At 43.7% G+C, this 144179-nt stretch overlaps 1 protein-coding gene across 2 annotated transcripts; it reads left to right on the top strand.

Moving 5' to 3' along the window:
- The first annotated feature begins 20267 nt into the window (after positions 1 to 20267).
- Lrrc3b (leucine rich repeat containing 3B) lies at positions 20268 to 105527 on the top strand. 2 transcript variants are annotated; one of them, XM_041662735.1, is made up of 2 exons: positions 20268 to 20718; positions 104293 to 105527. In XM_041662735.1, exon 2 carries the CDS (start codon positions 104441 to 104443, stop codon positions 105218 to 105220), a length of 780 nt encoding a protein of 259 aa, XP_041518669.1. In that variant the 5' UTR covers positions 20268 to 20718; positions 104293 to 104440; the 3' UTR covers positions 105221 to 105527. The 2 variants fall into 2 exon arrangements, with proteins under 2 accessions (XP_041518669.1, XP_041518670.1); XM_041662736.1 differs by lacking the exon at positions 20268 to 20718 and adding an exon at positions 22544 to 22581.
- Positions 105528 to 144179: the final 38652 nt, after the last annotated feature.

Consider the following 144179-nt stretch of genomic DNA (forward strand, 5'->3'; position numbering starts at 1 on the left):
CAAAGTACGGGGTTAAAAGCGTAAAGAACTGTTAGTAATGTAGGCAGACACAGAAAATAAGACCCTTAATCTTATTGTTTATAAACTATTGACCGAAAACCTAATCTTGACCCTTGCCTGGTTTTATGAATGAACTGTTATTGTAATATAGCCTTGTCAGTGTCTATGGTGACTCTCGAAATATAATGGTATATTTGTGACAGAGATCCCACTGTGCACAATTCTTAATATATTTCTCATCTGTGTGGGCCTGTAGAGAAACGGTCTTCCAATGCCTCTTCTAGAGAAAAGAGAATGCAGAAGATGGCTGTAAAGATCCCAAGAGAGGACATGTTTACGACTCTTGGTCATGAGATCCTCATTTTAGATTCAAGGTCAAGATCACTTATTCAGAAACTTTCAGGAAGATGAGAGAATCCAGAGTGGCCAGCACCCATATACAAGAGACAGTAGGAGAGTTATTTTTGAACAAATATGGTATTTGCTATTTCAGAAAAACCTTCAAGATATTAATAAATACTGAACTTTCCTGTGGTTTTGTAAATTTACCCCATGTTTTTGATGTACTCATTTGAACTGCACATGGTATGTGTGGGAAGACAGAGGCAACTTCTTCCCCTTGATGAGCAGGGGTCTCTGAGGTCCCAGGTCAGTGTAGGAAGAATGAGTGCGGAAGTGGACGGTAGACAGCAGCCAGGAGCTAATGGCGCAGCCTGTGCCTGTGATGCTTCTCTGCTTCTCTTTCTCTTTCCGAGCTAGAATTGTCTATGTCACACCTCACAAACCCATTCTTGTTTCCTTGATGCCATTTTTGGTGTGGATTTCAAACCCACTGTCTCAACAGGGCTTCTCAACTGTAAGTTGGACACAATGGCATCTGTCCAGTTGGGAATTCATAGGGCGGCCTTAGAACAGTGGCACATATTTAAGCATTCTGGGAGTCCTAGCTGACCTCTGCAGTCCCCTCAGAATCTAAGCAGAGGCAGGAAACCAGGAGTGGCATGTTTTCCACTTAGCATGAATTGGGATTTTCTCTCTCTCAATAGCAGGAACTTGAGGTTAGGCTGTACAACATTGTCTTATATACCCAAAATGTCCTTTCTAATGAACAGCAACAAAGACTAGAAGTAAAATAACCACTGTCCAGTCCTGGGTAGTGCCAGCATCATCTTGGGGTGGGAGGTCCTTCTGTCTACGTGTTGCTTTTATTGGTTAATGAATAAAGAACTGCTTTGAGGCTATGGCTCAAAGCATTAGTGTCTTGACATTCTACAGAACCCCAAGATCGAGGCTTAGAATAACCAGACTTACTTAGTCAAGGTATAACTAGTGAAGGCCCCTAGCATCACTGAGAGACTGTCTTTGCTTTCTTTAGCTTCAATATCAAGGTCAACTTAACTTCCAGTAGATAGTGGACAAGGTAAGAACAGAGTAGGGGTGGGGACAGACCACTGACATCCACTAGGTAGAGGCGGGGATCCTGTTAAATATGCTACAAGGCAGAGCATTGCTAAAAATTTTGACCTCAACAGCAGATATGCTGAGTTTGAGAAGCTCTGTGTAAGATCGTGTTTCTTCAAAGACATAAATAAAAAAAAAATAAATGAAAAATATGGAAATGCAAATAGGATTTCTGAGGGACCTGCTGGAATGGCTTCGTTTAATTATTACCCCATGTTTGTAATAAAACAAACTCTTCTCATCTTTAGATCAGGTGTTTTATCATCTTGCTCGAGCCCCTCCACAGTTCCCCGAGACTTGCTAAAATGGCTCTTTGCAAGGGTTTTGGAGCATTTCAAGGGGAAGGTGCTAATTGGGATTACAAATGCTGTATACGTGTTGTCTTGCATTAGATGAATTTCCTCAGAACAAATCCAGCACGCTTGCCATATGATGTTCAAGGCCACCATGAATAACACTGGGCCAAGTAGCAGCACTTTGAGAGAGTGCTTGGGAGATTAAAAATGGCTATAATGTTGACCCATGAGTTTTGAGATTGGTAAACATGAGAAAAGACCCTTGACGTGACCCCAAGTCCCCTCACAGGGCGAGAGCACATCCTCACTCCTCTTCTTGTGAACATGGTTACTGCAGTCTCTGGTTGGTGGCGAACAGTGTGTGGGGTAAGAGCTACTCACTGGTGCGATCATGATGTACACACGTCTTACTCTGTGGAGCAGGCAAAGGCCAAGGCTGCCTACTTTCCCTTGGTATGAACCAATTCTGTGCCACACCTAATATTCCGGGATGGAGGGCACCACTTAAGATTGCATCTCTACTTAGATTCCTTCCTTTTCCTGATTCTGCTTCCAGGGTTTCCCTTCTGAGAGCAACCCCTAACCACCTACTCCCAGGGTGTCCGCTGTGGACTCTGAGTCTATGGAAACTGACTCAGAGATGCCCAGAGTCCAGATACCATGGCTACACATATACTTGTGTGCCCATACAAAGGTCCTCGTATCTCAACTTTATCTCTACGGTAGATCCAGTGAGCAAGAGGAGGAACAGGAACAATCGGAGCTCAGGGAACTGCAGAAAGAGGTGACATCATGTTCTTGATGAGCCAACGAAGTGTGATGAACCCTGGTCTGCACAGACTTCTCCCAGGAAAGTGAAATTTGTCTCATTGGCCTGAAGCCAGAGCTCCAGGCAAGTACACTGCTGTCAGACTCCAAGCTTGTATTAAAGTTAATGCGAAGGAATTTTCCCTACTTCACCTTTCCCGCTTAGTTTACACATTTAATATCACCAGTACAAAATAGTCGGTGAATTTTGTCTTATTAATTTTATCTTATTAAAAGTTTGCATTATTAAAAGACCATTCATTGTATCTTACATGAATAAAAATAGTTGGAGATGCCTCAATGTGTCCATGACTCATCAAGTACCTGAGAAATACCTTGATCCACATGCTCGATCCACAAAGATAGATGTGAGTCCTTTTTAAGCATCATCTTGTAGTCTTTAGTGAATTTAGCATGGTTTTGGAAGACTAGGATTTTTAAGTGCATAGTCTTCAAGTTCAAGGGTTATTTGGGTTTTCTCTGGGCTCTGAACACATTCCAGACTTACACATTGTAGACATAATTGCTTTGAAAGTGAAGATAGACCATCTTGTCTCCATCCTGGGAGTTCTTCTTAGAACTAAACATAAAGGGGCAACCAAAGTCCCTGTCCCTTCAACACTTCCTTTCCAATGAATATATTAGACTTATATACTGACAGCAAGTATTCATACATTTAATACCCTGACAGCAAGTATTCATACATGAGAGGAGTCGAGAATTGGACTATTCCTCCCCATCAAAGAGGAGGACACATTTAGTTAAGAGAGTGAGCTGATGATGTTTCTTGGATGCTGTGAGACTGAAATGAGTGAAGACTCAAGTGTTCAAAAGAGCTTTCAAGTTGGAATCGACTAGTTCTGTGTCGTAGAGTTTGAAACAGGATTGATTGGCAGGTCTTGGACACTCTGGTCAGTCAATGGAACACGGAGAGCAATCGGGGGTTCAGGAATGTCTTAGGCTAATCACCTTGACAACTTCTCGGTGTAGGGAAAAGTTTCCTTTATCTCCAGATATCCAGTGCCTGCAGCATCCCACTCTAAATCCGCCCCACACTTGATCTTTGTGCGTTGGGAGAGGACGACAGTTCCACTGGATAACTAAGAAAGGAAGTACAGCAATCATAGCTGCTGAGTAGAAAGGAGACAGGATAGGTCTGTGAGATGAAATAGAGAAGCCAAGAAGGAAGCTCAGTTGGTGGTGTGTCCTCCTGCTGTGCATAAAGCCCTGAGTTTGATCACAAGCATCCCTCACACTAGAGATGGTAGCACAAGATACACAGTCCCAAAGCTCAGGCTCAGAAGCAGGAGGATCAGAAGCTCTGGGTCATCCTTTGCTGGAGAGGGAGTCTTGAGCAAGCCTAAAATACAAACGATCCTGAGAGAGGGGATGCAAAGCAGAAATATCAATGTGACCCTTCAAGCTCAGAAAGGGTGGGATGGTAGGAGCTCCGAGAGATGGGAGACAGCCGGCGTGGTGGCACAGTTTGAAAGTGGAGCTGTTAGTGTGTGCTGACCCTGGACATGAATTGTTGGGAGTGGGAATGAAAGGAAAAGGTCACGGAAAACTTTGAGGTCTACTGTTATGACTGTTGGTTTTGTTCATAAGAACATGTTACACTAATGTAAGAGTTATTGTGTCCTTTTCTTGTGTGCCTTGAGAGAGAGCATGTGGGAGGGAGAATGTGTGTTCATCTGGGTAAGCTTTGACACTTAAAAGTGGCACTGCCAAACTGGGTGTTATTTTGTATATGGCAGAATTTTGTATCACAATAGTCTCAACCTGAGAGGTACAAACAGGGCCCATTCTTCCCTGCTATAACATCAAAGATGGCCTCTAGTTATTATCCAGGGTTCCCTGGGGAGGTGAGATTGCTACCAGTTGGAAACCATTACTCCGAATCAAAGTTGTCACAGTGGCTGTGTTGGCTAATTTTATGTTGGCTTCGCATAACGTAGAGTCCTCTGGGAAGAAGACCATCAATGGAGACAGTGCCTCCATCAGGTTGGCCTGTAGGTAAGCCTGTAGTGCATTTTCTTGATTAATGATGAATGTGGGAGGGCACAGCTCACTGCAGACAATGCCACCCCTAGACAAATGGTCCTGGGTGATATAAGAATGGTTAGGCAAGCCATGCAGAGCAAGCCAGGAAGCGGCATTCCTCCGTGACTTCCGCTTCAGCTCCTGCTCCCAGGTTCCTGCCTTGAATTCCTGATTTCACTCAACGTTGGCTAGTTACTTGTGGGTTGTAAGAAAAACATTACACCCTTTTCTCCCCAAATTGTTTGTGTCCATGGTGCTTTCTCACAGCAAAAGAGAAGTCTAACTAAACAGTGGTTGTGGTGCTTGAGCACACAATCAAACCTCTTAGGACTCCATGGCTTCGTGAGTGCTGGTCATGAATGGAAGCTTCTGTTAGCCTAAAGTGGAATCAATAAAGACTGTCTTCATGAATAACTGCTACTACTGAATTTCAACTGGTCATGCTTAAACAATAAAAACAAACAAAAAGCACACTATGAATATTAACATAAAGTTAGTTTCTCTTCTGGGAATGAAACATGATAACCCTAAAGCTATAGGACCGATTTTTCCCAATCTTTGACAAGAATTTGAATAAGTGCAGTGTGCTACCAGGTTCTCTGAGGCTCCAGATGAGCGTTTGAGCTTTTCTGCTTTCTGAAGGTAGAAGATGCACAGCTCCTGCTGTCCTGCGTGGTCCTCTGAGGGCCATTTTTTTTTTTATTGGGCAATTTGGTTCCGTGGAGTTAGGCTTTCAGCCGTCAGCATGAAGCTGTCACTTCCAGGAATGGCGTGGCTGCACCACATCAGTTCCTTCCCACAACTAGCACCGTCCACACATGCAGATCCCGTGGTCACAGTGCCGTCACAGCAGGCGGGTCTGCGAGCCAGCTTCTTTACACGAGCTCACATTATTTCCAAGCAGTCTTTGAAGCCACTTCCTCTAGATCCTTGCATGGTCTTCTTCCCCATCGCTAAGGTGAGGTTGAGGCTCTTCATCACAGTCGCGTGCTCTGAGGCTGACAGAGTGCCCCTTCCCACCTCCAAGCAGAATGGAGGCTGGACTGAAGCCTCATGCTCTTCTCTCAAGTTGAGCTTTACCATCAGACACAGATGATGTAGGCCAAAACACAGTTACAAGCAGATTATTATGGTGTATTTAGAAAATCATGAAAAAATAGCAAGCCAAAGGAAGTTCCGTGTTTTGGTGTACAGGTTATAAGATGATTAATTTCTCTTTCTCTCTCTTTTTCTCTGTCTCCCCTCTCTCCCTCCCTCTCCCATCATCCCTCCCTCCATTTCTCTATATCTTCCTCCCTCTGTGTGTGTACACACACATGAGTGTGTGTATGTGTGCACATTCTATTTCAATGACCTATATTAAATACAGTTTCTACTTTATTAAATCTCTAGATGTTTTTTATTAAATGAAAAAGCTAAATCAATTTTCTATATTTATTCTTGCATTCTAGCTTCTGCCAGAACCTTTTATGGAAGGGAGAATCTGCTAGAATGGGCCTTCCACTCTGGGGCTTTCCTGAGTTCTATGAAGCCAGGGATTTCCTTCTTGGTCTTATTCAGCAAACAGTATTTGATGCTAAATCCTGAATTGATCTGCGACATTGATTGCTTTCAATTAAGTACTTATATATACAGAACAATCCCTAGAGGCCTGGCTCTGGAGCCTTTGAGAGAAGCAACCTTGAAATGACCTTCATTACTCCAGTGTCCAATAAGCAATGGAGCCTTAGGAAGATAACAGAGACCCAAACTTCATGGAGCTTATTTGGCCAGGAAGAGCCCTCCCCGTTAGCATGACTTCACAAGCAAATAGAATACATCTGTAGCCTAAAGCAGGTAAACCACAGCAGACTTTAGCATCCATTGTGTCGAGTTCCTAGAAGCTCTACGTCCTTCATTGGTCAAAGTAAAGGCAAAAAAATTTTCCATTTGCGATTTTAGTAAACAGACATTGAAATTGTTTACAGTTTTGTGAAGCTTGATGACAGGTGTAAAAAGAAACGCAGAGGTTGACAGGTGATTGTGTCCACCCTTCAGACATCCCTGCTGCCGGGAGGGCTACCTGCCGTGACTAGTTCCCACAGTAGGATATGTATGTTGTGCCATAAGTGACAACATCAAGTGTCTTTTGCTTTAGAGAGAGTGGTCAGGTACTGTGGAATAATGAAATAAACAACACTTATTCTACTGACAGACAGAGCAGTACATTGAAATCAGAGCATGCTTCCAGCGGTGCTAAAACCAGGACTCCCTGTTCTAAGTGCCTTCAGCTCGAGCTTGAGATCTAGTTAGAATGCACATCCCATACAGTGCTGTGGGGTGACACTCAAGATTGTGCCGCTTCAAGGAGTTGTCGACATTGACACAGTTGGTCCACTGACAACATTCAGAGTAGCAAAACCTTTCAAATAAGTCTCTGTACTATTTTACTCAAAGCCCAGCTGTGGGTCATTACCACATAGCTGGGATAGCTCAAACAATGGCCCAAAGGATCTGGGTCATTTCTTTCCTTTCAGTCGTCTGTCTGTCCTTGATCTACTGAATTTTGTCTTCTGGATTTCACCTCCTGATCTTCAGATAGTTACACTGATACTAGCTGTAAGAAATACTCATGGCAAGACGGTGACCAGAAGGTATGTTGCTCCTCTAGCATTCTTTTCTGGGAAGAAAGCTTTGACTAGAAACATCCTTGTCCACGCCTGGGTGCACACTTGAGTGTAAGGCTATCTGATGCATGTTCTTCCATGGCAAGTCAAGGAAGAGAGTAGACTTTCAGCATACAGGAGATACAGGCTATTTGGAAAGAATGTTGGGTTAGATAATGGTTTTTGGATCTGCAACAAGCTGTGTCAGCTACATTGGAACTATGCTGACACGGAAATCTTGAACAGTGAGGATGACTAACTTAATGCATGCCCATGTGGCTAAGGTCAGACTCCTTTCCTTATCTCAAAACTATCTCCCTGCATTTTTTCATGCCTCACCAAGCCCCAGTTAGAACTGTTGGAACACCAACTTCTCACCTTGAATACTCTGGGAGTGTTTTAGCCACTTTTCTTGGGGCTCTTTGGTCTTGATAAAATACCACAAAAAGAGACCTTGAAGAAGGAATGGTGTGTGCTGTATTACCGTTTACCTTCATGGGAAAGAGCATAGAGATAAGAGCTAGAGGTAGCTCACCACCTTGTGTTCACATTCAGGAGGGAGAGAGAGATAAATGCTTGTGTTAAACTCACTTCTCTTTTATTCAGTCCAGGACCCCAGTCCATGAGATAGTGCTATCAACATTTAGGGTGCTATTCACATTTAGGGTGCTATCCACATTTAGATTTCCAATTTACCCTACGTTGGAAATCTAGGAGATTCTAGATCCTATCAGGTTGACAGTCAAGATTGACCGCGTGAGATTGACTAGACAGCTCTGGATAAAACCACTTGACACACAAGACCGAGTTTGACTCCTGGAACCTGTGTGCAAATAGAAGAAAAGAACCGACTCCACAAGGCTGTCCTCTGATCCTGATACATGAGCTGTGGCACACACACGTGCCCACACACTAATAACATTAAATTTCTTAAAAATATTTCCCATTGCAGGTGAGTTCTCAAGAGCCTCACCATCTCTATCCCTTCATAGACACCTTCCATCTATCCCAATTTCACAGCCATAAATGTCTAGCCTGCAAACAAGAAGGAGATGCGCCTTGTTCAAAATTCTTCCACAGTCTCCCTGGTGAGATCTTACCTCTACTGTCCTCTCCTAGGCTCCTTACAAATTCCTTTGTGTGGCCTACCCAATCTTACTTTCTTTCCCTCCCGTTTGAAAGTGGCAGTTGCATTCTTCAATATTTAAGAGAACTGGTACATGCTTTTTCTACAATCGGTGGATATGATTTGCATATCTGAGAATTTCTCTCAGTGTCTCCCCAGCTCATGATTCCAGGATTTCCCTGATTCATGTGTACCATTTACACTTCCTGTCCAGCTCACCTGAGAGATGCCTCACCAATATCATCTTCAAATTCGTTTCTACACAGAGGAGAGTACTTCCCGGCTTATTGTCCTCTCAATGTGTGTAACTTTTGTTATTAACATATCTATTCTTTTACATGTAAGTAAAACATACTTTTATTATTCTGGCTGGTCTATCTAGTAGGCTATTTACTTTCTTGTCCTCTCAATCCTAATATGAAAGCTTTGGTGAAAATTACAAGTGCAGAGACCAATGTACCAAAAGTGCTACATAAATGCCCTTTTCATTCTCTTCTTTAGGTATTTTTTTGAACACCCATTACCTAGCTTGGTTCTTGGGAAATCCAACACATGGTTATAGTTTCAGGTAATTATGTTCAAGGTCATCCTGAAAACTCATTATTATGTTCAAGGTCATCAGGAAAGCATGATTGCTGTGTGGTAAGTATATAGACGGAGCATTGGTTATACAGACAATGCCCTCTTTGGAGATTTGAAAACTGACTCTAGGCAAGGTCGGGAAATTAACTCAAGAGAGCGTTGGTAAGAGATGATTGAAGGGTAAGGAGGAGGCACCTGAATGCAGAGCTCAAATAAAAAGCATTTCATGGGAGAGAACACAACTGTGAACATCTGAATTTGGCTGGACCACAGGAGAAGGGAGAATAGCAGGGAACGCAGCTAAGGGAGCAGGTAGGCACAGTCATAGTTCAACTTGTTCAATGAAGTTAAAATTTTAGTGTGAGCCACTGAATAATTCTGAGCAAGGCATGTCGCAGTTGCTTTGCAGGCTTGAAGCTGCTGCAGGCAGAACGAGGATGTGGCAAGCAAGAGAAGAGGCAGAATGGGGTAGGTAGACCTCTTGGGGAAACGAAACAATGCTCAAGTGGGGAATGATAAGATTCTCAATCAGCCTAGCAATGTGAGAGAGGGAGGAGAATGGTGTGATGTGGTCAAAGAAGTCCTTGTGACTGTGGATGAAATCGAAAGGTGAATGCATAGAAAGGAAGCAGACTCTTCAGTGCCCTTGTTTCGAGAAGGTCCTTGTGTGCTATAGTGTTTCCTTGGCCCCTTGTATGGAGAGTGTGGGTCAGATTCACTCAAGAGCCTGCTTCCCAGAAGTCCATCTCTTTACCAAGTTGAGCCACGTGCTTCCTACACGTAACCTGTTTAAAAGCAAGGCCTGTGGCGCATAGAAGCAGCATGTTGGCCCACGCGTGATGCTGTACTTTTTCCTCTTGGAATATGATCTCGGATTTCATCGAACAACTGTCAGTAGGCCATGTGACATTGCTGGCAAAGCACTGGAAATAGAATGAAGGCAATTACCTCAGGAAAGATGAAGGCAGAGAGTACGATGGCACTTATGTAATGGTCACCCTCCAGGTACTTGGACAGTCTTGGAGAGGTCTCTCCATAGCTGTGTGACTATCACATGGTGTGGGCACACCTTTCTGGAGAAAGTGTCTGTGTGGGAGTCTCCTGACACAGCATAACACACATGCCAACACTGGAAGGGATGTCTGTTGGGGTCTTCTGACACAGTATACCACCAGGCCCACACTGGAGAGGTACCCATGTGAGCATCCTAAGCCAGCATGCCACATGATCCATGTACTAGAGGTCTCTCCATAACTGTGTGAGCATCACACAGTGTGGGCACACCTTGCTGGAGAGGGTGTCTGTGTGATTATCCTGACCCATCCCACCATCCAGGCCCATGCTGGAGAGGTTGTCTGTGTAGGAGTCTTCTGACCAAGCATACCACCAGGCCCACACTAAATTGGGTGTCTGTGTGGATATCCTGACAGAATTCACCACCCAAACCCATGCTGAGAGGGAATGTGTGTGGAGAAGGTGTATCCTGACAGAACATACCACCCAGACAGGGCTGAAGGTGGTATTTGTGTGGGAATCCTCACAGAGCACACTACTTAGGCACACACTGGGGAAAGCGTTTGTGTGGGAAGACCCAGACACGGCACACAGCCCAGGTCCTTGGTGGAGTGGTTATATGTGAGAATATTCTGACAGAATACACACGACATGGCTCACACTAGAGTGAATGTCTGTGTAGGCATAAGATGGTAGGATGTATCTCCCAGGCAGAGCTGGAGGAGGTGTATCCATGCAGGTATTCTGATAGCATACCAACTTGGATTCATGTTTTGGGGATCCCTCCTGTAACCCACTGTATGTATGCTTGCTAATACTCTTGGAGGGAGCTGACCTCGGAACACAGATCTACTTTGGGCACTGATGTCCCAGCAAAAAGCTATGCAAATGAGGCTTATTATGAGGTGGGATTCCCCCTCTGTATGCTGTGAATACCATTGGTTAATAAAGAAACTGTCTTGGGCCTGTGCAGGGAATAGAGGTAGACATGGAAACCTAACTGAATGCTGGGAAAAAGGAGGCGGAGTCAGAGAGAAGCCATGGAGCCACCACCCGAGACAGATGTGCTGAAATTTTGCTGGTAGGCCATGACCTCATGGTGATGCACAGATTAAAGAAGTTGGATTAAACTAATATGTAAGAGTTAGCCAATAAGAAGCTAGAGCTAATGGGCCAAGCAGTGATTTAAATAATACAGTTTCTGTGTGATATTTTCAGTTCTGGGCAACCGGGACGAACAAGCAGCCTGCTGCTACATCATTAGCGAACAAATACATCTGCACTCCGTTGTGTTTGTCAGTTTCTTGTTTGCAAACCTGTAGAGATGCTTGTGCCTGGAGATCTTGGGCCCTGTTTGGGGAATACCCACTCTAAAAGGAGCTTTTAGAGACAATGGAATAATCCACTCCCTTTCTATCAGAGTAAACCAGTGTCAGAGAAGTCCCATGGCTTCCCTAGTGTACCTTAAGTTTAAGAAGAAAGACTGAAACCCCAGCCTCTAATGGAGGGAGGGCTGTTCTCTCATGCCCTTGGCTTCTTACAATAAAACATGGACGGCCAGAAAGCTTCCTTGTCAGAGCCTTCAAACACCCCCGGTGGGCGGAGAAAACACTAGTACAAAAGAAGGAAACCAACCCCATAATTAAATACTGAACTGACTGCAGACCAGCCAGCATGAATATTGTGCTGGCTTCCCTAAGCATGACAGAGGGAGGAAGGCGAGCCCGCCTCAGCCAGCCAGGGCTTACACAGAGCAGCGGTGGCAAGCCTGCAAGGCTTCGCTGGAGATGCAAACGTCTTTGACGGGATGCAAAAGTAGCTAGAGTGAGCAGCTACTGATAAGGACCTCTTCAGCATCTTTTATTAAGGTCCCTCGGCTTTCTTTGCTCCATTCCTTTAAAGCCTCTGAGATGTGAACTGAGTTGGTTAATTCTACTAGATGGTAAGAATAAACCTTGCAGGTCCAAATCTCCATATGAAGAAAAATGCACAAGGAGACATGGTAGAGAAAGGAGACCTAAGGAAGAGGTCCTAAGGTCAGGACATTGAGGTGCAGAAGCCTATACTCCTAGGCGGCCATCTAGGTGGAGACAGAAAAGACGGGCAGAGGGAAAAAAAGAAGATAGGAGAGTCTTCATGTATCCTAATCTTAGCTGTTATCACATGTATGAAACATGTATGTAGCTTTTCTCAGCTGGAACTCACATGCATACCTTTCTACGACTTTTAGCATGTGCACAGATCAGTAGGGCTGCTGCATTGTGTGATTAAATCACAGCCATAGTTAAAAAGGAGCCTCACCCCAAGCCCAGCCCCATGCAACTAAAATCTGCTTGTCACTTTGTAGATCCCCCTGTTAGAGTTGTTTCATACAATGAAGCCATACAGTATGTCGTCTTTGTGAAATAGTTTCTTTGGTAGGCAGTAATGCCTTTAAGGTTTATTCAAGGGTCTCATTTTTTATAAACATGTTTCTATTTTTGATAGACATTTGTTACCATATGTATTGGGGGGGTACAGTGTAATAGTCCAACACCTTTACACTTGATGGAATGATGCAATCGGGGTAACCAGGACACCTCTCACCTTAGTCATGTGACATTTCTTGGTGTTGGAAACATGGCCACTGCTCTTGCCTGGCCCCAGAATGGTAAGATCCTATTGCTGACGACTCCACACAGCTTAGTTGCAGAGTGTAAACAAACCATGCTGGAACTGAGCTGAGTGCATCCTCCAGAGGTGTTATGTAGACAGTGGGGAAAGCAACGGTCAGTGACGATCTTTCCCGGCTTTAGACTCTGCACGCTATGATAGTAACTTGCAAGGCAAGACGAGCCTCCTGATGCTACAGTGGAAAAGCTGTTCGAGGGTCATCAACTGATTTCTTTTCTTTCCCATTGATTCTTTGTGAATTTCATATCATGGACCACAATTTCCTTCATCTCTCGACCCCTACTCATCTGCCCTTACAACCTCTCCCCAAAAGAAAACAAAAAATAAAAATATGAATTAAAGAGAACAAGCAAAAATAAACCAACAACATCAAAAGCAATCTTGCAGTGGATTCTACCCTTTACTCAAACAACTTTTCTTATAAATGTTCATTGCAAGACGAGAGTTGTTGGTCTAGTTCAAGGCCCCTGCCTTCTGCCACACTGTCAATACTGGAGCTACACAGGGACTTATCTCAAATAGCCTGTTGTTACCCTGTGTCATGGAGCTCCTCCAGCTTTGGTTCTGTAGCGCCTTCACAGGCTTTAGCAGTTCTTAGATGGGGAAAATGTTGGGGAGGGCCTGGATTATAGGGGAGTTGGTCAGCCTGCCTGCTGTCATCTGCCCATCTGCCTGCACCACTAGGGCTAGCCCTCCAGCTCTGTTGAGGCAAAGGGCAGGCCCACTTCCCCCATTCTTGGCTCATGCCCCCTGTGCCGAATTATCCACTTGCCTGCACCCACAGCCCCAGGGCTCGCTCTAGTGTGTTGCCCTGGCAAGGTGTGGGTTCCACTCTCCCAAGAGTTGCAGTTGGTTATGGGTGGGGCCAATTAACTGATTTCTGATTGGATCTGAGACTAGCTCTATGGCAAGAAGTTCATACCAGATATCATTGATGACTGGAGAGACTGAAAGCACTAGGGGTAACCCTACTATACTTGTATTTCTTACTACTTTTTTTCTTTTTTTGGTTTTTCGAGACAGGGTTTCTCTGTGGCTTTGGAGCCTGTCTTGGAACTAGCTCTGTAGACCAGGCTGGTCTCAAACTCACAGAGACCCGCCTGCCTCTGCCTCCCGAGTGCTGGGATTAAACGTATACTTGTATTTCTGAATGAATGTTATCAAACTGCCTTTTAGCTATCTATGTTTATAACCATAGTTTATTCTTATCCTCACCCCTAGTCTAAATAGCTTATCTTTGTAGTGAATACAGTTATTTACTGTGGAGACTTGTGGCTAGTCAAGGTGCCTGGTACAAGTGACTAGAGAGTGCTCAGACTTAAATAGAATGCCCCTATCAGGTGTTGAAAGTTCACAGGACATCACAACAGAGTGGATAGGAAGACTGTAATACACGGGTAATAGAGATGAGGATGGTGAAACACTGTCTCAGGGAGTGACATGATGCTTATAAACTCATGATTGCTGTGTGAACATTCCATCATTGGTGGGACTCATCAGGCCTTGCCTCACTCAGGATGGCTAATGGCGGTCAAGGATTGTTAGGAGTGTATAGGAAGCCATCTGTAGCCACTGGTGATCTACTTACACTACAGCAGGTAGACTCACACCCATGCCCATGCAAGTATCCTTGGTAAAATCCAGTGGGTCAAAAAGCAAAAGCAAAAAAAAAAAAAAAAAAAAAAACCCAAAAAGATATAGAGTAGATAGAGACTTTTTGGGGAGGAGTCGATAGATATGAGAGGAGAATGGTGGAGTGTGTGTGAGGGAGTATTCCAGAATGTATCACACTTATACATGCATGAGATTGTCAAATAGTAGATTAATTAAAATAAGTAAAATAAATTTTAAAAGTCCCAATCATAAAAAAGCCAGGAACAGAAGAGGAAGATTCAAAGGTTTAGAACCGGGGGGGGGGGGGGAGGCTTTAAATAAGAGAAAAGATGAGATAATGGTGGCAGAGGATGCTGGGAAAACAAAAGAGCCTAGATCACCCGGAGATTTACAAGTCAAAATGGAAAGGCCACTGAACGATCAGACTCTAATTAAATGCCAAGGGAATGCATTTTATAATGAATAAAATAGCACCACCTACTTCAAAAGTCCTTTCAACCAGACAATCTGAAATAGTAAATTAACTCTTCAGTATACTGTATAACCAAATAATCTTCCGTTCTGCATATACTTACTCGCAGCTGGTCAATATTTGGTTGGTTTCTACCTTTTTGCCACTACAAGGCATATGAAACTATTTTTGATAAAGATAAAAATATCTATCCTGGTGCTTTTGATCCTTATTCAAAAATATGATCTGGATCTCTAAGGCAAGCTGTCTTGTCTATTCAGTCACTAAAACAATCCCAGGAGGGAGGTCCAGAATGTCACGGAGGGCACTCCGTGTGTTATGCCCTGTATACTAGCTATTTGCAAAAAGGGGGAATCTCATTCACTAAAAGCACACAGCAATCTGACCTCCTCCTTTAGTGATCAAGAATAAGTAGGCCAGAGGGAGGCAGTTTGGTATGTTTCCGAGAGGGGCAGAATGGAAAGAAGAAAAGCTAGTTAGTTTTGCGGATGATGGGGGCACAGATTTCTGCCCTTTGGTGAGATGCATTAAGGAGATTGTGGTACAATAGAGAAAACATTCTGGAGACATTTAGGTTTAAATCATGATCACAGGAAAAAGAGCATGGGTTCTCTCAGCAAACTAATCTATGAGAACATGTTCTCTTGATCCATAGCTGCCACAGCCCACACCCTCTGGGCTGTAAGAAGCTGAGTGAAGATCGGAGGAAGCTTCAGTACAGTGACTGGTCTACAGAATGAGTTAGCAAAACATTATTTTTCATTATTTCTAATGCAAGTAAAGAGACACAAAACACATTAACTCACTAAACAGAAATGCATTAAACGTGCAGAATTTTCCAGTTGTAAGGGTATAGGGGCAGACAACTCAGTTCTCTGCCCTCGGGAAACCTTCATGTAGTCAAGGGCCTGCCCTGCCCCTGGATTTTACACTAGGGGTAGAATTTGTGTCTCTAGAAGCCAAGGTTCCACTTCTATTGTTTGCCGAGCTTTTGACTTCAGGAGAAAAAAGCTTCCCGTGGAAGCGTATGTGCAGATGCTGTCTCTAACCTTTAGTCTGACTTTCTCTGGGAGGCTATTCTCAAATCCTTCTTCAATGCTGTATTAGAGGGGATTTTTTTTGGTCCTGGCTGACAAAAACCAATCTGAACGACTTTAAGCAGGAAGATTAATTTATTTAAACATCGAGACGAATAAGAAGCCAAGGGAAATGCAGAAAATGGCACCAATGGTGGCAGCCAGGGTTGAAGGCCACCTAGGGAGCCACTGTCTCTTACATTAGCCCAGTGTGACAGCTTAAGATTCATTCTGCAGCTGATGCCCAACATGCATATTCCTTGTAGTGTTCACATATGGTAGATTTGGCTGCTATGCAGTAACCCAATTCTCACAGGTAACTCTGAGGAAATTTCCGGAAAATTCAAGCAGACAAGGAACTCTATTAGACTGTGTGGGTTGGTAGCAAGATGACAGAATATGGCCAGAGAAGTCACCTGTAGGTACCCATACTGTCTTCTAAGACAGAACTGCAGAAGGCTGGAGTCTTGTCACCTTCCTGGTAACCAATGTTAAGTGTAAACAGAAGTTGTCAACACTAAAAAGTGAGCAAACAGTAGACCACACAAGGCGTCCCTAAGAGAAATGAGCCAACAATACATTACTTCCTCAAATGTCCTGAGTATATTCAAAACAAACACATTAAAAGGGAATTATTCACCATTTCTATGTCAGGAAAGTAATAATGGTTTTTATTGCCCATATTAGTGTTCTTGAGGGCTTTTAAAGTACTGTAGAACTTCAAAATATTTTCCAGTTTCAGAGAATTAATTAGCTTCCCTGTGGAGTAGCTCAGAAGTGACATTGCTGTTTTGGAGATGGGAAAGGTAAGGGGTTCCACAGTTATTCATCTTCTCAATGGGTTTGCAGCAAACGTGTGCTCTGCGCATGGATCTGGCCTGCAAGTCATGGGGACAGGAGCTGGCTGATGGAAGGCTGGAGGTACGTATGGGGCCACAGGGAGAGAGTTAAATTATAGAGACCCTAAAGACCAGGGTAAGAAATTTAGTCTTTACGATATGGAATCATTATTAAAATCAAAGAATACATAATATTGCTAACGCAATTAACCAACTAGTTCTACTATTCTTTATAAAATTATCCCCTATTCTTGGAAAAGAGTTGATTCACTTGGAAAATTATTCAGATGATTGGGTGGTTCTTTAGTTCATGTGCTGATACTTTCTGGATTGAAATTTGTGCAATCGTGTCAAGACTGAATGAGCCTATATCTCTGCATTCATGAATCATTGGGTGTTCATTATTAAGGGAAGGTCTGATTATACTGGGGCCTCCCTCTCCATGTAAACCAAGCCACCAGCTATGAGAAAGACCTAGAGCTCCTGGAGAGCAGTGTGTATGGAGATGAGGTCACCACCAGGCCCCCAGCTGCCATGGAGTGCAAGGCTGAACACAGCACAGCCTTCCTTTGCTTCTTGAGGTTGAGCTCAGCAGCAAGCATGCCCTTGAGGGGCCTCCTTGCCCAAATTCCAGCATTAAGCTGCTTTGCAATGGCTTCCTATCACTTGAAATACCTCTCAAAGGTTTTGTGGGAGCATCTTCTTCATGCCTTGATTTTTTTTTTCCATTTCATAAGCAACAGGGCTTCAGGCACCCCAACCGTTTGAATTTGAGAAACTCAGCAGCCCCCTCCCTTGAGAAGTAGGCCTTTGTACTTTTTTAGAAACATTTCAGTTGGGAATGTGGTATAGAATTGGAGGGATTTCTTCTACATGCAAAGATTCCTGGAACACACTGACCAAAACAGAGCCCTCCATTTCCAAAGGAAGTCAGACAGAAAGCAGCAGCACGTCCCATTTTCCCAGGTATCTTTGCAACGTTTCTGGTGCGTGCAGACAACTTTTACAAAAGGCCCAGCTCTGAAGCAGAAGGCCTTGAAGGTGAATTTGAAGGTCAGAGAGCCTCCATGACCTTTCATGCTAAGTTCCTTCTCTGGTGCACTAATTAAGTTATAGGTAGAGCTTCCAAGAAGCTTCCTTTCTCCTGTTTCATTTTTAAATTGGATGTCGGCACAAGCAGAGGAAACAACCAATCAGAGTCTCATATTAAATCCCATATTTTGCTGAGCTAGACTTGATTCCCGGTTGCTACAAAACAAATCTAAGTTTATATCAGAGGTGACAAACTCCACGCCTTGTCATTTTTCCTTTTTATAGCATGGGTGACACCAACAGTCAACAAGTCATGTTGACAACTTGGTGAGCCAACCAAACCAGAAAGCCACCTAAAGATGATCTGAGCCACAGTCAGGATTTTTTTTTTCTTTTTAAGTTTACCTCAATGAATGTATTAGGGACATTAGTAAGTGATGAATGCTTCACACACACACCATTTCCTTTCAAACACAGCATCAAGATAACCACAGAGCAGAGAAAATAACGCTTCAGACATGATTGGTCAACAATACGGAAGGCCTGGCTCTAAGCCAGATCTGCGGGATCCAGGTTCTGAACCCCATTGTGTCCTGTGTCATCTTGGAACCCTTCAACTAAACCTACACCCGGCATCCACGACAATACTCATCTATAACGATTCAAAGTGTAGTATTTTATCACATATTCTCATGAAATATTTCACTATTTGTCTCTCATTCTCTCCCAGCCGTCCACGGCTTTGGACAGCAGTCTAGCAAGCATCACTACAGATGGGTTTAGTTATATGTTCTCAGTTAACTCCTGAGTTGAGAGGAGTAGAATCGTTGGCACGGTACCTCAAACAAATTGTATACGTTCAATAAGAATGCCATGTTTCCCTCTAAATAAATACACCAATTTACATGCCTACTGTCCATATATATTTATTTCTAGGTCCTTAAAGTCTTAGTTTAAAATTGTTAAAAATATGATAATTCAAATCCAGACTAATCAAATCACATTGCAAAATATTAGAAATGTGAGCCACTATATATACTATATAAGGGTATATAGTATATAGCATAAGGGCATGCCTGCTCTGGGGTGTCAATGGTTTACATTTTTGCAATGTGTCTGGACGTAGCATACCTCTTCACAGTACAGCAGAGAAACCCTGCTCAGAATCTTCTGAATGTATCTGCAATGAAGAAGCATCATTGCAAACATGGGGAATGTCAGCAGGCTTTCAACAAGCTTGATACAGGCCACCAAATATTAAAGACGTTTCTGGTGGATCCCCGTCAGGCATGGATTTGCTCTGGGTGCCAGCGGCAGTAAGCCTGACTCTTGCCCTGTGTGTGAGCTCAACAACATGGCTTTCCCGCCTATGGGGATTCAGCAGAGAAGTGAGGTGGTCACTGGGGGCAGAGGGACCAGGAACGAAGACGGAGGAAATGGCTGTGTGCTGTCGGCAAAGGGGCCTGTGAAAATCGCTGTGCGTCTTGCTCCTCCAGAAACTCCTAGAGGTTGTATCTCAATAGTCCTTTATTCCAGGGACACTGGCGTTTACTGCTCTTGAAGGAGGTGATCTTTGACCAGATAAGCATCCCTTGTCTCCAGATGCCAGCAGTGTTGAATGTTGCACCTGGAAGGGGTCTCACAGGTGAGTGAAATGATAAAAATCATCAGCGTGTCAGTCCTACAGTTGATGGGAGATGAAAGCCTGTGACAGCATAGGGAAGAGAATTTAGATTGATTTGGCCAGGGGTGGAGGTTAGGAGGAAGGAGACTTAGAAAAACCCTGCTGTTTATTGAAGCTAGAAAAGCAACTTGTTCGATCTAAAACTGGTTTCTTGTGCTGATCATATGAAGTCATGAAATAAGAATATTACGGAAACTAGTAATTCTTTCTCTGTCTTGTCTCTTCTCCTTCTGTCTCTGCCTTGGTCTCTGTCTCTCTTTAACACACAGACACACCACACAGTCTGTCTTAAGGGACTATTTCTGTTGCGCAATGTAAGCTATTTCTGAGAGGGACGGGGAATCCTGGGGGAGCAGGAGAGACTGGCTGCCAAGAATTAAGGACTACTATTGATTGCCTAAATGTTGGGCACCGGGAATTCAGGGTACACTCGTCTGGAAATCAGAGAATGGAACAACCCTGGGTATGGAGTCCTGTCTCCTTTCTCACTCATCCTCCTGCACAATCGCCTAGCACAATATTTGGTACCCAATAAAAAGTCGTTTGAAGAGTTAATTTTAAATATTTCCTTTTTCCCTATTGACAGCAATGAGCCTTGGCTAAACAGTTGCCCTATTTAGTAATCAGAAAACAGAGGGGGAAAAAAGGGCCCATAGCAACCTTTCCTGGAACTGTGCAAGGGGATGCAAGAGCAGAGGAGGAAGCTAAGGCTCCTACCTAAGCCCTGGCTTCTTCAGCCAAAACTGAAGCCCCTCCTCTCCCCATTCAGGACCCTCCAACTAGAAGGCAGAAAACTGTGTCAGTGAGGTGATAGCCAGCTCTGCTGTCACATTCACTCCTTCTAGCTCTTCTAGTCCCCAGAAGCCTCGCCCCTCCTCCTCCATCCCCAGCCCAGGTTTGGAGGCGAGTCCCCTCTAGTGACTGAGCCGCCTGCATGTTGGCGAGTGGCTTTCTGCCTCCCTCATATCTTTGTCTCCTCCTCCAGCGAGTCTCCTGCTCCCCGCACAGGGTCTGCAGTGGCTGCCGCCGCAGCGAAAAGCCAAGTCGTGCCCCACAAGGCAGCCCGGGGCCGCACCCTCGCTCGCTCGGTGGCGGCGCGCAAAGACGCCAGCCGCGCCACGCACAGCCTGCGTCCTGCGCCCCGGCCACAGCGCATCCACGCCGCCGCGGCGGTCGCTCCGGAGCGGAGCCCGGCCGGCGGGCCGGGTCGGGGTGGGCAGCTCAGTTTGCAGCCTGCTGGAGGTGGCGGCCGCTGCAGCCCTGGCAGCCCGCACACCCCTAGGCATACGCACCAAACGCCTCCTCCCTGCGCCACGAGGATGGAGCAGCCATCCCAACCCAGGACTGGCGCAAGGTAAGGTGCAGCCGCCTGTTGCTTTACGCAGAGCGCGGGATCAGCTCCCAGTCAGGTTGCCTAGGCCATCTCTCTGGGAAGCAGAGAACAGTGACCGCAGTTTTGAGTCCTGTCAGTCCAAATCCCGGGTCCCTATGATACAGATCTTTGGAGAGACTCTGCCTGGAATACAAGGAGTCGACCCTTTTCGCTCTTGTGCAACCAGGTGCCATGCAGTAGTCTGCAAACTTTTGTGACCCTCCCTGTAAGATTCTCACCTGGTGCGGTGCTAGTTCATTTCTCTCGTGCGCCCTTCCCCCAGCTCCCCTTTCCTTAACGCATTTGCCCATTTCTCTCACTGTGTTCTTGCAGTTCGACTTTTCACTCCCTGCAGCTCCGGTTCCAGAGGCGAGGGTTTGGGATCTAGTAGTGCTTCTCCTGCTTGTCGCAGCTGGGTAGGAGCAGAGACGGAGAACCAGGAGAGGTGGGACTTTAAGGGAAGGTTTCTGCCACCCCGGGGGTCTCCATCCAGAGCGGTGGGGGTCAGACAACTCAAGCACGCCACCCCCAACTCGATAATAAAATCCCCGGAGTGGCTTTCGGTTACGGTTTGGTGCCTTGGGGAATGCAAGTGAGGTTCTGGGTGGGTGAAGTAAGTGGTGTTGGGAGGAAAGGGTCTCTTTTGAGGATGCAGGCGGCAGCCCGAGAGTAAGATCTGCCCAAGGGTGAGGGGACGGAAGGCTAGGTTAACATGGGCGAAGGGGCAGCCCAGTGTGGTCACCGAAGAGGATTTGGAAAAGAGACTGAAGTCCGGTAGGGGCGGGAGGGGGGGCGCCAGCCTGGATGTGTAAATACAGGGGGAGGGGCTAGGTATCTGGGAGGTCCCGAGGTGGGGAGCAGCTCCTGGAATTCCTGCCCCGGGTATTTAGGAAGGCTGGCTGCTTCTGCCTAGGGTAGAAAGAGCTCCCTCCCCAGGAACAAACAAACCTCTCGGCTACATTCTGAATGCGTTGGCATCTTGGGCGGTGACTGAATGTTCAGATCATGGACCGAGGACGCTGTTCCTGGCTCCAAGAGGACCACAGCCCCTTTCCTCTCTTGCACCCGCTCGCTTCTACACCCCTACATCTTCGCAATCGGGTCGGTAGATCTACGCCCACTGTCTCTGACAGCACTAGGGTGTCAAGGATGTCTCCACACGTCCCAGAAGGGGAAGGGGACTCCTGGCCTGATCCCTTGGGGTATACGTGTGGAAAGCAAAGGGGAGTCCCCAACGCTCAGCAGATAGCCTGGGGTCCCAACCCTCCAGAGGAGAGTGCCGGGCGGAGGCTGCACTCGCAGCCACCTTCTCTCCGAGCTGCTTCAAGGTTTGCACCTGGGCGGAGCAAAGAAGGGAGTGGGGGAGCCCAGAGCGGGTCTGGGAAAGATCCTTAGCTTAGCTCTGGTGGGTGTGTGCAGAGTCTCGGCGGAAGGGGTGTGCTCAGCTTCTCCTGTGAAGGGAGACCCAGCTTCTCAACCTGGTGTCTGGGATCAGAGGTGGGTCTACCCACTTTGCAACCCCCAGATAAATCGCCCCGGTTTTTTTCTGGTGGCTTGGTGGATGCAGAAATACTTCCCACCCCAGCCTTCTGGCCTTCAAGACCACTTGTAGGAAGGGGCCTAGTGTGCCCCCTGCAAAGAAAGGAAGTCCCCTCTCTGTCCCCAAACTCCTCTCTTTCTGGGTGGGGAACATATCACCAGGTCTGGTAGAGGAGGTGCATAGCCCTCCTCACCCCATCTCCTGGGACACTTTTGGTTGAGAGTCCTGCCTCTCTTCAGATCCTTCCGAGCCTGGTGGGGAAGCATTTGGAGGTCGTGCTGATGTGGGCTGTGGACAGCTTCCAGGTATGCCCTGCCTGAACTTCTCATATTCTGGCTTCTAGGAGAACAACCTTCCCTAGGTTGCCCTGCGACTGCTTCTCTTATCCTGCACTAGCTGGGAGAAAGCAGGATTGGAGTCACTGTTGTTACCTTTTTGGTGAGAGCTTTCCAGAAGAGAGGTGGACTATCAGTCAGGGCTCTAGTCGGAATTTTATGGTAGACACTCCTGTCCCGAGGCCTACCTGGAGCTGCTCATTCCTACTTCCAAACAGACAGCTCTAGAGCCAGAGAAGGGAGAATGGGGGTTCCCTCCACACAAGCTTCTGGGGCACAAAGGCCACACCCTCACCAGCTCTTGACTGGTGACAGCAAGCAGCCTCTTCTGAATTACCTGGATATCTGAGGTAGGACCCTAGACCTCAACCACTATGACAAATTTCTAGATGTTTCTCAGCTATGTCAGTGTTCCCCCCCCCCGCCCCCTTTTCACAGAAATAGGGAGGGTGTCTTATGTCTTGGGAACTTGGGAGATGACTTTAAAACCTCACTGAGGTGGCTTGGGCCAGTGTTTGAACTGTGTAGGGGAGAATAGTGTGATAATGGTGCCTCTTAGTATCCAGCATGCTAGCCTCTTCTCTGAAATCTAGCATAGACTACTGACACTCTATGCCTAGGGGAGCCAGTCTGAGGAGCCCCTTCTTGTTGTTGAGCTTCTCTTTTCAACCTGTTAGCAGATAGCAGATGTTTCTCTTTTAAATTCAGAACTGGATACCTATGTGTGGTCTGCTTTATGCTACAAAGTCGGGGTAGCAAGGGTATTCCACGGGAGAATGTCTGTCTGGGAATTGGATGAGAACACAAATACTGACTGGGAGCTCAGAGGCCATGGTTCCTCCTGCCTTGCAGAAGGCCAGCTGGTGTTGGGTACCACCCATCAGTGAGCCTGCAGTATAAGTAGTATGAGTGAGAGCCATTACCTTTCCACTCCTGGGTCCAGTGAACTTTGCTTATGCACAGATAGATGTTTATTTCTGATTTTTTTTTCTCAGCATCTTTAAGATACTTGGGGGAAAAGACTTCCTTATTTTAAACAAAAAGCTGCAGGAACCCAGCTCTTTGGGGGAGGGGCAGGGCTTGCAGTAGACTCTTTATAATCCTTCCAATTAACAAAAATTAACTAACCATATGAAACTTTAATGGTTCTAAATAAGATTAAATGACTTCACAGCCATTTTTGAAAGGTCTTATCGAGTTTAGGTGGGTATTGTTCTACCCTCCTCACAATCATCTGCATGAGGTGAGGAACTGTTAAGACTTGAAGGAAGTCTCTTTTTGAAGCAACCAGATGCATTGGTGAATTTCCCCCCTGTAGCTTCCCACTGCATTCGGCTTCCTGACTGACATAATTCTAAGTGTCCCCTTGTACTTCAAACTCCCATCCACCTCACCGACTGGGACACTCCACAGCCAGCACTCCCCAGCCACCCAGGCGTTCTGTCCACCTCTAGAAGTCTTGTAGAGTAGGATTCTGGCTACTGGGGAGAGGTCATGTATTTTCTCCAGGTCATAGTTGCAGGATGACCTCCCCTTGAAGACAAACTAAGCAAACTCCAGCTAGAGAGTAAGAAGAACCCAGTTCTCAGCTCCATGAGGATGGCAGGAGTTAAAAGTGAACATGGACACCTGGTGGTAGCTCTTCTGTCACTGCCAATTTGGTGACATGCTGGCAGAGAGAATCTGGGCAGTGGCTGGTGGAGGAGGAGAAGGTGAGGCCTGCTGGAGAAACTGGATGACAGGAACTCCCGAAGCAAGGGATGTGTCACAGAGACCATTCATGGTCATCTTTTCTATCCATCTGCCTACCTACTGTCTATGTCTGTCTGGCAAATCCCAGGGTCCCAGCGTCTTCGGTGGCTGCATTCAATTTCTGAAGAGTTCATTAAAAAAATGAATCATGACTTAATGTGAGTAGGAAATTTTATTCACCTGCCACACTCTTCCAGGAGGACTGTGAGCGATCAGTTTGTCCCCAAAATGTAACTGTCTCAAGGTTAGGACTCTAGTTGGGTTAAGGCAGTTAAAGAATAAGTTGTATCCTTGAAATCCATAATGACAACATGCCAAGAAATGGTCTCTGTTCTCTGCCACAGAGAGGAGACTCTGGAGAAGCTGGGTGGATTCCCTGGTCGGCCATTTCAGGCTTCTCAGAAGAGGTGGGTGTTAGCTTCTGTCTCAGACTCCTGTGACCCATGTCCTCTCTTCTTACTCTATGGGCGCCTTTGTGGTATCCCATCAAGTGGCTCCCAGGATGTCATTGCAATTCTCCAAGTCTATACTCATTCTGAATCCTATACATGTGAGTTTGTGGACAAGAGAAAAACTAAACAGTCATGAGAGTAATCACATGAAGTCTTCTTTTAGAAAACATTGGCGGTATAGGCTCATGTTCTAAATGGTGCGAAAACTTTCATTTTCTGTTGATTTTTTAAAATAAATAATCAAGACCCAGTGTACCCAACTTGGATTTTTAATAGCAAGAGAAGCCAAAGTAGATTCTAATGAAAGGGTTTGAAGACAATTCCATAAATAAAACAAACAAAATAAAATGAGAAGAACAAAATAGACCCAGAGAGGTTTTACCCTCATGTACTCTGTCTAAGCCATTGTATAGATCTTAAACCATGGTCACTTCTGAGTTCTCTTTGTGACTCATTGTGCTCATTGTCTCTATAGATTGTGACTCTGAACAGTTTTTGAAGAATGCAGGGCAGACCAGGCTTTTAGATCGACTTCTGTGTGTTGTGTACAAAATGTTAGAAGATTGATGCCTCTCAGCTCAGCAGGTGACATGGCCATTTCCAGTGACAGTGAAGTCTGGAGTCTTTTCTAGAGCTAGTGGTCTTTCCCAGAAGGAGTAAATTAATATAAGGCCCATACAATTCTTCATAAATGAATGATTGAGTCTTGGAGTGAGAACTAGTCCCATAAGAATGGGTTTTTGTCTTCGAGGGATAAATTGAACAGATTAGGGAAGGTTACGATGTTTATTGTTTCATTCTGTGCTAAGCTCCTAAGTACATTTTATGTTAATACTTGCCTAGTGAAATATCACTACACTCTTAGGCAGTGTTTTAAAAGAGTTCTAGCACCTTTTATTAGGGAAAAATATATCTCAAACTATTTTCAATATCATGGAACAAACTTAAGAATGTACTGTGTTTTCAAGTGTAGGTTAGCTTCCTGGTTTCTTTCCTTCCCCCTTCCTCCCATCTTCCCTCCCTCTTTCCTGCCCTACCTTTCTTCCTGGGTTATTAATAAGATAGTCATTCTCTCCGTTACCGTTTCTGGCAGAAACTTTCACAGGCCATATCTCTAGATGAGGGCAGGGCTGCAGAAACCGTGCATGGTGTGTTTATCTAAAAGTGCAAATTGTGAGGCTTCTTTTTAGTTCTCCCCTGTCTTCTAGCTTCACCTCAGGTTTAGGGAAACAGGCCTGCCCTAAGGGCTCTCTGCTTGCAGTGACTAAGCAATGTGCTTGGCTGGAAACTTGAGCAGGAGAAAAGTCTTGGTCTGGCCTCTGGGGTTCCCAACAGCGGGGCTATTGGAGTTCCCCGGCAGGATGCTTTCCACCCACCTCACAAGTTACGCTTTCATCTTCTCCTTAGGAGTAGTGTACAGGCACTTATTGGGATGCACAGTCTCTTCTTCCAACTGTGTCTCAGAAATACCTCCCGCCAGGAAAATGTAGCTTATTCCTGGATGGTATGATGGAGTCTATCTGTGCCCAACACTTCTGCTGCAGAGCCTAAGGAGGTGGCAAGTGGCCAGCAGGTGCAGGCGGGCCAGGTGACAGGCAAGAGCAGCAGAGAAGAAGGCAAGTCCAAGAGAAGTCGAGAGAGAGAGAGACCCCAGGGAACTGAAACAGGCCAAGCAAGGGGGTCTTAGCACAGAAGAGTGGCACTTATGTCACCTCCCAACCGAAGGACACGGAAAAAAAAAAAAAAAAAAAAAACAAGAGGAGACAAAGACAGTGTGAGGTGTGTCACCTGATGTGGTGATGGATGTGAGAGGAAAGTGAGCTAAGAAGTTTCTAATTGTCTGAATCTGCTCCGAGGGTCACATTTCTTTTTCACATGCCATAGCAACGCATTGCTGTGCCTCCCCATCCCCAGCCCTGGCCACTTATAGCCATTTGTACCACAGTGCACTTGTCAGAGCTGATGAGGCCATGGGGCCCCGGGATAGAATGTTTAAATGTACTGCATGTATGTAAGATCCCACGTAAGATTCACTTTCAGCCCTTGTTGCTGCAGTCTATGATTCCTATGGAATGCATGCGTTAATATAACCTCTGTGGTTGGAATAGGTGCTGCTGCTTCAAAGTCTCAGTGAGTACATGTGCCGCACTGAAATTGCTGCCCTATGGCTGGTCGTGCCTCCCCTGCTTCAGCGACAGAACCCTAGCTCTGCTAGTTCCCATGGGGCCTGCATTGGCATTCTAATGCAACCCTACGTCATGATGGAAGGTCAATGAACAAAAGCTGTGAAGTCTGTTCATTCAAGTTCATGGTCACTTGGGTTCTGTTGGTGGATGTCTTGCAAGTCTATGACCCCATAAGAACACTGGGCCAGGGTGACCACTGAGTTTGCCGAGCGTCTTTGGAAAATGCGAAGGTCTGTGGCTGTTTCTTCAAGCTGCTGGCTGTAAGTTGAGGTGGATTTTGATGGGCTGTAATACAGAGGTCTTTGTGGCTGCTTTAACTTTCTTCTTAGAGCAATTTGAACTTCTCTGCACCAAGGAATATCTTTTTCTTCCTTATTTGTGGGCATCAAAGATGTTGGAAAATGGAGACAGCTTTAGGCCGAAAGAATATCCCATATCAGGTCCCCTGCCAGGCTATGAGAGGCTGCATGGAGGGCAGGGGAAAGAGTGTCTGGGGTAGTTGCCCCAGGAGCACTGTGGTCGTGGGGAGATGAGCAGTGGCTGTGTTTTGCTTCCAGAAATATCCCCTTTGGGCTATGCTCCCCATGGCCTTGGCCAGCATGACCTGAAGCGAGGCTACGCTGCATCTCCACGGTGTAGTCTTCCCCTCTGTCAGCTTTCCCTTTCAGCAGACCGTCAGTGGTTTCGAAAAGCTTACTTCCTTTTCTTGAACGCTTTCTAGCTATCAGGAAGCTTCCAGAAAGCAGGCAAGTGGTTAGAGAACCATGGAAAAAGTTCAGGATCTTACGTTCTCTTAAGCTGAGGGATGGACTGTGGGCTGTAGTTAGAGTGTTTCCTAAACAGGTGGTTGTCGTCACCCCGTGTTGGAGACGATGACTAAATGTCCAGCTCCTGAGGTGGACAGTACTGTTTGTTCTTACTGGTGAAAGAGAACCTGCTTAGTAGAAAAACAAGTTCTTCAAGAAAACCTAGGCAGTTCAGAAAACAAAAGAGTTTTCATGGGTATGTAGGTTCAGCTTTCTGATCACGTGCCAGCATCGGGCTTGCTGCGTGAATGCTCGATGAGAGGACTTAGTTGGGACTCAGACCCCTCCAAGGCCTCCAACTGCATGAACTGTAATGGTTAAGGGTGTGCCTTTGTGTTTCCAGTCCATGTGATAGCTTCCCCATGTGAAATGCTTCACACTCACAGATTTGAGTGGGTAGGCATCCTATAATCTCGAGGGTCAATGATACCTGGAGTGTCTTTTTGACACCCTTGAATTAGCAGATGGGAGCTGCAGAAGTTCAAGAGCTGGGTGGCAAAGGGCGGGATGAGGAAGGGTATGATGTTGGGGAAGGGTGTAAGTCTGGTTGTACGGAGGAGCATTGCGTCTCTAGGATGACCCTACAGTCCTTCACTGGCTGTTGGTGGTTTATTATTTCTGGCATCCTATAAGCAATCTGGGGTGGGGCTTATTGGTATTGACATGTCCCCATTCCTCTCTCCGGCTCTATGTCGGTATTTGGAAATCAGTGAAGCTAGTGCTTAGACTACAAAGGAGGACACTTGCCCAGAAATCTAGCTGTGAGATTTCCCTGTGCATGCCACAACCCTGCTCCACTTATATCGTCTTATTCTCAAAGGTTTGCTGCTCTCTCCACCTCTCCCTCTCCCCTCCTTGTCTCAGTGTGGTGCTTTTCTCCACCTACCCACATGTCCACTCATCTAGAGGTAACTGGACCAAATACCAACACCTCTTTCGCCATTTGACAGCCAACTCAGAGACTGGGACATCCTCCGTCTTTAGTGTGCCTCAGTTTTCTCTATGTGAAATGGGTATAAAAATAGACAGTTGAAAGACATGAGAGGATTGAGTGTATAACACGCTTATTACAGCGTCCGGCACCTGAAAACACTAGAGGCATTGTCCTTGACACCAAGTAAAGCTCTATCGTTAGCTGACTGTGTGCTCAGCATGGCATATGTCCCTGTGCAAAGAGATTGAGGGGGCTGGGAAGGTGGTTGCATGGCTCAGAGCACTTGTTGCTCTTGCAGAGGACCTGGGTTCAGTTCCTAGCACTCGTGCAGCAACTCAGAACCATCCATAACTCCAGTTCAAGGGGATTCAATACCCTCTCAGGCCCCATGGGCACTGTATTCATAAAATAGAGACTTACATGCAGACAAAACATAGAAGATTAAAAATTTAAATAAAGAAAGCAAACAAGCATAAGCAAATGTTCCAGAGACCAGGACAAAGCTTGTTGTCTATTCCAGGATTATCAAAATTGATTTCCTAGAGCCTAAGGCAGTAGATTGACTCCAAAAGATGATCATATGTACCCTTGCAGTAGCAAAGAGAGACGAGGCCACACATCAGCAGGGCCCAAGGTGGGACGAGATGAAAAGACTGTCAGGATTTGGTCCTAGAGCCTGTGGTTCTGAGAAGGAGGCTTTAATCTGCTCGGAACTTCAGCAAAGGCTCTAGGGAGTGAGCTGTTGTCTCCTCTTGTCTGTTGACTGCCCTGGGCCAGGGCAGAGCTTCAGCTTTTCCAAGGATAAGTCAGGAGCCCAGGCTGCTTCTGAGAGCTCCTTGGCTCAGTGGTTGGACTCAGTCAGCTAAAGAGAACACAAGATCCGGTAAGGCACTGTGTGTCTGTAATCTCAACCTTCAGACGCTGAGACAGGAGGATCTGATCTTGAGCTTGAGAATAGCTTGAGATACGTAGTGAAGCCTTTTCTTGATGCAAACAGTAAGAAAGCAAGAGAAGAGACACATGCAGGCCGTGTTCAGGCTCCCACTGAAAATAAAGGAGCCTATGTTCCCAAGCCGGCTGAAAGTTGCTAAGACGTACATCTGAAATTCCTCATTTTAAATGTGATTCTGCCTGCCAGTCTGCATGAACACAAGCGAGCCCCATAAGCTCTCGCCATCACTCTTCTGCCAAATGCTTACTGCATTTCTTGTCCTCTGTACCTTACTGTGGGAAGTCTCTGGATGATGGAAACTGAGCCTGTGCCAATCAGACAAGTGTTGGCGTGATCCACAGGTCCTTGTGTGCTGCGACAGCCGCACACCCCGAGCAGACCCAAAATAGCACAGTCATTCCAGGTTTCCCAGATGCCCACACATGCCTCCTAAGTTCCAGCAGCAGATGGGGGAGAGATCCTTAGGTGTGTTTCCTGCTTCCTTCTGGGCATGGCACTCTGCAGAGTCTGACTTCACATGTTGGAAGACCTTGTGTCCGAGATCCAGCCAGGAGTCACTGTGCAGCCCGATGCAAGGCTGTGGGTGGCACTAAGCTCTTCTGTGTGTAAGCAACTACTCCTTCCAGGAGACAAGGGGGCCTTCTGTTCAGGACTCACCTATAGCCAAGTGTCAGTCAGGGAGATCTCATCCTGAACTTGGCTTTGCTGTGCCTCCCTCTTGATCCTTTCCCATGCATGATTTGAAGGAGATGATCAAACCCTGCAAGAATCTATTTCTGGTTGAGGGACTGAGCTTAGTGGATACTGGCTTTGATATGGTCAGGAGACAGGTACACGAACCACACATGTCATTTGACCCACGTCTCATCACTGGATTAAGCTTGTGGCATTGTGAAAAATTATTGTTTGCTATGTCATCAACCATGCTGTTGTCTAATCTGCATTTTCCTTATTTGGTTTTGTGTTGCCCAGCTCAACTTGGTCATAGGCAAACCTTGAGATGGGGAGGTACCTGACTCACAGAAGCTCCGTTGTTGAACTTTGACTCCATTGCTTCAGAAGCTCCCCTGAACTCTGGAGTTCTACTCACCCCTAGACACTCAAAGCCTAAGCCATCTTAGTCCCAAGGACTGAAGTATCTTTTGCCCTTGCAGTCCTTTCTCGCCACTGCGCTTGTCCCCAAGCATCCCTCTTCTGGGTAGATACATGTCACATGTAACACATAACCTGCTAGATACTGCACTATTGAATGTGTTGGGCATAGAGATGAGGATAGCAAATTTTGTAATAAGTATGCATCATAATTTAAGCTGCTGGTGTGATATGTTGAATTGGAGCCTTTGAAACATGGTTAGGCTCAGAGGAGGTCATGAAGGAAATGCTATTGCGTCCCCATAAGAAGCCACGCCACACCTTTCTTCCTCTTTCACACGCAAGGACAGCCATGCAGAGCCCAATGAGAAGACCTTCGCTGCCAGCCAAGCAAAGCCCATGTCAGCCTCGGCTCTGCTGCACCTGATCCAGGAAGGCAAGAGAAAAATACCTGTTGCTGAAGCCACCCTGCCTAATATCGCCCTGAAAGGGAACGACTGTAGGCTAACTTGGGTACTCATCTGCCTCTTGATACATAAGAAGGTACCTGTTTCCTAATCTGGGGTAAGCTATAGTCTGATCTACAACAGACTCTCAATCACCATGGACTGATTAAAAGTGTGAACTCTAGTCAAGAGAATAATATATATCCCACCTGGAAAGTTTGGCAACTGTTCATTCAAAGTTAAAGAATTCCTGCAATGGTAACTTGAAATAAAGATAAATTAGGTTATCTTAGTGATGTACACAAATACACAGACACACTCACATACCACACCCCAATGTTAATGAGCTCTGCTTTTCTTATTGGCTCACCCCACGGAGACATAATGATAGCAAAATAAATGCAGTCAGCATGCTTTCCTATTTACCCAGCATGCAGCGAGTAACTGTGTCTAAGCGTTAGCGATTTCATCAGGGTCTCCTAGAACTAACTCTTCTCAAGAGAGAGCTTTCAACTTTGGATGCTGACTTGCCAAATCCTGGTCTCCTGGAGCTTAAAGGAAGAAAACCTTCCTTTCCCAAAGTCTTAGAACCCTGGTACTGACGGGGCCTGTCTAGATGCAGTGGGCTGGCCACCACAGCAAGTGGCTGTAAAATTCTCTCTTGCGAGAAGAAGTGAGTCAGACACTGGATGGAATTCACTCCATGGGACTCGCTTCTTGTTGGCAGAGACCTGGTTTCCTCAAGGCACTCTCCTTCATTACCACATCAGGTGCAGCTGAGTTCAGAACGTGTGGGTGTGGGGTTTGAAGAGTCTGACGTGCTTAGGTAACAGCATTCTGGTTGTATAATGGAGAAAACATATTGACATTATTAAGTAGTGCCTGACTCTCTCAGTCCTAAGACAGAAAAAAAATAATTCTACAATCAACAGAGCTGGTTTCAGGTCAGGGCTCTTTCTATCTATTGGGCAATAGTCATGCTGTGCAGGCCTCCAACATGAGCTTCTTTCTCTTGAAGCTGTGTCCTGTGCAAGCCTGGCACTGCAGTCTATCTGGAGGGCACGGCCATGCTATGTGGAGTAGCTGAGGGAAGTTATGTTTACTCATAACACAGAAGATGAATCCACTCTCCTTACTGAAGGTGGAAGAGTCAGCTGCTTGCTGAGAAAATTGCTGATTTATTGAGCGACTAGGAGACCACCGTTAGCTCCCCACACTCTGAACCGCTCAGACCACCTCAGACTTCCTCCTGTGAGCCTTTCTTTCACAAGTCCCGTTCCTCCCTTCTCTTTCCTCTGAGCAGATAGTAATGATGAACTTCTCATCCATTTGAGCAGTGTTGAAAGCAAAAACATGGCTATGACCGGGGCCTGGTGGAGGAGTGGAGGGCACAGATATCAGGTGCTTCCGGTCACAGGTTGTCTAGAGCAGGGATCTAAGCCATTGTTCTTGCTGGAGACCCCTTTGGCAGACTGTGTATAACTTCTTCACATGTATGTGGAGAGACAGACAGACAGAGAGCCCATGTAACCCAGACTGGCCTCTAACTCTTAGTTCTCTCGCCTCAGGCTCCCAAGTGCCAAGACGACCAACACAAAGCACCTGGAGCTTTATACGAGACCATGTTATTGCCTATTGTGTTATCAATAATGAAAAAAATTCTTTAGTTAAATATCCGAGTATGTTCTCTTAGGCAGTGGATAGATGTGCTTGACTTGTCTGGGCTTGACCAATTGCCCACATGATATCATATTTCAAAAGACATTAATTGAGAATTAAAAATTCTGATTTGAACTTTCTAATTTTGTTTGAATGACCCCATCTCTCTGGTCTACGAATAAAGATCAAGCGTGCACAGGAAAGAGTCTCAGCATCACAGAGCACCCCTGTGTCTAGATGGCTTCCCTTTAACCCCTCTAGGTAGTGTGAGTTTTGAGATCAGGAGGAATCAACCACATGCTTTTAAATTTCTACTGTTTTACGATTCCAGGAGCTATATTGCTCTATGTCCGAGGAAACTATGACTTTTACTGATGACTTCAAGGGACCCGATAGTGGTGATAGTGATGTCATCTGTGGCATGCCTCTAGCATGGAAGAGAACATCCAATTCTAGTCAATGAAAAAAAATTCAGAAAACATTTCAGACAATTGTGAACTGGCATTGTCTCTTTATAGGTGAAACCTGCACACAGATCCTAAAGTAGTGTCTTTGCTTGTTAGGTTTTAGAAATATACATACCACAGTTCAACCTAAAAATGTGGTAAGTTCATAGTCAGTCCTGTAGGGAAAAAATACTTTTTCATTTATTCAGAACAATGTTGGGTTATCTTTAACATCAATGGAGAAATGTTTTAAGTAATCGCATCACTGTTTTCTGCTCCTTCTTATCTGGTATTGGAGACTGGAGTTTATGGCTTTGTTCATGCCAGGACATTACTTCGCTCAAAAGCACCCAGCCACCAATGTTTACTCTTTAGCTTCTTAGGAGAGAGCATAGTGTTTGCAATACACAACATCATCTAGAATAAGGATATTGACGATGGGAGGGACCAGGGTATGTACTCTGTTCCAGCTTCTCTTAGGCAGGACCAACTGGATAAGGCTCAGCTAGGATTTTATTTCCAGAAGATGGTATCCTTGGAGTCAGCTGATAGATGATATCCTTGGAGTGGCTACTTTCGATACAAATGCTCATTGCCCTCTAGCATGGTGTTCTACTAGGTTTTTGAAATGCTTGGTAACAACATTCAATAATCATAAGGTTATATATTTTTATTTTTAAGAGACATGGTCTCTCTGTGCATCCCAAGCTGGCCTTGAACTCATGACCATCTGATCTCAGTCTCCTACGTGTAGGTTTACAAATATGCAGTCATGCCCAGCCTCCGGTCTTTGCATTTCATTTGATCTTGGATAGTGTTGTATTGTTCAACAGAAATTCATTGTCACTAGCCATTTAGATAATTAAATTTTTTCTTAGTTAGGGTTTCTATTGCTCTGATAAATACTAGAATCAAAAGCCACTTAGAGAAGGAAGGATTTATTTTACTTCCATAACCTAGACACACAGGAGGAGCTCAAGGCAAAAGCCTGGATGCAGAACCTGAAGCAAGGGTCATGGAGGAATGCTATGACTACTAGCTTGCTCCAACTGCTCTTATATAACTCGGCACAACCTGCCCAGAGTTGGCACGACCCGCAATGTGCTGGAGCTTCCTACACCAATCATCTGTCAAGAAAAATGCTCAAGAAACTCACCTAGAGGGCCTTTCCTCATGAATATCACTATTCATATCCTGGGTGTCCAGTAGTCTCTGCTGCATGAGCAGTAAGTTCAGGGTTGGGTGGAGAAATTATGAACAGGAATGGATGCTTCCGTCCCTGTTATAAAGAAAGGAATAGTTTCCTTTCTGTGGCTCAGAAGGTTCATACTATAGATGTCTTTGACTCTGAAGATGCTAGCTAGAAACCCAAGTTTTTATGTCCTCCATCCATCCCCCAGACTCTCCATTAAGTTATCTAAAGGATCCTCATTTTAGAACTCTGCCCTTAAGCAGCCCTCCTTGCAGATCTTTTGGCAGTGGCTCTCAAGATGTGTTCCGAAGACCTTGTTCACGAGGACAGCCTGTTTGTCCTGTTTGTCCAACAGGAGTTCTCTGCCCTGCCCCAAACCAACTAGGTCAGAATATTAAAGTGCCTTATTCTGAGCAAACCCCCTTTGTAATTCTTATACCTAATAACCTCAAAATCAATAGATACTCAGCTTAGCAATCTGGGTTTTGCTGGGTTGACGTTGTTGTGCTGAGGAAGGATCCATCATTTCTCACAGTCTAGACTCCAGTCAAAAAATCCTTCTGCCTCAGCTTCCAGAGAGCTGAAAGATCTGAGATTACATGTGAGTACCACCATATCTGGCCTGGATTCATCAGCCCTGATTTCTTTTTCACCTTCTTTCTCCATTGCTAGAATGTAAGTCCTCCTGAAGGGTCCATAGCATGGTGTTTGCTGTAATGTTTGGGTCATCTAAGATGATGGTACTGGGGTACCAGCTTATGGCTTGTGAGATGTTTTCAGGCTCAGAAGGCATAGAAGCCCATGGAAAACTAAATCTATAAGATCATCATAACTGGAGGACATGTTGTGTGCCATGGAGGTATGAAGATGAGATGTATGCACTGAGGTTGGAAATTGGGGGGAAAGGTACAAATGACTGGAAGAGTTCTGTGTTGGTTCAGAAAAGATGCATTTGGTTTTCTGCCAAACATGGATCCCAGAAAGAACACTGGAGACAGAAGATAAATTAAGGTCTGAGCAGGGAGCACAGCTTGTGAATGATACAGATAATGTGTTAATTGCTGAGTCAGGTGCTTCTCAACTGTGGGAGAGATAAAGAGTACAAAGGCTTGCCTCAGGGACTGAGGGCAAGTCACTGATTAGAGACCATGGCAGAACAGCAAGAGGCCCATGGACAACAAACTTTATGATAGGTGATGGGTCTAAGGTTATTCTAGACCAGTTGGGCTCAGAGAGCAATAGTGGGCAATACAGAGCATCAGTGCGCAGAGAGGACACAGCAAGAGAAGCCATGGCTCCCTGGAACCTGAGAATGAGAACTAGGCCCTGTGTTTTAGAAGCCCAGGTGGCAAGAAGAAACCAGAGATCTTGGCCTTGGAGCTTGCATATCCTGACGCAGACCCTAAACCGCACACCCAGGAGGAGCCAAATGAGCTGGAGGACCACCTCTGTGCTCTCTGGACAGATGAGCTATGTATGAAGCAGTTTCAATGTGTGCCCCATAGAGAGCGCATTCCCAGTGCGACACTTTCAAGTCTCAGGCAGACTCATCTTACCTGGAACCCCATTCAAAAGAATGTCAGCAGCAGTTGCGTGTCTAAAACGTTGTGGTCTTGCTTGTTGAGAGGCTGCCCCTTTGGACCTCAAACGTGGCACCTTCTTTTGTGCACACTTCCTATTTTAGTGTTTTAAACTTATTTTAGAAGCGGGGTGAGGGGGGCATATGGCACACAGCAGCATGTGGGGACAGAGAGAAACCCGTGAGAATCAAGTCTCTCCACCACGTGGGGTTTGGGGATGAACTCGAATTGTTGGACCTGAGAGTAGGAGCCTTTCACTCACTGAGTCAGCTCACTGGCTCCAGTATCCATACTTCATGAACAACATTTTGGCCAGCTAAGAATGCTCAGATGTAGCTTCACACCTGTTCACACCCAATGCCTGAGACGGTTGTCCTCTGCTCAGTGTCCCCTCACGTGGCACCATGCCGTTTGAAGGGATTTCAGATGGGTATGCTTTCTGTGCATATTTATAAGTACTTCTGTAGTCACTAGAAAATTATAGCAAGCCTTGCAAAATCGTTTATATCAATCTTATTGTTTGTGAGTCATTTAAGAAGATGGAGCTTGAGAAAGAGAGTTCGTTGGCAGTAGGACAAGTGGAATGTCATGCCATAAAGACCCTGTGCTTGTATTGAGTAGCTGACATGTGGGAAGCGCTAACTTAATCATGTGGATGAGGCTTTTGTTCTCAGGCATTCCAAAGAGACCACTTTAGCAGGTGACCAGGTGACACCCGGCACCTGTCAGGAGTGCACACGATCTTCATTGGTTTGATAACTTCTTTCTAAAATGTCCTATGGAGAACCCAAGCTATTTCACGTTTACTTCTGATTGATTGCTTCGGGTACTTAAGAATGTTACACTTTAACCTGGATATAATTAGCAGAAACAAACAGGCAATTTAAAAGGAAAATAAACTACGTAAAATAACTGGCCCTAGTTTCTACACAAATGTCAGTGTCATGAAACACACAGAAATACTGGGCAGGCTGGAAGCATTCAAATTGAAGAGACTGAAGGGGCATGGCCACTGAGTCAGCGTGTGATGCTTCATGGGACCCAGACTAAAACAAAGTGCTATGTGCCCATTGTGGAACTCTTAAGGCGGTATAGGAGACGAATGGCTTCCTAGAGAACCGGATAGTTATAAATGTTCGTCTTTCTTAATGTGATAATATAACTATAAATCATATTCTCAGCCTAGAACTTCATCCTGAAGCACTGACTATGAAGTTAATCCATGTCCACAAACGATAGCCCAATGGCTCAGTCAAAGCATATATACCCATACTAATTCTCGCACAGATTGCTCTCGTGTGCAGGTATTTGTGTGTAGGTACAGGTGTAAATAATGCACATATGTGCATATGAATGTACATATATACAAATGTAGATCCACAGGCACATGTGTATGTAAGCATAGATATAGTCATAGACATATATGCATACACATGATACCATATGTGCACATATAGACTCATGCAAAAATGTATACACAAACATGCATATTTTAAGTGCATATCCATCCAGGCAATACATCCATAATTATACACTTAAAAGACAGAGCAAATATAATAGAATATGAATAGTTCGTCCTGAATGTTATTTTTCCATTATTGCAATCTTTCTGCAGACTTAGACTTAAGGCATTTCAAAAGGAAGTAAAAACTATTAGACCATTTTGAGTTTGGACTGCTGTAGATGTAGATCCACAAATCTAAAAACGCGATTACGTAGACCAGGGTGTTGAAGAATTGCATAAAATGTTCCTTGAGCCACCAGAGGAACATGTCTCTCCCCTTCAGAGACTAGCTACGACTTTTGAGCTAATTCCCCCATAGACCAGATTTCACTACAACGGAGAGATCAGGCCCCAAAATAAGCTCTTGTCCCTGCGGCTGAGGACAGTTTTGATTGCCTGTGTTCCAGTGGGTTCAGACAGTTCTTATTATCATGAATCGAAGGATGCCAACAGCCACAGCTCAGACTCTGCTGCCATCTGAAGGGTTTTGTGAAGTTACTGTTCCTTCAGTCAGTATTTAGCATGGCCACTGAGTACAGGTCTTGTTCTGAAGCTGGGGATAAGGCAGCTCATATTCCACTTGCATTTTGGAGTTTGAGGGAGAGAAAGTAAGTAGTTGAGAGACCTCAAACACTGCTACCGAAGCACTGACGAGTAAGGATTAGGGCAAGCTGTCCTCTGCGAAGACCACCAGCCACCACGGTCAAGGGAAGAACTCCTGGCTCTAGTTTCCACACCTTTTTCATGACTGAGTTCACCCTAACATCAAAAGTCAAGAGTCCTCTCTGTAGTTCCTTGTTCTTCCGGATCAACATCTGTCTGTGTTTGAGACCTTGTCACGTGGCCGTAGATTGAGACCAGCTGAAGATGGCATGCTTGTTCTCCTCTCCCTCTGATAGATGCATATGTGGTCCTCGCTCCTTAGCACCACAGTCTAGACCTGCCTGTCTCCAAAGATGCTGATCCTCAATCCACCGGAAGTCCCATCCCTGCTCATACTGAAAGGGAGAAGAAAGAGAGCCCCCGGAAGATGCTCCAGGAATCCTCCCCACAGCATCCTCAGCACTGTCACCATGGCAGGCCTCTGAATTACTGTCTGCTTTTGCTAATTCGATGTGACAGGTTTCCAAAGCAATTTCAGCTTGTGTCCAAGCAGGGTGGGGGAGAACAGACACTCCATTCGCCGTGTGATGCTCATCAAATCCATTTGGACTCATTTCCTGGAGGCATTAAATATGTTTTATCTTTTCTTCAGTCACCTTTCCTGTTTGCACCGGTAATTATATTCTCTCTGCCGCGCTTGAGTTTCCCCCAGAGTGTGGAGCCTGTGATCGGACTTCAGCCAGGAGGCCACCAAGGACAAAGAACAAATGTGCTGGCTCTCTGTGTTGAGGGGAATTCCAGATTTGAAACCCAGGCAAAGAAAAGCTTGCCTCTTGTGTGGAATTTGAGGAGACAGGATTTGCAGAGTAGACCATGCTGAGTCCAGATGGCAGGGCTTGGGAGAAGCAGCATGAGGTACCATAACATGAGTAGGACTTGGTCATGAGGTCATGAACCCAGCTCTAGGCCCTTGTCTACACATGAGTTGACACCCCTCCTGCTTCATTATGCTTCCTTGTCCTTAATGGTGGTACCTTCCCACTTCAGCAGGCTGGGTGCAGGGAACCCCACTACCTTTCTGCTATAGAGCTCCTACATTCCTGCTTACTACCGCTTGGCTTGCCCCTTGTCTCTGAAGAATCACCCAACCCTTGCTGTTCCATTTTCTGGAGTTTTGGCTCAAAAGTCACTACAAGAACAGTGCCACCCCACAGTTCTTTACTCTTTAGCACTTTACCTTGACAGATTTTCTTCTGAGCTCCTCTTGCCACCTCCATGATTTGTGTTTATTGTCCATTTCTCCTCAGCCCCAAGTTTGATTAGAGCAAAGGCCCTGTGCCATCCACAACCCCAGTATATCAGTACCTGCATGCACCAAACACTCCTTAAATATTTGTTAGAGAGAATTTACTAGGACTCTGTAAGAAATAGAACAACCCCACATGCACATCCTTGGGATTAAGTAGCACAGGGTCGCTGGGACAACTTTGTAAATTATAAACACCATGCAAGCTGGGCTTTATTATAACCTCTGACACATTGCTGGTGAAGAACCTCCTTCCTCCACTCAAGTCTCCCGTATATATTCTTATAGTGTGCATCACTGCAGAGAGGGGATATTCCTGACAGTCTCGATGCAGTTCGTCAGTAGAAATTTGGGAGGGAACTTTGAAGCAGGAGAATCTTACAACTTGCTTCCCAGCCAATAGCTCACAGACAATGGCTCTCTCTGGTCAGTCCCACAGAGTACATGACCTTGAAACAGTGTCCATTGCCATGTAGTGACTTGGTTCATTTTCAGCCATGTTAAGACTGGATTCAGAAAATGACATCATGTCCCAGAATTGAGGAGCAGAGGGTGGAGCCCAGAGACCAGCACAGTGGCATCTTGGCGGCTTTGGCTTATTGTACCCACTGCAAGACAATAGTGCCGTAATGAACGCACTTGACGGTGAACACACCCTGCCTGTCGATGGCACTGCGATTTTCTTCATCTGCTTACCTTTGTGGAAAGATTTCAACCTTTGCTATCTCTAACCTTTTCCGACTTCAATCAGCATGTGGAGTGTGTTGGCTCTGAAAGAGGCTTGATTTAAATTGTGGAGGAAGAGGAAGGGGGTTTCAGAAATCTCAATCCATTATTCATGATGTTTAGAAAGACGTGGGATTTTTAGACGCATGGAAACTACCCTGGTGGGAACTGAATTAGGCCAGAGCGCTGGTGTCAAATGGCAGGATGCCCTCCTTCCTTCGCTCCCTGGCACTCTGTAGATAAGGGACTGGTGTCGCTACCCCACCCTACCCCCTCTGCCCTCATTTTTATAAGAACTGAAAATGGTTCTTTCATTTCAGAGGAAATGAACATGCCCAGTGTAAGAAAATGAAACCAAGTCTTGAATCTGGGGAAATTACTTTATCTTGAGCTCTGAACCTGTTTTCTCTCCATTTTCTGAAGCTCAAAGACAGCGTCTATCTTGCTTAGGAGAGAATCAGCATCTTGCCCACATGGCCTAGGATGAAGGGTCTCTTTGTTATTCTCCCGAGAGGAGCCCTCCCGGAGTGCGCTCATCCTCTGTAAACATGTGCATAACAAAGACACTCTTCATCAGAAAGTTCTCACTGGCACATAGCTCACCTTTAATTTGCCTGTCTTCAATAAACAGCCATTGCAAGCACCAAATAAGCTCTGGGAACTATGCCTTTGGATAGAGAAACCTCCTCAGGACTGAGATAGTCAACAACCTGGCTGTCTCGGATTCCAAGAGCACACATGGCTCCCTTCGAGCATCTTATGAATAATAACGGGTATGCTTTGTGGGGGGCGCAACAGGTCTCTTGGGAGGAGCAATATTGGAGTCACAAATAGAATACAGCTAGAAAATGGCCTTCTCCCAGAGGCAGGGCTCACACCCAGTTTTGAGAAGTATTTACAATGGAGAGTACTTATATAACCAAGAAAACCAATTAGAAGCGGAGGCTGGGGTTCCAGTTGTCATAGGCTGCTCTTTCACTCTGAATTACCCAACTCAAAGCTGGGCTGTCTGAGAAGACTCCTGTCACCGAATCTGCTAATAACCGCGCGAGCCATCCGTTCTTTCCCTTGTGTGTGCCTTTGGGAAGCTGTTGCTCTCACGGAGAAACAGACACTTGTGTTCTGATGCGTACCGGAGTGCCTTGCCCCTTCTCGGTTCTTCTCTGCTGTTTCCTGGAGAGGTTTTTTACTCAGAATCCTTAACGAGCAAAGCTACAGGAATGAACTGAAGAGTACATTCCTAGATGCCAACTGCGTGTCTATTTTTACCAGACCCTTTTTGTTATATTTCTCAAAATAAAAATAGACACATGCTCCGGGTTTCAGTTTCATGACAGCTCACCTCTTGGTAGACACTTTTCCATCACGTGGGGGAACGAGGTTCCTCAGTTAGGTTTCATCATTCATAGCGGGGTTCAAAATTGCTCCTTCTTCACCCTTCCTCTTGCCTCACCCTACCCATTACCACCAGATCCATTTTCTAAAGATGCCTCTTTAATCGATTACCTTCTGGCTTAAATCGTCTGATAACTCAGCTGTCTCTGATGTCACAGGCCTGAACCTTCACACAAGGCCACCATGTACTTCTGTGTTCGTGATGAACATCAACGAGATTGTTGCTTTACCTCTCGAAACATTCCTCCTGCTTGCCACCACCTCCGGTGTGGCCTCCACTTGGAACATTCTCTTCCTTGTCCTTGGGTATCCAATACCATTCTATCCTTGAGACCCAGGACAGAAACTAGAACAGAAGTTGGGGATAGTAACCCGTGTTTAATAAGCTAAACCTTTTACATTTACTTCATCTATATTTTCTGCCTCGTTAAGTAGGCCATATATTTGTGTTTTACATTTCAACCTTGATTTAAAAATAACCGCCCATCTAAGATGATGCCCCACGCTCCATTTATCTCCCTCGTCATCAGGATGATCACTGAACTCCGAGCTCTGTGGGGTTATGTGATGCGCTATGTCCGTACTGCTCGTCAGCATCCATAAAAGGGCCTGGCACGAAGTCAGTGCTCCGTAGGTACGACATGAGTTGAAGCAGCTGAGGATTGAGAGAAGGGCCACAAGGTCTTGAAGAGACCTGTGTTTGGATTCTTATCTTGGGGGTAAGCCTGAAGTAGCAAGCGTGAAATGAGCTTTGCGTGGGCCACAGGATGACCTTGTTCCGAAAGAATGGTGTCCATTTGTCTGTTGATAGATCAGAAATTCTATTCAACTACAAAGAAGATTGAAACCGTGATCATTATGTTAAGTAAAGTAGGCCATAGTGAGACGAATACCATATATTCTCTCACGTAGAGAATGCATCCATGTGTGCTATGTGTATGAAGGCCCGTGAACACAGAAAGGGGACTGTCTTAGTTAGGATTTCGCTACTGGAATAAAAACGTGACTGAAAGCAACTGGAGGAAGAGGGAGTTTGTTTTAGTTTCCAGGTTGCAGCCCAACATCAAAGGGAAGCCAGAAAGACGTCCACAGCGGGGACCTGGAAGTAGGAACTGAAGCAGAAGCTGTAAAGGAAAACTGCTTTCTGGCTAACATTCATTGGCTTCTCCAGCCTTCTCTCTCTCTCTCTCTCTCTCTCTCTCTCTCTCTCTCTCTCTCTCTCTGTGTGTGTGTGTGTGTGTGTGTGTGTGTGTGTGTGTGTGTGTGTATTAAATCCAGCCTAGGTTGTGCCCAGGAGAGGCACAACCCACAGTAGGCTTAGTCCTCCCTCCCACCACAATCATTAATCAAGAAAATGACCCAACATGCTTGTCGCCAGGCCAGTCTGATGGAGGCCAATCCTTAGTGAAGGTTTTCTCTTCTCCAGCAACTCCACTTTGTGACAGGCTGACAAAAACTCACCATAACTTTAGGCCTCTTAAGAGGGTATGCGAAAGCCTTAGCTATGTGGAGGAGGAATCATGGCTAACGGAGTATGTGGGAACCAAGAACCGAAAAGAGGTACCTTCTGGAGAGAGAGGGATCCAGCCAGAAAGGAACTGCAAGGAAGCAGGAAGGCAGAGGGAGAGGGAAGACGAACATGAATGCATTCCTTGATGAGACCTTTCATTTGTATTCTAACTGAAAGGGATTTCTAAAAGGTGGGGTCCCCTTGAAGTAGTTTCAGAATTCTGCTTGCCAGCTAAGCCTGTAAACAGCACGAAGAACGAGCTAGAGCTTCAACGTTTGATTTGTATTATATTCCTGCCAAGTGACCACACTAGAAGATACTCAGGTTCTATTACCCACAAGTATGAGAGGCTGGGCTTGAACCCGGGGTTGGCTGCAGGGGCCACTTTCGCTGTCATGGGCTTTTAGCGTCTGGCCTCCTGCCGTGCTGTCACGGGTGGTGGCAGTGGGAGCCAGGGCTTCGGGGACAGTATGTGACCCCACAGCACCTCTTGAACTGTGAAAAGAAAGCAGCCAGCCGAGGGGGCTTTGGTTTCTGCCAAGTCCAGAGAAGGTTGCGTGTCCCTGTAGAACTTCAGCAGTATGACCAGCTGAGACTCTGCCCAAAGGCTGACTGGCAGCAAAACCCTGCCCTAGCCTCGGTGGGATCCTCTTCTCTCCAAGTCTCTGCTTTGGCACCTGTTCCTGGCAGCATATGCTGCCGGGGGACGTTAGCTGTCACCTCATAGCTGTGAAGTCGGTGGAAGACAGAAGCCAAGGAGTGGCTCCCTGGAGCTGAGAGAGAAAGCAGGCTGAGGAGAGGGGAGAGGGCAACAGCTTCAGTAGTGTCTGGGAGGTTGTCCTTGTGGCAAGACCACCCTGGAACCCCTCAGTTCACACAGCCAGCTCTAGAGGACAAGTGGCCATCCTTTTATGTGCAGGTGTAAGTCAGCCCTGGCAAACGTGCCCAGTGTTAGAATCACACACACCCCTGAAAGTTACTTTAGCTTTAAAAACAAACAAACAGAAACACAGGCATTTTGGGGATAAAATCTATTTTTTAAATGCACATGATTTAATTTAAAGTTCTACTAACAAAATCATGACACTATGAAGCAGAATAAGCCAAGTGTCTCCCTGAATATCACCCTGCTAAAAATGTGCTCACTTTTTGTCTTTGGGACTCTTCTCTGTGCTGTCGTTGACTGCATTCCTGCCCATTTTTTACCAGGGCAGAAGCCCAGGGCTCTGGTGTGCTGTGCACTCTGGAGGAAATCTGCCAGTACACAGCACTACCTGGGGACAAGGATGAGGGGTGGGGATGACAGCCTACCTGTGAAACCTGCACATCGGGAGAGGTGGCCCCAAAACCCAAGATGGAGTGGGTGGAATGAAAAGAAAATGAATGACCAGCCGGGAAGATGCTCAGGGTGCAAGGATAGCAATGCCTAAAAGATGATGAAACACCAAGTAGGCAAAGCTGTGGATCCAGGAAAATGGGAAAAGGGAAAGGTAAGAGTAATAATTACTGAAAAGACCTGGCTTGCCTTTCTCCCTGTGCATTACCCTAGCTGTCTGTGGTTGCCGGGGCCACACTCTGAGTAGATGCTCCCACCATCTAGAGTTCTTGTGTTTCCCCAGGTTGACGTGTGAAAGCAAAGGAAAACTGGATATACACATGTGCATTTAGAATGAACAGAAATTGGCCTGTCATTAATAATGGTTTAGAAGCAGCTGACATGTCAATTCTCACTGACCTGAGTCTGGAGGAGGCAGCTAGAGGACTAGAACACACACACACACACACACACACACACACACACACACACACACAGCCAAAGGAAGAACGCACAGGAGAGAAAGCCAACACAATCCTCAACACTGCAGTAAGATGACCTGAGGTCCTGTGAACCCTTGGCTATGATGTATGTTTCAGGGTCTGACGTGATTTCGCCGACACCAGCTCAGAGCCAGGTTCTAGGTTCTTCTACCCTCTGAGAGCTGTCTATTGCTAAGGCCTGACTGTGCCCATTGTGTGCTGACCCGAGTGAAGCTACATAGAACTACCACCCTAAAGATTCCACATTTGTTCTCGAAAGAAATGAGTTGTGCTGTATGGGTAGCAGAGAGAATGCCTATAGTGTCCATACCTGGTGGCAGCAGATGGCTCTCCTTTTTCCATGACTAATTAACAACCTAAAATAGCCTGCATGATGCATTTCCTAGATGGGGGAGCGGTCCAGAGCCTGGCAGAATGGCTGTGATATTTCCCCATGCCCAGTCTGTTTCTAATAGCCTGCAATAATGGAATGGAATCGTGATTTAAAATCACTCAAAGATCGGGTGTCCTTGAACAAGGCCGGGATGGATTTATAAAAATCCTGAAGTGGATCCTCGTGTATTTCCCTGCAGCCGTGTCGTCTGTAGCAAGTTGAGCAAGCAGAAGCCAGCTGCAAGAGCAAGGATTTAGGAAGAGCGACTGTGTATAGCAATGGCACTCGCCCTTCTCTCTACCCATAGACTCTTCTTGAAAGATTTAACACACCTAAGTGCCAGGCTCCAATCCGTACACGTTAAGTCAGAATTTCCAAGCTGGGACTGAGGGATTGGCAACTTAAATTTTCCCAGGTGGTTCAGATGCTTGGCTCTAACTAAGGTGTGGTGTAGCAAACCCTGCTGAGAAATATTAATACATCACAGAGAGAGTTCATGGAGAGCAGAACAGCAAAGACAAGCAGACTGTAAAAGCAGAGAAAATAGTAGATGCAAAGAGATGAGAGAAACGAGGAGAGGAGAGGGTCATACTCCCATCTAACTGGTCCGGAGGTATGAAGGGAGAGGCGGCTGAGTGAGAGCAGCTTCCTAAGGGTCCTGGTGTACGCACACACTCAACTGTCACTACATTTTCATAGAGAATCTGCGCAAGGAAGGAGCAATTGTTTGCTTGATGTTCATAGTAAACAATGCCAGGAAGAGGCTGGCGAGGCTTTAGGATGGCATTTCCTAACCAGTGAATTCCATTGGCATCTCCAGAGGTTTGTGTAGCATTGGCAGCTATGCTTCTTTAAATGAGCATTTCCTAACTTGAGCCATTCCATTGCCATCTCCAGAGGGTTGAATAGTGTTTCCTGGTATATTTCTTTAAATGGACTTGCCGATTTTTGCTTAACCGTATCTGTAAAAGCTATCTGTCTGTGTGTCCAACTCTCTATCTACTCAGCGTCTCCCTAGGTGGAAAGCTATAACCTGTTTCATAAGTAGAAGCTCAAGTTTTGAAACCAATACAAAAATAAATCCAGATGATTCCCTAGATACTTGTTACTCATTCTGTGTCTGAGGTGTTGTCCTTATATGGAAAGAGGAAGTCAGGAAATGGTGCTGAAACAAAACAGCACCAATCAGGGTAGGCGCTGAGGGTGAAGAATAGGGGATTAGCAATGACAACTCATAGACAGACTGGGCCCGGGACCGGTCAGATTCCTGCACAAGGGTGGAAGGCATTCTGTTGAAGTTGCCCTGAGAATGTGAGCAGAGTTGGCCTCGTGTCAACTGGAATGCTAACATAAATGCTGGAGGTGTGGCTGAAGCACCTGACAAAAATCACAACAGCCCATCTCCAAAGTGCTTTCCCATCGAGTCTCTTCTTATTCTGCCTATGGAAAAGGGCAGTCCCTCTTGACTTGATTATTCCAGCAACGATGCATTTGCTCTGAGTGTAAAGGAACCTAAAGGTTCACCAGGTGATGAGACCTCGACTTAAAGAGGCTGGGTGGGGTGGGGCGGGGCGAGCAAAGGTTTGCATAGCTCATTCACAATAAAGCTGAATCTTCCATTGAGCTCTGTGTGACTGCAAAGCCTGACCTCACCCACGGCTGTGCCTGCCTCCCCAGGACTGTGCCTGGCTGTTCGTTTTCCCCAGATGATTTTAGCTCAGTGATTTACTGCAGGGATGGAATTGGTAGTCTCTGTAAAGCAGAGGAAGAAGCATGCTGTTGCTGCTGCTGCTGCTGCTGCTGCTGCTGCTGCTGTCCCAAAGAGCTGGCATGCAGGGCTGGAGGAGGGCTGGGCACGCATTGTAGTTAAGAGTTGAAAGACAAATTAGTTCAAACACAGAATGACTCAACACAATGTAAGTCTTGGGGACATAATTATCTGAGGATGTTTGTGGCTGGTAATGGTGTAGGGGTTGGTGATGACTTTGCTCAGGAATGAAGGATTGGTTTGGCTTGTTGGCTTGCTGTTCTAGGAGATATGGTCATGACAGGGAAGGGACGAGGTAGGAACAGGAGGTGATCACGTTGCTTCCACAGTCAAGAAACAGATTGGATGAATATCTTTGCTAAGTTTAATTCCCTCTTTTTATCCAGTCGGGCCCCCAGATGTGGAATAATGCGGCCATACTCAGCCTAATCTAGATAGGCCTTCTTAGGCATGCCCATAGGCTTATTTCTCTATTTATTCAAATTCCCCTCAAAGTAACAATAAGAATTACCCATCACACCATCTTTCAGAAGCTCAGCTGACTCTGGTTTAGCGGCCATCAGTACAGAGCCTCTCAGATTGCTATTGCCCCCATCCTAGCCATTCACTGATAAGGACTCTCAAAGACCAAGTCTCAGAAGAGGCATCTGTTCCTTGAACTCTTATTTCATTGGCCAGAATTCAGTCACAGACTACAAGTATTTGTAGGGCAGCCTGATAAAAGCAGAGAAAAGAAACCAAGAGAAAGCAAAATGGATTTTAGAAGGCAGTTCCTACCAGAGAAGCAAAAGAAGTGTACCATGTATAGAAATCTGAAGATGGAAGGAAAGATTCCAGTTGGGAGAGCCACTTAGCAAGTTTGTCCATCTGAAGTCACAATCAAGTGGTCCTGTTGCTTTCTACGCCACAGAGTAGCATAAGATCAAAACGGACGTGAGATGTTCAGTGTTTAGTAAAATCACCGAGGGCTTAGTGTTCAAGACACAGTCCCAGACCGGCTTAGAGAAACTAGGCTTACGTTTGTCCTTCTGGAACTATGCAGCTGTGTAAACCAGCTCACTCATCCAAGCCCTGTAAGCTGAACAGTTTTTAATTTAGGAACAAGCATTCTGTTGGTACCTTCTCGATATATAGAAACAGATGTCTGCGAGAAGATGTGTGCAAACCAGGAGATGTCAAACGGGGATCAAAGTCCGTGCTCCATCTCGCTCTATTAAGTTTATCTTCCAAACCTGCTCTATGGTTAGTGGCAGCATCTGGTGGCTGTATATCGGTAAGGACTCCCTCCCTGGTGTGGAGTGCCATCTCTGGCCCCTCCTGTGTGTCTCTCCTTCAGGTACGGTTTATCCTCAGCTGTCCCATTGTACCTCAGTATTTGCTAAGTCACCCCTCAGTGTTGGTGGAATTCGTCACCGAAACTGACTTGTTCCTGCTTCACGCGTTGAGGAGCTCCAGAATTAGAGAGATTCATTATACTGTTTCCTTTTCGTTCGCTTTTTCCCCCTTGCTGGAGTCGTTTGGAGTGTCTCAAGTCTGGCCAGGGTACACATTGCCTCTGAAGTTGCTTGCCGAGCTGCTTGACAGAGGATGATAGCCCAGCTTTGCTTCTGTACGTTCTGAGCGGGTACAGCATGAATTGACAGGCATAGCCTGTTCTAATGGTGGAGTGGGATGAATCACTCACATCCTGGCTGGTGCAGGTAAGGCTGCATCTGCCTTGTTAAGCTGTAATAAGTAAATAATAAGAGAGGGGAGAGAAAAAGAGGAGGAGACTTGCTACTTTGATTATAAAAATCTATGCTGTGCCTGCACCCTGTCAAATCAAGATTATCGTGGCTACCACCCCATCAGTCACCTAACAGAATACCAACCTTTGCAAGACCAACTCAACAAAAGACAACTCACAACCACAGTATCTGCATAGAGGTAGTTGTGTGGCTTTCGTGTGCACAGGGCTCAACTGAAATCTTAAAATGCAGGGACTGGGTGCCTCCACCCAGGTTGCCGGGGCTGCTGGTAGCTCACACCCTATACCCAGGGTCTAAGGGAGCTGATGAGGCAGGTCCCAATCTTACCAGTCCTTCATCTCTATGCAAAACACTTTCAGATGCTATATGTCTGTGAGAAATAACAGGGCTGTGCTTGCAATAAGAAGGAGAAATTGCAATCCGAGGAGAGCAGGCCTTTTGTTTTCCAATCTACAGTGTTTCCGCAAAGGGCCTCCTCTGCGTCGTTCAAAATATGCATCATTTAAGTTCTCCCACATCCAAAACTGCATCTGCCCTCCAGGAGGAGGAAAGGACCACACGATTTCCCTCTCCGTGGTACTGGTGGTGATGGGGGCTTGATGGTCCTCTTTGAGGGTGAGTGTCCATAGGAATCCACAGACGACTGGCGATCAGAGCCAGGGGCAGGTACAGGGGCAGAATTTTGTGGTATTTGATAGAAATATTAGGACCATAATTTCAAATAGACGTCTTTGTTTTCTTTTTCTTTCTTTCTCTTTCTTTGTTTCTTTCTTTCTCTCTTTTTTCTTTTGTAGTGTCAGGAAGCAAACCTAGGGCCCTCTAGTGCTAGGTGCATGCCCCACAATGCTACATCCCTGGTGCCTTATTTATTGATTATATTTACTTTGAGACACAGTCTCCAAAATTAGCTCAATCTGTCCGTGAACTCATGCTGTAGCCCGGGCGGATTTTAAACCTCTAGTCTCCCTGTTCTAGCTTCTCAGGCAGTTGGGATTACAGGCCTAGGGCACCCTGCACCAACCCTGCTGCTAATAGTACATGGGCTGTGTTTGCTGGCTGCCAAGCTTTATGCCGGTGTTAATTCCTTCAAATGCTCACAGCAGTCTTATAAAACAGATATGATTGTGGTCTCCTGCAGGTGAAACACAGAGTTACGCAAAGGCTAAGTAGGCTCTCCAGATCAACCGAGCTCAGAGATCAAGTTAGAGCAGGCTGGCTCCTTCTGTGACACTGTAAGATTCCCTGGGTGCCATAGGGAACTCTCCTACTCTCCTGCCTATGTCTTAACAGCATCCTTCCACTAGCTTTGGCCTTTTAACAAATCCTTTGGTCTTCATCTACTTCCTGAGAAACTGGCTTTGCAGAGCTCTGAAAACCTCTTAGGATGGCTGGGAAATTGAAATAAAATAATCCAAGAGGAATTCTATAAATAGCAGGCAGAAGTACAGGGAAAGTCCAGGACCCAGAGAGAAGTCCATGGATAGAATACTTGATTTGTATTAAGATCATTTGAATAGCAATTTCTAAATATCTAGTGTTTACTGTATTAGTCTCTATTTCCACACTTTTGTGAGTTCTTCAGGAAGAATTAATTCAGCCTGGACTCGTAAATGAAAGCCAAACCAAACAAAACCTGTCTGAATATGCTTTGTTTAGGTCTGAAGAGATCCATCCACTGGTTTTATTCATTCATGTATTGTGAAGGAGTAGCTGCTATAGTTTGTTCTGGGAAGCGGCATCTCATCTGGGTTGAAATGATTCTCCACACCGCCTGTATTTAGATCTTAGCTGTCTCGTGATGAAAGCGATTCCTTCCCAGCATTTTCACACTCGGATTTAGACCGTGATTCTCGCTGTTTACCTCATCTGCTCACGTATTCATTCTGCAAAAGCTCTCGCATTTGGAAGAGTGTCAGGCTCCTGGCTTCTCACACTCCATCCAATCTCTCTGAAATTTAGCAGGAGCTGAGATACAGATCCCCTTACCACTGTTCATGAAAGAACTGAGGGGCCTGTACCTGGGGGTGGTGGCTCCCCCCTGTGATCCCAGCACTGGGAAGGTAGGAACAATGGAAGATTCAAGGTCATCCTCGGCTAAATAATGAGTTTGAGAATTTCAAGTGAGTTTGAGCTACACTGGGCACTGTTTTACCCCAACACACACACACACACACACACACACACACACACACACACCCCTTCAATCCCTAAACGCACCAAGATTCCCTGTCTCCCAGCAGCTGTCAACCACTAAGATTCTTCAGTAAGGGATGAGATAGAACCTAGGAATGCCTCCTCTGTCTATGCGGGTAGAGTCTTCATGATCCAGTGGATGGCCCTACACCATATACAGATGGGCATTTCTATCCGGGCCTGAGTTATAAAAATAAACAAATAATGTCATGAAGTTGGGAGGGGAGGTATTGTGAGGAAGTTGATTGGAGTGGAGTGGGGAAAAGAGGATAATATCATTGCTTTACTTGTGCCTGTAGGAAGGTCTCAAGAATAAAGAGAGACATAATATAGTAAAAATACCAACTAAGCCAAAGAACCGGGGAATCTGAGTGTGTGGAATCAGTATGAGAAGGGATGTGATGCTCCTTGAGGTGGTTGGGTATCCTGACCAGAGATAAGCAAGAGACTTTTAAACTAGGCCTTCATTCTGTTTTGTTTCATGTAAGTAGATCACAGTTTGTTTCCTAAGGACCAGAGGCTATCATCACTCTTAAGGAAACGTTACTGTAAGACGTGATGATATCTCTTAAGTAAATTATCAAATTCAAAACAGAACAAGGATGGAATGAGTTTTGTGTATGTGACTTGGTAACATTTTACAAATGATTCGGTGAGAGGAGAGAGCCAGTCGATAGCACCACCATTTCCTTTCCTTGGCTTCTACTGCAGCTATGAAAGTGTACGCCATGTCTTCCAAAGCGCTGTGCTTTTTCTCTGAATTCTTATAAAGAAGATTCAAATAACCTAGAGTGCTCTGTGAGGTCTGGGTCATTAGATGCTTTTGTGAGAACCTGTGGGCAGCAATCAGAGGTGTGGGCCCTAAGGGAAGAGTGCCCTGGTCAAAGCTGCCTGTGCCTGAGCTCAGCCGTGAGGAAATGGGCGGCCCCCTTTCTTTCCCAGTCCTCTATCGTTTGTCTTTACAATATAGATACACACAGTACCTATTCCGGGAGACTTTGGTGGAGATGACAGTCATAGAGTAACACACAGAAAATATCCTTTGCAACAATAAAAATTGTCAATGCAAGAATTAACTTTCAGAAAAAAAATCTTTGATCTACTATTAATCTGCATGCCGTTGTAAGCACTCCAGTAATTTTCTTTAGAAAAAAAATCAGTTTATTCCAAATAGATTATTAGTGCCTTTCAAACCAGTGAATAGAAATGACCCAAGAGGTGTGTGCCATTGACAAAAATCTCCTCAGTGTGCACATTATATACACACCCCCAAAGGCCCTGTGCACAGGAAACGTATCTCTCACCATGGACCCAAGTGGTTTCTCTCTTAAGACCTTGTTTACACCAAGCTTGGTACCTCATCCCTGTAATCATAACACTCAGGAGACTGAAGGCGGATCCCAGGCTCTGTAATGAGATTCTGTCTCAAAATAATAAATAAATAGTACTATTTTATTATCTGTGGAAATCTGCAGGTAGCATCAGTACCCATGCTTTCCCCCAAACTTACTGCCGTTTTCAGCTCCATCCCATGGCTACAACATGCTTATTTATAGTAAATTGGAAAAATGCTAATAAGTAGGCTGCAAGCTTACCATGCCAACCTCTCATTCTTCACACCTGTGAATTTTATGCCTTTGGTTCCTCCGTCATCCTTCTTGATCGCCATGCAAAGGTAATTTAGTGTCTTCCCCTTCCCCTTTGACGCATCCTTGTAATAGCCACACGAGCCCAGATCCAGTGGATCATGGGGGACAGTCTAACCCGCCTGCCTGCCAGGCATCTCCCAGGTGTTCATTATCATGAGTGATGCAGCCATGAATGTCTTCATGCACACTTTCTCAGGCCCTGGTGGAGATGGGCGCACTCACCAGGAGACACGGCAAATCTTTTGGGTTTTTTTTTTTGGATTTTTGAGACAGGGTTTCTTCGTAGCTTTTTGGTTCCTGTCCTGGAACTAGCTCTTGTAGACCAGGCTGGCCTCGAACTCACAGAGATCTGCCTGCCTCTGCCTCCCGAGTGCTGGGATTAGAGGCATGCACCACCACTGCCCAACACAGCAAATCTTTAAGGTAACTTGAGCTGCAGGGCCTTGTTGCAGCTGACCTTGATTTATGATGCATATTTCTCCATCTCGTTCCATTGTTTCAGCTCAAGTTCAATGGCCAAGATGGTTTCTCTTTCAGGCTTTTAAAGTCTAGAATTTCAGGAAATCCATAATGACTCAAATGGACAGCAGTTACTCAGAAAACCTGAGAGATGGCCGTATTCACAGAATCCCTTAGAAACTTCTAGTAATCCTGAGGATAGGGGATCCTAAATTTTCTCCAAGAATGCAGTTGTCCTTAGCATAAGTCCTTAGCGTTCACTTATCTGTTCCCAAATTCAGTCCTATTAACCTCAACATTTAAGAAATATGAATTTTAGGCCTTTTAGTGAATGTTGTCTTTACCCTTCTCTCGAGTTACATAATTAGGTCATTTTTTTTCTAGCTATTAATGTTAGCCTGCTCTGTCATTTTTTTCCTCTAGACCATTATAGACAATTACACTCATTTGCTGTCCTTAGACTTGGCCATGCCCCACTGTGCTCCAAATTCAGAAATTTGAATACTTTAGTACAAAGTAACATGCTTGTTTGCTAACCTCGCTTTGGTCCATTATGCATGGAAATAAACAGTTGTCAGGATTAATAGTGACGCGTGGTTCCTACTGCTTTGTCTTATTAGTGTAGCCCCACTCGCCCATTAACTGCTTCTCATTCCTGATAGAATGGAAAGTTTCCAGGCCATCCTCTGAAATTTCTTCCAGTCGGATCTTAACCCTGCCTACTTCACACAATTTGTCCATGCTGCTTTGTGGCTGATAATGATGATAGACAGATAAGAGATGCTAGATGGATATATAGTTGATCGATGATTTATGTATGTATATAGACGATAGATAGATAGATAGATAGATAGATAGATAGATAGATCAAATAGAAGGATGAATAGATAGATGAAAGATAACAGGTAGGTACTAGGTAAATATAACTAAAAGATAGAGATCCATGATAGACAGACTAAGGACATGTTAAGTATGTTTGTATCCCTCTGGTGCCTCTTTTTTTTTTTCTATTATTTGAGCTAAGAGCTAATTTTCTTAGGAGGTAAGTGGATATTTTGGTCCTGGGAGTCTCTTGATTCCAGTAACAGTTTCTTTTTCTCACTGATCCAGGAGTCTCAGGGTGATGAGGAAAAGGGAAGTCCAGTCTTCACCTTCATTACTTTTATGAAAGCCTAGCACTTCCTGCCTAGTCCCTTCACATCTCTCATCTCAGGTTCCAAAACTGCAAAGTTAAACAGAGCCGGAGGAAGATAGCCCTGGAGGGTGTACATCTCTTCTGCCGGGTCACTTCTGGGCTTTAGCGGCTGAGTACTTGGCAGATGGGCTGCTGGGTGCCTGCTCCGATTGGACCTTGCTTCCACCTCTCCCAAGGTATCCAGTTCAGAAAGAGTTTAGGGGTTTGTGCTTTCTGCAAGCTATTCCCTTGGGCTCATGTCCCCAGCTTTGGCTTTGATTGACACACACACATCAGAGTAGTATTTCTGAGCTGGACTTAGTATCGTGTTTGCTGTGACTATACAGTGTGATCCTCCAGTTTTCCTGGCCGGTTATGGTTTCGCCACCTCACCGCAACAAAAACACAGCTCAATTTTAGTGTTTGCTCCTCTAGGAAGCATTTGCACGTCTCTAGATCTAGCCCTCTGAAAACTTGGAATTTTATTAATTGCTTAAACAGTACTGAACAAACTCATAAATGTTTCAATTAAAATAATCACACATAAATTGTGATTAACTGAGAGGATTTGAGTATTAATTGTGCCAGGCAGTTTTGTTGATGGGACAAACTACACTCGTGGTAATTGGAGTTGTGTGCGCCTAGCAGTTACTACAGGGACAAAGTTTCCCACGGACGTCTGAAATTTAGCATAGCAATATCTAGCTTTCCAAGGTGGGCCAGCACCTCTCAGTACGACTGTTTTAGACCTTGCCCTGAAATGGCAAAATGGAAACTCTGAGCTAATCACATTGTTCTGTCTAGAGCCAGATTCACCATTGCCCCATTCTTCCCTGTCATTCAACACAATGTTTAGCCAACATCTTAACACCGTGCTTGCCTTCTTTAGTCTATGATTTAAGTGAATAGTTAAGTTCCTTGGGAGGAAAATGGATACTTGTGCTGAAGATTCTCTTGATTTTCACCAACGTCACTATTTCCCAGGACTCCTGCTCCTCCCAGATGAATACTGTGCTCTCTTGTCTGAGCCCTCACCATACCCTCTGCCTGATCTCTCTGCTGATAAGCTTGCCTCCCCTCTGCCTTTTATTTAAACCAAGAGGCCTACTTCCTTCTTTCGCTCTCTTCTTCTCACTCTTCCCCTCTCTGTGTGTGTCGGGATGAACTGGGGTCTTCACACATCAGTGCCTACCCACTCAGCCGGATCCCTAGCACGTGCATTGTTTGGTTTAGTTTGAAGACCGGATCTGTCTCTGCAATTCAGGCTGGCCTCAACCCCTGGACCCTTCTGCCTATATCATCTCTCAGGTGCAAAGATTAGAAGTATGCACTATCACATCCAGCACAGAGATTTTCCTAAGAGCACATCCAGATAAGATCCGTAAGTTTAAAACTTGTCAGCGCATGCCCACTGCCCAAGGGAGAAGGCTCTCCCTGCTACAAGTACAGACCTCATCATAAACTTTGGAACATCCTCAGTTTTTCAGTTTCTTCACCTGCCTTCTTCCACGGGAACCTAATACCATATGAAAAACAACCCTATCCTGAGTCTCCCCTGCTCCTTACTCCCATATTTTGGCAAACCATATATTCTAGTCTGAATTCCTGTTGCTATGATCAAACAATGTCCCAAACGCAATTTGGGTAAGGAAATTAGTTTATGTGGCAGGAGGTCACAAATCATCATCAAAGGAAACCAATGCGGGAACTCAAGGAAGGAAGCCCAAGGAAGGAAGCCTGGAAGCAGAGACCATGTAGGAGTAACACTTACCAGATGCTTCCCTCTGGCTGACTCAGCTTGTTTTCCTACACAGCCCCAGGCCCATTTGATTAGGGGTGGCAATACCCACAGTGGGCTTGGCCCTCCTATATCAACTGGTTCTCAAGAAAATGCTCCACAGACATGCCCACGGGCCAGTCTGATGGGAGCAACTCCTCAGCTGTGATCTCCTGTTCTTGGAAATCTAGGTTTGTGTCTAGATTTGTGTCAAGCTGACAACGACTAAATAGTACCTTGTGTTGACATCACCTTCCTCCTGGGTTTCCCCTGCTTCTTGTTCCCATATTTTATTTAGTTCATGGTTTTGGCTGGCATATTTTGTTTGCTTTTCATACGCCGCCTAACCTCCATCCATATGTGTCACTTAGCTTTACCTGTCTCTTCCGAGAAACTGGGTCAAACGCTTTCTTACCACTGCCGAGAAATCCAAACCCGTTCACATGGTTTTATGTCCCTGTGACTGTTACCGGCTGTGCTTTCTCTGAGGGCAGAGGGGAGCCTCTTGTTGTCGCCAGCTTCTCCAGAAATGATTAACTCTAGCAGCCATGGATAACACAGTAACAGCTCACCAGCAAGTTTCCACCAAAGGAGGTATTTTTTGGCATAGTCTTCTACTGAGAAATGGTCTTGTGAGCTAGGATGGGTGTGGAGGAGTGAGGCAAAGGGGAGGAAGCCCCGAACTGGAGTGCCGCTTAGATCGCCTCACAGCAGATCATTTTGGCTCATCTCTTCAGAGAATTTGGGAAATACTGGAGAGGCCACCTTTGGCTGCCTGCCTTGGAAGGCAGCTGCGGTGTTTATATGCTCGGCTCCATCAGCACTGGCTGGAGGCTGCCTCGCCTCACAATGTACACAACCAAGAGCTGTCATGGGTGCAGTCTGAGGTTCTCAAAGTCCAGCATGTGTTAGAGTGACATAAACAACATCAGGTTATTGGTCGCTCTTCTAGTTTCATTCTGTGACAAGCACCATGACGAAAAGGAACTTTGGAGAAGAATGCATTTATTTTTGTTTAGAAGCTACAAGTCCATCTCTGATCGGAATACAGACAAGAACTCAAATGCATAGATCATGGTGGAACACTCCTTGTTGGATTTCTCGTAGGCTCATGTATAGCTAGCTATCTTTCCTCTGCAGCCCAGAACCACCTACTAGAAGAATGGTGTCCCACTCAGTGGGGTGGGCCCTCTTACCTCAAATAGCAATCAGGGAAAACCCATATAGACATGATCCCAGGCTAGTCTAATCTGGACTATCTTTCAGTTGAGATTTCTTTCTCAGATAGCGCTAGGTTATGTCCAGATGACAGTTAAAACTAACTAAGACAGTCCCCTTCCCCAGATTCTGCGAGATCCAGAATAGAGTCTGCGTGTTTCCATTAGTGATGTTAATCTTGCTGTGTCTTATGCCCTTTGAAGCTCTACTTTAAAAAGAAAAGCCATAGCTACCGAAGGCCACTCTGATAAGCACATGGGCATGGGGAGCCGGGAGTGAAATTACACCAGATTTCCCCATATTTACATATAATCGAGGTAGTGAGAGAATATAGCAGTATATATCAGTTCTGTTTTCTATGACAGGGCTAGATCTCAGTTTGAAGGATGAGCTTATCTCCAGATACAACTTCTAAATCAAATGTCAGTTTGTTGAGATTGAAATCACACATCATTCTTCTTATCATTCTTAACATTTCTTCTTATCATTCTTGTTTTTTTCCAACCTCTCATTCAGTTCTGCTAAAAATACTTCCTGGTGGCTCTGTTGCTTTGTCTTGTGGGTATGTTTTTCTTACCCAGCTGACACCTCCTGTGTTTTCTTGTTGTCATTTACTAAAACAAACTTCAAATGTTATTATCTCAGAAGGAGTTGGATTTGGTATTGACAAGTACAGAGAGAAGGGTTGAAGCATAAAAATATACAGGGAAAAGCAAACAACCAGACAGTAAAATGAACGGAAAAGGATCTGAAATTAAAAATTAGTTGGTTAATTTTACAAAGCATTCTTTGCAAAGGAAGGAGAAGCCCCTTCACAGTCATGGAGACATAACCAGTCCTGATGCATACTTTTGTTTTTCTAAAGGAGTTTCTTCCTCTGCTGCTGGTTGTATGAAAGTGGCCATGGGGCCCCAAGGGGCAGCCAGTAGTCACCAAAGCACCTTATGTCCTAGAAAATCTGTGTGACTTAGTGCTTTGATCCTTGTTTCTTAATTCCAAATCAATACACAGAAGGCCCCCTGAGAAGTGACTCCATGTTGAGCCTAGGAAGGAGAACCATGGAGAAACCATGGCCTCTGTCCTTAGCCATACCTGTTTCTGGGGACACAGAAGCACCATTGGGTCTGGCATTGTAAAATTTAGGAATACAGTTAAACTACTTCTAGAAAGAAAGCAGAGCAAGTGAAGAATAACTGAACTTTAGCACAGAGATAGCTGATTGTGGAGGGAAAGGGGGGGATAGGAATAGCAATTCCACTTTATGAACATTTTTATAGAAGAATGGATTCCTCCTTGCTGATGCATAGTACCCATACGTAAAGGGACTCCTTTAATAGGATTTTAAAAAAGTTGGTGGGATGTGGGGAATTCAGTTTGAAAGAAGGATGTTTACATTTACATGATTCCCAATATCAGACCAGAGCTTTCTCTGTAGTTAAGGTCTGACAATCCTCCCAACGGCCTGGCAGGAGAGAGTATGCCCGTCTCTTTTATTTACAGTTCTTGTGGTTGTGCAGCGACATTGGGAAGATGGAGCCTAGAGCTCCTTTGTCTCCCTCTCCAGCCCCCATGGGCTATAGCCTGGTAGCTTGTCACAGTTCAGACTTCAGTGCCGGCAGATTACCAGCATCCAAACTCCAAACACTCTTCATCTGGGCCATGCCCCCCTCCATGTTGTTTTCTTCTCCAGGATTATGTCACACATTTAGTGCCTACCCTTCCCCAGTTTTGTCTCTGTATCTTCTGGTCTGTGACAGTTTCTCAAACTTTCATTTTTTTACTTTGCTACCATGATGTTGACAGTTTTTTGTTTGTTTGTTTGTTTGTTTTAGCAATACTGGTCAGGTATGCAATAGAATAGAAATTGCTGCTTTAGAAGTAATATACCAACTGTAGCATTTTCCTCAAAGATCAGAGTTGGAGTTGAAAAGATAGATATCATATATTAGCCATTCTGCTAACAAATTAAATATAAGAATTCATTGCTATGCAGTAAAGCCTGGTCTCTCTGAATTTTGGAAAAACTGTCTCATTGTCTCTCACTTAAATAAAGGTTCACTGCTGATAAAATCACTCCCCTGCTTAGATGGTCTACCCAAGCCTGTGGTATTTCAACCCTTGGAAGATCTGATGCAGGTGGATCCTTCTAAGTAGATTCCTAAGGATTACTATTATTTGGTAGGCATGTTCTAGACTAATATGTGGGGTTAATTAAGGGTTTGGTGAAGTATCCTGCTAAAATAATTAGTAATTTTCAAATTTCTACAAATTTCTTAAGATTCTTTGGCTGCAAGTAAAAAGTTGTAAAAAAAATTTTTTTTTGCCTATGTATCTGTATATGCAGATATGGAAGGAAGTATTGAGACTTCACAGAGTGAGCTTGAGAGCTATAGAAATGATTGACAGACCTGGGCCTCGTCCACCTCACTCTTCTACCGTGCCTAAAATATGACCGTCACCACCCTTAGGACCTAGGAAAGCTGCTGAAGCTCCAGCCATTGTAGCTGCATTCCATGAAGCAGATGAAGCAAGAGAAGAATGCGTCTTTTTCTTTCTGAAGAAATTTCTACATGTAATGTCTAACATTTTCTCAGCTGTTGGGCATGTCTAAAAATCACAGGGAGCTGAGGAACATGGTGGGTCCTGTTGATGGTGAGGTTGCTGGCAGCAGTGGAGTTCCTCTTAGGAGGTAGAGAAGGTAGACACTGCAGGACAAAGAGTGTTTGCTGCCGCTGTTGGCCATGTTGACTAACAACTCATAAATACACAGAGATAACTGGATTATAGGAACATTTCAGGATCTCATCCATTTTGATTTTTTTTCTGGTTGGGAACTCTCCTTGATTTTCGTGTAAGCTATGTTCCATAAATAGTAATAAAAAGACTGGGTTGTGGTGGCACACACCTTTAACCCCAGCACTCAGGAAGCAGAGGCAAACATATCTCTGTGAGTTCAAGGCCGGCCTGGTCTACAAAAACTAGTTCCAGGATAGGCTCCAAAGCTACAGAGAAACCCTGTCTCGAGAAAAAAAAGTAACAATAAGAACATGTCTACAATACAGTTAAATATTGTAAATAATAATTCTGCCCCCCCCCCCCCGTATAAGCTATTTTAGGAGTGCATATAGTTTTAGGTTGTTTTTTTCTTTTTGAAATAAATGAATTCTGTGAGGAGAACTAGAGAGCCTTTTCTACACATGATTCAAGAGGTCATAGTGTCTATAAAGGCCCCAGCAGAGCTAGTTACTAAAGGAGTGGATGCCATCAAAATATCAGAGAGGTTGATGGACAGGAATAGAAATCTCTGAGGTCATGAAGTCAACAGTCAGCTCAACAGAAGAGGCAGAGAAGGCATCAGAGGATGAATCAGGGGTCTTCTTCCCTGGAAATGTGACTGTCTTTGTCAGGGAAGCTATCAGGGGACATGTTAGGGACTTCTGCATTGGAAATACCACTCTCCTGGTCAGGAAAGTCATTGGATGTCAGGAATTTCTCTGGAAATACCATTGTCCTGGTCGGTGTGAAGGAACGTTTCTGGAAAGAAGCACCATCTCTCATTGGGCCTTCTTCAAGGCTGACCAAAACTTCAGTGATTTGAAATATTGCAGGTCCGGAGCCTGATGACAATTCATCTTGAATTGTCGCATGTGTAGCCCACTAAAATTTTCTTGCTCACCTCCATGTCTGACCTAACTAACCGACATCTAAGAATATAATTAGAAAGCACCTGAGGCCTATAACAAAGGTTTCCCTGCTTTGCTCTAACCTACATACGTGATGTTTCCACCCTCGTATTTGAAAAATGTTTTAATTTATGACTTTGTGTGTGTGTGAGTGTGTGTGTGTGTGTATGTGTGTGTGTGTGTGTGTGTGTGTGTTTTACTGTGAAAACTTCAATTGAGTAGTTACCATATTGGAACATGGGGTTTGGGCTAACCTAAATCTAATTTCCCAAGAGCTGCTCATTATATTTAGCTCTTGAATAAAATATCTCTTACTCTCCTGGAGGTGAGATCTGTGTTCTGTATCAGCATCAAAAGCTTATCTTCCACGTGGTGTTATGTATATGAGTGCACATGTCGGCCTCCATCGCCCCACTGCCATTCTTTAGGAGCAGGTCTCCAGGAAAAGTGGAAATAGTAGCTGGGGACACTTGACAAGGACTTGCAATGTTAAGGTTTTCCAAAAACTAAGATCTCCTGATCCAGGCGTGTTGGGACTATCTGTTGAGTCTTTCGTGATTTGTTTTCCTTTTAAAATGGGTGAATTATTATCGTAGAGAATTTGGGCCACACAGAAAGCAAATATAGCACCCTAAAATGTTCCAGCCAGTGGCAAACAGTTACTGTCTTCATGTGTGGTTCTTTTACTCTCTTCCAACACATAAGGACAGCAAACATTTGTAGAATGATATACTGAAATTCCTTCTCAAACGCTAGTTGGTAGCAGGCAGTCTACTAGGAGAGAAAGGGTTGGATGGTTTCTTTCCAGGACCACAATTATCCTAAAATATTATCTATCACAACAGAGGTCCCCAAATCTACATACATGCTGGATTTTATTGTACCAGTGTATCCCACAAATACTCAACCATTAGGTACACATACTTTTGTTGATAATTAGTAGACATAAATTCTTTAAAACAAAACAAAAAAGCCCTTCTGAATGTAGTGTGACTTGAACCAATGGTGTTTTTTCAATCAATGAACATTAAATGAGTTCAGATCATTTATGCTGTTGCAGATATGACGATCCACTGAGGTACCAAAGATTCCTTTTTGTTGGTAAAGATGAAAACCAAAATGTGACAGGAAGAATGAGTGGCTGGTGGAGTATTTGCTATTTCCATGTGTCTTTATTACTGTTCTGTGGCTGTGAAGAGACATCATGACTAAAGCAGCTTATACAAGAAAGCATTTAATTGGGAGTTACTTAAAGTTTAGAGCATTAGTCCTTGCCCATCAGGGTGGAAAGCAGGGCAGCAGATATGTGGCCGTGGTGCTGGGGCAATAGCTGAGAACTTACATACTGATCCACAGGCAGAAGACAGGAAAAAAAAAAAAAAAACGAAACTGGGCCTTGCTTGGGCTTTTGAAACCTTAAAGTCTGCTCCTAATAATGCATCACCTCCAACAAGGCCACACCTCCTACTCTTTCCCAAAGAGTGAGGATCAAACATTTAAACGTATGATCCTATGGGAGCCATGCTCATTTAAACCACCACCCCAAGCCCCACTTGATATATGCCAGCTTCTTGCAGAAGACCTGGGGTCCTTAGGCTTCATTCTCCTCTGTAAAATGGGGGTAATTGCTCATGTGGTGGAGTGGTCTTCTTCCAGGGTTGGGTTAACAAACCGGAACTAGCATCACAACTTTAGGAAATGAAAGGATTCCCCAAATGCATGAACACTTTTGAGATAAGGCAATGAGTATTCCTTTTACAGTCCAGAATGGCACTGAGAACCATGTAGCTAAATCCTAGTGCTCACTAATTGCTGTATTCTTGTTCTTTGGGATTTACTCTCTTGGTGAAAAATCTGTTGTGTTAAGATAACAACCAGCAGCTTGGAAAATAAGAGTTTCCTATTCGCCACTAAAGATAGAACTATTTCACACTTCCGTCTTCCCCAGAGTCGAATCTTGTTCTATGGCTGTACAGTAAAAGATGACTCCTTGGGTTTCCCATAATCGGGTGTGTAAAGATGGAAGGCTGTGGCACACTGAGCATTTGAGGTTATTTTGAATTGATCTAGTTAAGCCAAGTTAAGTCCAATTTTAATACATGGGATAGAACTGTCCTTAGACATCATGTTGCTCACCTTTCCATGGGCTTGATAAAATATTCTTCCCCTCCCTGTCCTGCTTTATGAATTTTTAAGCTTTATTTGCATGCTGTGCATACGGATGTCTTGCCTGTGTACGTGTGCATGCAGTGAGCAGAAATCAGAAAAGACCATCAGATCTTCTGCAGGGGGAATTGCAGAGAGTTGGGAAACCAAGAGGTCAACTTAGGTCCTCTGAAAGCATGCCTACTTCTTGAATTATTTTCCCTTGTGTTTGCTGGATGAGACTGAGTTTAGTGTTTCACACTTGTCATTTCTGTCCTCCTAGCCATTTATTTTATCCTGTGTGCTCTGCTAATGAACTTGGACTTTTATCACAGAAGACGCTAGGATGACTTAGGAAGAGGTGTACATTTCCCAGTGGGTGTCTAGATCAAAAAGAAAAACACTTCAATCCCTTTGCCTTTCAAACACGAGGAACAGGCAGCAGGGCCCTAACAGTGCCCTCGGCCATTCATGCCTGTGGCTGCAGTGTACCCACTGGGTGCAAGGAGGATGGGCCTTGCAGAAGAAAATAGAGTGTTGTGGCTCCAGTGTCTTCAATGCCTTTTCATCCTGACGCTTATATCCTTAGAAAAATACTTTTGCCCCTGTGTTTGGGGTTTTATTCGAAGGGAGCAGATGATACCCCTGGGTTGTTTGGTAAACACCTGCAGCAAAGTCGGTGAAACATCAAGAGTCATCACCACATTAACGGTTTAGCTGACCATCTAAAGGTCAAAGCCATTTGTTCCCTTACTGCTTAGAGAGGCGAGGCGGGAAGTCAGAGATGCATCTAGGTTTTGTTGCATGGCCTCTTGTGTCTCTCTCCCAACAGGGTATAGAGGTCATCTTAGCGCTGCATCTGTAGGCTGGGAGAATGGAATATCCATGTCGAGTTCTGTGTGACAGGCACACAGTGAGAGATCAGGAACTAGCCATGGTTTTTATTGTCACATGCAAAGGACATCCAATGAGCATCGTAGCACCTAGGTATTTGAAACACCCAATATTTGCTGCTTGTGTAATGCAGGGCTCAGCACTAGGAGAGTTGAATATAGCTCACCTTATATGTTGTACAAATTAATTTTTTATAGAAGGAGTGGGCAAGTCTAGACTCATTTCGCAGATTGGGATGTTGAAGTTCACAGGGGAGGCCTACTCAGAGTGTGCGGTGGGTGATTTTAGACAGAACCTCACTTGGTATTTTCAGACCAGCCCTGAAGTCCATCCTTGGACCTCCAAAACTCGACATTGACCTCCTTCCTCAGCAGCAAACTGCTAGACAGGCGGAGAATAAAAATGCTGCCTCTTTTAACTGTAAGATCTATTTAGTCTGTTGAAATTAAAAACCCAGGGAGGTTAACATTGAAATGCATTTTAAATACCTTCATAAACAGTGATCTGTGTGCATCCTGCTGCCCTCCAGATTCTAGCTGGAACTAGATGAAATACACTGTTGTCCACTATTGATCTAACCAAAGGCCTGTTTGATCTTGTGAAGCAAGTCCGTCATTGTTTATCTGGGTTTAAACTCACAGCAAAAACAATCTATAAATATCAAATGTACATATACGTAAATAAATATGGGCATAACTTACATATTATGCTGTGATTAAATAATAATTGTGTATTTATTCACACATATAGATGGCCATTTGCACATGTATCCCAAGACAATGTTAATCTCTTAAAATGCAGTTCTTTAAGATTATCATTGGAAGCCAGGGGTGGTGGGAAACACCTGGAGTCTTTAATGCAGTCCTTTAAGATTAACATTGGAAGCCAGGGGCGGTGGGAAACACCTGGAGTCTTTGCTGAGCCTAGAGGGTCAAGCTAGTCTACTCAGTGTCAAAATAAACAATCAAAGAATTGTTTTTGATTGAAACTAAAATTGAGTAAATTTTTGGCAGCCAAAACCATTCGGGAGAGAACATTGGTTTGTATGGCATGTGCGCTATTTGCCTGTGGATGCCAAAGGTTGGCATCGATGTTCTCCTCAAATATTCTCTACCTCAGAGCTTTAGAAAGAACCTGGAACCTACCATTCAGTTAAGGTGGCTGGCTATCCACTGCCGAGGCACACACAGATCTCTACAACCACCTCTTTTTACATGGATACTGGGTGCCTGAGCTCAGATCCCTCATATTTCCACACAAGTTGCGTGGCCCACTGTGTGATCTTCCTACATCAAGAACTGCTTTCAAGACATAAAGCATAATTTGTCAAAGCGGAACAGGGAGAGGAAGGAATCAAGATGTAGCTCCCTAGACACCACAGGCAGTATCTCCTGGTGTGGGGGTGGCACATGGTTTGTGACCAATTGAGCAGCCGAAATTCTACTTAACTTCATCTCAGTGGTTGCAGCAATTTGTGACCGTTTGAAATGAGTTTATTATGAAGCTGAGGGATGAGCATTTCTTCTAGTAATTTCGAGATGACTAATTGTAAGTGATCAAAAGCATATCCCACTGATGGGCAACAGCACTGTATGAACGACGAGATCTGAAGAGAGTATTTCTTTATCAGCTACTCCTGGCAGATTGTGTTCACACCCTGTTCCCTGCCTGCCTCCAGTGGTGGTGCAATTTTGTTATGAAACACTAAAATATCAAATTTTTATCAACAATTGTAATCATGTCTCCAAAACTATTGCTAAAATCAGAGTAACTGTTTCAGTAATTGCTTAAGATTTGGGGATTTAATATATTTGTCTGTTTCCCCTGTCCTTGAAAGACTTTGTAATAGAATGTACCTAATTCAGACACAACTCTGTAGCAGAGGAAACACTTTTGGGGTGCAATAGAGCAGCCATACATGATGGGCTGGGCATGCCAGGCAGCGAGTTAGGCTTACTCACTACTAGAGAGTTTCCCTCATCTCCTGTCAGTCCATGCTCTCAGCATCTGCAGCTCAGCCTTGGCAATGCCAGCTGTGCTCGGCGAGGCGACTCTCAGGGATTACTCTCACCTAATCCAAACAGAGCTCTGCTATGGAGGCACGTGATCAAGCTTTGCACAAATGTCAGATAAGAAATATTCAGTGTTCAGTTGCCTCTTACATTGTATTCTCTTTCTTAATTGAAGATAAACTGTTTCTCTTACAATAAATTCTGATTATGGTTGCTCCTTCCCAAATTCCTCCCAGATCTTTCCTACTTCCCCAGTCACCCAAACCCCCGACACTCTTTCTTTTTCTCTTTCATTGGGATACAAGTGGTCATTAATAATTAATAATAATAATAGTAATAAAAGCAAACTCAAATAGGATAAAATAAATAGGATAAGAAGAGTCAAAGAAAAGACAAAAGAAATACAAACAGGCACCGGACACACACATTCCCACACAGAAAATCCAAGAAAACAAAATCAGAAACCATAATATATAACCAAAAGATCTGTGAGGAAAATGAAATGCTCAGACAAAGCATTGTGAAACAAAGAAAAACTCCAAAAATTCAATTTTTGGCCATCTACTACTGGCCTTTAGATGTTGCCTGTATTCCCAGAGAAACTAGATTGGAAATTTTATTTTTTTCCTTGCAGGCAGTTATCCATTGGAGGAGGTCAAAGATGGGGCCTCATGTCTACTTTCCCTCCCAGCACTGGGACCCCATCTGGCTGAGATTTGTGCAGGGCCACAGTCTCTGTGAGTTCATAAGGGCGTCAGTCCTTTTGTGTCTGTAAGACACTGTTTACTTGATGTCTCCCATCCCCACTGGGCCTTACACTCTTTCTTCCCCCTTTTGTGCAGAACTCTCTGAGCCTTGAAGGGAGGGATTTGATGGAGACATTCTCTTTAGGACTGGGTGTTTCAATAAATATCTTCCACTCTTTGCACATTGTCTAGCAGAGGGTCATTAGGAGTCACTTTATTGCAATGCTTCTTTAGCAGAACAATAATATTTTGTTTTCCCCATAGGTCACCCATTTATCTGGTCTCAGGCTCTTGGTCACCTGGGCAGTGTCAGGCATGTGTTCCATCTTATAGACCAGTCCTTACTTCCCAGCAAATAGTAGTTGGTTACTCCTACAACTTTTGTTCCAATATTACACCAGCATAGCATGCCTCGCAGGCAGGTCACCATTGCAGATTAGAGGTTTTGTAGCTGGGCTGGTGTTTACCTCTCTCTTCTGGTTGTGTACAGAGAGCCTTCCAGTACCGTGAGCACCAGCCATGATTCTGACTCATCATCATCTCCTTGTTCAGTGAGTCATGTACGTATTGTCTTTAGCAATGGAATCTTACCATCAGTTTGTACAGACCAACCAATATCCTAGGCTATAGCCTGGGTTGTCAAGGAGCCCCTTTGGCCAGCAACTCAATTATATGTACAGCATTGGCACTGAAGGTTTCATTTGGCGAAGAGTTTTGTCTAGTTAGGGCTTTGTCTCTCCTGATATGTGGTGATTCCAATTTAGATTACTTCCCCATATGAGCTATATTACGAAGTTGCTACTGTGTTAGGTACCCCATACCACACCCTCAAATGGCTCCTAGTTTGATCTAGGACATTACTTCCCCTACCTCCTCTTTCTTTTCCTCATTGGAATAGGAAAGTATAAATCATATTCTTTATAGAACAACTAAAACTGAGCTTAAGAATTTTTCTTTTTCTTGTCCTACAGTTTTCACATCCAGCTGCACTGATGGATGACCGTGTCCTCAGCGGTGCTGTGTGTGTCTGATGTAAAGCCATTGACACTGAAGAAGACAGGTCCCAGAGATCCACAGACATAAAGAATTGCTAGCTTAGGACTAAGCCACAGAACAAGGCGAATAGTCTGTTGTTAGGTTTATCTCTGCTTTGGGGAAGGTTTGGAGAGCAATGCTAGAATCTGAGGCAGCCCAGTAAGGTGGTATAGACATAGCACCTAGTAGTGAGATTCCCTGCCCCAGGCCCTTCCAACCTGTAAAGCACAATTGAATAGTGTGTTGACTAGAGGTTTCTGTCCCACCCAGTCCCACAGCCATTCATTCCCAAAGAAACCCATAGAGATCCACATTAATTATAAACTGGTTGGCCTATTAGCTCAGACTTCTTATTAACTCTTATAACTTACATTAGCCCATAATTCTTGTCTGTGCTAACCACATGGCTTGGTACCTTTTATCAGTGACAAAGTCTTATCTTGCTGTCTGGATGATGGCTGCAGACTCAACCTTTCCGCTTCCCAGAATTCTCCAGTTCTCATTGCCCCACCTATACTTCCTGCCTGGCTACTGGCCAATCAGCATTTTATTAAAGCAATGCTAGCAACAAATCTTTACAGGATAGAAGACCATTGTCTCACAGCACTAGTAGCTTGACCTGAAGGGCCTATTGGAGAGGCAACATTCACCTTGATTTTGCTTCTGGGTTAGGTCTCCCTGACTGTTCTTCCTACCTTGTCACCAAATGAGTAAGGTCTGTCACTTTTCTGACAAACCCCACTGGCATGGCAGCCAGGGAAGAGAGGCACCCCGGGCTCTGCCAAAGTCTGAGCAGATCAGTAGCTTTCTGAGAAGTATCAAGGTGCAATCGCTGGACCTGAAAAGTAGCACATACCTTCCCTACTTCACTCTTTTGAGTTTCTTGGTCATGAAATTGAACCCTATGTTGTGGACCATGTTGGGAATATAGGCAGGCTGCCTATAAAATCCTAGTGTAAATTACAAGTAATGGAATGATAAACAGTAAAGGACACATTAATAAGCAGGAAGTATGATAATGATGGAAGATGCGAGCTGAGCCACAGCCATTCTCTGCTTTCCAGGAGAGGCATGCAGGTTAGTCAGGGGCCTAGAGATACCACCCTCAGAAATGACTTCCTTGGCACCTAGAGTTAATCAGTAGAGAACATCCCCCTGTAGTCTGTGAGAGGACTGACCACAGCATCTCCAATCTAACAGACGAATTATGGGATTTGATAAATGTTTTTGTCTTATTGACAGGGGACAAAAGCAAAACATTTACTTGAATGCACTGAAGTAAAAATAAGGTTTTGACAGAAGTAACTCTACCTAAATAAAGCAAATGGCTGGATGCTGGCTCTGCTCCCCTGTCTCATAAAAACGAATAAAGAATGCTCTTTAAAGTTTCTGCATTCCTTATTTCAGGACAGTTTTTCTGAACGAATAACAGCATTATATCAGTTGTCACAGGCCCCGTTACTATTAAAATACGAATTCTCCATGGAAGCAGGGCCCACGTTCTTCCTTACCAGTCTCACCTAGCACAGCAAATGTCAGTGACAAAGCAGATGATTTGTGTGGCTTTAGGAACACCTACAAGGCATCATAGCTTAAAATTTCCCACAAGTTTCTCAGTCTTCCTGAAGTTTCTCAAGAATCTTTCTCAAGGATGGGTCTTTTCTTGTCCCCAACTCATAAACTACTCCTCCAGGGTCTCCTTTCTCGGTCAGCAGCCTCCCTGACACCATCCTGCCATAGTTCCTTCTTCTTGCATGTTCTTCAAGTGGAAGGGGCTTCAATATGATGAAAATCTGCGAGATGCTTTTCACTGTGCTCTTCCTATGTCGGGTCCTGTGACTGAACCATCAAAGGCAACATAGCCAGAAAGGACCGTGACTCTCTGGATGTTGACTAGCTTTGGACCTGTATCTGTGCACCGTGGCAGAGTTTTCCCACTTGGTCATTCTCGCCTGATTTGTATGGCGTAAGATTAGATGTCTGTACTGATAATTCAGAGCTGGGGATTGTCAGTCTTTCTCCTAAAGCCATAAGATCAAAACATCGAGAGACAGTGAGAGACGGCATGCACATAGTCTGTGGTTCATAATTTATAAGAATTTTTAAAATTGCATTTGTGTTTGTGTGTGTATGCATGTGCTACAGCCAAAATGTAGAGATCAAAGGATAGCAAGCCAGAGTTGCTTCTCTCTTTCTACCTTTCGATGAGTTCTAGGGCTCAAACTGTGGTTGTCAGGCTCAGGCTATAAGCATTCTTATCCACTGAAAAATTTTACCTGATATTTAAATACATATATACATACACACACACACACACACACACACACACACACACACACACACTGGGGATTAAATGTGGCTCTTGTTTATCCTTAGGCAAGTGTTCTACCCTGAACCTACCCCTAGCCAGTGCCTGCATGTCCACGTCTGGAATGCCTTTATTCGATACCTCCAACCGGTGGGGTGAGCCAGGCCTGTGACATCAGCCCTGATCCCGGCAGTGACTTTCAGTGTCACATTAAACTGCCTAAAGCCCCTGCTCTCTTCAGCTAGACACACAGTCTGCCAGCTACCCACGGTCTCCCTGGAGCTCCAGAGAGAGGGTGGGAAATCCGCTGGTGGCATGGAAACAATTAATTCTCCAGTTCTTCAGTTTGCCCAGAATATTCCAAGCTGTGTGAAGAAGCCCTAGCAAATGTTATTTCCATTTTTGCCAAGTGGTGTGAAACTGGAGATTTGACAATGGTATTGATAAAAAAAAAAGATTAACTGGAATAACTGCTTTTTTTTTTTTACATTGTTGAGCACATATACAATTGAATATATATATGCATACTTGGATGTTAGGGTTTTATAAATTAAGTAATTGCCTACAGAATCATAATAACAGAGTATTGCTTTAGCTTTTTGCTTTTCGAAAGTAAGATGGTAGAACATGCTTTTCGGTGCTTGCTCTTTGTGGGAAACTAGCTGTTATTCTAAATGACTTCCTTCATATTCTGTTGGGTGAAATGTGTCCCTGATTTCAATGAATAGCAACGACCTTTCACAATATATAATGTGGCTGGCCCTCTGTTCTTGGTTTATTTTGTTTTAAATGTTTTGTGTCCGGGACAAAGAGTCTAACAGCATGCTTTGAAAGGTGAGAGTCCAAGGTTTGCTGCAAGTACTCCCTGAATGGTAGTGGACCGCAGAAGTGGTTGGGCTTCAGAGCCACACTATAATGTAGAAGGATGCTGAGGGGGAATGGCACTAGAGCAAGGATCATACATTCACCCCAGGGTCAGAGAGCAAGCTAGTTCCTTCGGGAGAGTCACCGAGATGAGTCATCAGTGCCCTTCAGTGTCACGTGGAGATAAAAACCACACTGTTTTCCTTATGGGAATGCTGAACTATCAGGAAAAATAACATGTATCAAATACGTGAAAAGTGCACTACTAGACAACAATACACAAGAGCGTATGGAAGTCATACTTGCCTCTGGGGCGTGGGAAACAGGTGATGTAGAAAATATCTAGCCCCTAGGACTGTGAGTTACCCAGGCAGCACTACTGACCTCGAGGGAAGCCCAGCCAGTGGCCGTGGTTCTGGGCAAGCCTTTGCCTCTCATGGAAGCGGTATGGTTGTCAGGGCACAAGCTCTTCCACCTCTGTCCTCACCCAGCCTGGAGGGTGACTGTGAGAGCAGCTAGAAGAGTCACAAGGGGTTATTGGGGGATGTCAGGGGTACCTCCATTCCAGTGCTACAGCAATGAGGTGAGAGATAACGCCCAAACTCCATTGCAGAAACTGAACTGCCGATCGAATCAGTTGCCAAGCAAGTCATCGTAGATTTATAGGAAAGCCCAAATCTCCTTCCAGGTAAAATTTACAAACATCTGGCATAGAGGGCATTTCTGTTTGGTCTTTACTTGTGCCGGAGTAATCAGAATCTGTTTCCTGGGGCGCATCTCCGTTCACGATTTATACTGGAAAGCAGGGTCTGCCCAGAGCTGCGGGAGCAACCACTTCCGGAGAAGCGTTGGAGCTCACCACCATGAGCCATGAAATCATAGTTGCAGAAGATCCAGACATCAAATAGCCTTTGAAGGTTGTGCAGTTCCCAATTTATATTCTGTTGAAGGTCGGAACAAAAGCCTGTGAGATCAAAGAGGAAATGAAGGCTTTGTGGAAGGAAGAGTGAGGGATTCTTCCCTGGAGAAAAATGAAACGTTAGGGGAAAATGTGAAAATTGGTATCCTTAAGGTCAGATTAGCAATATTTGAGTGGACCCTGCATACCAAGGCCGCTATCCTTCACCAAGCTCAAGCACATTGGTGATGAGATGGCTCATCACCCACAGCAAAGGCTGTTTGTCTTGGGTAGCTGTAGTCAAGACTGCTGCATCTCTCTTGGTTACTCAGTCTTCCAGACGGCGGAGCAGAGTGGAGTAGAGTCCTCCAGGCTGCACACCCTGTCCAAGCCACTGTGTCTCTGCAAGGAAGATTGTGATGGGGACCAATGCTGCTGCCTGAGCCCCAGAACTGCCTCCTCTGTGAGATAAAGAAAGTGAGCTGCTTCCCGCTCTGGTAAAGAACAAAGATAGCACATCTAATCACAAAGCACAGCTCTGGCGGGGCCTTTAAGGTGGATGCTTCCCTTGCTGACCCTTGCATCATGCCTGACCACAGCCTTCTCATTCTCTCCTCCAAGAAGCAGAGGTGACTGAGCGTTACTGCCCTCTGTGCCTTTGCCCAGAGCTTTGGTCCCTCCATCCTTCAGAGACTGTCACATCACCCAATTCTGCACCTGTTCTAGGACCCCGGACTACTGCAGTTAAAAGCTCCTATCTGTAGGGGGTCCACCACTCCATCACATGTTAGTTACTCTCACTCATCAAGGAATGTGTGTGCCTCACTTCCTGAGGGCAGATACATGGTCTGCCAGACTACCAGCTCTATTGGGAACAGTGCCTGGCACATGAAGACATCATAAGAAAATACTGAATGAAGGAACAAGTGTGTGAATGAGGGGGGAGGATGCAAGGAATGAGCTGGACTCTCCAAGCCTCATTTTTCTCCAGCACTGCAGCAGTGTGGCTCACCTGTTCCCTTTCCCCTCTCTGCCACCTGCAGAGGCCTAAGGTGCATGTCTCCAGGAGCCTGGGAGTCTGCACTTCTAGGATCCTCTGAGGTGCCAGGTGCCTGTGCTGCTGAGCAATGGGCTAGGGAGGAGGGAAGTCATCCCTGCCAGGAGGAATAAGTCCCAGTCTCTGGCTCTCCTCCCCCTAGCTGTTTCCCACATCCTGGGGCCTCATCAGTGAAAGGACAATAAGGAAAGTGTCTGATTAGCTGGAGGATGAGTCACTCTACCCTGGGGCAAACTCACCCCGGAATGCTTCTCATTCTGTGCTAAACTTAATTTGAAAGGAGGTTGTTAAAGGAAATGCAGAGGAAACTGTAAAGTACCTCAGGTAGCCAGGAAATCTGGGATTTGCAGATTTTGACTAAACTTGTTTTAAAAGCTAAATCTTGTCCCAGGCTTTGTTTTACACTTTAAAGAGGAAAAAGGAACGTCCTAGACTCTCTCTTCCCTCATTTAGCCATCCCATTACAGCTTCCATGTGGCTGTCTTTAACCACACTGCCAAAAAGAGAAAGAAAAAAAAAAAAAAGAATTGGCTGGTGGGGTAAGTCAGTGGCTACAGGTGCTTGTATATAAGCTTAATGGCTTGAGTCAATCCACATAAAGGAAAGAAAACAGCTCTCAAACATTATCCTCTGATCTCCACAAGTGTGCACACCCATATTTACACACACACACACACACACACACACACACACACACACACACACATAAAGTTAGTAGCAAAAAAAAAAAAACAAACAAAAAAACAAAACTTAAATAGCCAAAGGAACATGAGGGCTTTTATTCATATAACTTCCTAATGGAGGTTAATATCAACCCACAAAGAGGCACTTATGAACTTTTCTTCTCAGTGAGACGACCAGCTTCTCTGATGAACTGTTTGAGAATCGGCATCTTGTTAGTTCACATGACCAGGGAAGTTCTTCAAAGTTTCAAAGCTCCAGGGAAATGGTCACTCCTGTGTTCGGCAGCAGTAAGTGGTTCTATAACCCTCACCAATGTCTTTGTCAGAACAAGAAGGTGTCTCTTCTGAATTTCATTTATAAATAGCAGCAGACTAAAGAAGACATGAAAGACCATGTAGGCTTGCTTTCATTTTATAGAAAACGCACGTATTATTAGAACCACAGCACTGGACCAAGACTGTGAAGCAGTGAGCTTGGGGCTCCCTCTTGCTCCCTGTGACCCCTTGCTGTCTCCTGTAGTTAGATAAGGGAGCTGTCAAATGATAGGCAATGGCTCCCTTGTATAATGTCAAGTCATTGTTATGAAGATTGGATTCTCTGTTGTGTTTATTCTGTACCCATTGCTTCTTAGAATCTGGCATACAGTTAGCTCCAACTAGAGGGTTGAATGAATGGAGCTACTGTCATGTGATGGGGAAGTCTTGTTAACCAATTATCTTTAAGAGGTGGGACCAAGAGGTGGTTTTCTGGGACCCAGGTGCGCTCTCTGTGTGTGTTTCCCTCATGGCACAGCTGACCTTCTCGTTCCTGTTTCATGAGTTTTCCCCTTATAATAAATAAAAATATAATTGTTTTATTTTTTAGCTAGCCTGGTTATTTTCCAAATTGAGCTAACTTCCACAGTTGGTGTTCAGAAGGTGGAACTCGGGTCTCCAGTGGCTCTAGCCAGCCGCTGTCAGAGACAATAAAGCCACTGCTCAACCCCTAAATAATCACATAAAAACCATATTATTTGTGATATTTTTTGGCCAATAGCCTAAGAGTATTTCTGACTAACTCATATCCTAAACTAACACATTTTTATTAATCTGTGTATAGGCACGTGGTTGTGGCTTACCAGCTCAAGTTTTGGTGTCCATTTCTGGTTGGGGCTACATGACTTTTTTTTTTTTTTACTCCACCTTTCTTTTTTGAAGAATTTAGTTTAGATTTTCCTGCCTAACTCTGTTTTCCTATAGCTCTGCTATAGGCCCAAAGCAGTTTCTTTATTAACCAATGGTAATCACAGCATACAGAGGGAAGTCCACATCACCTCCCCTTTTCTGTTTAAATAAAAAGGAAGGTTTTAACTTTAATATAGTAAAATTACATATGACAAAACATATATCAAGCAAGAATTACAGTTACAATATTTATATCTACTTTATCTGTTATCATAACTAAAGAAAACTATACTGTTCTTTAACTTCATCAAAGACTCCAGAAAGATATAATATTACCTAAGTAAACAGGAGGTGCATTGTAAGCTACTTCCAAAACTCTAGAATTGACAGAGAGATCTCATGCCTGGGTAGTCACCCAAAATTCTTTTGTACCATTGGGGCATCCATCTTTAGCCTACAAACCCATAGTATTTGGCCTACTTTTCCATGAAGCAGGAAATTTTAAAGACAGTTTCACCTATATTGACAGTTTGTCAGTCACTTGTTCCTGTATCCTGTAGAATGTTTAGCCGACTCTTTCATGAAGCAGGAACTCTGAAGGACCATCTCGCCTTTAGGCAAGTTCAGTAGTCATTTCTCTGTGGGTCCTGCATGTCTAGTTCATGAAGCAGTCTAGGCAAGAGCAGTTTCTTGCCCAAGTGACTAACAGATTCCATAAGGAGCCTCTTCAGTGCCCATTTTCCTCTTGAAGTAGCTTGGTGCTGCCAGGAGCAGATATGTCTCATTGTCATGAAAAGTCCTAAATTCCCAAACATTTTAAATGCCATATTATGTAGTCTTTTAAACGTTTTAAGGTGCCTATCCACCTGAAATATATCTCTGTACATCTAGAAAATCTAACTAACATGACTACAAGCTTGACTATTATAGATTAACCTATATTTTAAATTATATATTACATTTTAAATGAGCTGCACAAACATATTACATTAATCAAGATCAGAAATACATATTCACAGTATAACAAAATTGACCTTAAATTTGTATCAATAAACCAAGATCCATGCCAATGCAAATCCCTATAGCATATCCCTCTTTAAATGTAAACAAACATTTGTAGACAATATTTGGGAATATGGGCGTAGTTCTCCTCCAAACTTTTTCTTGCTGTTTATTGGGCAAGGTATTTTTGGGAGTGTATTCATAGCGACTTTTTAAGGCATCTTGGTGCACCAAATCATATTAGTCTAGAAGCAATCCACAGGTTCTCATTCTCTGTGGAAACAAAAGAAGAACCTCTTTCCAAAGTAACATATCCTTAGGCCCAAATTTTGGAATCAAGATATCTTTGTAATATACATGCTGCTTTAGCTTAGCAGCCCATAACATGAAATGTCTCTCTGTACTTAACTTCTTTATAGTCAAAAAAACTCAAAGAAAACACAACAATATACATAATCCAGACTCTGAATTTTCCATCTTTACGTGACTTATTCTTTGTTTACTTATTTTAATCTATCACTGTCTGTACTCTGTCTCTTTAAAGACTTTACCTTTATTTTTAAAAATTCATTGACTTCTTTTTATAACTGTGTATTTTCTCTCTCTCCCAAGCCTACGTACATTTATCTAACACTGCCTTATTTAGAGGTTTTGTTTTTTTTTTTATGTCTGAATCTGTTCTATTGTGTATCTGAAATTTTTTTCTGTCTTGGAGAGCTTTTAAAATAGTTATCAGCTTGGTTGCAGTGGCTGTAGATACTGGCTCTGCCTCTGTCCACTTTCAAAATGGTGGAGGTACCATTACTGCCAACTCTGGGACCACCAGGTAGGAGCCATGCTGAACACTTTAGCTCTGAGAATGAGCATGGAGCACATAAACCCTTTTTATCTAAGTAATAGCTAAATCTGCCATTCAGAGCACTGTGCAGCCTGGAAATATCTCTGTGTATAGCAGCAGAAATCCACTATGCTCTCCTGCCTGTGCACTCCTAGCAGTCCTGATCTCACCATCTGCCCAGGTTGAGGGACACTGAGCTGCGAGCATGGTCTCAGCTACTTTCCCAAGTGGGCATACAAGCACCCAGGCCTACAAACCCCATTCAAGTGCTCCATACCCGCACCTCCAAAAAGAGTCAGAGTTTGCACCAGCAGCATGGCCTAGAAAGCTGGCATTTCAAAACTGTGGCTTTTTTTCCCCTGCTACTACTAAGTCAGGAAAACCTCTCTTAAAGAATTTGCAGTGTGCTGCCAGCAAGCAAAGCCTATTTGGGAAAATTAATGTGGCTAACCTTTGTTTGTTTTTTAGTGTCTAGAATTCCTTTTCAAGCCCTCTCGGGTTTTACATGGATTTAGCCCCATGCTAGGTGCCAGTTTGTTGCAATAAGGCCACTTGTTTGTATTCCTACTGCTCAGCCCCAAAATAATCACATAGAAACTATACTATTTGTAATATTGTTTGGGCAATAGCTTAAGCATATTTCTGACTAACTCATATCCTAAACTAACCCATCTCTATTAATCTGTGTATTGCCACATGGCTGTGGCTTACCAGCTAAAGTTTTGGCATCAATCTCTGGCAGAGCTAAATGGCTTTTCTCTGATACCACCCTTCTTTTTTGCAGCATTTAGTTTAGTTTTCTCTGCCTAGCTCTGTTCCCCTATAGCTCGTCTATAGGTCCAAAGCGGTAATCACAGAATACAGAGGGAAATCCCACATCAGTCATAGAGAGTTTCTCTCCACTGCAGCAATGTATGTCTATGGCTGAGTCACAGTGCTGTACCCTGCCAATGTATCAGGTCTCAGTCTTACCTTAGTCATTTATATCTTCCTGTTTTCTAGGTGTCCTCTAATATGTTCTTGTCTCTACCCCACGCCCTACTCAAATGGACAGCGTCATCCTTAGGGTCATCATCTAAAAACCTTTATTTAAAAGAAAAAACAAACAAACAAACAAAATGGACTGTCTACCAGTATATCTCCTCTGCCAGGCACTTGAAAGAGAAGCAAGACCCAGCCCAGTGGTCTTAGGATTCAGAATCCAGAGAGCAGGTTAGCATCCTCCTGCTGCAGCTCAGCATGCAAGACAGTACTTATCTTCTCCCCTCTGCCATAGTGATAACTTACAATGGAGAGCTTCATGTCATTGTGTCTGGCAGTCTTGAGGAAAGGATAGCTGCCTTGAGGATCCATGGATTTTGGCTGTTTTCTGTCGTCTGAGAGGAATGGCATCCTCTACAAGAATATCAGAATTTCCAGGGAACAGTGGGGCTCTTTTCTGGTCCACCAGCAGACTTGGATCCCCTGTTTTTGTGACCCTCAAGGAAGGGATAGCTATTGCCTCCATCTTACAGGTGAGCAGGCTTAGCAACAGAGCCAAATGACTTGCTGGAAATTACACAGGTGCTAACCAGTGAATGCAGTCCCACAAGGTCAATTTTGTCTTTATAGAAGAAATGTCAAATATGATTGATAATTAAACCTGTTTTATTGGTCTTTTTTAAAATGAAGCAGAGTAGCACAAGCCTTTACTATTAACTGAAATTAGTGCTCAGAAAATTTCACAGGGATGTGAATCTCCTGGTTCTTGCCACAGCCAACATTTTACTATTTTTACGAACCCAAAGATATTAATACCTTTTGCTTATTTCTTCAAAGCCCTTGATATTTATTTCTCCACTAAAACTGTTCATTGAGAAAGAAAATATTAAATACATAATTCAAGTTGCTCTGAGTGCTTGGGAGTCCTACTAAGTTACACTTTTGAGCTACATGCCTCTATCTATCTAGAAGCCTGTACCTTAGCTTTTCATGTCCAGGGGACTAGAATTCTTCTGAGGGTTTCTCTTGCACGCACTCTGTGCCATGTCAAAAATTGGGAAATCCTCTATGGACACTGGAAATGTGAATTTGCAGCTCATCCATTTGCTCACCACAAAAAGCTACATGGAAGATTCCTCAGTAATGCAGTAATCCTCTCTGTCGTGCATGCGAGGCGTGTGGTTTGCCCTGCAAACAGTGCACAGATGGCCTCCGCACCTTCCCACGCAATGCTGAAGCCATGTGTAATGTGGGAAAACCAGTTGGCTTATTGCATTCATAGGAAAAACTACATGGCTCTTTCCTCTGGATCGTCAACTTTTTAAATCAAGATTAAAGCATGGCATGGTCTACAATAAAGTGGGGAATCTGTTTGACATGTCCTCACACACAGATTCCCTTGTATTTAAAAAAAAAAAATCTTTACCTAGGTGTGGCTTGCTTTCCTGTTTTGTTGTTAGACACTGTTTGTTTATGAAACTAAAGACTAAAGGGGATGTTGTTGGGCAGAGAGGAAGAAACATAATCTTCTGTTTTCTCAAATATTTATTTGCCATTTATATGCTAAGAATGACATTGTTCTGGGTAGTTTTATGTGAAACTAACACACTCTAGGTCATCTGAAAGGAGGCAACCTCAATTGAGTAAATGCCTCTATAAGATCAGGCTGTAGAGCATTTTCTTCATTAGTGATTGATAGAGGAGGACTCAGTTCATTGTGGGTGGTGCCATCCCTGGGCTGGTGATCTTGGGTTCTATAAGAAAGCAGGCTGAGCAAGTCATGGCAAGCAAGCCAGTAAGGAGCCCCCCCTCCACATGGTCTCTGCATCAGCTCCTGCCTTCAGGTTCCTTCCCTGCTTGAGCTCCAGTTCTGACTTGCTTCAGTGATGGACTAAGATGTGTAAGTGTCAGCCAAATAAACCTTTTCTTCCACATTTGCTTTGGTCATGATGTTTCATCACAGCAAGAGAAACCCTGACCAGAGCAAGGGTTCAATGGCTGTGTCCCTGGGGGAGAGAAAGAAAAGAGAGCAAGGAGGAAAGCAAGCCCATTCTTTTCCCACTGATGTGTGCTTGAATCTTTGTATTAATCTTTGTGTTGTGAAAGTTTTTCAGTTTATCGTGATGCCAATTCTGTGTGAACACATTGAATTCCATTAACAAACAAACATAGCTATAGATTTTGTGAGGAAAATGTTGTATTGACTATGTAGTTGTAACAGGACAATTGATTTGAAAGCTAAAACTAAATTACCTTTCTTTTCTTTTTAACCTTTTTGTTTGTTTGTTTGTTTTTTGAGACATGGTTTCTCTGTGAAACAGCACTGGCTTTCCTGGAACTCAATTTGTAGACCATTTTGGCCTCAAACTCACAGAGTGCTGGAAAGGTGTGCGCCGCCACGGCCTGGCTAAATTACATGTCTTTTAAAGGCATCATAGCAATAGCACTCTTCCTTCCAGCCTCCTAGGACCAAAAGACATGAACCTATTGTCCTCCTTTGCAAGAGGCAACCATGCATAATGTGTAGGAATCCAAGCCCATGAGTTGGAAGATCAAGACCAGGCTTTTCAACCGATGTCGGCAGGCTTCTCTGAGCCTTGATTTCCTCAGCTATGGAAAGGAGAAAAGCTGATAGTTTGGACTTTCTAGGGTGGCTCTGAGGGCATAGCAGGTGGATGTGTCAGCACAGAGCACAAAGCCCTGAATGAGATCCCATCAACATCAGCCACAACAGTTACAGTAGTTATTCTTACTATGCTGTGTTAGCTTTAGTGCCAGCTACTGTCTGTTAGAAGAGACACTGGATGGTTGATGAACTTGGAATAAATAAAAGTGTTTCTGAAATGAATGAAGGTTCTTGAATGTTTAAGCAAAGTCATTCATTTAATAAATCAGTATATACGATGTGTTTGTCACATTTAGTGGTCAACTAGATCCGTTCTATACTGTAGCCGAGTAAAATCATGCAGACTCAGGCAAGGGCTTTCTGCCAGCCCTTTGTCATGACCACATTGTTTATTTCGTGTTCCTTTTCTTTTCTGACTCCTAGCCTAGAATACAAGTCCTTCTGCATCTAGCCTGCACCTCATTACCATTATACTGTCCTAGAGAATGCTCAAGTGGTGTGGGAAGTCCTTCTATCTATGCTTTGCTTGTATTGGTTAATAAATGAAGCTGTTTAGGCCAGTGGCTTAGTAGAGTAGGACAAGGTGGGAGTTCCAAGCCCATAGAGGAGGAGAGGGTAGGTGGAGTCAGTGAGAAGCCATGTAGCCACCACTAGAGACAGACTGCTGGAGCCCACTGAAATTTTGCTGGCAGGCCACAACCTTGTAGTGATGCACAGATTAATGGAGATGGGTTAGTTTAGGATATAAGAGCTAGCTAGAAATACATTTAAGCTATTGGCCAAACCATGATGCAAATAATATAGTTTCTGAGTGATTATTTCATGGTCTGGGGAGCTAAAAATAAGCTAACATTTTCTCCCAACACTCAAGTTCATCCAAGTCCTGCCTGGCTTCCTCTCTGTCCCACCCCATGTACACCACAGTGTCCACTGTGAAAAGGTCTTCAGCTCTTCCCATCAAGTCTCCTAGTTACTTGAGAAACCACATTTCCCTTTGCTTTGTTCTTGGTGGGAAGAGCTATTTATTCCCCTCCAAGAAGTCCTGTTATGGGGTGTGGCAGGCCAAGTGTTGTTGGAAAGACAGTCCCCTTCCTGGACAAAGAAGAGCAAATATTTGAATATGATTGTCCTTCACCATGACACAGCACTAAATGTCCTCCTCATAGCCTCACTTGTGGGTGAGTAGTATAGAGGATAGTCCCCTTTCTTGCCATTGAACCTCATAAGCTGCAGCACTATGGTATCACATTCACTGGCCTCTTTTCACTTTGGTTAGCTTTGTGTTTTTTTGTTTAACTATTCTTATGCTTACTGAAGACAGTGCAGGAACTGAGATGTCCTGATTGGTGCTCAGGTCTCTCTGTACAAGCACCTATGGCATATGAGATTGGCAGGCAGAAGCAATATGTCTTATTGGGGTTTCTGTTGCTGTGAAGATACACAAAGACCATAGCAACTCATATATATAAAACATTGAATTGGGTCAGGCTTACAGTTTTATGTAGGCAGACATGGAGAGTGCTGCATTTTGATTAGCAGAAAGAGACTATGTGCCATACTGAGCATAGCTTGAGTGTATAAGATCTCAAGGCCCACCTCCACAATGACACTCTTCCTCCAACTAGGCCACACCTACTCCAACAAAGCTGCACCTCCTAATAGTGCCATTACCTATGGGCCCAGCATTCAAACACATGAGTCTATGGGGGCTGTTACCATTTAAATGTCTACACAATTCCAAGTTTGTTTATTTAGATCTTTAGTTCTGCCAGCATAAATTTGAAGATTTCTGTTTTGTTTTCTATTTTTCTTCTTTTTTTTCCAGGCAGGGTCTCATTATGTAGCTCAGATTATCCCACAACTCATGAATCTGATGGCACCGCTAAGCCAGACTTTGAGAACTTTTGTTTTCTAGTCATTCATAGGACATGTTAGGACTTTCAGGGGAGAATTTTGGAAAGGAAGCCAGAAGAGGTCATAACAGAAAGGTGAAGCTAGGAAACTATATGGGGTCTCCTTTGTCTTTGTTTTGAGCTACCTGTCTCTCTTTAGGGAGTAGTCTGCACCTAACTTCAACAGTCAAATGCAAGAAAGGGAGCTCTTGGTAAACACCAGCTTACTTCAAGATGGTGTCTCAACAGCGCCGCTTCTGGTCTCTTGAGCACAGTGTGGTGGTGGCTCTCCACCTGCTGATAAAGCCTGTGTCCTGAAACTGCACTATGGTGATTACAGACCCATCAGTCAGGCCTGAGTCCTTTTATGGTCTTAGGAAATGCACATGCCAGACTCATAATAGAGTGTCACCAAGAGTCTTGAATAAATATAAGGGGAGTTTTGGCTCTCTTGTCCAAGATAGGGTATAAGGATCATGGATGAGTAAAGCTACAGTACTTACAGGCTACATCCCTACCAAGAAGTGAAGCTAATTTAAGACTACAAGCTTAAAATCCTTCCTAGTAAAAACCAGGCCACCCACCACCCTGTCCAGCCCACTGATCATCTGTTTGATCAGGACCCATGTTACAATCTAATCAGACACTCTCTGCTGCTCTCTTGCCTGCCCGGGCGGAGTTAAACTCTGGCACAGCGGCAGACTCTCTCAGGGATAAACCTCTGTTCCCGTGTCAGCGCCTTCTGTCTGGGGAAAGTTGGTCTGAAGCAGAGTCTGACCCTTATTCCATGGATCGTTCCTGTCAGCATTTTCTTGGCTCCTTCCAGCCGGCTGGCACTGCCACAGCTTCATCCCATTGCTGTTGGTGAATCAGCCAGCTCAGATGATTTGCTCAAGTTATTCACTCCGGACCATGGCTGGCTGAACAATTTCTTGGAAGCATCCCCTGTCTTGAAAACAAAGCTGAGAACATTTCAGGTCTGTCTGCAAAGACTTTTTCGTTACTAAGGGTGGCCAAGCAAATTATACTGAGTGGCTGAGCCCAGAGGGTTCTCGTGAAATGAAGTCCATTTTCAATCTATGTGGCCTCAAAGGACCAGGCAGCAATGGGAATCTGGCAGGCTGGTGGACAGTATCGTGGCCTTGACTGTTCACGTGATGTGTGTCACCATCTCTCTTCTGTCTCTTGTTGGCAGTATCTACTCTACTGCTTTCGTCTCTGGCAGGCATAATGGAAAGCCCCTTCCTTGGCAGTCTGTTTTATGTTCATGTACAGATTACCCAAATGGCTTATTGTGAACAGAAACTTCCTGCTCAAACTCCTGAAGGCTGAGAAGTCCAAGAGCCTAGTGTCCATGGTGGGCCTTTCTTGCTGCAGCATTAGCTGGCAAGAAACAGGACTAAGAGTAGAAGGAGCCTCACTTGCCCCCTTACAATGGCATGCAACTTCTTTTCTCAAAGGTCCCTGATCTTCATGCTGCTACAGTGACAACTGGGCTCTAATGATAAATTAGATGAAATTCCAGATTTCATCTTGAAAGCTCAAGCCAGAATGAGCTCCTTTCTCATGCTGCGTTCTAGACCTGAGTTCCCCTGGCAGTGGCTGTGTGTTACTCTGTCCTCATGCATGCAGGGATGCTTTAAGAATTCAAACTCACCTTTCTTGGACTTGAGGGTCCTGTTTCCTGCAGTGATTGCTCCACCCACATTGCTTTCCAAAGTGCTGGGCATCTCATTGGCCTGCAGCAGGGACAAAGGTGATATGGCTGGGGGTCTTCCACCTCTTGATTTGCAGAAAGTAGACTTCACAGTACAGTGTCAATAATGTGCTCCAAATCACAGTTCCTCAAGAGGAGGGAGTTTCTTTCTCATTCATATAATTGCGCAGTCTGGAGACCTGCACATATGTTAATGTGAGGGAGGGCAATAGCTCACACAAGTTATGTTCAGGGCTATGTTTCTGTGACCATACCAGGAAGAGCAGAGAAGGGTGATTCTCCAATGCCCTAGGACGGCACTTTGACCTTCTTAAAGGAGTGTAGTGATGCTGGGGCACCATCCACATGGAAGATGGGGTCAGGATCCTTCTTTTTAAGAACTGGAACAAAAACAGGGTGCCTAACATCAAAAATACCCATGTTCGATGTATCTAAAAGCAACTTGCACTGTCAATACTATTTTGTATCCATTCCTTTACTCCACTTTGGCACAACAGTTAATGGAAATTTTCTATAAAGGAAATCAGAGAGGTGTTGTGTTTACAAATCTTTATGCCTTTCAGATCTGGGGTCTGAACCTGATGCCATTCGGCGGTACAGTGGTGTAGCATGCTCAAATGCTCCATGTCAAAGGGGCCACTTCGCTTCTCAGTTGCAGTCTTTCTCTGGCAAGCATTTGCTAAATAGTTATTGCAAATAGCTGCCCTGGATAGAAAATATTATGTTCTCAGGCTTAGCCAAAATGGGCAGCTGCCAGCTTCTTCACAGAATGGGGACTCCTCACAACAAACCCATCCTCTTATTTCTCCTTTCGCCAGTACTCTGACCCAGTATGAATTCCATTTTAAATGGATGACGTAGCTGTTGGTTCTTAATGATCTCATTTCTTATGCTACCTTCAGTTTTGTTTCTTTTAGTATTAGAAGCTCAGAATGCTTATCCGATCCCCTTCTGCATCAGTCACAGCCTTCCCTCCTGAGTCCTTTCCCATTATACCTTGCATGTCCTTTTTTTTAATTTAATGAGTAACAGAGTCTCTCTTTTGTGGCAAATACCAATCTTATATAACATAATAAAGTAAATCTTAAACTAAGAAGGAAGGGGAGAGCTGGACCCATTGTCGTATAGTAAACAAATGAGCAGCTGCCTGTTTGGATTCTAGAAAGGCTGAGGGCAGGGCTTACCACCCAGGACGTTTATTGGGATGTACCTTGAAAATTAACCCTTGGGGTGGATGGGACTGGGGAGAGGGAAACAGTGGCTTTGATGCAGCCCCATGACAGAAACAGCCCACCTCACAACAGGTCAAGATTTAAACTAACACCCATACAGGTGCTGGGAACTGACCCCAGGCCCTCTGCAAGGGTACCCTAGCTGGGCTGAGATGGCCAGGCCCTGTTCCTTTTGATTGGCACTCACTGGCCGTGACTGTACGTGGGGACTCTATGGGTGTCTGCACAGAGACAAGCCTCAAAGAAGTCAATGGGACAGTCCTTCCAGGGTTGTCAAGCACTCCTTACAGGGGTACCCGCATACCCGAATGGTACCCCATTGACCACCATGACAGAGAAAGTAGGAGATTGCTGGCCAGTCTGCCTCTGCTCTACTCAACAAGCCTAGAGAAGAAAGTAGTTGATCTTCTCCGGGTTGTGCTCCTTAGCACCCCACATGTCAGAACAATGCAGTGGTTTAAATTCTTGCTGCATTTTCTCCCATCTCCCAACTCTGCAGTGATTTAACATGGCCTTGCTTGCTCCCATCTCCCAACTCTGCAGTGATTTAACATGGCCTTGCTTGCTCCCATCTCCCAACTCTGCAGTGATTTAACATGGCCTTGCTTGCTCCCATCTCCCAACTCTGCAGTGATTTAACATGGCCTTGCTTGCTCCCATCTCCCAACTCTGCAGTGATTTAACATGGCCTTGCTTGCTCCCATCTCCCAACTCTGCAGTGATTTAACATGGCCTTGCTTGCTCCCATCTCCCAACTCTGCAGTGATTTAACATGGCCTTGCTTGCTCTGCCTTTGTGGTCCTTGCTCTAGTCATTAGGGACCCTTCACCATCTTCTTCAGCTGTGACAAACAGGGCTATCTCTGCATTTCTGTTTCCTCAGGTGCTAATGAGAGCATGTGCATCCAAACATGGGTTTATCGAATAAGAGTCTGGCTGTTTTCTGTGACATGCCGCTCAGAGCCCAACACCCTTCTCCCTCTTTGAAGATGCTTCACAGGGAGAGAACTCCCCCTGTCTTCTTTCATCCCACAGATCATTTCCATACAGCCCACTCAAGACTGCCTGGCAGCCCAGGGAACGGACGGGAATAACACAGAGAAGTGAAGCCATAGCGGCACCGCCTGCAGCCTCCTCGCCGCGTGGACTGGGAGCTGAGCAGCTTACAAGTGGCTGGGTTGATTCATTTGAATTTCATCACTCGTTGCTTCCTCTGCCTTCCCTGTGGTACTTGTGATAATGAGTGGCAAAAATGGCCAGGGATCACCAAGGTGACAGATTGGAAAGGGTGAGGTAATCCACAGTAGAAATAGTCAAAAAGTGGCCTTCACTCTATCACGTCAGGCCACCTTATCTCTTCCAGACCAGTTATTGAGCAGAATAGCCCCACAAGTGGCTGGCTTTCCTGCAGCCTCTGGGAAGATCCTTTGAAAATTCTTTCTTGCTTTGTTTCTGTAAAGATAGCTCCTAGAAGCTTCCACTGGGGCCATCTCAGAAGAGACTCGGGGTTGCTGACACCCCTGTAAGGATGACATGAATCTTCTACGAGTGGGAGACCAGATAGGGTAACAGGTGTGAGTATGATCAACATATATATTTGCATGAAATTCACTATTGTGCATAATTAATATGTGCCAGTGAAGCATTTGAAATATTGCAAATAGATAGTAAGGGGATGAATGTTCTAGTTAGCTTCAGCTGCATCCTCAGCATCACCTGGAGTCATCTCAGGGAGTCGCAGTGGGGAAGTCGCCTAGCTCAGATTGGCTTTTGTCCGTAGCTTTTAGTATTTGTCTTGATGGTTGCTATAGGAAGGAGGGCCCTGCCCACCTTGGGAAGAGCCATTCCTAGCAGGTGTTTCTAGACCTGATACAAGGAAGCCAGCTGAGCATGTGCTTGAGAGCGAGCCAGAGCGTGAGCCAGAAAGCAGCATTCCTCTGTGGCTCTTGCTTCCTGATTCCTGCCTCGCGTTCCTGCCCTGACTTTTCGCAATGATGGATCATGACTTGGCTGTGTAAGCCCTTTCTTCCTCTCAAGTGTTTCGGTCGTAGTGACTGTCACCACAACAGAACGAAACTAGGACAACGAATGTTCAAGAATATGCCCACCTCTTCCAACTACCACAACATTTACCCTTTCCTGGCCTGCCAAGAATGTTTCCCTGAAGAATACGCCAGGCACACATTTCAAATAGAAGACCACATAGAAAGAGTGATGCTATTCCTTTGTGCCGGGGAAAAACTCATCCTGGGAAGGAATGACTTGCCAGCAGCGGCAGAGGGCAATGGCTGTCCCTAGCTTGCCCCCATAACCACCGCCCGGAGGACACTTTCCAGGCCCTCTGTGGCTCTGGCAGCTGAGCTGCAAGGGTGGCTTCTGCTCCCACTTACTCTGTTGTGAACGGACTCTCCTATTTGGCAAGTGTCCGCTCACGTGTGACCAGAGTCTTGATTTTCCTGTCACACACAAGTGCCAGGTATTTCAGTTTGCAAGGAAATGCTGACCCCGGGGAGGGGAGGGGTCCAAGAGCCAAGCATGGGGATCCTGTATATGTAGTCGCTCCATTGGCCCTGGAGCCACGAGGACATCTTTCCCTACAAGAACTCCCTTTGCTGGCCCCTCACTCCTTGGGCGCATTTTCCCTTCACATTTCAAGACTGTATTTCTGAAAGAAAAAAAAAAGAATGTATTTCTGAAATTTGTGGGCAAGGCCTCCGTCATAGAACTGGACAACAGTATCAGTCCTGATTGGTTGCAGAATTAGGTTCTCTGTTTCTATTTTGAATCTAAGTTTGTGAAGAATAGCTCTAAGTGGCTTTCTATTCTCCCCTCCCCCGCTCGTTTCCCTATGGATGGCAGGCAGCTCAGAGGAGGCAAAGTCAGCCCTGGGTGGCACCAACGACCATCTCTTCCCATGAGCACTTAGAGTCAGGAGATGTTCCGCCCCGTTTTCATCTGCTTGGTCCTTCATTGAGCAGCTTGTCCTGAGCATGTGATAAGCCATCGCCACCATCCCCCCCCCCCCCCCTTAGTTCTGGGGAAGCCCGCAGCTGTGATATTCAGATGCTCTGTTGTCTCCACCGTGCCTGGATGTCTTGCTCTGCCCTGTCCAAACTTCCCATCTGTGACTTTAGGAATTGTTGGACTCAAAACAGGGAAAGAAAGGGAAAGAGGCGTTCCGTGTGCCGTGCTCCTCAGCCCGATGCTCGTAACTGGGGGAGTCTGGGAGATTATGCCAGATGCATCTTTCTCGTCCTCACAAGCTGTGACTCAGGGTAAAAATAAGACAGCTGCACCTGGCCAAACCCCTGTGAGAGCTTATGGTGTGTAAAGATTGGCTCCGTAAGGTAGCCTTGGCACTCTGTATCCTTAGGTAGACTCGACTTCTGTGAGCCAACCAACAGGCAAAGCAGAGGGAAAACAAAGGGATCTGTGCTGGAGGAGTGGAGAGGCCAGCAGAAGGAAGATGGCCATTCCAGAACATGCAAATTCCATCTGGCCAGATACCAGCCTTCCTGAGGACCCTGCCGCCTCCGTTTCCTGGTGGGCTAGGCTCTCTGTTTTTATTTTGAACATAATTGCATGAAGAATGGCTCTCAATTAGTAGTTCTCCATCCTTCCCTTTCTCTACATTTTTCTGCAACTATACCACACACGGTGAAATTTAGAACAGGGTGTTAGTACTGACGGTCTGCTTTTAGAGCTCATGCAAGCATTCAGAGGAGACAGGATGGGGATTCACTGCCATGTCTTACTCCCTCTCCTGGTCTCTCAGCTTCCCCTGAACAGATTTCTGCCACCTTTTCATGCTCTCCCCCCCCCCCCCACCTGCTGATTGGTTTTCAGTAGAGGAGCCTGGAAAATGCAAGAACTGTTCCATTACGTCTGAGCAAGGAGACAGGGAACCTCTCACTGCTTCAGGAAGACAATTAATGGGACTTGGAAAGTTTTATTTGGTGTGTTGTTGACAAAGCCAACTCCCAGGGTGGCTGTTAATTTTTCCGGGTACTTCCCAGAGGAGACTCATGCCAACTCAGGGCAATGCGCTTCCCAGTACGGCTTTGATGCGGTGCACAGGACGTAGGTGATAATAATCTCAGATTTTGGATTTGGGGGAATTCTTTTTAGCGAATAATGGCTTTTGCTTGGAAAATCACATCTATATTGACCTGAGAAAATAAAGGTACAGCCTGAAGAGGAGCCATACCACTGACCTAAGAACGACTCCTTCGTGAGCCCACTGCAACTGTAAGTAAGCAGAAGTGGCCTTCTGTGACCCTCCTGTCAGCACCAAAGGCTTTCTGGCAGCACTGTGAATGCCCTGGCCAGCGTTACCAATCCAAGAGTTTACACTCTGTTTTATCTTTAAGGACTTCAGCTTCTTTGAAAGAATACATCACAAAATGGAACCTATGAGATCAACTTTGACCTCCCACGATCCTCCAGGCAACCACAGAAAAGGTGGGGTTTTTAAATACGCATGCAGGTGCTCAGCAAAATGAAAACGTGAATCTGAAATCAAAGGGATGTTGTGTAGCTGTCAGTGACGGTTTTATGCCAGTTGCTTCTGCAGGCAGATTGGAGGCTTTCAGTTCAATATGGTGAGCGGTGGTTTGGAAAGGGACAACCGTCCAACCAGAAGGGCTGCTTTGAGGATGAGATGCTCCTGGGCTCTTCCTCTGCTCCTTCTTATGTGCCGCTCATGTGTTCCGCCTCCATGCCAGGCCATCACGCGCTTCCCTGCCTCTGCCCTGATTGGGAAGAACAGGTGGTGGATGGGTCAGCTGAGAAACGTGATTTCCCTACTCCTGCCTGATTGGGGTCAGGAACAGACTTCGGTCTCTGCTTCATTTGGGTGCCTCAGAGAGAATCACACGAGCTCACAGCCCTGGATAATGCTCGTGGATAGGAAATGACCAAAGTACAAATGGGAGAGAACTCCATGCGTTTCCACAGTAGCAAGGAAAGGATTCTGTTTAGTGGGAGATGAGACTTCAGACCGGACGCATGGTCACGATGAGTCCTGAATTGATACACGGTTATTATTTATGGCACTTGTGTATCATAGGACCACCAAGACATGACGTTAAATCCCCACTGGATTTCTGTAACCTTTGCTTCCTTTGACATTGTCTGTGGGATGAGCTGAGAGCTGGAGAGAAATAGAGGTTCAGTTTCCAAGATCACATTGGAAACAAAAACAGCTCAACAAAGGCACAGAAGTCAGATTTATTGTCCACAGACTAGATCCAGGCGCTGCTCAGGTGTCTTATCTCAATAATCTCGTTTTATCCTTATAAAATGCAGAAGTGGTAAGGGCTTCTATGGCTTTCTGCCCACACACAGGGGAATCAAGGCAAGTACCATGAAGGAACTGGAGTTTGGACAGTCTGACCCCAAATCTCTTAGCCTGAGCCTGAATAAGGTGCATGTTTCCCCATCACCCGTTGTTCTAGACATCAGGGATGCATGAGGAAACAGCATTTCAATTTGTTATTCAAGCTTGACCTTCAGATGGCATGAATATCTTTCATCTACGTGTCAGGTTTTTCTGGACTGCTCAGAGGTTACCATAACAACCCAGAATATTATTGACTCTGATGGTCAGCAAATAGAATTAAGTAATTTGTTTTCTAATGACAGTGGAATTGCTGGTGTCCTTCACCGCCGAGCAATGACAGCACTTGTGAATGGGGACTCTGTCACACTTTGTTAAAGAGCGTACACTTATTAGCTGTTGATGGTAAACAAGTACCAGTCATGCATGTGATGAGGGACAAATATATTAATATATTTTAATTGGGAGATGGTGATGTGTATCTATTATCTACATAATATAATATCCAAAAGGCACGTATCATTTACAGGTGTGAGTAGCTTGGTTCTCTATGACTCACCCTGACAGGTCACCTAAAGATTAAATAGCTGCATCTGATGACCCAGGCTTTCTCATCTGTAGGAAGCATAAATAGCTCAAACTTCAAAACCTCAGGTGGAACAGTTGACATCCATGTCACATGGCCTTCCATCATCCAGCAGGCTCCATGGAGTGTGTGAATATGTGTCTTGGCAGGGTCCTCAGGAGCAAAGCAAGCTACAGAGGTCTTTCAGAGGGACTCAAAATCATCCCTGTAACTCTGTCCGTCTGCTTGCTGATGTAGCCAAAGCAAGTCTTTAGCCAGGTAGATTCAAGACTCTCTCCCTGGATAGGAAGAGACCTAATGGCACATTGCAAAGGGGGCATGACTACTATAGAATGAGGGATACACTTTAGAAATACATATTTCTAAATTCATTTTACAGATGGAAATGTGGAGATGAAATGTCATCCTAAAAATCACAAAACTACTAGGAAAGTACTTTAACTCACCGATAATTAGCCGGTAATTGGATAACAAAGTTATACACTAAGACATGTCTAACTCTAAGGCTCTTTTTACTTTAGAAATTTTTGTCAGTGATGAGTTGGTTGATTAAGGAGTGATGCCACGTGCATCACTCTGAGTTACAGCCACAGCTCGATTTTCACTTTTTAATTTGAGACAGTCTCTCTAAGTTAGCTGGGCTGGCTTTGGACTCATTCTGTAGCCTGGGGTGACCTTACATTTGTGATCTTCCGTCCTCAGCATCTCTGAATAATTGAGATTACAGGCCTGAACTCATATGTCCATCAGGTCCAGACAAAGCTTTGTGGTTGTTTTTTTGTTTTTGTTTTTGTTTTTTTGTTTGTTTGGGCAAGGTCTTCTGTAGCTCAGGTGACTTCAAACTCAGAATGTTGGCAAGGGTGACCTTGAACTCCTCTCCTGCCCACGTGTTAGGATTGGAAATACTCAATGAAAGATGAGAAAGTAGCGAAGTATAAAATTCACAGAGCAAGAGCCCTTTCATTGTCATTATTAGAGGCATGGATTGTGTCAATCAAGGGATATTGCTTTCATTAACCACCAACCCTGAGTTATAGCCACAGGTTGTCACTTTCTCATCTCTGCCTGGGTGGGCCTTAGTGGGGTGGGTGTTGCTCGCAGTAGTACTACAGATTGGTACTGACCAAGTGTGTGGCTGGACTCCCCCATGCAAGCTCTTCACACTCCCCGAAAGCTTGTTGGTGAAGTATGGTTGTCACCAGCAGGAGCTGTAGCATTGTGAGTATTAGTGCCATTCTATTCGTTTTGAATTCAGAGTGTAGTACTGTGTGAACACAATGCTGCATGGGGACTCTCCGGTAGGGACTCTTGGGTTTGAGTAAATCTGGGTTATGTGTTAGTATGATGTTGAGTCTCAGAAACTCTAAAGGACTCATGTCCACCATTATTCTCAAAACCAAAAAGATAACTTTAGGGTATTCATCTGATACAACTCATAGACACTTGGAATCCTAAGGAATGCTTTGAAAACGCAAATATCTCTACCCAGATACATCAGCCAGTAGCACACAGCTCCACCAGTGCCTGTGAGAATGAAGTAGGGAATATATTCCCTTGTGGAGTAGGATCTGAGACGAGAACATTGGCTTGTCCTAGGGCCTCACCTGGAATGGGGACTGAAAGAGGAACCTGGATTTGCATAGATTCAGGCCTATACCATCTCCTATATACTTTTTTAAGATTCAGAAAGTTTAAACTGTCCAGGGTGGCTAGTTGATAAGGATAACTATGCCTCCTGGGCATGTTTATCCTCTGTAGGTTCTTAAGGAGATGAGGCTTGCAATCAGGCCTGATAGACCAATCCTTTTTTTTATTGTTTGGATTCTAATCATCTTCATGGCAAATGTTTACAACCTAAGTTAGCTACCAGAGCCTTCTCCTGAACATGTAAGCATTAACATTTGTTAGTGTTCAATCATCCTTTGAAAGCTCTTACCATTGTGTGTGTGTGTGTGTGTGTGTCTGTCTGTCTGTCTGTCTGCAGATTTGTCCATGCATGGGTATGTTTGTGTTCATGCATGCATGTGTACCTGCATGTTAATATACACATGTGCCTAGGCATGTATGCGTTCTACAAGTGTGCCTGTATACGTGTTTATATGTATTTTTGTGCATTTGATCATATGTGCATATATACTGCTTTGTGAAAGTTTGTGAATGCATTGTATGAGTTCATGTATAGACATGTGTGTTGTGTGTATATCCATGTGTGCGTTTGCATGTGATTTCTTCCTGTTTCTTTCCCAGGTGGTCATTCATTCAAACTTTCCCCTCAGTGATACATATCTGAAATTTTAAGATACAGATTGTTTCAGGGTTTTTTTTTGATACGCCATATTTATTTAATCAATTTGTTATAGTGGATATTGAAATGAATTATAGTTTTCAAGGCTTTTATAGTTGTTTAGCATGTATGTGAGCATGTCAAGGTGAACATGTAGAGGCCAAAGAGAGACTGTCAGAGGTTGGCTTTCTCTCTTTCCCAATGTTGGGGTTCTAGAGACTGAACTCAGGTCTTTGCACTTGGTGACTAGAACTTTGGCCAGCTGAGCCATCTTGTCAGTCTTGTTTCTAGTTTTTTTTTAACCTTTTTTCAAATCAAAATACAAAAAAAAAAAAAAATCCATGGAAATTGCATAAAATCATCATCTCCCGAGTGACTTCCTTGTCAAGAAAAATGCTCCAGGAGTTATAGTGAACAAGTGTGTGTGTGTGTGTGTGTGTGTGTGTGTGTGTGTGCGCGCGCGCACGCGTGCATGTGTGCTTGAATGTGTACATGTGCATGCATGTGGACTCACACCATCATGAAGCCCAGGAAATTATAAGTTACTGCAATAGCATCTCAAACACAGACTGCACGCTCAGGCTTCCCCAGCTCTTCAAGTCCTATCTCCCTCCCCCCAACTGTCTTTGCAAAGTAGCGCTCCTTTCTGGAAGCTGTGTGTCCTGTCTTCCTGTTGTCGCTGCTGTGACCTCCTCTGTCGCTCTGTGTTTGTCTCCCTGCTCTCACAGTTCACTCGAGAGTGCCTCCAGTTTTGTGTTAGTGTGATTCTTTCATCTCAACTGGAGCCAGGTGGTGAGTTTGTCCTGACATGAATGAGGTACAAACCATTTCTTTTAGGTATAAGAGCTGAAATTCTCCAACAAAATTATGTGTTATTTTTTTGTCACTGCTACTGAAATCTAAGACAGAGAGTCTTCTTTACTGACTAAGGACTTCTGGGAACATCCTGCCCTTGAACTTTGCCCAATAGCCTGGAAACTCTGGCAGCACTGAAGCGGATGCTGTTGATTTTTTGGTTTATCCTTGGTGTATTGGGTCGGTACTAAAGCATCTGCAGTATGGGAGTGTGTGACTTGTTAGATGCATGGACACTGCTTCTTGTGGAGCTGAGATTTGAAAGCAAGTGGAGGCCCTATTTTGGGATCTCAATCCCATGCTTTCTCTCCCAAGTCAGTGACTATCGTCAATTTAATACAGAGTTGAAAGGGGACAGGCTTAAGAAGGATAAGATGTTTGAAAAAGGCAATAGTCACTTTTCACCACAGAGCTCCATCTGAATCCAACGTCAGTTAGGTCTTTGTAAAAGTGACCTTCAAGCAACCTGCACTCTGATGAGACATTGAGAGCTTAGTTTCTGGAGATTACATTTTAAAAGTTTCCAAAGCTCTCACTACTGAAGCTATATAAGAGCATGCTGAGAAGTAGTAATAGAGAAGCAGAGAGAAGCCAAGGTGGATGGGCTCCCACTTAATCTCATAAACTTAAGGCGTGCTGTATAATAATTATGGATATTAGTCAAGACGTGGGAATATCTTTGTCCTGTGCTCTGAACCCACAGCAGGAAAAATTTCTGGTTGTAAAAACAGAGTCCAAGTCTTTCCAGTGGATTCATGGACAAGAAGAGATCTGAAACCCTTCTGAACAGTGTGACTCTTAGCTCATGTAGAGAGGAGGCACAATGTTCCGAAGAGCCAATGGTTGCCTACTTTCTCAATGTTTCAATTAAAGATGTGGGCCAGTTAGAATTTCTATTGCTGTGATGAAACCATGACCCAAAGCAAATCGGCGAGCAAAGGGTTTATTTCGCCTACACTTCCACATCTGAGTCCATCATTGAAGGAAGTCAGGACAGGAACTCAAACGGGACAAGAATCTGGAGGTGGAGCTGATGCAGAGGCTTTGGAGGGGGGCTGCTTACTGGCTTGCTCAATCTACTTTTTTATAGAACTCAGGACCTCAATCAATCAACCCTCCTCCATCAACCACTAGTTAAGAAAATGCCCTACAGCTAGATCATATGGAAGCATTTCCTCAAGGGAGGCTCCTTCCTCTCTGGAAATTCTAGCTTGTATCAAGTTGACATAAAACCAGCCAGCACAAGATAGATTCTGTGATGTTGGTTTTAGGCAGGCAAAAAGCTGTAGTACACCTAACTGGGACAAGAGCATTGTGATGTCAGAGAGGACTATGAGGGCCTCACCAGAGAAGGTGAGGGTATGTAGTCTCGGCTTTACCAGACTTTGTCAGGAGATTCAGAAAGCTGATTTGATATTAAATCAGTGTTTTTATTTACATATTCTCAGTAATGGAAACGGAAATGAAAGGAGAGACACAAAGAGTGCATAGTGGATGGGAACTAGCCTGAGAGGCATAGGTCCCTGAGACTTCTGAGGTAAGAGTTCTGTCCTGAGGGACATCTGAGATCCCCATTCTGTCCTGACGATATGTGGAGACCCAGTTCTTATCTGGGAACACCTGGGATTCCAGGTTTTATCTGGGGGGACATCAGGGTCTATCTGCTGTCCTGAGGGACATCTAAGATCCAGATTCTGTCTTGGGGACATCGAGTTTTCTAGTTCTTCCCTTCATGACTTCTGGAATCCAGGTTCTGATCTGAGTGGATCGGGGATCTGAGTCCTGTGTTGAGAGATACCTGTAACCCAAGCTCTGTCCTGTAGCATGTCTGTAGCCTGTTTTCTGTTCTGAGAGTTGTCTTCTTCCCTCCTCTTCTGCCACCATCATTTTTACAACACATAGCAGTTGCGTAGAGACAAAATACATCTAGGCTGGCGTTTCCCCATTCTGTGGAGTTAGAGGAACAGGAAACAGAGGGACATGATTGACCATTTTTACAGAACGCTATGATATCCGACTCCACCAAGGCTGAAATGCTGGACTCAGGTTCTGTGTATGATCCCGTGCAGGTTCACCACAGACAGGCTGTAACCTACACAAGCCTTTATTTGTTCATCATGTCAGGGCCACAGTTGCTCCTGGAGAGTTGTCAGGATCTTTGTACATCCCTGGGAAAATGTGATTCCACTTTCTCCTCCAGCATTCCCTTAATCTCCATCCATTGGATTGTTCTCAGCCTCTGAATGAGAACACCGCTCAACCTGATAGTTTCATGATTAGAGTAAGGTAGTAGATAACCTTACCATCATTTTATGTAACAAACTTAATTTAAACCAAAGTACAAATTTATTCTAGAATATTAATCATAACATTGAATCTTATATTCAACTTTTCTCCACATTCTTTCTGTTAGGAATATTTCCTAAGACGAGCCGCTCTGCCAGCACAAAGAAATCCAATCAGACCAGATAAACCCAATTAAAATGCCCATGTTTAATAAATGTTGCACTTTCAGGTGGCCAGGACAGCATAGCAAGGGAGAGAGAGAGACAAAGGGGGAATCCACCCAAACCCAAAAGCCAAATATTCTTTCTGGCGCAAGCCTAAATAGCCTGGGGGAGTAGTCCTGACCCTCCCTGGGGAGGGGTCAGCGCTTGGCTGGCTGGGAGTTGGAGTCCAAGTCAGGGCAATTGCTAGGCCAGGAGCTTCCAATCATGCAAGACTTTTTGATAGAAATATTTCTTTTTTTTTTTTTTTTTTTTTTTGGTTTTTCGAGACAGGGTTTCTCTGTGGTTTTGGAGCCTGTCCTGGAACTAGCTCTTGTAGACCAGGCTGGTCTTGAACTCACAGAGATCCACCTGCCTCTGCCTCCCGAGTACTGGGATTAAATGTGTGCGCCACCACCGCCCGGCTGGAAATATTTCTTAACAGATATGGGATGTTAGAGTGTTGGGGTGACACCCCCAGCTTAATATTACATTCCAGACTCTTTGGATATAGGGGTGTGACTTTTGACTAAACAGTTTTGTTTTAAACTAAAGAGGAATAGGGAATTGTTTTCTTCTCTCTGTTCTACCCACTCCACTCCCAGATCAGGTGAGATAGCAGCTGCCCTTGGAAGTACAAATGGATGGCAAGATTCATGGTGGCTTGACTTGATTCTTTCCTGAGACTTCTCTGTGACACAGACCCACTCTATGATTCCATGACTCTGAGACCATATGAATTGCAGATGTCCACACATCTAAACCTAAGATTCAGGATTATGCCATATTATCTCGTTGCTGAGACACTTTTACCCTGGAAACTAGATTGTTTGGAGGACATCTTTGTCTTTGGTGACTATATATGACCCACAGGAACCAGTGTAACATCTTTATTTATACATTAAAGATTGGACCCACTCAACCTCCAAATATCACCAAGACCACCTCCAAACAAAAGACCTGGCTCTGATTCTAGATCACCCTCTTCCATCAACTCTCAGGGTCATGTAATAAACTACTCTTGGAGAAGATGATGAATGAGGTATCTTTGGACCCTTGCCATCCTTCAAGTAAGTTTGAAGATGTTAGACTACCATGGTATGTGCTGTGCAAATGTCATGTAGTAGCTTAAGCCCTCACTTGGGAACTCTACATCCATTTTACCAGGGCTCTGGTCAGAATTTCAGTTACTACCCTCTTAGATGGGTGTATCTCTGAGAAAATGCTGGGCATGTAAAGTCAAATGGTAGCTGTCTATGATAAAATGAGAACAGATCCAAATTCATTTCAGTATGCTTTTACTAACGTGACTTACGTGAAAATGGGTGAGACTCTGAATACCCTCTGTGGTCATGTAGTCTAGTAACTGTACTAGGTAAGTAGTTATTAGACTAGAGAGTGATGATGAGCCTTGGTTGGGATACCGCAGAAACAGAGGTTGGGAGCTTTGGTGCCGTTCATGGAATGCTCAGTCCCAGCTGACATCATCAAGGGGCTCCAGGTTGGTGGCTGCAGGGTGTGGCTCACACTTCCAGTTTTTGTGGATTACTCGTTGATGTTTTCAGTTTCTCATCCTGAAATGTGATCTGCTTTTGTTCCCCGGGCTGCCACTGTGCAGCCCTTGCATGGAGAGTACAATGCTAAATAACCACATTAGGTTAGTTTTCTCGCTACTCCAGGATTCCTTTGTACTCTTACCGTTTCAGTGTCTGCAGTAGTTTCATGCCCTAAGAATTCCAAACCACAGAGAAGTGAGTAAAATACAGTTTTTTTTTTCTTCTGGCAGGCTCAGTCTCACTGTCTGCTTAGAGTCGGCACAATTGTGTGTATTCCTTTGCATGGTTACCTCTTTTAAAAACATAATACATACTTGTGATTTGACTTTAAGAACCTCCTTTACCAAGCTATTTTGGGGTCATCCTTTGCTATCCTTACATCAGCGAAGCTTGTCTCTAAATTTAGGATGATAATACTGGTGAAAAAAACGAGTTCACTGCTCTCTGCGCTCTGAAGGGGCTGAGAACATTTTCTTCCTTTCACTTTTTTTTGTCTTTTTTTAAATAGATTTTTATTGAGCTCTACATTTTTCTCTGCTCCCCTCCCTGTCTCTCCCCTCTCCCCTTCAAATCTTTCCCAAGATCCCCGTGCTCCCAATTTACTCAGGAGATCTTTCCTTTTTCTACTTTCTACTTCCCATGTAGATTAGATCTATGTAAGTCTCTCTTTGGGTCCTCATTATTGTCTAGGTTCTCTGGGATTGTGATTTGTGGGTTGGTTTTCTTTGCTTTATGTTTAAAACCAATTATAAGTGAGTACATGTGATAATTGTCTTTTTGTGTTCGGGTTACCTCACTCAAAATAATGTTTTCTAGGTCCATCCATTTTTCTGCAAAATTCAAGATGTCATTTTTTTTCTGCTGTGTAGTACTCCATTGGGTAAATGTACCACATTTTCCTTATCTATTCTTCAGTCGAGGAGCATTTAGGTTGTTTCCAGGTTCTGGCTATGAGACACAATCCTGCTATGAACGTAGTTGAGCACATGTCCTTGTGGCATGCTTGAGCATCCTTTGGATATACACCCAAAAGTGGTATTACCGGGTCTCTTCACGTTTGTTGACAGTAGATGTTCTTTCTGTTTTTGAAAAGGATCATAGATGTCTTGACTAAATTTGTTTCAGTGGTAGTGATATACTTTGGTTTATATGGCATGTATTGTGTGTGTGTGTGTTATGTGTGATTTGTGTGTATGTATATATATGTATACTAAATATATGCATATATAATTTTTCTGTCCATTCTCTTCTTGGATCATTTTCTTTCTCCTTTGAAGTCTTTTCTGTAAGTTTAAAAGCAGACCAACATAAGCCCTGTGTATTATAATCTTCCTCTTGACTTGTGTATGACTCTCCGACACAGAGAAATTACAATGTACATAATTATGTGATATTTCCCCCCATTGATTTGACTACTCGATTGTGTGTTTAGAGGTTTTCCTGTTTTGTGGCTTTTACCTTTAAACTAAATCCTCCTGGCTAAAAGCAACATTGGTCAGAATGCAGTTAGTACATCTGTTTCTTCTGCAATGGCACACTCTGTTACCCAGATAGTCCTGACTATCCCTTTATCACAAGAAAAAATAGAGAACAGGACAGGGGCAATCAGTCAGCTGCTAGGTGAACTGTCTTCTGTCTGCTAAGTAGACTTAGTTTTCTTCATTCTGGAAAGGGTGTTTGATGGCTGTCACCAACTCCAGCATTATTTTTGTAGTTCACAAGCTTGTGTAGTTAGAAAATACGAGCAAGGCATGAGTCTTGGGATGAAAAGGTCCTCTTATGGGAACAAGTCACAGCTAGACCCCACATTTGGAAATATTATAGCTTTTGGTTGCCACAGGCAAGAGGATCAATAAATAGAGATAATGGCGTCCTGTGAATTGGCACGTGCAAAGAAGTTCTGAGCTAGGAAAGATGCTTTGGAACTTGGTCTTGTCCCATCAATGAGACCAGTTCTGTAGTAGAGGGACAGTTGATGAGCAGGGAGGCCAATTCTGTATCAGCGAGACAGTTGGTAATCAGTGAGTCCAGTTCCGTATCAGGACAGCCAGTGGCCAGGGAGTCCAGTTCTGTATCAGGACAGCCACTGACTAGGGAGTCCCACTCTTACCAGGACAACCAGTGACAGCCACAGCTGTCTCTGTCTTCCCTCTGTGACCCCAGTCCTTCTCATGTTGACAGCAATCTGCCACCCTCTTCTCCCAGCACCATAGCTCGCTTCCTCTGTGCGCAAAGTTGAATCCAAACCAATTGGGGTGTTCATGTTTCCATGCTCCTGTTAGCGTCGTACTTTGTAGGTGATGTCCAGTGAGAGAACAGTTAACTCTTTCTGAGAGCTTCATCTGCCCGTCAGCTGTTGTCCATTGTGCAAAAAATTCAGACCATGCCATGCTGCCAGTCATTTTGAACTAGTGAGTCAGCGTCACAAGCCCTCCCGTCCTCCCTTGTGAAAATGACCTGACTTTATTGACTCTTTTGACTGGGCTGTGTTTCTCCTGGACACTACATCAACCTACTTTCTCCTGTGATGTAGCACAAGTTCATTTCTCCCGGTTTTGGGAAATAGGATACCCGAGATCAATCAAGGTCTCAAAAGATTTTGTAGATAGTGGAGGCTTATTTCCTAGTTCAAAGATGTTTCTCTCTGTGTGTCCTCACATAGCACAGAGACGAGAATTTCTCTGAAAATGCTTACACAGACACTAATGCCGCCTTCAAGGGATCTACCGTAGACATGTTTGTGTTATCCATGTCTTGGTATTAGATTTCAACACATGAGTCATCTGAGTGCTTAAATATTCAGGCCATAGCAGCTCTCTATATTCTGTATATTTTGCTGTTATATCCCAGTTTGGGGTATAAAACAAGCCACAGTAGCTGAACCATCTAGTTAATCTTGAGAGGCTTTATTTTTTTTTCATCATTTTTCAAATGTCACAGTTAGAAAATGCGACACTTGTTTGGAACGAACATGCCTAGAAGAAAGAGGTGTTCTGTATTAGTTTTCTTAGTAAGCATTCCAGGCATGGATAGCTCACTGGAAATAAGGGATATCATCTCAAAATGGACTGCGCTCTTATGTTGAGGTCTCAGTGTCATTCAGACCCATTTCTTTCGTGTGACCCTGGCTATTGAAACGGTAATCCTAGACAACAAAGAGGACCCTAGGAGAAGCATACATTGATCCACTTAGGAAGGAGAAAAGACAAGATCTCCTGAGTAAATTGGTAGCATGGGGGGGCAGAGGTAGGGTAGAAGGGGAGAGGGGAGGAAGAAATGGGAGTGGGAAAAATGTATAGCTCAATAAAAACAATTTAAAAAATAGCACTAATAAAAATGAAAATTCTAGAGAAACCATCACCAAGTCTATAGGAGTTTAATAACAAAAAGATCTGTCTTCCCATCTCCTCTGGTACCCGTTCTCACAGTTTTCCCAAGGTTCACCACGTTAGCATGTGGAACCAGTAGGCATTTAATGAGCTGGTTATTAAGTTAAAGATAGTAACAGTTGTCACTGTGAGTACTAAGAAGCATAGACAGGCTTTTCAATATCACATTGCATCATTTGCTAACAGTATTTGTATCTTACAATGTGTCAGGCACCATGTAGATGGTGGACACACACCCAAAAGGGTGATAGTAGCTGTACTTGATAAGTGCTGAGCTCTTACTGTCTATAACTTGCCTCGTACAGTTCTAAGATCAACTTCATAATTAAGTGTCTTTGCAATGTTGAGTCAAAGACAAAGTAATGCTATTTAGACAGATGGAATAATCTCAACAAGGACTCAGGTTGGACCACATGGCACTTATGGACTATTTACTGTTGTTTCCAAATGAGACAGACACAAGGATATAACCTCAAGGAATTCATACTCTGAACTAAGGAACTTGTCTATCTAGAAACCAGTCAACTTAAAAATCTCAGGAGTGTGAAGGCCACAAAGAGTTTGCTACCTTTCTGTTAATCTGTGACTGATACCCACGCCGGGTTGATGGATGACTTGGTTGGTGTGAACTTCCTCTTTTTCCACCAGCAAAGCCTTTTGTCTTGTTCCCTCTGCCATCCTGCCATCCTCAGTCCATACTTTTGCCCCTTTCTGTTTTTTTCTGTGCACCCTTCCCTTTCTTGTTCCTGTGGGCTCTCTCCCACCTAGGCAATTATTGAAGATTACCAAATGCCACAGTGTAGCTTCAGTGGAGACCATGGGAGGGAAGGAGACATGAGGTGTTGACAGAGGGCTTGGTACAGGGGGGCTTCTTCCTTTCTGCTTCCTGGTATCTAATGGACTGGAGGAAAGCAGGAGCCCACTTGTTGCCCAGTGTGCTGGGCTCCTTCCTTCTTGCTTTCTGGCACTCCAGGCCTGCAGCGCTCCAAAAGTACATCCTTGCCACTCTGTTGTTGTTCATCTAATTCTTCTGTGATTAACAACTCAGTTCGTCATGCTTCCAGCTCACATTAATCATCTTTTTCTGTGAGTTTGGTAACATTTGGAGTCATTTCCCTAGGAATCTATCCATCTGGGATCTCTATAAAAGAGATGTTTGCACAAGACTGTCTGATGCTCACTGCTGAGACTGAAGGTGCTTATTGTTCCCAGCATCCTGAAAGGATGCTTCTGAAGTCAGCTGTGGTTCCTTCACCATTCAGGGCCCATCAGTTGAACTCCACGAGGTTCCCAACATGAATCAAGACCCAAAGAGGTTTTGGCTACAATTTAATAGTAATGACCATCTCTAATAGCAGCACTCTGTGGAGCCTGCCTATACTTCTGGACAGATGGGAGTGGAGGGAGCTGTGGGGGGCAGTGGGAAGAGGGGGGAGATGGATGAGTCAGAGCAATCTTTGGCAGGATTCCTGACTTTACACCTACACACTATTTGACCTTAGACAAGACACATAATCTCACTAAGATCCATTCACTCCTTCTGCGAGGTAGGTTCTGAATGTCGGCAAGTATTCTTTCCTCTGCTCTCTGCTGTTGAGGAAACACTACAATATTGTTAGTGATGTTCAGTTTTGCAATGCCCGCACTTCTTTCCAAAACTAACAAGGTGGTCTGTGTGTATGTGTGTGTGTACATGTAACATATATATTACTTACAAGAATGAGAAAAAAATCTATCGGGGAGTTTCCACAGCTGCTTCTAACAATAACATATTTGTTTATGCACACACAGTATATACACATATATAACAGTATATATAAATGATATGTATATGAATAATTTATATAGTGTGTATGTATGTGTGTATTATGGGCAAGCATCAGTGAAAGAACAAGTAACCTATTGGGCATGTCCTAGAAGTCAGTATATCTTAATTATCTCTCTCTCTCTCTCTCTCTCTCTTTCTCTCTCTCTCTCTTTTTATAAAAAAGCATTACAGCAATGTGCCTTGTTTGAGTTGGGTAGAGGATATGTTGCTTAGGAAACAGGCAGAGAACCCTTTGGGATTCAGTTGTGAGCATCCTCTTAGGTACTGTGAAGTCTCCGGAGCTCAGAAAGAAAGCAGTTCTTGGGGAGGCTCTTGGTTTGCCCCCCAACGTCATGCAGTGAAGGTCAGAGACATCCATCCACTTCTTAACACAAGTCAGATGTTTCTTTCGAGACAATATTCTAAATTGAGTATCTTCTCAAAGCCCATGGCAGGCATTTTTGTCTATGATCATTAGCCTTCATAGACAGGTATCCATCCTTGTTGCTGCCCAAGAGAAGGACTGAATTGCATAATGCCTCTTTTACTGGAGGAAGAGTAAAAAATGTGATTAAATTTTATGGCCATAGAAAGGTCTGGGAGTGGAGAAGAAGAGATGGGAGAAGTTTGTTCTAATTCTGCCCTGGCTGAAAACAAGGTCATAGGATGTGGAAATGTTGATCTCTATTCAGAGTCTTTTCCAATATCTGGGGATTTCAGCAGGAGATTCCCATTACACAGGAAACCTCCAGTGACTTTGACGGAAATTACCTGCCTAACTCACCTTCCTGCTGCGGTAGAAAGCCAAACACCCGAGGGCACCTTTTAATTGCCACACTGCTCTCCTTCCAGAGAAGCTAATTGCATCTGCTTCCCTTTCTTTTAGGTTTCCAAGCAAGGACAGGAATGATGAAGGCTGTGCGGTAACTGCAGACTTTTGAGCCACTCAGGAAGGAAATCCGGAGTGTGGCCAGAATAGTTGCAATCCGTGGAGTCAATGAGGAATGGACTCGTGATTATGCTGAGATTCCAGCATGAATCTGGTCGACCTGTGGCTATCCCGTTCCCTCTCCATGTGTCTCCTCCTCCAGAGCTTTGTTCTGATGATACTGTGTTTTCATTCTGCCAGTATGTGTCCCAAAGGCTGCCTTTGCTCTTCCTCTGGCGGTTTAAATGTCACCTGTAGCAATGCAAACCTCAAGGAAATACCCAGAGATCTCCCTCCTGAAACAGTTTTGCTGTATCTGGACTCCAATCAGATCACATCGATCCCCAATGAGATTTTTAAGGACCTCCACCAACTGAGGGTTCTCAACCTGTCCAAAAACGGCATCGAGTTTATCGATGAGCATGCGTTCAAGGGAGTAGCAGAAACCTTGCAGACCCTGGACCTCTCAGACAACAGGATTCAAAGCGTGCACAAAAATGCCTTCAATAATCTGAAGGCTAGGGCCAGAATCGCCAACAACCCTTGGCACTGTGACTGCACCCTCCAGCAAGTTCTGAGGAGCATGGCATCCAATCACGAGACAGCACACAATGTAATTTGCAAGACCTCGGTGTTGGATGAGCATGCCGGGAGACCGTTCCTCAACGCTGCCAACGACGCTGACCTTTGTAACCTCCCGAAAAAGACAACTGACTATGCCATGCTCGTCACCATGTTTGGCTGGTTCACCATGGTGATCTCGTACGTGGTGTATTACGTAAGGCAGAATCAGGAGGACGCCCGGAGACACCTTGAATACTTGAAATCCCTGCCAAGCAGGCAAAAGAAGGCAGACGAGCCCGATGACATTAGCACTGTGGTATAACAGCCACGCTGACTGGCACTGGGAAAGTAGCTTCTGGTTGTAGTAGAATAAGTGGTTCACTTCTCCCTTCATTGTACACGATTAAAAAAAACTTTGTATTTTAGTTTCTTTGGAATCGCGCCAATGTTGAACTTTTCGCGAACTCTGCACCACCGATAATTTTAGTTTAGGTGATCTTCTCCTCATCAATTGTGCCCCTGGTCCTGAGTAACAAGCTCTCTGAACGTTAGTCAGACCCATCTCACTATTTAATAATGAAATTTATTTTTTTAATTTAAAACTGAATAAAAGCTTAACTTTGAACCGTGGAAAACAGTGTGACCTATTGGTTAAGAAACAATGTCGTCCGGCCACTTGCTTTAACGAGAGAAAGCCAACCCTTTCTCTCCAACCCCTGCTACTCCAAGGGACTGTTCTAGCGAAAGGTGTATCCTCACAAGCTCTGGGTCACCCTGGGGCGCCAGAGCTGAATTATTGAAGTGTCTGCCAGACTTTAGCTAGCCAAGATGATTATACAAATGTGTTTTCCCCAGACTGGGTAGGTTAGGATGCCTGCTGACTAGCATCTGATTTTCAAAATGAGTAGGTTTCGCAAGGAAGAAACAAATCCTTGCTTCTACTCTCTGCTGGACGCCATGAGAAAGTAAAAACACTGGCCTGTATCTTATCGTCAAGACTGCCTTCTGGTGGGTAGGCATGTGTGGTGGGCACAGAAATAGCTTTGTTAGAAGAGGAAGGGCGCACCAGCTCTGTGGGAGCCACTGTGTGGGCACAGTAATGCCACTCATGTCTCTAACCTCTCACCAACAGAGAAAGTGACCATCGGCCTGGGCATAGAAAACATAGATCCAGCCCCCTGCCAGGTAGAGACCATTGCAGCTTGGGTTTGAACCAGGTCTGCTCTGAACAGAGGTCTTCTCATCGACAGTCCTTCTGTGTTGAGTTACAAACACAGAATGGGCGTGATAGAAACACGCTAACAGGAAGTTGCATGAGTTTTGTCATCGGATGTCATTGTATGCAGTCTGCCACACAGAGGAGATAATATGTCCCAGTATGTCCCAGCTGTGGGCAGACACACCAGAAGCACATTTGGCTCCAGGAGTGGGTACTGATAGGCTTGTTTATTTGTTTGTTTTAGGGTGGATGCGTTCAGGTAAGCATGAAGGACCAAAAATAGGGACACATAGGAGCGAAGGTAAGGAGCTGTTCCCAGTGACGGATTCTCTGTGGAGAGTAAGACACAAGTCCAGACCCTTCGGTAACTTTAACTGGAGAATAGCCATCATCTGTCATCACACACCAGTTATGAAAGGAACACTTACTTTGCACCAAATAGCAATATTAACTGATGCTTGCAAGACCCTGTGAGATAGGGTTGGAGTTACGTAACAGATTCAGGAGCCCAGCACTTGTAAGAAACTGTATACCCCTGCTCATGACACATACACGGACACCTGTAGCCTCCGGACCACTCCTGTCTGCCATTCTGTCATAGACTCAGCTTCCTTCACAGGGTGGTTGGCTCCTCTGCCACATGAGATTACAAATACCTACATGACAATCCATTTAAAAACAGATGGGAATTGCTCTGTGTATGGCCCGTGTATGAAAGAGGGTTAGCGTGCTCTTGTGAGCCATGTGGCCTTATCCAGTCCACACAAGATTATCTGAAGGGTGTCAACACTCACAGTTCTACCTTCAGAAAGCCCTGAAGGTCTGACTGTGACCATAGTCTGTTGGAAGGACCGCTGAAGAAATCAGCAGTCCCCTCGAAGCACACTGGTCCTTTTGTGCCCACAGCCACTTTAACCATTCCAAGATGCATTAGTCTAGCCCCAAATATAGAAATAAATAACTCTCCGATGTGAAATTTGTGTTAGGGCCTAGAACTTCTGCACCCAGGAGTTTGAAGTCTGATGACCTGCCTTGGATCCGGATGGAAGAGCCAGTCCGAGGAGTCAGAGCCGTCCTGAAGGTACAGCGCCCCCTGGAGGATAGTTCTGTAATACACTGCAAACACTACATGGGAAAAAGACGCCCTTTGACTAAAGTTTAGCTTTAACAATTAAAGTGTGTTTACTTGAATTATGAGTCACATTCATTGTGGAAAATCTTCCACAGATAGATTAGATAATACATCCCAGGTCACTCCGTCCAAAATCATCTTTATGTCCTTACTAATGACAGCTTATTTTCCTCATGGTCAATCCATTAATCCAATGAATGTTCTCAAAAATGGAAGGTCTCTGAGGATTTGATGAGAATAATCATATCCTTGTTAAGTACCCACACACTTGGTTTATAACTCTCCATGTCGAGCTGAGAGACATGCCACAGTTTCCAGGACTCCCTCCCTAATTCTGTCTGTAGATTATCCTGTTACAGGGTCTTCGGTGATTCAAGAAGGCAAACATTAATTTAGGTTGCCACGAATTGAATGGAAGTTTATTAGATAATAAAAATCAAATAAAAGTAATTAAAGTAGCGGATTAGCATGTCTATTTGTGACCACAACAGAAGGGAAATGATCTAATTGCCAGAGTGTAGGAATATCTTCCCACAAGGCCAACGATGTACTGAGCCGCCCAGTGGAAGAATCTGTTAAGTGAGAGCCTACAGTCTCGGTCTAGATTGATGCCTCGTTTCCCACCCCTCTGTGGGAGTTTCTGTTCCCGATGAACCACAGGAAGAATTTAGAAATTGCCTACCTTCCTGTTGTCCTAGGCACACCGCAGTTCAATACTTCAGTACTTGAAGTGGCAGTACCTTTTCTCAGTCTGTGTTTTTTCTCTCAACCTCCACCTTTTGGATTAAAAAAAGAAAAAAAAATAAAAAGATGCCCCTGGGAATTTTCATCTAATCTTTGACAATGTGCTTATCTCTGAAGCAGAGCAAAGAGTAAAACAAGCCAACTCAACTAGAACACGTTTAAAAGTGATTAAAAAAAAAAAGCTTACATAAGGGAAGATTGAACTTCCACGAACACTTGGACAAACTGCAGCCACTGCCGTAGCCTGAATAGTGTGAGCGCTGTGCTTTTTCTTGTCTGTCCCTGATCCTCCTCAGTAATCCTTGATCTGATGTCACCAAGCATATGGCAGTCTGGGCCATGTGTGAGGCTTTCTTATTGAGTCTTCCACACAGCTAGTTCTCTCAGTCTGTTGACAGAGAGACGGGATGGAAAATTGACTTATCACTGCTCAGTTCCTAAAGGCCGATGCATTCCTACAGCATCGGGATCGAGAGTCCTTGGAATAGTCCCATCTACCCACTTTTGAAGCTAACCGCGTATAAGCGGGGAGGAGGATGCAAGTCAAATAATCTCAAACTGAACGCATATGGGGGTGGGGGAGAAATCGAGTCAAATAATTCCAAACTGACTAGGCAAAGAGTTTTTTTATTAAAGGGGAAAACCCACAAAACAGGAATGGGGTCCAACGTCAAGGAGTGGAGCACGGGAAGAAGAGAGGGGAGAGCTGGGCTGGACCACGGCCTTTTGGGAACCCAAAAGTCACGCTCCAACCTGGTCCAGCCTCCCAAAGGCCCTTGGCTGAAGGAGGTTCCTAATCACACTTCACAGGTACAGACACTGAGATGCTTGGAGCTTTAGAGGTACGCCACGTTTGTCTCTAAGTTTCCTGTAGGTCACTAACTGCCCTCCTGGTGAGTTCTAGCCCAGTCACCGAAGGCAGACCGTGAACATCCTACCAGCACGCACAGGGAAACGTCACTGGATGCTAGCAAATGTCTTGGAGGCTTCCTATATTTTTGTGAGCCAAAGGCTACCCATGATTCTGAAATTTTCATTGCTCCTTCAAGATCAGGCAGCAGCAACTGCTTGCTTGCACAAGTAGCTCCGGGATAACATATTTAAAAGTGTTCATGACCTGACCTCTCAAATGGGGGGAAATGATGCTGGGACAATGTCGCAGAAAAAGAGAAAGGAGTCACATTTATTTCCTTGAGCAAAACTACAAGAGATCACATGCAGCCAAGCTGGCAAGACAAGGCCCTTCCTCCATGCCCTTTACTCAGGGCTCTTGTCTGCCTGGCTTCCCAAAGGGGTGTCACTAGTTCATTCAATTGACTAGTTCTGACCAGAAAATGGAAGCAAGATGTGTGTGATTAGTTTTGCTTTTAGTTATGTGGGTTTGACATACGCTAGGATCATCTGAGGGGAGGGAACTTCAACTGGGAATATGCCTCCATTAGATTGACCTGTGGGCATTCTTTGGAGCAATCTCTTGATGAATGAATGAGGCCCGCTGCTGAGGGCAGTGACATCCCTGGGCAGGTGGTCCTAAGTTGCATAAGAATTCTGATGATCAAGATAGTAAGTGGTGCTCCTTCAGGGCATCTTCTTCAGTTTCTGCCTCCAGGTTCTTGCTTGAATTCCTGTCCTGACATACATCGGTGATGGAATATAATCTGAGATGTAGCAGCCATTAAACCCTTTCTTCCCTAGCTTCCTCCTGCTCATGTTGTTTGGGTAATAGAAAGCAAACTAAGACAGGCAGCAACCTCAATTCCCATACATCTAGAAATCCATCTTATGAAACAGAACTCAGTGAAGGAAAATCTGCCTGTATTCTGCATTCTGCACTCATGTGGTGGTCCAGCCAGGGCCCAAGACATTTTTCCCTTCAGCTCATGAAAATCATTATTTTGAGTCTACGGCATAAAGAGAGAGTTCTATGGTTTCCTGAGTGATGACAATAAAGAGAAAAATCATTGACATGCATTAGTGGAACTCTTGATCTATCTATCTATTAATTATCTGTCTATCTATTAATTATCTATCCAACTATCTCCTCTCTCTTTTTCCCTCTCTTCCTCCCTCCTTTCATCTCTTCCTTTCTATGTTCATAGTTGTACAACTGAGTTCCAAAGGCCAGGGAAAGAATTGATGAGACACTGGAGGAGAATCACCTAATAGCAACTCTGCCAAGGATTGCTTGAGATTGAATTTCTGGGAAGATTTGTAAAAGTATTTTTAAAGCAGTCCCCAAGTTTAGTGCAAACAATAAATTAATGAACTTTGTGGCTTATGTTCCTTCCAAGCCTGCCAAGTTCTGCAACTTACTATTAAAAGAAGAAAGTCAGTGTGCTTGTTTTACTCTTATGCATATGCAGATGGCTGAATGGCAGTCTCTGGATCTTACCTAAGAATCTGCCATGAACAACACACTGCAGCTCATTTTGGGGTTGAGACTAAAACCTTATGCTTTCTTATATAAGTGTTTATTTTGCTTTTTCTTGAAGAGTTTATAAAATAAGAGGGCAGTCTGAAATCTGGTTGCAGGTAGATATTACTAAAGTGTGGATTGAGCTAATGCCATTGATTGTTGGAAATAGAGTGGCTCATGGGAGTTGAATGGGTTAACTTGCACAGATTCATTGGGATGACCTGCATTTTCTCTGCAGGAAAGCATAGGAAAGATGCTGGTCATCTCTTATTGCCTTTCATCCTACAGACAACCTTGCCAGACTCTCTGAGAAGTCAGCTACTACCACTAGAGAGAATGTAAAATAGAAAAGAACTCTCAAGAGAGTACTGCTTGCAGGAAGGTCCCAGGAGGATAAACCAGACTGCCATATCCATCACTTTATCATTGACAAGACCAGTATCTTCAAGCTCAAATATGGACAGAGGAATCCATGGGTAAGTCATAAATAAAAACAACTGATTCAAGGATTCTCTAAAAGACTTTTACTTTGCCCAGTAAAGTTTGTATTCTCTTGTCTTTAGTCCCTGCAGCATTTACCACCAAGTATATTGTAGGGTTCCCTGCAAACATCAAGGCCAGCAGAGTAATGATCCTTGTGAGGCAAGAAGGAACTTCTGGCTCAGCTCAACTCGATAGCCAATGTTGGTTCAAACTTCAGTAGTCTTACACTGGGCAGTTTATTTTAGGCAAATTTAAATACAGTAGAATTTGTGAAAAGCTTTCTGGTGATAATTAACTCAACCCTGTGTGCACAATAAGCTTTAGGCATGACTACATGAAAATCTTTGTCAAGAGCATGTGACCACTTCCATTAAAATGGTTTCTCTAGATTGACTACATATGACATTTTAAGGGTCTTGGGGAGGAGCTGGTGTGGTTGGTCTTGGTCATACAGATAGTGCAAACGTCATCAGGCTATCAACCACCCCTGCTCCCAGTCTGTTTAACATTCCTGATTTCCCTAGTGCTTTTCTGTGAGCCCAAGTGTTGACTGAGGTTTTTTGCCTTCCCGTTTCCCGCAGTTGCTATGTCCCAAAAGAAAATCACACAGAGGTCTATATAAGTTATAAACTATTAGCCCATTAGCTCAGGCTTCTTATTAGCTCTTATAACTTACATTAGCTCATTATTCTAGTATATGTTAGCCACATGGCTTGGTACCTTTTTCAGCAGGGTAGGTCACATCTTCCTTCTTCGATGTCTGGGAAGGACTGGGGAGGAAGAGCTGCCATCTTTCCAGAATACTTCTGTTCTCATTGACCCACCTCTATGTCCTGTCTGACTACTGACCAATCAGCGTTTATTTAAAACATAATTGACAGAATATAGAATGGTCCCGCACCACACAATGATGACTATGCCTCCCACAGTGTGCAAGTATTCCTTGGCCCACTTTACAGATGCATAAAATAAGATCCAGAAAACATCCCTCCAAGATCAGCAGGGAGCCTGAAATGTTGGAGTCTGGCTAGCTGTATGCAAGCAGCTTTGCTCTGTCAGCATTATGTCACCTACTTAGGGACATCTTTAGTTTTGCTAATTCTCACATTTTAGTCAATAATAGAAAAAAAATAGTGGAAGTTAAGAAAAGATATTTTTAGTTTCAGTCAAGAAAATGATGATCTGGAATTTCAGGTTGCTCCTAGGATGTCAGCAAAGGTTGACTCAATTCTTTGCTTGGTAGCAGCTGGGCCAAGCCCAGCTGAGGACATTTTCAGCTTGGTTGGCAAATGCCAGTGGCACCTCCTGCTTGCAGTTGCCTGAGTGTTTTCTCTGGCAATAACAGCACACAGTGCCTCTTGCAGAACTGGTTAGGGATGCCAGGGTATGCTTCATCTCTAATAATAGTTCTGCTGATAATAACTGAGAACTTGTTGTATTTACCCCAGCTCCCTCAGTCTCTGCATCACAGATTCTAGCTTGAGTTCAGTTTCCCTGGCAGCAAAGATCTCTGGGAGCCATAATGGGGAGTGGCATGGGGAGGCACACACATCTCTAATCCCTTGCTTCCTCCCTTCCCCATGCCTTCCTTGATATTTTCTCCAAGTCTAGATAAATTCTGTTTACAGATCCTTAACTGGGTGTCTAGCTATTTAGAAGAGTCCAAACTATGTTGTCTGAACACCTTACCAGACAGCGTTGCTTTAAACCTTACATGACAAGCAGTTATGCTGAGATTACTTCGGGAGTATCCAGGTATCTACGCTGCACCCACATCTTCTGAAATGCTATCTCCAGAGGCTGGGCTAGCTTCTCGTCCTCTGCTGGCCCAGTGCAGGTAAACTGTGATCAGTCAGGGTAGGAACGCTGACCCACAGGCACATGGTGATGTAAGCTTTTTTTGTTTTGTTTTTGTTTTTGTTGGACAACATTGTGCTTGGCAGAACTTCATTGATATAAAAGCATGGACTCTGTTCTTTCAAGGAGTAGCTTGTGAATCTATAATAATGAGGCTATCCCTTTGCCTCACATGCTGAAAAAAACAGAGGAGAAAAAAAAACCTGTACTCTAGTGACTATAGAGTGTCTCCCAAGCCAAATACTACAGTCTATCCTCTTATTACCTACTCTATACAAGTCATCAGTCATTCTGGTTTTGTTTAATCCACTATGTGTATATTACTTATCTAAGTAGATAAACCTCTCAAACTTGCTGCATAATTTAAAAAGGGAAAGTATATATTTATTCTTCACCTTTTAAAATTTCCTCAGAGGTATGCACTGTCCCGGCCTCCCTTCACAGTTTACTCTGCATGAGTTCTGATTTCTTATCAGCTGTTTGGGGTTTCTCTGTGTAATAGTCCTGGCTGTCCTGGAACTCGCTTTGTAGACCATGCTGGCCTCAAACTCACAGAGATCCACCTGCCTCTGCCTCCAGAGTGCTGGGATTAAAGGTGTGTGCCAGCACGGCCCAGTGAGTTCTGATTTCTTGTTTGCATGGCCCAAATGTGACGGAGAGCCAATCATGAGACCACTGAAGAGTCATCTGAATTTGTGGTCAGATGAAAGTTCGGATCTCCCAACTGTCTGGGCACCTTTCCTCCTCTGCCTCGCATGTTTCTTGCTTTGTCTACTTTGATAGGAGGCAGGGGGCAGACCCAGAGATCCAGAGCTGCACAAAGTGCCCCAGAAAAGATGGAGAAAGATCCTCGAACACCAATGCACAAGTTGTGCCCCCATGCATACAAGTGGAAGACTAAAGAGGCTCCAGGAAGGAAGAGCAGTGACCTGGCCTTGGGGTAGATGGGAGCACAGATTTCTCTTTATTCAACACCAGCAGAGGGTGTGGCCATTGTTGCTAGTATTCTAATGGTGCTATCTAAGATGCTTCATTGTTTTGCTTTCTGTTTGCTCTGCACTGCTGCTGCTGTAGACTGCGGGGTGAGTGGTGTCCCCAGATTATAGACGGAAGCCGGAAAGGCATGCAGGGCCTCAGAAGGTTGCTGTACTTGAAGACAGGGTCTTGAAATCACTGATGAATGGGAAACTAAGCCTTCGTCCTGACTATTTCCTTCACACAGAAGCCAGGCACTCAGAGGCGAGACGTGGCCATCTGTAAGAAAGAACGGGAACCTGAGAAGCCAGAGCTTTCAGCACCTTATTCCTGGAACCCTGTCCCCAGAGCCTTGAGAAGGGAATGTCTATTATTTCACACAGACAGGCTGCATTGTCTCAGCAAGTTGTGTACTTCATCACTAGCCAAGGAGCATCTGGGGCAACTGAGGAAAGTTGTAGAAAATGTAACCCTTTCTGTCTCTGACACCACATCTGAGTCTGTCTGTGTTGGCCTTAACTTTCAGGGGCAACTTTGCTTTTTAAATGAATTTACTCATCTTCTGAATGTAGCACAAATAATTAAAACCCAGAGACAGATCTTGGTGTTCAATTAGAAGATCAGAAAAGCAAAGCAGCCAAGCCACTAGAGAGCTCCTTTTTTAGCATGCATATGGGCAGCCCGCATATGGCGATTCTGTTGAACTTGTCCATATTGGGTTTCATGGTCCACGTTGATGAGGGTGACTGACCAGGTCTCTTTCTCAAGAGGGCACCAGATCTCGTTACAGATGATTTTGAGTCACCATGTAGTTGCTGGGAATTGAACTCAGGACCTTTGGAAGAGCAGGCAGTGCTTTTAACCGCTGAGCCATCTCTCCACCTCTACAAAATCTCAGACCAAAAAGAGAGCAAGTTCCTGTCTCATCTCACCTCATATTCCTTTCTAGTGCTGGTATTCAAAGTGTGCTCCACCACTGCCCAGCCTCTATGGTTAGCTAATGTGGCTACTGGGATTAGAGGTGTGTGCCACCAACGCCCAGCCTCTATGGCTAGCTAGTGTGGCTAGTTTTGCACTCTGATCTTCAGGCAAACTTTCTTAAAACACAAACAAAATATCACTACAAGGATTCTTGCTGAAAAGTGAGTTTAGAAGTGAGGGCTTCCACACAAATAGATCAACAAAGAGACAAAAGAAGTAATCAGACTTGCTAGCTTCACATCTCCATGACTATTGTATCATGCTTTTTAAAGTCATTGGTGACAGGGCATGATAAGCAGAAGACTGTAATTATGTATGTGTCCTACAAGTGATCATACAAAACTCTTATTCTGTCCTCTGTCCTGGATTCATCGAGAGTTTTCCTCCTAGCCCAAAGTTCCTAATAACCCATCAGAGCAGCTCTCTTCAGAGTAGAACACTCAAAGAAAGGTCATTCTCGGTCTCTTCTTGCTATTTTCTGCCACAGACAGGCTCAGTTTGTAACTCCAAGATCGTCCCTTTGATGAGAGACTTAAAAAAACTCTCACCAGGATTGTGCACAAGGATCATGTCACTTGCTCCTTAAAACAAGAGAAGCCATGACATTAGGACTGGCTCCTGTATGGCCAGAGATGCACATGATTGCATCCCCCCAGGGAAGTCTCAGCAGCCATCTCCATGCAAGGCAACAGAAGCCCCAAACACCGGATACCTTTAACCCAAACACCGGATGCCTTTAACCCAAACCCCGGATGCCTTTAAAAGTTCCACTCGTTGTGCCACACGGTAGGTATCACAGCAGGCACGCTTCATGCATGGAGTGTTGGAATTTGCCTTAGATGTGACTGAAAAATAAACAAATAACCAATGTCCTGTAATGCTTGTTTTTATACGGCTTGTAAAATGTTGCTAAGACCAAAGCTTAGCAATCAGGATCTAGCTGGAGAGACCGCTCAGTGGTTTCAGTATTGGCAGCTCTTGCAGAGAATCTGAGTTCAGTTCCTGGCACTCATGTCTGGTGGCTCACGTCCACCAGATGTAACTCCAGGTCCGGGGAGACAAAACCGTTCTGGCTGTGAGTTACAGGAACCTACCTTAACATGCACAGACACGCACATACACATGGTTAAAAATTAGAAAAGAAAGTAATCTTTTTTCAAAGTTTAGGGTATAGCCAGAAACCGGAGGCCTTGAACCTGAACAACAACACACTGCACAATTAGCATCTGGAAATAAAGCTGTTTGGACCAAAGGATGTACTGCACAATGCACAGCAGCTCCTAATGCCGCTAAGACAAATGAAGAAGCAGTAGAGATGCAAAAGAGATGGAAACGAGAAATGCTCTTTTGTTTTTTTTGGTTGGTTGGTTTTGTCTTTTGTTTTTTGGTTATTTTTAATTAATATTGTTTATTTTATTATTTCTTTTAAACTTTTTCTCTGGGGGAGACACAATAAGGGTGAAAGGCAGATAAGGAGAAACTGAGAGGTCAGTGGGATTGGAATGCATGATGTGAAATTCCCAAAGAGTCAATAAATTTATGTTCAAAGAAGAGTTGATGGTATATATCTTTGTTTGGATTTCACGCCTGGCTTTACTCTGCTAAGTCACTAGCCGAGACAACTTTATTCATTATCCAATAAAAGCAACACATATACAGAAGGGCATCCCACATCATTTAGATCGTTTTAAAGTGTAACATATAAATTAAACCTTTCTGAACATATTCATAATATATTCATAATATATATTCTGTCATAACATTTTATGAATGCATACACTATGACTTCTATGAGATGGACATCCTATGCATCTCCTTATGAACACTAGCCCATGGCACTTGCCTTTCTGCCCCTGGTTTATTTCACTTAACACAGTGATCCCCAATTCCATCTACGTGTTGCAAATGACAAGGCTTTTCTCTGTTCATAGGTAAGAGTGTTCCCTTGTTTCTCTGTGCCACATTGTCCTTATCTATGTGTCAGGGCACTGGAATTCTTTCCATTTCTTTCCTTTTGTGATCAGTGTGCCCACACTGTCCATACCAGACCTCTTATCAACAATAAAACCATTTTTCTGAAAAGTGATATGAATGTATGTTCACTGTGCAAAGTGGATTTTATAATGACAGTTTTAATTAAGAATCTCACGCAAATGACCATAGTCATGAACCATTACTCCCCTTTCCCTTTCTCCTACTGCCAGCTCCCTTTCTATTCCCAAATAAATTCCTTTCTAGTTTCCTGTGTATATGTGTGTGCACATGCATACGTATGATCTATGTATCACACATCAGAGAAAGCATTTGACTTCCTGGGTCGGAATTATTTTACTCAATGCTAACACAGTCCTGCTTAACTCCACTATCTTGAATTCTTAGAGAAAAAAAAAAAAACATGCTTCTCTACTCTTTGAGATCCTTTCAAGAATTCCAAACTAAAATGGGAGTGTGGCCAGCTTCTGCTTTCTACAAGTTCCCCGACAACAGAACTAGGGGTGAGTTCCGGGCCCAGAGAACCAGGCACTTTCTTCTCTAATTCCAAATGAGAAAACCCAGTGGCTGAAGCTCGAGGAGAATTTGAGAGCTGTTCAAGTGCTGCCCCACAGCAGTGGGAATCAGTAGTCCTTTTCTCAACTGTCACTGTCACCAAAAACAACAAAGCGGTGATTATTTTGTTGTGCTCTGCCCCTTAAATTTAATAGTAATGAAGCTAATGATGGAAATGTGGAACCAATGAGCCCTCATGAACCAGCATAATTGTTCTGCTGAGTTCAACCTGACATATCCAGAAATAGACTTGGTTCTAACTGAAACCAAGGTGAAATGGTCTGAAATCTCCAGTGACTATCTGAAACTGATGGAGCTAGTTTTATCAGAAGACTTTGTTTAATAATAGGTTTCGTTGTAATTCCTTGTTACCTTGAAGAAAACTGACTTACCTCATGTTATGTGCTTGACTAAATTTCCTGATCAGTCCTTGACCGATCAATGCCGTCATCGAGAATCTCTCTCTTTGTAGCTGTCTCCACATGACCACACAATCCAAGTTTCATCTCCTGGAAACACTGTTATTTCATGTTCTTTGTTCAGGAAGAAGGTTAGAAGGCTGTACCTCAAATTCAAACCAGAGTTTTCATTTAGGGATGGGTAAAAACAACCAGATATTCATTCTAAAGCCACTTGGGTATGATCACTAGAAGTCCAAGAACAAGAGTAAAGATGCTGCAGTGTAAGGGATTAATGTCCGTTTGTCAAAATAAGGTGGAGTACATTGTTTTTAGAAATTAATATAATAAAATGCTCTTCAGGACTCCATTGTGTGGCATAATCAATGCATAATACAAAACAATACCTGTGTGTCAGGCATCTAGCTGTTCCCCTATCCCTGGACCCATCAACTCCCTGGCATTCATAATATCATAACTCAGTTTTTTATGGTTGTATAAACTGAATCCCAAGGAAGAGATTAAAATTTAATCAAGCTACGATGATGATACAAATTCTTGTTCATCAGAGTAATAGGCTGTATATTTTGAGAACCGCATGCATTTTTGACTTCGGTATGCTGTGAGTTGGTCATTTAGCTGTGCTTAGTGTTGATGCTTCTAAGACCAGCACTCAGGAGGCAGAAGCAGCCTGATCTCTGAGTTTGATGCTAGCCTGTTCCACATGGGTAGTTCCAGAATAGCCAAAGCTGTATAGAGACACCATGTCTCAAAAACAAAACAAAACAACAAAAGAATTGATAATAGCAGCCAAGGAAAATTGTTACTCAAGACTTGAAATCAAAATTTATCACATTATGAACTGAATTGGGGTTCAGTTCATATATTTTTCAATTCAAATACATTTATTTGAAATATATGTGTAGTTAAATTACAAAAATAATGAATTTTACCACTATATGTCAGTTTTGTATATAATTTGCTTTCTTTTCAATGGCTAGAATATTTTCAGGTCTATTTTTATTTATAGGACTTTGAATTTGCAACCTTTTCAAGACTAGATTATGGAAAGATTTGGAACTTACAATTATTTAACATTATCCCCTACGGGGGTCTCTGTAGGTAGGGGTCAAAGCAGGCAGTGACCCATGAAGCAAAGAGGTTAGAATGAAAACTCAGCTCAGATTGACTTCTTTGTTAACCTGTATCAGACTTTGGGGAGTCAGATGCCACACAGTTTATTGTCAGTATATTTGAACATGATAAAATTTGGAAAAAGATTTCCTGGTGTAATACAATCCCCAGTTTACAAGAAAGCATGGTTACACTGAAACTCAACTCAGAGAACAAGTCTTTTTTTTTTTCCTAAGAAGATGGTTTCTGGAGACAGGTTACCTGTGCTAGCTTAAGGGTCTAGGGAAGGACCTGGCTTGTCTCTGTCATATAGAGAGCATAGATTTCATGTAGGCTATTAGCCACCTGTAATCCTGGTTGTAGGAGCTTGGGAAAAACCCTGGCTGCGCAGGTACTGTAAGGGTCATTTAGACAACTAGCCAACTCTGTTTGTGGGAGCTTGAATATGGCCTGGCCCTACAGATAATAGAAATTCTGGGCTATTATTCACCTCCAGTTCCCAGCTTTCTGGAAAAACAGGACTGTCCCTCCTTTTGAAAGGACAATCCTAAGTGAATAACATTCCTGTTTCCTAGGAAATTCTTGGGTACAAGAATCTTTGTGCTCCCAATAGTTGTCATTCCTTTTCTTTCCCCCAATAGTTTCTTTTTTAATATATATAGCTCCAACCCAAATATTACCTCACAGTTAATAATCTTATCTTATTAATCTGCTCCAATCTTGGATATTTTATTTTTGTTTTGATGACCTTGACCCATAAAGAGCACTGGCCAGATGTTGTGTAGAATGCTTTCTGGCTTTTTCTAAAGATTTTCTATAATTAGATTGGAAGTGCACAATTTTTGATTAAGAACACATAGAGGCATAAAGCTTTTAATGTGAAACTCAGGGGGCAGGGAGCAATTCTACATAATAAATCATTTAGCATGGTTATGATAATTAGCTAACTCTGGTTATTTAGTTCATAGAGTGTGTGGCCAATTTTTCCCCTGTGAAGCTGTGATTTTCCCCCTTTCCATACTTTGTTCATTGAAAATAAATCAGCTACTTCAGTCTAATCCTAATGGAAGTTAAACTAAGGAAGAAAGGGCTGCTGTGGAATAATCCCTTTGTAGACTGTGAAGATTTGTCATTGTGATTGGTTTAATAAACAAGATGACTGGCCAATAGTTGAGCAGAATAAAATTAGGTAGAAGAGCCAACCTTAGAATGATGGGAAGGAGAAGGGCAGAGTGAGGAGTTGCCAGCCAGATCCAGAGGAAACAGGAGATGAATGTGCCATGTGAATAATGGTACCACCATGCAGTAGAGCATAAATAAGAAATATGGGTTAACTTAAAAGGTAAGAGCTAGTTTGTAATAAGCCTGAGCTATTTGCCAAGTATTTATAATTTATATTAAGCCTCTGAATGATTATTTGAGAGCAGCTGTGGGGCAGAAAACATCTGTTTACAGAAGGTATCTCCATAGCATTTGGAATTCAACAAAGATTCATTAATTATCCCTAATTTTTGTGTTTATCTAGGCATTTGTTTATGGGTTATGGGCTCTAGGATATTTTATCCTTGGTCTTTACTATGCTACAATCAGTGTTACTTTGTTCCTTTAATTGCTTGATTTAACCATAATGTATTTTTTTTCAAGACAGGATTTATTTGTGTTGCTCTGACTATCCTAGAATTATCTCCATAGACCAGGCTGACCTTGAACTCAATGGAGATCTACCTGCCACTACCAGGGATTAAAGGTGTAAGCCAGAATTACCCAGAACAATGTACTCTTTAAGGCTCTTTCTACCTCTTACCCATTCCTTCCTCATTCACTCTTTGAGTTTTTATTAATAATATTTTTGAGTTAGCAAACAAAATAATGGCTTTCATTATAATGTGTTTACATACATATGTCATTGTAATTCATTAATATTTACCTTCTTTTGTTCACCTTCCCATGACCTCCTGCCCCTCTTATTAATGTTCTAAATATGAGACAAAATTTTCAAAACTTGCCTTATTTTATCCCCATGTTACTCCCTCTTATTCTTGCCTTTTCACTACTTCAGAGAGTACCCTTCTCTTTTAAGGATGCACATGCGTGTGCACATGCACACACGTGCATACACACGCACAATTCCAGATATAGCTCTCATCCCTGTGAGCCTCGTTTATCTTACCTAACATGATAATCTCTAGTTGTATCCATTTTCTTGCAAATGATGTAATTCCATTCTAAACTGTGGCCAATCAAAATGTCCATTACATGCATATTTTATATGTTTATCTATTTGCCTCTAAACTGGTTTTGAGAGACTATGGGTTATATAGACTTTCTGGTAGTCAGACAAATAGGGAGAGGGGCCACAGCTAGGTAACAAAGATGGTGAATTTCCAAGATGACCAGCTTCTTCCTCATCCTCCTGGCTTGAGACAAAAGCCTCACAGTTTAAAACAAAGACCCCTGCTGATGGACTAATTTAGCAAGTTTAAAGTCAGCTCAGGATGACACATACCAGTTCTCGGCCAATCAACCAATCTAACTTTCTTCAAACAGACTAACCCTAAATTAAGGGAAGAAGACTATTCAGAGGATTTAAACCCCTAGCCTTGGAGCAGAGACTGGATTTTCAGAGTTCTGAGTCCCAACCCTGATGTAGAAGGTGATGTATATTGTGAATATATTTTTATTGCCATTGGTTAATAAAGAAGCTGTTTTCGGCCTATGGCTTAACAGAGTAAAGCCAAGCTGAAAGAGATAGAGAGAGAGAGTAGGCAGAGTCAGGGAGAAGCCATGTAGCTGCCTGCAGAAGACAGATGCACCAAAAACCTTGCCAGTAAGCCCCAGTCAAGTTGTAATGCACAGATTAATAGAAATGGGTTAATTTAAGATATAAAAGTTAGACAACAATACACTTAAGCTATTGGTCAAGCCATGCCTTAAATAATACAGTTTCTGTGTGATTATGTTCAGTGTGTCTGGGCAGCCAGGAACGAATGAGCAGCCTCCATCAACACATTCCCACCTCCACACTTCTCACCCTCAACTCCACTTCTCCATCCCCCCTTCACAGAGGGCCTTTTACTCTGCATGTTTGCTGTATCTGTGTGTCTGCATGCCTGCATTTCTTCAGCCATAATAAATGTCTTTCTTCAACTGCTGTTATAGTCTTTTTGTAGTATATGAAATTTCTCTGCTGTTGCCTGTTGAACTTCAGATTTTTTTTTCTGCCTTTTAATTTTTTTTTAACTGGCAGAGCATATGAACCAGATCAAAACCCCATAGACGGTATCATCTTCATATCTTGACTATAATGAATAGTGCAGCAAAACATATGGACATGTGGGCACCTATGTAGTGACCCGAATTTCTTTGATTGTTTCCCTAGGAGAGGTCTTGCAAGATAAAATGACAGGTTCAGTTTCAGCTTTGTGAGAACGCACACTAGTATTTCCTAGGCTAGTGAAATCTTTTCAGGAGTGGCTACCTTTGACCTGTATCTCAAAGTGTTCGACCTAGGTTTTCTGAGCAGTTCCAAAACTTCAGGTCTAGCATTGAAATATTTGATCTCTTTTAAATTATTTTTCTTGAAATATATGTATCTAGTCTCATTCTTTACATATATAAATCCCCTATCCCCAGTCTCACATGTCAGAGAAGCTGCATTCTTACCAGTGGATTTGCCCACTTGATCAAAATTAGGTGCTAACTATAGGTCCATGGTTTTATTTATGGATCCTCCCTTCAATTCCGTTGTCTCTGTGTCTGTTTTATGTCAGTAACATGTTTTCCACATGATGGCTGTGTAATATGTCTTGAAGTCAGGTACAGCAATACCTCCACCATTGCTCTCTCTGCTTAGGGTTGCTTTGGCTCTTCAGGGTCCTTATTACTTTATATCAGTGGTTCTCAACCTTCCTGACCCTTTAACACAATTCCTCATATTGTGGTGATCCTGAACTATAAAATTATTTTTGCTGCTACTTCATAACTGTAATTTTGCTGCTACTATGAATCATAATGTAAATCCATGTTTTTTGATGGTCTTAGGCAACCCCTGTGAAAAAGTCATTCAATCCTTAGAGGTGTTGTGACCCACAGGTTGAGATTCACTGCTCTCGGAGCTCCAGTGGCTCAATTGGTACTTACATGAGAATCACTGCTGTATATGAACCTTAAATTGTTTTTGTTTTAATCCTAAAGACTGAATTGAAATTTTGGTGGTGATTGTATTGATATTGCAGAGTGCTTTCTCAGTACCGGTTCTGCCAATTGACCATGTAGAAGGTCTTTTATGTATCCTCTGTCTTCTTCAATTTCTTTACTATAAAATTTTGTTTTAAAGATGTTGTTATAGAAGTCTTTTATCTCCCTAGCTAGCTTGTTCCTAGATGTTATCTTGAAGCTGTTGTAAATGCATTGTTTTTTCTGGTTCTATTCTAAGCATGTATTGCTTATTTAAAGAGAGCTACTAATTTTTGTATATTGGTGTTGTTTCCTGATAACCTGATGGAATTATAGAACAGATCTAAAAGGTTGCTGGTGAATTGTAAGGTCTTTGAAGTACAGGATTATGTTATCTGCAAACAGTACAGGATTATGCTATCTGTAGACAGTATAGGAGTATGTTATCTGTAAACAGTATACAATTATGTCATCTTCAAAAATATAGGATTATGCTATCTAGAAACAGTACATGATTATGTCATCTGTAAAAAGGATAGGAGTATGCTATCTGTAAACAGTATACAATTATGTCATCTGTAAACAGTATAGGATTATGCTATCTGTAAACAGTATATGATTATGTCATCTGTAAACAGCATAGGATTATGATGTCTGTAAACAGGGGCTATTTGACATTTTCTTGTTTGCATCACTTTTCATTATTCCCCTTATTGCTATTTTTTAAAACTTCTTCTATCTATGATGCTAGACATTACAAATGAATAAGAATAGATGCACTTACTTCATGTCTTATACTAAAAAAAAAACACTTTACAGTTTTCTTCATTTGGTATATTTTTGGTTAGAGGTTTTTTGAGCATATCCTTCATTATTTTGTGGTATGTTCTGTCAAGAAGATATGTTGGGTTTTGTTAAAGGTTTTTTTTTCTAAATCTATTAAGTTGATCATGTGACTTCTGTTCCTGAGTCTATTTATATAAATTATTAAATTTATAGACCTGAAAATGTTGAACCATCCTTGCATCTTTGGAATCAAACCAACTTTATTTTGATATCTGATTTCTTCAATGTATTATTGAGTTTAGATTGCAAATATTTACAGAGTGATTTGGTTTTATAGAATTTATTTGGTAGTGCTTCTTCACCCTCTACTGTGGAACAGTTTAAAGAACATTTGTGTTCTTCTTGGACATGGTAGAATGTGACAGTCTGATCCTTGGCTTTTTTTGCTGTAAAACTTCATGACAGCTTCAATCTGTTTGCTTGTATAGGTCTGCTTGCATTGTTAATATCCTTTCAATGTAGTTCTGGTAACTCGTATTATTCTATCAATTTATATATTCTATCTAAAAGTTTTTTGGACTATAGGTTCTCAAACTATTACCTCACTGTCCTCTGGCTTCCACTAGTGTATGTTATAATGCTCCCTTTGTTATCCCAAATTTTACTAACTTGGGTCTTTACTCTTTTAGCCAATTATCTTTTATCTTTTTTATCCTTTCCAAGAAACAACCCATTATTTCAGTCTTTTCTGCTTCATTATGTTAGTCTCCAATTCCTTTCTTTCTACAATATGATTATTATTTTTTCTTTTTATTGATACTGAGTATTTTTAGTCTTGGTTTTTAAGACATTGAGGTACATAATTAAAATGTTTATTTGAGATCTCTGTTTTATTTGTTTGCTTTTTTTAAGTGAAGGACTCACAGCACCAAAAATTTCTCATAGAACTGCCTTTGCTGTGTCCCAGAGATTCCAATAAGTTATACTTCCATTTCTATTTTATCCTAAAGCTTTCTTATGGTATTTCTTTAATGGTACACCATTCCATTAATTCAAGAGAATATTTTTCTGACTCCAGGTAATTCTATATTTTCTTCTAATATCGATTTGTAGATTTATTACTCTATGCCATGATACAATAATTTATTTTAATTTTTGCTTGGTGAGACATATAAAGACTAAAACACCATCTATTTTGGAGGAAAGTCCATGAGCTGTTGGGAAGGATGGATGCTCTGCCGATTTTAGATGGAACATCTCTAAATGTCTGCCTAGTCCATTTGATCTCTGGTACAGTTACATCTGAAATTTCTTTGTTGATGTTTGTTGTTGTTGTTGATGATGTTGTTCTTTTTAGCAAATGATCTCTCTTTTGAAGGGAATTGATTGTTGAAATTAGCAGCTATAATTTTCCCTGGACCCATCTGCCTTGTGACAGCCATTAGCATATCTTTTACAAAATTGTGTTCATCAAAGATCAATGTACACACAATTAGAATATGTCTTCTTTTTGTATTTTCCCTTTATTAATATAAAATGGTGTTTACCTCCTCTGACTAGTTTTGGCCTTCAGTATATGTTACCAGCTATGAGGATAGTTAATCTTGCTTATTGGAGGCTTTTGTTTGCTTGATACACTTACTTCCATCATTTCACCCTCATTCTGTTCACTTTGCCAATAAAATATGTTCCTTGTGCTCAGTGTTGCTATTGTCATTTTTAAAAAGCAAATTAGCTAGTCTGTGTCTTTTAGTTTAGATAATAAAAGCATTTGCATTTGGGGCTATTATTAACAAGAGCCTACTCGTTCCTGTAATTTTGTTAGTTGTAGAGGTAATTGAGTTCTTCTATATTAATATATTCCTTTTATGAAACTTATCTACTCTTTAGATTGAGACTTCTTTCCCTTCTGTGTGTAGGATTATTTAAGTATATTCTGCAGTGTCAGGTTGGGAGTCATGAATTGCCTTAATATGTTGATATAAAAATTTGTTTCTCTCCTCACTTATACACACTTACTAATGTTGGGTGGAAGCTGTTTTCTTTTAATGCTTGAAGCATCACTCTGTGTTTTACTAGATTTTAGAATTTCTGCTAATATATCTGATATTATTCTGGTTGGCCTGTTATTTTGAGTTGAATTTTTCTCTTTAGATTTTAATACTACTTCATAGTTTTCTTGTTTTAGAATCTAGACTTCTTTTGTATCAGTATCTACTTGAGGTTTCTAAGTGCTTGTTTTTCTATGGCATCCATATATTTCCTTAGATTTGGAGTATTTTCTTGTATAATTTCATTAAATAGATTTTTAATGGCTCTAACTTTTATTTCAGCTGCTTCTTCCTCATGGATTCATAGATTTGATCTTTTAATCATGCTTCAGCATTCTTAATATAATGATTATACTTAGCTTTTTTTATTGTTGTTTTAATGTAGTGTTTGTTGACTTTGTCTTTTAACACTGATGTTATTTTTTTCTGGTTGACCAAATGTATGGGTGATACCTCACAAGTTTTCAATGGGTGAATTGAGCCTTGTATTTAAAGCTTAGTTTTCTTAGAATTTCAATTTCCTTGTTACACTTCTCACTCACGCTGCTGAAATTTTTTCCTACAAAACTGACTTTCTTGTTTATCTACATCGTGAGTTGTTTCTCTTATTTCTTTCATCTGTTTGTTTCTCTTTTGAAGCGAGTGACTATTATTGGAAGTCAATGTTTCTACTTACTTGGATGGAATTCTAACTATTTATTATTTTTGGATTTTTTTTTATTTGAGAGTTATGGTCCATTGGAAGTGTCATGTGTCCCTCTGCATTTTTATATTTCTTAAGATTCCATTTTATAATTGACACTTGGATAGCTTCTGGTTTTATTTGGGGCTGTTTCTTTTTTCTTTTGTTTTTGGACAGGATTTCATTATATAGGTCTGGCTGGCTTTGAACTCAGAGAGATCCATCTGCTACTGCCTCTACAGTGCTGGGATTAAAGGTATGTGCCACCACACCCAGTGTGGGAATCTTCTTAACAAGTAGAACAATCTTGAGAGAGCTCAGTTTGCAGCACCACTCAGAGGGAGGAAGTAAACTATGAACTGTCTGACCCCAGCCCTTGCCAGGAGACACCAGCAGCAGCGGGTCTGGCTGCTTTCTGCTTTGGGTTCAAATATCATCTTTATTCTGCAGTGTTTTCTCTCTCTCTCTCTCTCTCTCTCTCTCTCTCTCTCTCATAGAATTTATTCTTTTCTGTTCTGAGTCTTCTCGTCACCTGGAAACAACTATAACCCACTGTCTTACCTCAGAAGTTCCTGAACCCCAGTTCTTCTTGTTCAAATTGATTTCTCTGTGACAAATGGAACTCCTTAGTCACAACATGCATGCTTTTTCTGGCAGAAAGTATGCAATAAATTGACTTTCCAATTTCTCCTAAGTAAGATAGATATCTCAAAACATGACATTTTGGTTCATCCTGAAAACGAAAGAAAAAGAAAGCCAGAAGTCTGAAGCTTTGGAGGGTAAAATAATCCTTGTGCAATTTCAGTCTTCGTTTTCTTCGTGGTTAGCCTTTCCTAAATTGGAAGGTAGTTCAAATCAGATTTTCCCATAGCTCTTTGCTCTGGTTTGGGGTGGGAGCTAAGGGAGGGAAAGCAAAAGTCCTTGTAGTGATCTTCCTACCTCATCTGATCCAGAGCCGTATGGCGTGCAACACCCGTCTGAGGCAGGACCAACAGTGTGCCAGCTCACAGACTGACACAAGTGGGGGCGGACTCCCCCTTTCCCAACCCAGGGCCCCTGCTGTTCATTATGAGAAGGACGTACACATCTCAGGAATTCCGGTTAGAGGATTAAAGGATGGTTAAAGGATAGGGTCCCCTAAAGCCCACCTCCTAAACTCCTGGAGATGGACCACTTGGTAGCATTCACCCTTGCTGGTGTTAAAGACTGTGAGCAACACAAGAAACTGCTTCTTCCTTGAAGACATTAAGACATTTGTGTTAGGAATATTTCCTAAAACGAGCCTCTCCACCGAGGCAAATAATTCTAATCAGACCAAATCAGACCGAATAAAAGATGCCCACGTTTAATGTAGTACTCCCGGGTGGCCCAGGAAAAGCATAGTGAGGGGAAAAGAGAGAAGGGGAGACTGAGAAACCCGGAGACCCCGTGTTCCTTTTCTGGGAGCAGCCTAAATAGCCTGTGGGCGTGGTCTTGACCCTCCCTGGGGAGGGGTAACTGCTTGATGGGCTTTCCTGGAGGTGGAGTTTGGATTAAGGCAACTCCCAGGGGAGGGGGCTTGAAATGGAGCTTCCTGCTCCATTCCAAAGATGGATGCCAGGGTCTGGGGTCTCACTTCTAACCAAACAATTTACAATTTGGTTGTTCATTAAGCAGTATTATGTTTACTAGTCGGTTTTCTGTAACCCAATAACAGGTTTCTCCGCCAATTCAGTAAGCCAGATCAAGCAGAACTGAAAAAGTAGAACAGGTTTATTTGAGTAAAGCAACTCCCAGGTGAGTTCTCCAGCCCCAGGGATAGAGGCAAAAAGTCATACATCCAAACTAAAGCAGGGAGGTTATATAACTTGTAGGCGAGGGGTGAAGACATGCCCTGCACAAGCAGGGTTTGTGCCCAAGTATGGTCAAAAGTTGAAAAGCTTGGGTAGGGTCTTAGACTGCTGGCAACTTCAGGGGAGGAGCTATGGTAGCCACCAAGAATGTGGAACTGGGTGTTTTGGTGTCTTCCCTTTCTTGGAAATTCTTTGAGAGGGTGGAGTTTGGAGAGAGGGGGATGGGTTTTTTGGATCAAGCAAGAGTGAGTTGGAAGTTCCAGCCAAATGAATCCAATACTTGGCTATGGCAACGCAGGCAAACAACTCTGAAATGCAGCTAAGATTGAGGAGATGAGGGAATGAGTGCTCTTAAGGAATCTGCCCTCTGCTATGCATGAGTGGCCCTAATGTTGAGGAGAGATTGGTCAGTGCTGCTGCACTCTGGGCTGGAGGGCACAGCAGCTTTGTTTTAAACAGAACTAAATTATATGCGCTGCTCATAGAAATAACCAGGCTCTTCCTTTGTCGGATTATATGGGGGAAATCCTTCAACGATATCTTGTGTATTCATTTTGACTCTGACAGATGACATGAGCGACAGTCCACATGGATGCCAATTGATATTTCATCCCCTCCTGAAAATAGCCATGGAAAGGTTTGATTCCAACCGTGCCGATTTCTATGTCTCCCTGATACTGAACTGGAAACATTATAAAACTCTGGATGACTACAGACTGTGGGAAGTGGGATTGGTCAAGGTTTTACAAACATATTAGCATACTGCTCAAAGGTCAGGCTGCTTGCTCTTCCCAGGGGGCTCTGCTCAGCTGAGCCTCAGAGCCCTGGGCTTCAGAGCAGGTGCCAACTGTTAAGAACATTAATGACATTCCCCCCACTTCTCTTTCTTCTCTCGGTCTCCCTTTCTTCTTCCCTCTCCCTTCCCTCCTCCCCACCTTTCTGCCTCTTCTTTCCCGTGTTAAAAGCATTGCTAATAGGAATTGTGGCCTGATATGAGTCACACGAGATCTCATCACCCTTGTCTCTGTACATACAACAGCCAGAGAGAGGTCCAGGCTTGAGTCTTGGATTCTCCATTTAGGATGAAGGTTTTCTTGAGTTTTTCCTTCTCAGTTTCTCCTTTTATTACACGGATTGATTTACTGATTGTATAGGGTTCATGGGCTTGCTACAACACAAGAATAGAGGCCAAATAACAGCCTGTAGGAGTTGGTTCTCTGCTTCTATCATATGAGTTCTGCAGATCTAGCAAGTTGGAAGGCTTGGTGGCAAGTGTTCTTACCTTGATCATACAATACCAGGTGGTGACAGCCCTCTAGTAGAGTTAAGAGGATTAAATGAGACTGCACATGTACAGTGCAATGTGGTACTGTGATGTAAGACCTCAGACGAAAGCTTATTGATCTGTCCTGCCTTGATGGCTAATCTCGTTGATAGGACCCTGCAAGATTAGCAGCAAATGTCTTGCTTCCATGAGTGGGGGTCTCATAGTTGAACTTCAACCTCATTTTGGTGACTGTGCTTAGACCTTTCTCTATAGAGTGACTTTGAGACTTATTCAAAAGGCCAGCTACATCCTTTGGGGCTTTGGGGGTTCTTGCAATCCTCTTGACAGAGCTGCTGATTTTTACTCCAGGTCTGAGTTTCACTTCTGCTTTTCACTGCATGTTGTGCAGTGGTGTGTGTGTGTGTGTGTGTGTGTGTGTTTAAGGAAGATGTGACTGATAATTGATGTTTATTTGTACATCTATGGTCAGATACCAAGTGTCTGGCATTCAAACAGTTCAAAGAAAAAAAAAGAAAAAAGATAAAGAAAATACTTCCCTCAGTAGCAATTGGGGGGTCCAAATGAACTTCTGACATACTAGAGAAATAAATACAAATGACATCATCACTTCAAAGAGTTAAACCCTTGTCGTCTTCTTCATTGTTTTCTCTCAAAGTGGCCTTTGTCAGATGCTCTCCGGTCTTACAGAGCCGATTTTGGATTCTGGAATCCAGGGAACTAAACTAGGTATACAATTGGATATCAAGGGAACTATAGCTTATGATTCCCTTTGGCCTTGGCTCACAGCCTTGAGAAATAATAAAAAGCCAAGTGCAAAAAATAGCTGTGATCAGTCAGGAGGTTGTGTCGCATGCCTTTAATCCTAGCACTCGGACCGCAGAGACAGATGAATCTTTGTGAGTACAAGGCTAGCCTGGCCTACAGAGCAAGTTCCAGGATAGCTGGGACTGTTACTCAGAGAAAACCTGTCTCAAAAAACAAAACAAACACAAAAAGAATAACCATAATCACTTTACTGTCTCTAGGTCTTTGATCTATTCGGGCTTTATGGGACAAATCCCACTTTCCTCAGGTTTCTGTTACTGTGATAAACACCAAGACCAAAAATTATGTGGGAAGAGAAGGGCTTATTTGGATAATCCATTATTGAAGGGAGTCGGGGCAGGAACTCAAGCAGAAACCTAAAGACTAAAGCAGAGATCCTGGAAGAACACTGCTTGCTGGTTTGTTTCTCATGGCATACTTGGTCTGCTTTTTTATATACCTTGAGACCATAGGTAACAAGCCCAAGGATGTTCACCCTCCATAGTGAACTGGTCTCTTCCACATCAACCATTGTCTTAGTTAGGGTTTCTATTGTTGTGATGAGATACCATGACCACAGCAACTCTTATAAAGGGAAATATTTAATTGGGTGGCTTATGTTTCAGAGGTTAATCCATTATTATCATGATGGGAAATGTGGCATACAGGCTAGCATTGTGCTGGAGAAGGAGAGTCCTACATCTTGACTTGTAGGCAATAGGAAGTAGTCTGGAACACTGGGTTGCTTGAGCATAGGAGACCTCAAAGCCCACCTTCACAGTGACACAATTCCTCCAAGGCCATACACCCTAAAAGTGTTACTCCCTTTGGGGGCCATTTCCTTTCAAATCACCATAACCATTAACCAAGAAAATGTCCCCACATTTTTGCCTATAGAGCAATTGGATGGAGGCAATCCCCAGATGAGGCTCCCTCCTCTCAAGGGACTATACTTTGTGTAAAGTTGACAAAAACAAACAAACAAACAAAAACCAACATATGCAGGGACATATCAGTATCAGGTTATGTCCCTGCCCCCTGAAAGCCCCTTGTCTGTAAACTTGGAGATATATGCCCCTGAGTGAATGAGAAGAAACCAGTTCAAAGAGGACTTCTGAGAGCTTTTATAAGGCTCAATGTGAGAAGCACATTCTCAGTTGCTGGTTCTATGCTTTCCTGAGAACAACATCTTCCTGAAGCTTCTACCATTAGAATAAGCAGGAATGATTTCTTTATTCACCTTTGCTTTGATAGCCAGAGACTTCACCCCAGGCGGAACCTCACCAATGGATCCCACATTGAAACTAAGTAGTCAAAGCTAAGCCACATGAAATGTGTCTCTAGGCTAGACCTATCTGTAGTCAGCAGCCAGGGTCTGCTCTGTGCTTCTTCTGGCTCCTGGTAGGGCTGCTGGCAAATTTACATTCAAAGGGGTGTCTGTAGGAAGTGGTGTGAAGAGGAAGCTAGTGGGACAACGGCTGAGACTGGTGGCTTTCTGAGCTTATGGTATACTCCTGTAACTGCAGTTCTTGGAGAGGTGGATGATGAGGCAGGCAGATTACTATGCTGAGAAGAGCCTGGGCTACATGGCAAAATGCTGATTTAAAATAGCCCGACAAAAGCAGGAGGCTTTTTCAGATTGCTAGTTCTTTAAAAGCTTGTAAAGATTTGTTTCTGTTTTTATTCATGGGTATGTGTGTATGTGTCTATGTGTGACATGTGTGCATTGGGGCTGGGGTCTAGTATCCTGGAGCTGAAGTTATAGGAGTTTCCTGATGCCACGGCTTGGAAATGAACTCAGTTCTCTGAGGAGCAATTCATGCTTTTCATCTCTCAGCCATCCTTCCAACGCCAAGGCTTGTATTGTATAAAGTGTGTGTGTGTGTGTGTGTGTGTGTGTGTGTATGTGTGTGTGTGTGTGTGTGTATCATGTGTGTCTGTGTGTGCTTATCTGTGTGTGTGTGTCTGTGTGTGTGTGTGCGCGCGCATTTGCATGTGGATGCCTATGTGTTATGCCCAGTCTGTGGGGACCCCAAAAGTCCATCAGGGAGACCAACTCACAGAAATGCAAAAGCAAGGTTTATTGTGTGCACAATTACAAGCTGGCAGGGACCTCATCAGCACAGCAGCAAGAGGAGGTACTCTGCCCTTTTTGAGGGAAGTATTTAAAGGTAAAAATCAGAAAAGTTACATTAGCAGGGTGTGTGCTGGCAGGTGATTCTATCTACAACAGTTGGAATGTTAGGAATTTCCTTTGGATGATCTGTTCCTGGGTGGTGCCTGGGTAGTCTCAGTTTGTGGTCTTTCTTACAACCAGGTATTACCTTAGGGTAAACTACTGAGACTCAGGCCTTTATTGAGCCTATCATGGCTGGGCCCTCTGTCTGGAAGCCAGAAGAGATGGATTACTTGGATTGGGAGATGCAGGCAGTTGGAAACCACCTAACAGGGTGCTGAGAACCAAACTCCAGCTCCCTGCAAGAACAGCATGCATTCTTAACCTCTCTGAGCCATGTCTCCATTCCTAATTTCCTAATTTCAGTGGGTGTTCCTTTGCAGTATTGGCAGCACTGTCAACAAACTTGTGTTAAATGAATTGCTGACTGAATGAAAGTTGCTATACAAATTGATTAACTTCCTGCGAGGCATAGGAATATAAATATTACAAATCAGGCCTCTAAAAAGAAGAAATCTATTTTGTTGTGCCCTACAGAGCAAATGGAACTCAGAATATGAAAGAAAGACAAATGGCAGCTCTCTGAGAAGGCAAGAACTGAGGGAATTAAAAGGGAATGAGTTCAAGCTCGGCAGGAGTGGGGTGGGGACTGAGGACCCTCCCCCTCCTTTGCCCACATCTGCATGCATTCCACTTCAAGGAGGAAGTGAAAATGTAGCTGACTTGCAGTCCTACAGAGAATTCCCCCAGCTCCGACCTCACATCATCTTGTAGGGACCTTCAATGACAGGATTTCCAGTGGAAAAAGGAACAGGGTTTGTCCTAGTCCGTTTTCCCTTGAAGAGAAACAATATCCATTCTGAATGCTCACGGCTACATAAACAAAGAAAGGATAGGCAAGGAGAAGTCGAGCCTTCTGAAGAGACAAGAAGCACGATTTTGGTTCTGCATGGTCGGGGTATGGTTCTACTCACAATTTTGAATTGAAAGTTGAAATCTAGTCAAAAATGCCTTGATTAATGGGCAAAATCACATCAGCACCCGAAGAAATTGCTGGGGAAAAGTGGTTCCCATAAGATAATGGCTCCTGGTTGGAGGGTCACCTTATCATGGGGGAGACCTATTAGTGAGGATCTGCTGCTCCTGGAGTCAAGGTGGTTGCAAATTTAGAACAATAACTGTAGATTTTGAGGTGCACTTTTGGGAGTGGGCTAGTGTTCCTTCATACATACTACACACGCCTTAGTAAATGGGACGCTCACCTACCAGGGCCTTTCCCACCGCTCTTAAGTTATTAAACTGATGGGTCTGAGCAGTCAAACTTTAGTCTGACTTCTAGCAAGAAAGCCAATGGAGGACATGACAAACCTCAGGAGAAGTCATTGTGCAATTGTTCACCACAGGATAAACACACACGCGCACATGCACATAGCACACACGCACACAGCACACTCATGAGCTTGTGCCCCAAACAAACCATATTCCACTCCTAGACAACACATTCTTTCACTATCAGATCTTGGGAAATAAAACGGGTTCATCATTTCTGAGTCTGTGAACCCTATCAGAGCTTAGTGTTTGGTCTTATTTTTACTAGGTCCGTTTATTCAATACAGTAAGTACCCCATGCGCCCATGCACCTCGCGACCACGCAGACAGGGAGAGGCCGGTGCAGATGCAGTCTTCCAATGGTGCGCTCCCCACTTGCAAATAGAAAATAAAGAGGAATCAGCAGGGGTCTCCAGAACTGAGATGTGACTTATCCACAAGGTCCAGCATTCCAAATACCATTAATATCTTCTTTGTGTGAATTTGAAGGAGGCTAATGGCAGTTTTGTAACCAATAAATGTTTATCAGTCAGTAGCTGGAAATTTTAGATCCTAAAGACAGAAATTCTAGCATAAATCCATACATTTCCTTTTCCTACAATAGGCCCAGTGTACCAGCTACACCATATAAGGTGGTTATTGAATGACTGGCAGTTGTAACACAACTGAAGTAATAATTATAAGAGGTGGCCATGTATACGTATAAGGGCAAATTAAGTGAGCAGAGTAACATTGCTTCCACTCCTCCTTTCCATTGTTTAGGTACTGGGGCTAGACTGAAACTATTTATTACAAATTCAGGAAATAAGATGAAGCTCTGGACTTGGGAAATTATGATTGAGTAGTTTGAGGAAAGTGTGACTCAGGCTTTCTGGAGAGTCACGCATGCTCTGGACTTGACTTCTGCATGGGCTGGTTTTTATCTAGAACTTGTTCATCTCCTCCCAGAATAAGTGGGTGTCTTGCCGGTATCATCAGGAGGCTATTTTCAGACACCAAGTCTACAAATACAATCAGGTTTCAACAAAAGAGTAGATTTTCTGAGATTTTCAAGTATGGGAGAAGTTGCCCAGAAGACCATCGGAGTCATTCTTCAAAGCTCTGGAACAATGGGTCTGTATCAGAGGGTGGCGCTTCACAGGTCCAAACTGTAGACCAGCAAAGACCAATGCCCAAGGGAAGATGCTCACATGCCTTGCCGGCAACACTGTCTGCACTAAGTGCATTCTAGCTGCTGAGTCCTTCTCCCTTCAGTAGGAGCCAGGCAACACTGTGGAGGGACTGCGGGGCAATGGGCCCAGAAAGGAGCCCATGTGTTGCGTTTGATTGGAGACTCTGAGGTTGTGAAAACGAATGGCATTGTCTTGACGGTAGGCGACAGTAACGATAAAGTGTCTACACAAGCCCAAGAGGCGGCAGAGTCTGAGTGCGCTGAATCATAGCTTGGGATCGGAGTATAGTGGGCAGGAATTTAGGAATCTTTTTGTTTTATTTTTCGGTTTTGTTTTGCTTTGCTTTTGTTTTTCAAGACAGGGTTTCTCTGTAGCTTTGGAGCCTGTTCTGTCCTGGTTGACCTCGAACTCACAGAGATCTGCTTGCCCCTGCCTCCCAAGTGCTGGGATTAAAGGCCTGCACCACCACCGCCTGGCTAGTGAACAGGAATCTTAAAGGCAAAATTCCAGGAGGCAGTTGGAAGAATGAGTGATGGGAGTTGGCAGTCAGAGTCAAGGAAAGGAAAATTGAGCTGAAAAATAAATCTGAGCTTACATTTAGCCTTAGAATCACGACTTGAACTCACAGGGTTAGTCTAGAAGATGAGTTGTGGGAGACACAGGAAATGGATTTGCTGAGAAATCCTCAGGGTTGGGAGGCATCATCACATGGTTTCAGCTGAGTGATTGCAGACCTACAGTTCTGGAAACTCAAACACACCCCTTCATCCAGACCATGAGATGGTCAAGTGGGTTTTATATCCTCCAGTGGGTATCTATGGTGACCGAATAGGACAATCCCCGCTCAGTACTCTATAGCACTGAGAAATTCCCAGCAGGCAGCCCTTATTGAAACCCATTCAATAGGACATGTAGGGTTAGAGTTAGGGTTAGGGTTAGTGGGAGGGAGCTGGCGAGCAGGAGACTCCGGTGCTCTTCCAGGACATGGCATCTGCTAAGCAGCATCCTTCCAGAGGTCGTTAAGTTTTAGCATCCTTTCAATCATTTTTGCCCTTTATTGATTCTGAACATGAGGATGATTCCCAGAGTCTCCTGAGAGCCCGCCCCACCTCTTAGCATTATTGCATGCTGGTCTTCAATGACACTGAGAACCATTTGCAGACAATCCACTCACACGCAATAGTTAGGAAAAGTTCTGGGGAGGACCCAAAAGTCCTATGCCTGTTAGATCTTGAAGTGTTTTACTCCTCATTGAGTTGCCAGCCTTTCATTCTGAACTGAGTTGGTGTTGATTTGAAACCACTGAATTCTTCTCCTTAAAGATCTGCCTATCAAATTTTATGTGAACCACCTAGGGCTTGGGTTTAAATATTAGGCTTAATTTAAAGAAAAAAATCAGAATAAAAAAAGACACCATTCTTTGGTTCAGCAAGTTAATCTGGATAATCCTACTAAGAATCCTGCTGTTAAAGGCAGATTTGTTGAGCCTTATCAGCACAAGGGGACTCTTTCGAAGTAGTGTTTGGTCCTTTCTCCTCTGAAAGCTGCCTCTCCACCGGGATGCCAAGCATTCGACAGGACTGAAAGTCTGCCTTCCCTTTTTTGCCACATCGAAAAATAAGACTGATGGATTGAAGAAATGTTTCAGGAGCTGAACATGTATGTGTGCTGCCCCTGCAGAGATCCAGAGCTTAGTTTCCAGTACCCATGCTGGGTGGTTCCCAAGTACCTGTAACTTCCATCTTAGCAAACCTGTCACCCTCTTCTGGTCTCTGTGGGCAACTGTACTCTTTTATACAAAGCCACACAGAGATACACACATGGAGGAAGGTCATTGGCTAATAAAGAAACTGCCTTGGCCCATCTGATAGGGCAGAATTTAGATAGGCAGAGTAAACAGTACAGAATGCTGGGAGGAAGAGGAAGTGAGCTCAGAAATCATGCAGCTCCTCTCAGAGCCAGATGCAGTGAAGCAAGCCGCAAGGTCAGACATGCTGAATCTTTCCCGGTAAGCACACCTAGTGGTGCTACACAGATTATTAGAAATGGGCTAAATTAATACGTGAGAATTATGCTAGAAGAGGCTAGATATAATGGGACAAGCAGTGTTTAAAAGAATACAATTTGTGTGTTGTTATTTCAGGTAAGGCTAACCAGTGGCGGGAACTGGGTGGTAGAATGCAACCCGCAGCTCCTACTACACACATATTAATTGTTTTGACTGTCAAGAAAGCACAGATATGGCAACAATGACATACATACAGAAAAGTCTTCCCCATGTGACTGTCTTTCTTATCCTGTCATATTCTTTATGACTCTAATAGTTCATTTCTTTTTCTTTTTCAGTTGTTTTGCTTTAGACTGTTCTCTCTCTGACTTTGTTTCTTTGTCCCTCCGTCTGTGTGTCTTTGTCTTTTTCTCCCAGTCTCTCTCTGTGTCTCTGTCTCTGTGTCTCTGTCTCTGTCTCTCTGTATCCCCTCTGCATGTGTGTATGTGTCTGTCTCTCTCTGTATCTCCCACCTGTGTGTGTGTCTGTTTCTCTCTCTCTCTCTCTCTCTCTCTCTCTCTCTCTGTGTGTGTGTGTGTGTGTGTGTGTATTTTAGTGTGTTTTATGCTTGCACCCCCCTCCTCCTTCCATTTCTCTCTTTGGAGTCTAGTTCTGAGCTAGCCCAGAAGTTTCTGTAGAAAAAAAGAAAATGTTTCTTCCTAAACTTTCCAAGGTGCTTTCATTTTGTGCAGCCTCAATCCTTTAGCAGCATTTGGTTTCAAGATTTCTCGGATTCTGTGGAGCTGAGACGAAGGGAAGAATGGAAGCTTGTGACCAACGGAAGTTTTCTATTTTTATCTGTGAAGTCTCCAGTCAGTTCTTGCAGGCAATTTCTATCACTTTCAGCATAGAAAGAGGACAAAGATTGATCCATTTCCTTTCCAAGGGAAAAAAACACCACAGCATTTGTGACATTCACACAGAAATAACAGCATCTCGCAAACACAGTGCTTCCTTCGTGAGTTGTGTGGATCACTGTGACACTCTTCTGGGAGAATTATGTGGTGTCCAAAAACGGCAGTTCAAGCTCAGTTGTTGGTCAAGTCCATAAAAATAACAGCCATGTAGGAACAGATACCTCAGTGGAATTTGAGGTCAGTGGTCAGCAGAGAAGAGAACAAAAGCTCAATTTCAGATCTAGGTAGAACTCTTTAATAAAGAGCAGACAGGGTGGAACCGTTGTTAGCAATGGCTGGCTGAAGATGGTTCCATAGCGTCTTCCCAGCAGCCTGTGCCCAGTAAGTCTTAGGCTTCATCACAGAGTAGAATTTTAGGGTGAGCCAACATGAGGTATAGGAGTTCATCAAAAATATAATCCTAACCCAATAAAGATCATGGCACTCAGGAAAAAAATAAAGCATCACCAGATGTCAAAGGTCCATCACAACTTACTGTCTTTTCCACACTCATGTGTATGATTTTGATAAGTTCTGAAACTATTGTATGCAAAGTGGTGCTAAGGAATCTAAATCTCAAGGGGGGCAGTTCCTGAGGTGCAGTGCACAGGGCTGCGGATAATAAGGAAAGTCTCTCTGTCACAGGGGCAGGAAGTAAGAGTGACCTCACCATTAATGACAGTTAGCATAAACATCTTGTTCTTGAGAGTCCAAGGAGACACCAGGGAAGAGTAACGCATATTGAAGGTCATCTATGTTTAGTCTTGAAGCATGCTTCACCAAATTTTAACATTCTTATTTGAAAATATCTCTGTATAAAAGGAATAGCAAACATTTTGGATGTGCCAGAATTTATGGTTCTCACCTGGGAGAAGCCCCATTCAACCAGAGTCCAGAATGAAGGGTTCTATTAACTTCCATGTCCTGATCACTACAGTACCTCAATTCCCATCAACTCAGCATGCCAATGGGGTTAAGACTCTGTATATTAACTCTTTGCCAGTTCTTACCGTACAGTTCTGTAAGCATCACACTTATAAGCACTTGCTTGCATCCCTTCTTCAAAAGATAAATGCAATACAATATGACTTTAGTAGTAATGATCAGCACACTCTCAGAGATCAAACGAACAGTCATCCGGGAGTGGCAGAAAGGCATCCACGGGCCTTGTTCATCCTGCCTTTTCAATCAGCCCTTCATGATGGCAGCTTTAGTCCTGAAAACTCATCAGAGACATTTTAAATTTCCTACTCTAACTTATAGCATCCTGAAAAGAGAAAGGGTCTCAAGAGAAAGCGAGACTTTTCTCATCCCAAAGCCTAAGCAGCTATGTGTGACTCCTTCAGGAGCTTGTTTGTCCCCAAGTCAGTAACAGCCCACACTGGGTGGAACAGAACGATTGCCTAGATCTCCTTTCTAACCACACTTCCCAGAAGACATTACGGGTGAAGTCCAGTGTAGGAGGAGATTAACTGTGCTAGACACAAGGGCAAAAGGTGCTTTGGGAAACGCAAAGGCACAATGAAAATAGTTTTTATAATTTCTACATGCTTGTGGGGAAGGTATATTAGAACTTTTCAAGTTAACAAAATTCTTATCAAAATAATGAAAATAGCATTCTGTTTTCTAAAACCAAGCCCAGGAATTATTAAAATCATACTCACTGAAAATCAAGCCCCATGGTCGTCAAGGCAAGTTGTCGTTTTCTACAGATTTGAGAATATGCTTCATCTTTGGGCACGGTATCATATTGCCTTCTAAACTGGCCTACAAGTTTCAGTGAGCTTGTTATCAAAGCAACAGAAAGTCACATATGAGTACTTGCCAGCAATGCCTGTAGCAGGAAACAAACCCGGCACTGGTTTGGATGGCACAGGGTGTAAGCTTACTCAACAGCTGCAGGACTCAAGGAAAGCTGAACAGCCAAAGGCCTCGCACCTCAGCGTCCTGACTGAAGCATTTATGACTACACACTAAAATGCCCACTAACAGTGGGCAAAGGTGTGCCAAAGGGACCAGGCTCAGAGGAAAGCATCTTTGGAAAAAGACCAGAAAACACTTTCTCTCCAGAAGACTCTTCCAGAACTGAACACACGCCGGAATGATTGCGAAGGTCTTTGTAAGGAAAAAGAGCTACATCATATGGGTCAGATCTTAAGTGTATGCAGAGCCAGTACCGAAAGATGACCTTTGAAACTACAAATGCGTCTAGATTCTGGATTGGGTAAAGTAACTCCAGGTCTTAAACTATTGGGAAAAGCTTTTTGTGGGTTGAACACAAAATGCCAGTTCTAAAAGAGTTGAAACTGCTGAGTACCAGAATTGACACAAAAATCAGAAACCTCAAAGCAAACACCTTGGCTCAGACTCCTGCTGAAACTGACTCTCTTGTCAAAAATTAGCAAGTGTGTCAGGCTGCCGTGGAAGTCCCAGGTGCAGACAACAGTTCTAGTGGGAAAAAGCGAGTGACAGTGGTCTCACTCCAGGGTGACGTCAGATATACAATCACAACTTCGTGTGGACGTGAGAGAGAAGAATAGCAGCATTATTTTTGGCTTTTGGATCCTTTTATTTATTCTTTAGTCTTTTATTCAATTTTAATCATTCTATATTTGTCTAAAACATTGAAAGCTGCTTGGGAGTGTTGAAGCCACACGGAAAGGCCGTGTTTGGACGCTAGTGACTTACAGCAGAGATGACTGAGTGACGTCATCATCGTCACTTGGCTGCTCTTGCCTGAGGGCAGACAAGGGATCACAGTGCAAATGACATGCAACAAACAAAGTGGAACCAAACTGTGGCTCCTGGGAGACAGGAAGTCTTTGGTTTTCCATCCGGTGCCACTTATTCCCATCTACATACTGGCACCACGTTGTGGACACCCAGTCACCTGGGATGAGAAACTCTTGGGGCAAGATGGAAGACAGAGTGGATGGGCATGGAGAGTTGACCACAGGCCCACCTGTGATCCCAGGAAACTCCAACATGCTAGATGTCTGTAGACCAGAAGGTAGAGATCAGTAAGTAGGGGCAATGAAGCATGCCTGGACTGAGCATCTCTCAGTGGCAGACAAAGGCAGGGCCAGAGTGGAAGTTGCCGGTAGGAATGATGACCGGGGTTTTCAAGGAGGTCAAAGATGCTTTGAATTTCCCACAGTCGAGGGTTCTACAGGCCATGTGGCTTCTTGGTCACTACTGTATGTCTTCTGGCCACAACTGAAAGCTTTTCTGGAATTCCTATGTGACTCTTTCCATTTGTATTCTCTGTGCCATCCCTGTACTTGATACTACTTAGAGCCTGCTCAAGTCTGTGATTCATGAAGTCATGCCCATATTTATCATATAGGCTTCATACACTCTCAACGATCTCATCCAAGGAATACTCCCTGGTCCCCATCGTTCATAAGATGGAAGACAGCATGTCCACAGGAGGTTCACAGAGCTGATGAAGTCTCTGCCCTATCTCCACGGGGAAGAACCGCCTGATGTCCAAACGTCCAGCTTCACACAGAGTCCAGAATGTTATTTTAAGTGTTAAATAAAACCTTATGAAATGAATGAACACAATGTGTCACTTTTCTTGGGGCCGTTTGTTTATTAAACGGAGATGAATAAAGGGTAAAATTGATGATTTCAAATCGTAGTAGAAAGCAGCTGCATTTTGGACCCTGGTCAATCCAAGGTCTATCTTCTGATGTCTATGCTCCAGTGGTCCACCAAGGTCACAGTCACTCTCATTTTAAGGTGTGTGTGTGCACATGTGTGCAAGTGTGGTATGATGGCAGTGTGTCTGCATATTTGTATCTGTGTGGTATAAGTTTGAGTATGGTGTATATGTGTGTGGAAGTGCAGGCATTATGTATGTGGTATGTATATCTATAGTTTGTGTGTGTGTGGTTTGGTATAAGAAGAACTGCATGTGTAGTTTGTGTGCTGTGTGGCGGTATGTGTGGATGCTTGTGCAGAGGTGTATAGCATATGCAAGTATATCCTTTTGGGCATAACTTAATTCCAACCATCTCTTGTTTTCCTAAGCCTTGTACCATTCACGAAGTCTTAGCAACCCAACGGTTCAAATTCATCTTTTCCTTCCTAAAATAAGCTTATCTCAATAGGTTATCCACTCACCTAAATTTGTGTATTAATATTTTAATTAATATAACAGGATCTAAGTTGGGAGCTTCAAGCTGTTGTCCTATACATGCCTTCCCCACTCTGTGGTGGAAGTCATTTTCATCACTGCATCTGAAGGGACTCTTGATAAGTTTGGTCCATATATGAGCCTATGGGAGCCCATCTTATTCAAAATAACACATTCCACTCCCTGATCCCCATAGACTTGTACTCATATCATAATAATGCAAAAATACATTCTATTTAACTTTAAAAGTCCCCATAGTCTGTCACAGTCTGAACAATGTTTAAAAGTCCCAAGTTCAAAGTCTCTTCTGAGATTCATGCAGTGTCTTAACTGCAATCCCCTGTAAAATCAAAATAAAATACAGATCACATACTTCCAACATATAATGGTACAGGATATACTTTATCATCCCTAAATGTAGAGAGGGGAGCATGGTGAGGAAATATTGAACCAAAGCAAGATCAAAAATCAGCTGGGCAAACTCCAGACTCTGAATCTCTACATCTTATGTCAAAAGACTCTTCAGATCTCCAACTCCTTTCAGCTTTGTTGACTGAAACACTTCTCTCTCTTGGGCTGGTTCCACTTCCTGTTAGCAGCTTTCCTCAGCAGGTATCCCATGGCTCTGGCATCTCCAAGACCTTGGGGTCTCCAATGAAATCCAGACTTCACCTTCAGAGCTTCACAAAATGACCTCTCTGGGTCATGCAGTGTTACTCCTGACACATCCCACTTGCCAGCAACTTACCTTAGTTGTTGAGGGAGATTCCACAATACCTTTCTTCTATCCTTGACTCTAAAGTCAGAACACATACCCAAAGCTACCAAGTTCTGCTGCCTGATAACACTGGACCTTAGCCCCCTTGTTTAAATGCATTTACATCAGCTTTCTGTTTTTATGGTTTCCTCGGCTTTAATTCCTAATTACAAGTGGGAAGCTTAGCTAAGTGTGGTCTCTTTATTCCTTTTAGCAACACCTTTTCTTTAAACTTTTTATCACTTTGAGCACCATTACACATCCTGATGCTCCTTTGCTCCTCAAACTCTAGATTTTGTGTTTTTCCTATCTCAGCTTGCTCCTTTTCACAATAGATCTGCATGAGAACGGCTATTAATAATCACACGATGCTATCAATATGGGGCTGTCTTGTGCTGTGTGATATCTGGTTTGAGTTCTGACAAATAAAACAAATTGTCTTTTTGTAGTTTCAGTCCTATTAAAAGAGCTGGCTTTGGAGTTGGAATGTGTCTCTCTCCTTCTCTAAACCCAAGCATGCTTATTAAAAGAAAATTCAAAATCTCTGTCTCATGTCAGAAGAGCCACTTGATATGGGACAGAAGAAAAACCAAAATTAAGTGACTATTCTATTGCCACTAATCTCATAAGTTTTAGCTTTATTTTGGCTCTTTAAAACTTTTCTTGAGATAAAAATATTATTTCAAAATTCAATAGATTAGTATATTCATATGTATTATATATTAAACTTTTGTCATAATATTTATGGTCATATAGAATACTAGCTAGTTCTAGAAAAAGGCTTCATCTAGCTTCCTATACATGATTTCAGTTTTGAGTCTCTATCAGGTAACCAGGAATTACTATTGTGTACACAACCAATAACGTCCTTTAACCTCTTTGAGACCTGTTGCACTCAAACTGTTCAGTCTTTCTGCAATGAACCATGACCATACCTAATAGCAACTTGTGAAGTCACCAAAAGGAGGATGGGGCCCCACAATGATAATTCCACCTGAATTGTGGTAAGACCACTCAGCTGTGACAAACACCACCCAAAGTTCAGCTTTGGACTATAAACTGCTCACAGGACAAGTTCAAGGTGACTAGTGGAGATAGTCCAGTCTCATAGACTACTCTTGCCAGGACTTGTGATAAGCCATACACTTTTCCATTACATAGAGACTAGACAACAAACGACACAGCTAGCTCTCTCAGGACTTGACAATTATCCTAGCTTTTGAGGGACTCTTAAAGATAGATGATTGAATATAATCTT

The sequence above is a fragment of the Microtus oregoni genome, unplaced genomic scaffold, assembly GCF_018167655.1.
Source record: "Microtus oregoni isolate MIOR12 unplaced genomic scaffold, Mior012 000013F_ref0000133, whole genome shotgun sequence".
Lineage (NCBI taxonomy): Eukaryota > Metazoa > Chordata > Mammalia > Rodentia > Cricetidae > Microtus > Microtus oregoni.

What these genes read in the sequence shown, in the direction of transcription:
- Lrrc3b (XM_041662735.1), top strand. Translation starts at nt 104,441, where the DNA reads ATGAATCTGGTCGACCTGTGGCTATCCCGTTCCCTCTCCATGTGTCTC.